Source organism: Ananas comosus, linkage group 3, assembly GCF_001540865.1.
Source record: "Ananas comosus cultivar F153 linkage group 3, ASM154086v1, whole genome shotgun sequence".
NCBI classification, from domain to species: Eukaryota; Viridiplantae; Streptophyta; class Magnoliopsida; order Poales; family Bromeliaceae; genus Ananas; species Ananas comosus.
In genome coordinates, this window is record NC_033623.1 from 7,922,889 (window position 1) to 8,067,067 (window position 144,179).

At 40.7% G+C, this 144,179-nt stretch overlaps 3 protein-coding genes across 12 annotated transcripts; 1 reads left to right on the forward strand and 2 right to left on the reverse strand.

Moving 5' to 3' along the window:
• Positions 4,018–60,036, forward strand: LOC109707071 (kinesin-like protein KIN-6). Of its 10 annotated transcripts, none has more exons than XR_002215400.1 (23): positions 4,022–4,689; positions 15,901–16,115; positions 16,865–16,988; positions 17,077–17,171; positions 17,549–17,684; positions 18,256–18,321; positions 18,455–18,517; positions 18,766–18,816; positions 46,246–46,328; positions 50,298–50,406; positions 51,454–51,508; positions 51,642–51,856; positions 52,932–53,114; positions 54,486–54,551; positions 54,637–54,745; positions 54,840–54,949; positions 55,124–55,184; positions 55,278–55,406; positions 55,574–55,641; positions 58,804–58,934; positions 59,028–59,100; positions 59,516–59,769; positions 59,857–60,036. XR_002215400.1 is itself a non-coding variant. In XM_020228140.1 (23 exons), the coding sequence occupies exons 1-22, from the start codon at positions 4,171–4,173 to the stop codon at positions 59,603–59,605; spliced, it is 2,748 nt and encodes a 915-aa protein (XP_020083729.1). In that variant the 5' UTR covers positions 4,022–4,170; the 3' UTR covers positions 59,606–59,620; positions 59,715–60,036. The 10 variants fall into 10 exon arrangements, 6 of the variants coding, with proteins under 6 accessions (XP_020083731.1, XP_020083729.1, XP_020083727.1 ...); XM_020228140.1 differs by having other exon boundaries at positions 59,519–59,620; positions 59,715–60,036; XM_020228142.1 differs by having other exon boundaries at positions 4,021–4,689; positions 54,649–54,745; positions 59,516–60,036.
• Positions 61,304–77,630, reverse strand: LOC109707894 (E3 ubiquitin-protein ligase UPL3). The gene is made up of 18 exons (XM_020229422.1): positions 76,417–77,630; positions 75,062–75,172; positions 74,835–74,951; positions 74,564–74,731; positions 74,324–74,485; positions 71,154–71,402; positions 70,934–71,055; positions 69,063–70,494; positions 67,619–67,714; positions 65,916–67,496; positions 65,400–65,630; positions 65,207–65,311; positions 63,163–63,243; positions 62,999–63,067; positions 62,762–62,890; positions 62,287–62,409; positions 62,029–62,173; positions 61,304–61,628 (listed from the first exon to the last, which is right to left on the reverse strand). Exons 1-17 carry the CDS (start codon positions 77,290–77,292, stop codon positions 62,108–62,110), a joined length of 5,718 nt encoding a protein of 1,905 aa, XP_020085011.1. The 5' UTR covers positions 77,293–77,630; the 3' UTR covers positions 61,304–61,628; positions 62,029–62,107.
• Positions 123,262–130,826, reverse strand: LOC109708122 (transcription factor bHLH121). Its single transcript, XM_020229728.1, has 5 exons — positions 130,579–130,826; positions 129,074–129,195; positions 125,545–125,672; positions 124,655–125,173; positions 123,262–124,180 (listed from the first exon to the last, which is right to left on the reverse strand). The coding sequence occupies exons 1-5, from the start codon at positions 130,713–130,715 to the stop codon at positions 124,016–124,018; spliced, it is 1,071 nt and encodes a 356-aa protein (XP_020085317.1). The 5' UTR covers positions 130,716–130,826; the 3' UTR covers positions 123,262–124,015.

The window sequence follows — 144,179 nt, forward strand, 5'->3', positions numbered from 1 at the left end:
AAATACAAAAGATGATGTATAAGGGTATGTAACTAAACCAAAATAAGAAACTATCTCGGGTGGTCTCTATCTAGGGCGCGATGCCCTTACCGCGATCATCCGCCGGTTCGCTCGGACCGGGCTCTGTGGAAAATGGGGTGTGAGAACTACAACAAAGTTCCCAGTGGGTTTGGCAACAGACCATGCCGACTTTCCCACTAGGTCTAAATCATGCATAATAGAAGAAAGAATAGATAGTAACCAACTAACAAATGCAGCTAATATGCCTGAACAATAAACAATGCTATGCTTGATCGAATGCTCATGATGAATGCAAGATTTACCATTTCAATGCCCAATCTCGTGGCTAGCCCGTAGGTTTCGCCCTCAACAAACTCACCAACTCAAATCCCTACAATCGGGGAGATACCCGCTACAACCCGACGGGACCGTCCTCTGGGGAGATACTCGCTACGACCCAGTGATGGCAACTCCGGAGCACATCGCCCAAGGGGGAGTTACCGCCCTCGAGCAAGGACTTACAAGTGAGTATGATCCAATTCTTAACTATAAGGATGTCAAGTTCAATCCATTCCTTAACTATAAGGAAACAATGCACATATGACCCTTAACTCTAAGGTTGTTATGTCATGATGCCACAATCCCTCTTTTTCTTGCATTCTTTGCTTTCACTAGTGTCATATACACTACCTTGTTCTTGTACTCATTCACTAATGCCACACTTATTTTCTAAGTGTTTAACTCTAACACTCTTGACTCATCAATGCCATTTTCTATATTCATGTCCACATATCACATTTGTTCTCTAAACCACTAAGTTATTGTCATTTATCATGCATATGTAGGGTTAATAAAATTCTCATATTCTTACAAGTATTTTTCATGCATTTGAACTCACAATATGCATTAAGAAGCTCACAATTACCCTACTATGCAATATGCTCAAATACATACATATGTTCAAATATGACACTTTAGACATAAAAGAAATTATGAGGTCTTCGGAATGCACCACCCACATTTGATGGTTGTAAGAAGGTTACGGTTTAATTCTTGAGATTTTAGGGTGCCTACTTTCTCGCCTGCGGCAAAACGAAGCCAAATTAGGCTTAATACTTAGAACTCTTACTTAGTCTTTTCGTAACGTCAAACGGAGTTGTCCCACGCGTCGGGAATACCCCTAATTAGGTTTCTAAGATGTCAACTTACCTCGAAAACAACCGGAGGCAAAAGCCCCAAAATTCATACTCTAACAATGTCATATAGGGTTTTCTCCTAGATTGATCTCATTCCTAAGCAAAAGCTAGCTTAGAATCAATTAGGAAGCATTCTAATACCATCACTAAGCCATCCCAAACATCCCTAGGGCATCTACTTTAAACCCTAGGTGTTCACCATGAGAGCACCTTGGGAAAATCATGGTTTCATGGTGAACAAGGTTTAACAAAGCTTCTAAACATGAGAGAAGTTCAAAACTCTAAGTTCTATAGTGAAAACCCAAACCCTAGATGAGCTTTTACCCTAAAACTCACCTTAGCCAAAAGCTATCCCCAAGTCCACCTTGTAGGAGAGACCCAAAGCTTCTAACCCTCCAAAACTCCTTTAAAAACCCTTCTTCTACTTCCTCTCCTTGCTCCTTGGAGAGATTTTTAGAGAGAGAAAGAGAAAAATGAGAGGGAGATGAGTGTTGGCTGTCGGAGAATGAGAGAAAAGTATTGAGGGTATTTATAAGGTGCTATAATTACCAAAAAGCCCTCCACTTATCCATATTTGCAGCAGACCAATTTGGTGCTGCTAGACCAAAGTGTACCGGTACACGGGATTTTGTACCGGTACATTTTCTGCGCAGAGGCAACCAGAGAGCAGCCTCCTCGGATTTTACCAAAGTGTACCGGTACACACCAGGGGTATACCAGTACATTTCTGCGAAAACTCAAACCCGAGAGCAAACTTTTCTCTGGCTGCAGGGCTGTATCAGTGACAACTCGATGGTTGTACTGGTATACTTTGCCCAGAATGCTAGTTTTGCGCCGTTTTCGATTTTATTTCGCGCCGGTCGATGCTAAAACCCTTTTAACTCTTTTAGAACTCCTTTTTAACCCTTCCAATATTGTTGGAATGTCAACCGGACTTTGTCCATCCATTTCTCTCGGCACTTTAACCAATTTGGCTAAAGTTTGATAATCGCTATCGAGGTTTCGATACGTTACAATATATGTATGTTATATGTATGTATGAAGTCCGGCTGGGATATTATTGATAGCACAAAGCGTTTGGTGCTACTGAGTTTTCCACCGTTAGATTCAACCATTTGACTATTTTCATCCTTTAGATTATACTATTCAACCAACAACTTACTCAACCCTAGGGGGTCCGCATCATCCTAACCGTACATTCTTTCATCCAAGGGCCAAAAACCTAATATGCACCAATAGCTTGGTGCTATTAGTGGTATTCCAACCTAGTTCTATATGTAATATTTTATATTTAAGCTATTTTGAGCCAAACATGAGTAAGATGATCCCAACTCGCGTTCGATTATTAAGATTTTTGAGTTGAAAATTTATTAAATGAGCGAACAATCTCAAGCTCATTTCAAGCCGAATGCGAGTCAGCTTAGGAAAGCTAGATTTCAAACTATACTTTAGGGGGGCGTCGTACCGGCGTGTTTAATTGCAAGCGGCAACACCGCGTGTAACTTGGGCCGTTACTGGCATGAAATAAAGGGCATGTCTAGTTGGCCGAAAGTAAAGCACTGAAAGTGGCATTTTTGAAAAATGACATTTTATCAGTCGTTTGATTTGTGAAAAAGTGAATATGAAAGTCATTTTACAAAAGTGGTCTGATAAAGTGAATTGCAACTAAATCTCATTTTTTTAAACTTTGACTCAAAAAATTCGAAAGTTACCAAAAGTGAAGTGCTTAGCTAAGAGGTTATATTTAATTTTAACTTTAATCTTTGAATTTATTTTTAAAGTTGAATTCACCTTAAATTTGAAATAAAATCATGATCACATTCTGAATTTGATTTCTAATTCAAATTCAACATAAATTTTTAAATTCAAATTTGTGAGTTTATATTTAAATTTAAATATTTTACTTTTATTTAAATTTAAATTCTAGAATTTAAATTCAATTTCTAGAATTTAAATTTAATTTAAATTCAAATTCTAGAATTTAAATTTAATTTAAATTCAAATTCTAAAATTTAAATTTTAATCAAATTGTTTTTAGCTAAGAACTTCAATTTGAACTTTGAATACAAATTGTTCCAACTATAAATTTAAATTATTGACTGAAATTTGATTTAAAAATTATATTTTTAAGTTGAAATTCAAATTTTTATTTATATTTAATTTTAATAATGAGTTTTAATTTGAACTTTAAATTTAAATTTAAAATTTTACTTTAAATTACGAGTATAAGTCGTTTGTTTATATTTTCACATCTTTAAATATAATTAAAGAATCAAAATTATAAAATTATAGTTTTCATGTTTTACTTTATAGCCAATAAAACAATCGAATTAAAAAGTTAGCTTTTATAAAAGTCACATTTACAAAAAAATAAATTTTTATTTTTTGAGAAAAAGGTAGCACGCTACTCGCTTCATTCATTCAGGATATGAACTTAGTTACATAGGTGAGGCAACAAGGCCTCTAAAGAGATGAAAAGTCGGACAAAGACAAAAATAAAAATAAAAATAAAAATAAAATAATAATAATAATAAAAATAAAAATAAAAAAAAATTATTGTCTCTCTATAGGGTGAAGTTTTCTCCACAAAGACGTCGGCCGTTTAACTTTATGCCCAAAGAGAAAAAAAAAGGAAAAAAAGGTTAAACAACTGACGTCTAAATATGCCCAAAAATATCGAAGTAAAAAAATCAAACGAGTCCTCCCGCAGGGAAAAATATCGAAGTTTCCCCCACAGGGAAAAATAATTTTTTTTTACTTCAACATTTCAGACAAGCAAATATGCCCAAAAAGAAAAAAACAAAGAAAGAGAAAATTGATGCCTCGTTTGATTTTGTATATCGAAGTCCTCCTCCCGCCCATATATGCAAGCTCTCTCAGAAACATCTTCTCAGTCGCAAGGGCACAACCCAACCGTCCCTTAGAGAGAGAGAGAGAGAGAGAGGGAGAGCGAGCGAGCGAGCCCCGAGGAGCGATGACTTCCCCGCGCTCCACCACCACTTGCACCGCTCGCCGAAACCCTCCGCGCCGCGCAAGGGAACCCCCTTCCTCTTCCTCCTCCTCCTCCTCCTCCACCGTCGCCGTCGCCGGCGCCGCCGCCGCCGCCCCCACACAAATCGCACCTTTCCCCCTCGACGACCTCCTCCTCCCCTCCTCCTCCTCCTCCTTCCCCCCTCCCCAACCCTATTCCAATACCTCCGACGCCTCCCTCAACCTCAGGGTATTCCTCCGCGTCCGCCCCCTCGACGCCGCTCCTCGTCCCCGCCGCAACCCTAGCGGCGCCGACTCCAAGCTCTTACGAGGACGGAGCGCGCCGCGCCCCAAAGTGGCCAAAGGGAAGAGCGGCGTTTGCTTAATCGTCAACTCTGCAAGCTCCGTCACGCTCTCGGCCCCGCCGCCGTTGTCGTCGACGTCCGCGCTGCTCGATTCTAAGCGGATCAAGAGCGAGGTTTACAATGGGTTCTCTTTTGTCTTCCCACCGGAGTCTCGCCAGGTAGGATCATCCTTTTCTTAAATTCGATGTAATTGATAGTGGATTTTAGGGTTTCTAAGTGTTACCTTGTATGAAGCAATCGTTATTCTCCAAAATTTAAATTATGAGAGTGATTGATACTCGCCAACCTGCTAGACTTGGGGTAGAGAACTCATGGATGAGCTCTGGTACCTCTGATCATAAGTAGGAAGCAGATGATGAAGAAGGAAAAGAGACGGAAGAAGAGGAATAAGAAAAAGAGAGGAAATGTTTTAATATTCCAAGACAATTCTCAATTACAAGCTTAATTCTATATATCTAGGGTGGATGGCAAAATTGTAATTATTTGGAAAGTAAATAGTGTGCGGACTTCCCTGATAGTTAAGGTAATTAAGGAAATGGACTGCTGAAATTCATTGACTTAAGTGATATCCGACGGCTCTTATTCATGCTAATCCAGCTATTACATTGAGAAAGAGAGGAAATAGAGGAGCGAATGGTCTGGAATGGTGCAGAGTTGAAGTCCTCGTCTTCAGTCAGCAGGGCGAGCTGATCTCAAATTAACGGGTGTATTAGTACCCTCTCCTCCAAACGATCCTTGTCCCCAAGGATCGAAGTGCGGGAAGCGCCTTTGAAGATCAGTGAAGTACTCCCCAGTGGCATACTATTTTGGTTGGTTGCACCAGTGAATTAGCAGTTGTGTTGCCGCCTTTCCACGTCGCTTCACTAGTCGTCGATCTAGCACAGCTACCGGCTCCACCAGTAAGTGTCCTTCTGAGTTGATGAAAGCTGGTATAGTTGGAGAGGAGGGTACAGTTTCGATCTTTCTTTTGAGTTGAGAAACATGGAAGGTAGGGTGTATCTTGGTGGTCTCTGGTAACTGGAGCTTATAGGCCACAAGACCCACTCTAGAGATTACCTCAAATGGGCCAAAATAGCGTGGCGATAGCTTTTGAAAGGCATGCTTGCGCCTGGATAGCTGCTTGTATGGCTGTAGCTTTATGTAGACCCAATCTCCAATCTGAAACACTCGTCTTGTCCTTCCCTTGTTTGCATTTGCCGTATCCGATTTTGAGCCTTAGCTAAATTTTCCTTAATCACTCGCAAAGCAGCTTCTCTTGCGACTAGTGTTCAATACACAACTTCCATTAAAGAGTCTCCTGCTAAGTAAAGGACATGTAGGAGTGGTGATTGACTGTATACAATCTCATATGAAGTTTTCTTTGTTGAGGAATAATATGAAGTATTATACCACCACTTCGCCAAAGGTAACCATTTAGCCCACTCCTTAGGCCTCTCCCCTGCCATGCATCTGAGATAATTCTCAAGACATCGGTTAACAACCTCCGTCTGTCCGTCGGATTGCGGGTGGTAAGCTGTCGAGATGTTAACCTTGACTTGAAGTCTCTTGACCAACTCCTGCTAGAATTGATTGACGAAGATCGTATTTTGTTCACTAACTATGCTTCTAGGCATTCCATGCAACTTATAGATGTTATCGAGGAACAACTGGGCCACCGATGAAGCCGTGTAGGGATAGGATAGAGCTAGGAAATAGGCATACTTCTCAGCTTATCGACTACTACCTTAATGGCTTCCTTACCTTGCGAATTTGGTAAACCTTCTATGAAATCCATAGATATCTCAGTCCATATACCCTCTGGTATTGGCAGGGGCTGCAAGAGACCTCAGAGCTGTTGTCTCATATTTGTTTTGTTGGCACACCGAGCACTCCCTAACAAACTGTTCGGCATCTTGTCGAAGCCCTTTCCAATAGAATTGACCTTTAAGCCTTCTCGTAGTAGCCTCCGCTCTTGAATGACCCCCAATACTGCTAGCATGGAAGTTATGAATCAACTGCAACTTCAATTCTGGATCAGTACCTACTACCTACTTCACTTTTCTTCTGAGCTGATCTTGTACCCATGCGTAGCGGGCCAGGAGTTAATATCTGACTATTTTTATTTTATGATCTTTTTGATTTTGTCATCCATAGTCCAGCTTCGCCTAATTTGATCTAGTAAATTTGTGTGGATGGTTGAGACTACAAGTAGGGTACGTGATCTCGATAAAGCATCAGCAACAACGTTTTCCTGACCTTTCTTATAAATTAATTCATAGTCATACCCCATTAACTTTGAATCCACTTTTGTTGGCTAGGTGTGGATACCCTTTGTCCCATCAAGTACTTTAAGCTTCGGTGATCCGTTTTTATCTTGAAATGCCTTCCGATCAAGCAGGGCCTTCATTTTTGAACTGCAATTACTATTGCCAACATCTCCTGCTCATAAATTGAAAGCTGCCTATTCCTTGGAGACAGCGGTTTGCTCATGAATGCTACAGGTATTCCCTTCTACAAGAGTACAGCCCCAACTACTCCCAACGTATCTGTTTCAATGGTGAAGTCAGTAGTGAAATCTGGCAAAGCAAGTACAAGGGCTGTACTAACTGCCTTCTTGAGCTGCTGGAATGCATAACACTTAAATCCCTCTTTTCCTAGCATCTCGTGTAATGGCTTGCTGATTTTTCTGAAGTCCTTAACAAACTTTCGGTAATATCCAGCCAACCGCAAGAACCCTCTTAATTCCTTTGCCGTAGTAGGGAGGGGCCATTGCTGAATCGCCTCTACTTGCTTCTTGTCCATGGAAACTCCTTCGTGACTGATTACATGAGCAAGATACTCTAGCTGAACAGTAGCAAAAATGCATTTCTTGCATCACACAAACAATGAGTGCTGCCGCAAGACTTTAAAGATAGCTCTTAGATGGTGTAGGTGTTCTTCCACTCTTTTGACCTACACTCTTTTGCTGTAAACCAAAATGCCGTCAAAAAATACTAAAATGAACCTCTTTAGATAAGGTTTAAAAGTGTGGTTCATCAATCCTTGAAAGGCTGAAGGTGCATTAGTGAGCCGGAAGGCCATCACTAAGAACAGGTTTTTTAGTGCAATAGTCTTCTCCTAAAATTTTATTCTAAAAATATACCTGTTAAATTTTTATTTGTAAATATGGTCCTATAAAAGCGGTGAATCATTCACCGCTTTCTTTCTTCTTTTTACTTTTTTCTATATTTCTACGATGGTAAAAGCGGTGAATGGTTCACCGTTTTTTATTCTTTTTCTACTCCTAAAAAAGAGTAATGAATGTGGTGAATCATTCACCGCATTTAGAGGTCTATTTTTATAATTATTTTTTTAAAAAACCTATTTTTACAATTATAAAAATTGATAGGATTATTTATAAAAAAAATTCACTAAGAACTCATAGTGACCCTCGTGTGTCCGGAAGGCAGTTTTGGAGATGTCATCCTCGTGAATTCTGATTTGATGGTAGCCCAATCGCAGATCCAATTTTGAGAACAGTTTAGCTCCACTCAATTCGTCCAACATTTCTCCTACAAGTGGTATTGAAAATTTATCTTTGATAGTACTATCATTCAGACTTATATAATCTATGCATAGTCTCCACGACCTATCTTTTTTTTCTTTACTAACACCACTTGAGAAGAATAGGGGCTGTTGCTGGGCCTAATCACACCTTGCGATAGCATTTCCTGCACTAATTTTTCAATTTTAATTTTCTGATAGGCAGGGTATCTATAAGGCCTTACATTGATCGAGTTGGTACCTCCCTTAAGCGGAATCTTGTGGCCATGCATCCTAACTGGTGGGAGTCGTTGTGGTTCTTCAAATAAATTAGAGTGCTCTTCCAAAAGTAGCTGCAATCGTTGAGAATATGCCTTGTCAAGCCTCGACCACATAGTTCCTGCATTTTTCGAAGTCGCTATTTGATCCCCTTCCTGTTGTATTGTATGAATGAAGCAGAGGTGAATTGCAGACAAAGCTGTGTCGTCCAACACCATCCTTTTGAGTTGCTTCCTTTCTATTACCTTCAAATTGGGCTCTAAAGACCCCCTCAAAACAATCTTTTGGCCCTTAACTTGGAATTCTATTCGTAATTGGCTGAAGTCCCACAAGATTGGTCCCAACTGTTTAAGCCATTGAATCCCTAGCACTGTGTCGCATCCCCTCAACGGAAGTAACAGTAGGTCAGCATTGAATTCTAAACCTTGCATTTTCCTTTTAAAAGCCCTGCAGATAGATGAGCTAATCAACTTATTCTCGTCAGCCACTGTGACTTTTAAAGCTTGTATATTCTCTGCACAACATCTCAATTTGGTAGCGCCCGCAGCATTGAGGAAGTTATGGGTGCTCTTTGAGTCTATGAGAATGTGTTTCCTTCGATTCTTCACTGTTCCAGATAGGCGTATGGTTCTATAGTCTGGCAATTGAGCCTGTCCTACTAGTGCATGCAACGATATTTGAGGTGAGGAGTTCGCAGGCTCAATTTCCACGTCTCCCGTTGCTTCACTTTCTTTATTCGTGTTGGTGCTATCTGTTGATTCTTCCTCTAATGGCTCAACATATATAGTTGTTTCTTTTTACACTGGTGGCCTGGGGTATACTTCTCCTCGCACCAAAAACAAAGCCCCTTTTGTCATGCCCGGGCTCTAACGAAAGTCTATCTGGTGCGTCCACAGACACGCCGTGTACACCAAGCATCCCCTGTGCACACTAGGCATCTACAACGACAAAAGAAGGAATTAGGAGCAAATCCTAAACGTGGTGATCAGAGCAAGCACAGAAGTTTACTACATAAAGAAGTCTAATACAACTACACAACCAAGATATATAATAAGTTGAACTGAAGGTACAACTTGAATGCTAAGAGATCTCAAAACAAAATACAATATCACATCTTTCTAACTAAGCCAAAAGAAAGATGATGATGGGTCTATCTATAGTAACACCGAGGCTCTAGCTTGTCGCTAATCCTTTGCCACGATCCCTAACCTTTTCTGCTCTGGAAGGCTCTGAAATAAAAACAAGCAACCAATGAAGGTGAGAACTATTAAACAATAGTTTTCAGTGGGTAAGCCGCCGAGAGTGGCGAAATACACCACTAGGTCAACAGAGGCAATAACAATATGTAACTGATATATAAAGCATATGGATAATATTTAAAATGAGATAGCTCAACAATAGTTTTGCCTCTACAACAAGGTCTACCAACATGAACGTGGTTTCCTACTGTCATATGTATAAGTATTTATATACACAAGTTTACATGCATGTCCATCTTTATGCTATACGCAATAGTTAAAGGAAAAAATCTTCCATTATCATCACATGGCCACACTACTATACTAATCAACATGTATATAGATTTACTACCACTAGGGTTGCCAATACAAACAATGACTAACATGAATGTTCGACTACCATGAATGCATCAAGCAGTATCACAAGGTAAGTAATGTCACCAGGTAACAACCCACTAGTATGTCCATCTACTATGCATGCATCAACTAGTTGTGATGTACTCTGTCAAGTTTACTAGACTTTTACCCAATCAACGAGAGACTTACACATGGAAGCGTCCTAGCTTGCGCCGTGCCTAATAGTCCCGTAGTAGTCAACATTCCTCCTTAGGAATGGGCCTTTCTCATGGCAATCCATTTCGGCGTCCAATCCCTCACGGGCGAGCATGTTGTTGCAAAGGTTAACTTCAGAGTGCCGGCTTGTAGGGAGCGACCCTCACAAGCTTGTGCGAATGAGCACAAAAGGCAAGCAAGCGTGGTTATATGCGTCATGTCCAAGGCAATCAATCTCAATCATCATGTCTAAAACATGGAATCTCAATCATCGACTCAAGGTCCGGTATTATAACATATATGTCATGTTTCATTTCTCAATCAACTCGGTGGTATGATTCTACCAATATGCAACATGTCTCAATCATGTATAAGTTTACATCTCATATATCCTAACAAGGACGGTTCTATATCTTATGCATGACCATAACGGTTTACAAACGCATATTATTTCCACTATAGTATGAAGAGAACAACTTACTAATGCCATATTCAATGAATACGAGGATGTCCACAAGATCATAGTTCATGTCATGCATATACTTTGCTACACAAGCCTCCACTACATGAAGTATGTAAGTCATCATGCAAGCAATTATCTCTCATTTAACTAAGCAATTATATACCTTTGCCATTTATATAATCAAATGCGTAGGAAACTCTTTCGTCATGTCTAAAACATGGAATTGTATCTAACGACCTAGAGGTCGAGTACAATGTCATAATGTCCACTTTAGTTGTTCATCTAAATTAAGTGCAACATGCTTAGTTTTACATCTTGTCATTAACGTGCAATGTGTCATGTTTTCCTTTATCTATAGCGAGCATAATTTATTGCCATGCTAGAACAAGTCCAATAGTCCCACTAGTCATATAGTGCTCCATATAATGTTACTACTCATCTCTAACATGCATATCTTTATTTGCCTAGAAGAAACTTATTTTCATAATACAATTGCATGTGTCATAATATGCATGTTATTCTCATAGTCCTCTACTACATAGAATATGCAAAATTTCATATATAACATGAATATGTCATGTGTCCAAAAATTCTACAATGTCATAAACAGTATAAATATGCATCTATTAAATCCTATAACAAGATAGGAGACATAGGGGGAGTTCATCCATTTCGGTGAGGTCAAACCCACTGGATAACCTTTGAGAACTTGATCGTTTTTTAAACGAAGTTGTCTTCTAGACTTCTAGCACCATAAGAAAAATTCCCAAGGGGTTACAAGCTTCTAAAAAGCTTACCACGAAATTCACCAAAAATCAAGTAGACATGAGGTGAAAATTACCTTAATTCAAGAAAAACTTGAGCAAAGCCCAAATCAACACAATGGAGCTTCAAATCCAACTACAAGAGTGCTCTACACTTATCAATTCAACTCCAAAAGCTCCAAATCAAGAAATTCCAAAATGAACCTTAGCTTCCTCAAAACTAGGTTTCCTACTAAAAGTTCTTGAAAAACTCACAATTGGAGAGAGCAAAAAGATCACTAACCTCAAACAAGCTCCAAACCAAGCTATAAGGTGCTAGGGTTGAAGTTGATCCTCAAACGAACTCTTCTTTTCAATCCCGAGCTCTCCTCCAAAGTCTGGATGCTTGCATCCAAAGAGGAGAGGAAGAAAAAGAGATCAAACCCAAAGATTAGAGGGTAAGGAGAAGAAATCCAAGAGAGAAGAGAAGGAAAGTCACCTCTTCTCTTTCTCTAGTTTCAGCCAACAAAAAAGGAAGTGAGGAGGTGAGGGGTATGTTATACAAGTTGTAACAATATCCCCAAAGCCCTTCCAAAGTTCAGAAATTGCATTCTGCACGAAGCTGCCTTTGCAACATTGAGTACCGGTACACGAATTGGGGTACCGGTACTCGACAGTTCTGGTACTAGGGACCCAGTTCCGCAAAACCTGAACGTTGGAAATTCTGATTTTCCACTGCGTTCTGGTACCCACTCAATGCAATATCGGTACTCGGCTCAGTATCGGTACACAGAGCCGAGTTCCGCAAAACCCGAGAGCTGTCCAAAACGACACCCTACGGAGTTCCGGTACCTCAAGTCTAGTACCAGTACTCAACACAAATACTGCAGTTCTGCAGAATTTGATCTCCGGAGTCCTTTTTCGCGCTTATTAAGCCTCGAAAATACTCCTAAGCTTTTCAAACTCAGCCAAAACATTCAGGATAGTATAAAGCACTATTCTCACACTAGAATTCCGCAATTGGCAGAAGTTCAGTGCGCTACACCTTTGCCTGCCTCTCATCAAATGCTGCATTAGAAATGTTTCTTGTAGGCTTGGTTGGCGTTGGAGCAGCTTCCAACAATCCTTGATGATTTAAATTCAGAGGTGTTCGAGGTACGGGTGACATGTTTGAATTATTAAAGCCCTTAGGAGTCAACAGTAAGGGGGAATTACTCATCATTGCTCTAGTTCCTCCTTTATAGCCTTTTCCATGTCCGTCCACAGCTAACTCCTGTAACTTGGTTAAACTTAAAACTCTTTGTAGAGTCCTTGGCTGAAACATCCTTATTGGTATTTGGATTTCCTCCTTCAAGCTACTAAGGAAGCAGCTTACGGCATACTCTTCTAAGAGTTCCACCCTATTTAATAAAGAGTCAAATTTGTCCTGATACTCCATGACCGTTTTTGTCTCCTTCACATTCTTTAGTTCTGCCATAGGGCCATCGAACAAATCAGCTCTGAAACGGGTATTGAGGGATACTATAGACTCTTCCTATGTGGGTTGATAGCGAGTCAATCGGGACTTCATATATATTTGATGCCACTTAAGGGCCTTTCCCTCAAGATGGATTCCCACTAACCGCACCTTCGCATCCTCGGAGGTTCCATCAACCTCGAAGAATTATTCACAGAGAGATAGCCACTCTTTCAAATCTTCTCTATCAAACCGTGGGAATTCAATCTTAGTAAATCTTGGAGCAAAGTGAAATCTACTTGAACTATTACCTTCGGACCGGCCAGCTGAAGGTGAAATTTGACCAGCTCCTGGTGAAATCGAGGTATGCAATTCAACGAACATTTGGCTGACTTCCTCCATACCTTTATTTGTCGATCCCTCATCTCTTGAATTGATTGTTCTTGGCGCGTTGCTGACTCTTTGATCATCTATTGTAGCATCTCCTTCATCTACTTTAGCTCTTGAGCCTTTGTCCCCATGAACAAAAATTCCCACAACCAAGGACCGCCGCTCTGATACAATGATACTCGCCAACCTGCTAGACTCGGGGTAGAGAACTCATGGATGAGCTCTGGTACCTTTGATCATAAGTAGGAAGCAGATGATGAAGAAGGGAAAAGAGAAGAAAGAAGAGGAAGAAGAAGAGAGGAAATTGTATTAATATTCCAAGCCAATTCTCAATTACAAGCTTAATTCTGTATATATCTAGGGAGGATGGCAAAATTATAATTATCTAGAAAGTAAATAGTGCGGGGACTTCCTTGACAGTTAAGGTAGTTAAGAAATGGACGGTTGGGATTCATTGACCTAAGTGATATCTGTTGGCTCTTATTTATGCTAATCCAGCTATTGCATTGGGCAGAAGAGGAAACAGAGGAGCGAATGGTCTGGAATGGTGCAGAGTTGTAGTTCTCGTCTTCAGTCAGCAGGGCGAGTTGATCCCAAATTAATGGGTTTATCAATGATTTTTCTAATATTTACAATCAATGCTTCCCTCCTGTCAGGTTTCAAAACTTCTTGATAAGTCTAAAGGTGCCTGACGGTATTCAAACCAAAGACGTCTTGCTCTCATACTATATTAAATTATGTGAAATAACCGTTATTCTCCAAAAGCTTAAGCTATTAGAAAATAGTATTTCTAGTATGTATATTCAACACTAATTGAGAAGAGTCTACTTAATATATTTGCTCATCTGCGTATTCACGTCTCCAAGTTATGCAATTGAACTTATAGAACCTTAAACAGCCTACTATTTGCAATATGCCTACTTAGAAATCATGAGTTCACTTATATTATCTCAAAATTGAACAGTACTAGGGCTATAATATGTGGTTTAAACTGTAAGAACGCTTTATTGGTCAAATAGTTTGTGATCTCTATCACAATGTAAGAATCGTGCATTCTTTGCTCGCTCCTTTATACTTAAATCTGTTGGTTGGGAACACCGACAAAAATTAGTTTCTTCAAAGTAGTAAAATGGCGAAGTGAATGCTATTGTACCAGTAGTTGGGTGGAAACATATAGATAGCGTTTGGTTGGGGAACAAGGGGGGGAATAAGCCCTTGTTCCCCCCTTTGTTCCCAAACGGTATGTTTGGTCTGGAACTAGCTGGTATAAGGCTGGAACTGCTGTTCCACCCGTTTCCTGGAACAAGTTTGTTCCTTGATGAGAACAAGATTAATTAAAATCTAAATTTAATTTTAATGGCAATAAATTATTAATTAATCTAATTAATATATTTAAATTATTATTTATTATTTTAATAATTAAATAATTAAATAATTTATTATTTATAATTAATTATTAATAATTAGATAATTATTATTATTAATTTATTATTTATAATTAATTATTAATAATTAATAATATTTATTAAATTTTTTATTAATAATTATTAATAATTATTATTCTTAATGATAATCGATATTATTATTAATATATTATTTATAATTAATAATTAATAATTAATATTATTATTTATTAATAATTAATTAATAATTATTATTCTTAATAATTAGATAATCGATGTTATTATTAATTTATTATTTATAATTAATTATTAATAATTATTATTATTATTTATTAATAAATATTAATATTAATTATTATTAATAATTAGATAATCAATATTATTAATAATTTATTATTTATAATTAATTAATAAGAATAATTAATAATTATTATTATTTATTAATAATTAATAATAATAATTATTATTATTAATTAGATAATCGTTATTAATAATTTATTATTTATAATTAATTATTATTATTAATTATTATTTATAATTAATTATTAATAATTAATTTTTTATTTATTTTTAAGTAATATTTTTATGTTAATTAATTACATAATATAATTTTAATTTCAAATTATAACGTTTATTCCTCTTGTTCCAATCTAATCATCCAAACACTATTTATCTTATTCCTAGGAACAACCCAATTTTCATCCAAACGCAAAATTAGTCTAGTTCCTGCTTATACTTGAACTTGTACCTATCCCTAGAACTAGCAGTTCTTACTTATACCCAAACCAAACGCAGCCATAGAGATTTGCTTCTCCGTTTTCTAATTGGATTGCAGAAATTATATCTTAACCAAATCACTATGGTGTGCATGACATGATATCAGTTATAGAAACAAATGGAATATTTCTCATTGTACTGCCTCACAACACGTAACACATTTTGCTCGTATTCCCAAATGGCGAGGGCTTTAAGCCTAATCTCTACAATATGACTAGTAAAAAATTACTTGTTCCCATATATTGTCTCAAGATTTTATAATAGATCTCTACAATATGACTAGTAAAAAATTACTTGTTCCCATATATTGTCTCAAGATTTTATAATAGTAGGGCATATGTTGGCACACTTTTTCAGGACTACTCCCTTTGGCCAAATTGGGTTACCATGGCAGCAACTTGTGAGTTTTTAGCGCAATGTGCAAACCATGCATTCTTTTGCTTGTTCCTTTATACTAATCCATGTTGGTTGAGATTTGAGCAGTTTATATGCATGTATGTCTCCCACTTGCATTGCCTTTCCAACACATTTTGTAAGTGTGACGACATATTTATTTTTTTGTTGTAGCCAGAAGTTTTTGATAGGGTAATGGATCCTTTATTGGTGGACTTTATGAGTGGAAAGAGTAGTCTCTTGGTTGCAATGGGACCAACCGGTTCTGGAAAGACACATACAATGTTCGGGTGCCCAAGGGACCCGGGTATGGTGCCGCTTGCGCTAAAAAAGATTTTTAGTTATGCAGTTGGAAATGCAGCTCGAACTACAGATGATAACTTTCCAAGGTACTTGGTATTTACGAAAATGTTGATGCTTGTTATATGATATATTTTTCATGCAAATTTTATGTTAATTTTTTTTTCCTTAATCCATTTCTATTGCTTGTAGAGATTTTCAATTATTTTTTCGTGACAAATGTCAGTGTAAGTGGGAAGCAAGCGGGCAACTGAAGTACTTTAAGAAAAAAATGGGTGTATGATTGCAAGGGTATGGTCTAAAAATTAGTAAGGAAAATGTTATGTGGTATCTACTAGGTTGATTAATGGGTGTAAAATTGCAAGTGCATTTTGTTTAATTAAGTGAGAATCAAAATGGCTGACTCTCTTTCCTTTGTTTTAGTTATACTATATTTCAAATTCAAATGATGCGCAACACGATTGGGGCGGTATACATGGTTGAAATAGTGGTAGCATTGTAATTTTATGATAAACATTAGCCTATTTTTTTTTCCTTGACTGTTGGTGCATGGCCATCAAAATGAGGAAGTTTTGAATATTTGATACTTGTCACGATAAATATCTCTCTCATAAAAACAAGTTTGAAAAAATTATTCTTGGCATTGATTTTGTGATAAAACAAATTCTGGGATTATATTATGTAGTATTTTGAAAGATAAAGCTTACTAGTGAAAGAGTCGACATACATTCAGAAATCTAGGAGAAGATAGGTTGATAGATTGACATATAATAAATCTCTGTAATCTTTCTTGCTGCCTAATTATGATCTTTGGTGTTTTGTTCTGGTAATCCTACAGAACGTATTACATATCAATGTTCGAGATATATTCTGAACGGGGGAAAGGAGAGCGGATTCTTGATTTATGTCCTGATGGAGTGGATCTTTCCATTCATCAGTTGACAATCAAAGGTCTTAGAGAGGTAGCTACCACTAGCTACCTGATATACTATGTGAGTTTTCCAACATAAACCAATGTCATAATGATGTTATCTAGCTTTGTTTTTACAGGTGATGATTTCAACTCTTGCCGAGGCAGAGAGTCTAGTTGCATGTGGCATGCTAAAACGTACTACTGCTGCAACAAATGCAAACAGCCAGTCAAGGCATGTCCTAATCAAAGAACTAAATATCTATCTAGCACAACACCATTGAACTTTGTAACTTTCTTCAAAACAAACAAAATTGGCCAGATTTGAAGTATTTTCAGTATGTTACTTTCGACAACCATCTGATTTTCGCTCTTTTTTTAATGTTGCTTTTATTTTGCACTGCTTCCTCTCATCTAGTTCTTCGCTATCTTTTCTCTTTCATCATCTTGTTACATTTTCTCTATTGCTTTGTTATATGGAAACTGCTTTCAGTGTTTGTGCTGTGGATGTTGTGGCATTTGTTTGATGTTTCTGTAGCTAACAGAAGACTGAAAATTGTAACCATTGTCATGTAGTTTATTCTAACAGTTTTGATTTACTTTCTTTGGCAGTCGATCCCAATGTATCATTAATATTCGTTGTGATCGGAAAAGCTTACTTGATGGAAATGATCTTTCTTTGGGTAGTGCCGTTCTTACAATAGCAGATCTTGCCGGAGCAGAGCGAGAAAAGAAAACAGGAAATCAAGTTTGTTTTCTTTCTCCATAAATTAACTCTTTCTGTTTGCAAATTATTTCTCAAAATTGGACTTGCCTAGTTCTGTTATTCCAAACTTTGTTACAAATTACTACATTATCTAATTGTTGCCTATCTATAGTACATATCGTGTCAATATTAAACTATTGCTGGTGGTATAGATGAATTGACTTTTTTCATGGTGAAATCATGCAATACACACTCATTCTGTCTTGTTCAATACGAACAATGTTGCGAAAGTACTAGTGTGCACATAAATATGTCAGGATGAATGCTACCCTTTATATCCTAAAGTAGCATATTATGCCACTGTATTGCTATGGTTAAAAGAAAAAAAAAAAGAAGGAGGATGGGTTGTGATTATATTGTTCCATATGTAATGGAACAGGATGATATAAGAAACATGCAAGCTTTGAGTGATAAACAAATGGAAGTACAAAAAATTTGAGCTGCTCTTCTAATAATGCTATACTAATAGAAGATGTTATTTGCTTTTAGTTAAGATATCCTGGTTTCCAACAACCAATGATATGTATATTTTCTTGTGTGCTTCCACTTCTAGGGCTCAAGATTGTTGGAGAGTAACTTCATAAACAATACATCAATGGTTTTTGGTCTGTGTCTACGAGTAAGTTGATCTTTATTCTCTTATTAGTAATCTTCATAGACATTTTAAAATGTAACTGTTTTATGTATGCCCGGTGTTTCCTTATGAGCGTAGTGTCTTTCTTTTTATACATTTCTTTCGTGTTCTTTTTCAGTCTTTATTAGAACACCAGAAAAACCCAAGGAAACCTTTGCAGAAGCACTTCAAGAATTCTCTGGTATGCCTCGCACTCCTGTTTTCATATATTAATGGCATTACTGAGATGTAGTGTGGAAAGCAACATGTCCTCTAGACACTTATTCTTAGAAGAATATGGTTCACTTATCAAACTCAATGTTATGGTTGCTTTTCTATTGCTAACTGCACACATGGTTTTTTTTGTGCTTTATGCCATCAAACATGTCTTTGTTGAAAGAAATGATTCTTTTTCTTCTACACTCTCATTGTCGTTTTTTGTTTGGGTAGTTGACTAGGTACTTGAGAGATTACTTGGAAGGTAGAAAGCGGATGACTTTGGTATGACACTTCTATATTCTTCCCTTTTCTACATTTTCATGGACTTCTTGTCAGCCCTTTTTTTGTTAGTCCCATATCTACATTCCAATCAATCGAATACTGTTAACTTCTATTTTATGCAGGCTCCTTCAATTTATTGTTCAAATGTGATAGAGAGCTGTATGAGTCTTGGACTTATACATGCCATAGTATGTCTTTCAAAGAGTCTACGGACTTGCACAATTAATACATTCTTGATGGAATACCATTAGGTGTAATATAGGTTGTGCCATGCCGGCATGACTTATATTTTCTTGGGCCAAAATGGGTTGGGGCTGACTTGTCATGCTTCGGCCCTACAATGCAAGCACCTTGAGGACGTGCCTAGACCCGCCACACGGACAAAGTGTTCTCCATCCGCACGAAGTGTCATAAAATCTATACATTTCATTCACGATAGAATACAAATATACATGATTTGCATATACATATGGTAGGCATCACAAGAGCATTAGAACAACTAGCTATTATTTCAAAAATGCCTACAAATTTGCTTTATACATCATTTCCAAAATGATTACATGTTATCTTCAAGTACATCATATGCTCTTTGATCTCTTCCTAATTACAACTTGCTTTCATTTACAAAATAAAAACTATAACCTCTCATATGGGTATACTACCCAAAACAGCTGGATGAGCTATCTATTGCATGACACCCTTTTCTCGATCCTGTGCACCAACAATGGATGAACCTACAAAATTGTGGGCAAGAACTATGAATAGTTCCCAGTGGGTACAACCGTTGATCGAGGCGTCCCGTCCCCGCCTGGTCGGAAGGAGGCATTCATAATAATAGTTGGAATCATAGGCGATGTGGAAACATAATAGTAATACAAACCGAAAGTATTTTAAGGGGTTTACTATGTTCAACTTTTGCATCAAATCATCACCGGTCAGCTAATTCAATTTACCAAATTGATGAGGACTGAACGAGTGGTTTGTCCAATACTCGTGCTCAACTCGGCCTCTTGAGTAGCGAAACCGCCGCGCAAACTCGGGGCATGTGGTGTCGAGCTGGTCGACTCCCAGTCAAGTCTACATGTGGTCGAAATTGCCGCTCTCCCTTGACCAAGCGGTGCTGAAATCGCCACGCTCCCGCTTAATTGGAATACACCTTCGGAGGATCTCGGCTTGTGGGTTACGACTCCTAACAAGCAAAGCTTAACGAGCTAATGGCCTCTACGAGCATTGATCACATGCGCATACTCAACAAGTCATGGTTCGCCAATAACACTATATCGAAAGATTGACTCAATCAATTATTGTTTAACGGACCGACCTATGTTTGGTGGCACTAGGTGTTCAATAATTAGGTTCATATGTCCAATTCTCTATCGTACCATTAGAGAATGACATAACTTATTTAAGAGAGTTCAAGACATAGGTTCCTAATCATGATTCATACTAAGTCATGGAAGCTAATTTAACAAGTAATCATGTATCAACAAATGCAAATATTCAACCATACTACACAAGAAGCTAACAACATGGAATTATCATACAAGATCAAAGTTCCGTAGTCATGAAAGGTGGTTCAACCACTTCGGCTGGCACAACCCACCTCGATTTGTCTTTAGTGGTCTAGGGAATCGAGTCCTATCCGCAATTCGTCCCACATGAAGTTTCGATTTTGCTAATCACCTCCAAAAGTACCTTAGTCGGTGATTGAGGGTTGCAACTTCGTCGTAAAGTCAATCTTCATTGTCGAGGCCACTACCTGACCATAGAACTACGTTGTATATCAATTTCGATAAAAACCTTTAGGGACATTTCACCCAAATTTCATGCAAAAGCACTATTCTTATAAGAATACTCTAAGAATTCTTCCAAAAAAGTTGCCATTCTCCAAAACTCTAGCAGAAGATTCATTGGGTTTCCCAAAAATTCGTTTACTTGTTTTCCATCACGTAAATCCTGAAATCTCACCATAGATTCCTTTGCTTGTTTGCACTTCTTGTCATAGAAGCTTGCTCCTTTTAATAGAGAGCTCCTTCCTACTAGATCTTCTCAAATCTCTCAAATGGAGAAGTTAATGCTACAAAAGAAGAGGGATTAGTGTTTGAGAGAGAGAGAGAGAGAGAGAGAGAGAGAGAGAGAGAGAGCTTTTCTCTTGGAGTGGAGTACATGAGGAGATTGGGGTAGATGGGTCAATGAAATGCTTCTATACTTTACACATAAGCCCTCCAAAGAAAAGAAATTGCAACACATTGCAATCTCAACCCATCACAGAGCGAGTTACGGAACCTAACCTAGCAGCTTTGAAACTTTCCCTTGGTCCAGTTCCACTGAACCTGAACGTTTCCCATACGATGATCGCATTGAAGTTCCAAAGGTCAACTTACATTGTAGCTCGACCCAGCTTCGGAGCCCGCGCTCTAGTTTTGCGGAATCCGAACATTCTGTCAACCAACTCCCTGCTAAGGCTCCGAAACTAGACTTCCCAGTTCCGGAGCCGGGCACTCTAGGGCCAGAAGAGTTTTTGCTCAGAAACTTCCATGTTCGCGCGAATTTCACCCCAAATCAACTCCAACTCATTATTAACTCTTCTATATCCTTTCAAATGGGTCCATGTACAATTTCCATCTGCAGTTTGCCGATTTTGACCAAAGTTCAGTACGCTATACTGAAATTTAGTATATTACACGACTAGCCTACCTAGGACCGCACGACCTTGAATTCACGCTATGGGCGTGTTTGGTTCCTCGTATAATCACACCGAAAATTTTTTTTCGGTTGAAAAGTGAAAATCCCGTGTTTGGTGGCTTGTAAAAAAATTTTCCCGAAAATTTTTTTTTATAGATTCTACGAAAAGGAGGGTTTTCGTTTTCCGCTTGAATCTAGCGGAAAACGCAAACGCGCGGCGTTGTGCACGCCGCGCGGGGGAAGAAAGGGCGTGGTCCACGAGGTCCGCTCTACCTCGTGGACTGTGTGAGGCGAGGTCCATAGTGGACCTCGCACGGCGTTGTGCACGTAGCGGGGAGGAAAAAAGGCGCGGTCCACGAGGTTCGCTCCACCTCATGGACCGCGTGAGGAGAGGTCCATGGACCTCTCTCTCTGCCCCTCTTATATATATATATATATATATATATATAAANATTATATTATATACTTATTGTACAATATATTTTAAATATATTTTATTTACAAATATAAATTATAATATTAATATATGTAATATGATAATTATTATATATTAATAATATATAATATATAAAATAAAAAAATATATAATAATTTTTTATTTATAACTATTTCGTTTTTTTTCCTTTCAACCAAACAACTGTAACAGAAAACTACTTTTTGTTCCTACAAACCAAACGCTAAGAGCGTAAAATTCATTTTCCTCCGAAAATTTTGTTTCCATCGAAAATTTTTTTTCCGCAGTTTTACGAGGAACCAAACAGCCCCTATGCCAGGCCAGATTTCTGGACCAATGGCCCAACATAGCCCTTTGGCTGAACCATGCTGTGTTCTGACAGACCTTTGGTTTTTATTTTTTATTTTTTAAAATTTTATAAAATTTAAAATAAATAGAATAACCAAATTATCCCAACAGTTAGAAAAATGTGGCTATTGGCAAAGAGGGGGAGGGGGAGGGGGAGGGATATTTTGATCAAAAAATTCAAATTATCTTTAGGGGCCCTAAACACCTTGAAATTTGGTGCTAGATTGAGTGAGGACTTCATCCAAAACCATGTCCCTAGATGGGCCTATAGTGGGACTCAGAAGGGAAGGGGAGGCCGTATTGGCCTTCGGCTCTTAGCTCGGTATTTACCTTTCTCTTTTTTTCTTTTTTACTTTCTTTTTTCTTTTCTTTTTTCTTTACGCTTTCTATATTAGTTTTCAAATTTATTTTTTAATGTCAAATATTTAAGATAAATTATCATTATTAATTTTCTAATACTATTTGTTCTTGATACAAATGCGGTAAAATTTGGTACCTTTCCTTTGTTCTTGATCTCTTATTAGAAGTCTGTAAGCAATTGATTTGTATTTGACTTTTAAGGAATTCCTTAATATGCAATTGACTCGTATTTGATTGTAAGCAATTGACTCAGTTACGTAGGAGGTTTCGCATATCTTTCCAATATTCTTTAAATTTATATTGCATTAAACAACAATTTGAGCTAAAATAGGAGAATTTCTTTATTCAACAAAATGATTACTTAGAGGTGAAATCTGATTAAGGGCATATTTGGTTGCTCGTAATTGTCTAAAGTAGAAAAAGTCACTTATAAAAAAATGACATTTGAGTTCAATTGTTTGGTTTGCTATCGAGTGAAAAACAAAAAATTATAGTTTTTGTTGTTTCAATTATTTGCTTATATAAAGATAAGTGAAAAAAATAAAAAACAACTACTTGTACTTGTGATGTAAATTAAAGGTGCAATTGCCTATATACCCCTCAATACAAACCTACTTTTTTATCTACCCCCTCAAAAACATCTGTCCTAAAATATACCTTTCTAAAAACGGAAATTACTTCAATTAAATCCTCAAAGTAGGAGTATATAAGAAAAGAATAGAAACTTTTCAAGGGAATATTTGCAACAAAGGTAAATGGGAAATTTTGGAATTCTACAAGAGTACAAAGGCCATTTTCTCTATATTTAAAATTTAAATCCAAATCTATATTTAGAATTTAAAACTAAGTTTAAACTTCAAATTCGAATTTTAATTTACAAGTAAAAGTCAAGATATACAATTTGAATTCACAATTAAAATTTTAACTCTTAAGTGAAATGAAATTCGAAAATTAAACTTAATTTGATTTCAAATGTCAAACTTAAAAATTAAAGCATGAATTCAAATTTGAACTCATAATTTGAATCAAAATTTACTATTTGATATTCATTTTGCATTCAAATATGAATTCATAAGTAGAATTAAACTTTAAATTTTAATGGGAATTTGAATTTAAGATCATAATTGAGATTCAAATATGAATTTAAGATCATAATTGAAATTGAACAATTGAATTCACAATTTGCAAAGTTCAAATTGAAACTCATTATTGCCATTAAGTCAAAAGGTAAACATAAATTCAGATTCAAATTTAAACTTAAACATTTAAATTTTAAATTCAAAATTTAATAATATTTGACCCTATATTTTTGATCCAAAGTAAAATTCACAATTTGAATTGAAATTTCAATACTCAATTTATATGTAGAACCTGAATTTAAAATAGATTTAAATTTTTAATTCAAATTCAAAACATTTAGTTGAATTCACAATTTGAATTCAAAGTTCAAGTTAACGTTCATAGATGAAATTATTTGATTCAAATTTAAATTTAAGGGTTAATTGTATACAACTCCCTATAAACATATCGAATAGCAGATATATCCCTACAAAGTTCAACTTTTTATTTTGGCTAAATTACAGAAAACCCCCTCTGTCAATACCCGCTTTTTCACTTTCCTTCCATGTCATTTAAAAACCTACACTTTGCCCTCTTAAAAAATGAAAATGTTTACTTTGGCCTTTGCCGTCAGTGTTTCGTTAGGGTTCCGTTTATATGTTATTTTTTATACCCAAAATACCCTTGAAACCCCTATCCATGCCCACACACATGTCGCTGCCTCGCCCTCGCCCACTTCTCTGTCTATGCCCAGACATACGCCCTCGCCCTCCTCCGCCGCTGGGATAAGCAAGATTAGGGAGGAGATGAAGAAGATGAGGGTAATTTGGTTATTTTGTCACATTGTACCTCTTTGTGAACATTTTTCATTTTTCAAGGGGACAAAGTGTAGGTTTTTGAATGACAGAGAGGGGAAGTGAAAAAGCGGGTATTGACAGAGGGGTTTTATGTAATTTAGCCTTTTATTTTTATCCCTGTAAAAGTCCTACTGTTTTCCAACATGTCCTTACTGTTAGAATCCGTTAGAAAAATATAGCTAACCAAGTGTAAAATATTTAACCCTGTTTAGTGAATGAATTAAATTGAGCTTTTTACCTCTCTTATATTATTGGGTAAAATATTTTTTGGGAGGACATTCCTGCATAATTCTAACAGTTGGGGATTTTGAAGGGATATATTTGTAAGGGCAAATATGTCATTTCACTTAGGGTGTGTTTGGATCCTCGTAAAATTGCTCTGAAAATAATTTTCCGTTGAAAAAAAATTTTCTGTTGTTTGGTTGTCTGTAAAATTTTTTTTCCAGAAAACTTCTTTTACATATTCTCGGAAAACGAAGGGTTTTCGTTTTCTTCTCGAGGCGAGCGGAAAACGAAAAGCTTGCGGTGAAAAATCGCGGTGCAGGGCTGTTCCAGCACACGGTCCACGAGGTGAGCTTCACCTCGTGGACCGCGGAGGGAGAGTCCACATGACCCGTGGACTTCTCCCTCATTCATTATGTGTGTTATATATATATATATTATTATATAATATAATGATTTATTTTATAATACTAAATATAATATACTATTATGTAATATATTTATTATAATTTTAGGTCATGTTTGGTTCACCAATTTTAGACTATGGAATCGGAATGGAATTCATTGATTCCGATAGTTACAGTTTGTTTTATAGGAATCGGATTCCGATTTCCATTCCACTCCGAAATGGGAATGGCCAAATCCATTTATGATCCAATCCGGCTTTGAATCCCTGATTGACTCATTCCAAAGTAAATTATTCAAAATCCTCTTTTATCAACACCTACTTCCTCTCCCTTCATCACTTTTCTCTCTTTTAATCAAAACCATCTCTCACAAATTTTAAATTTTCATTCCGATTTCCATTCCAACAATGAACCAAACATTTTTGGATGATTCGTTATTCCATTTTCCATTCCTATTCCAATCATGAACCAAACATGCCCTTAAATATATTTAATCTATATATAAAAATTATAATAATAATATATATAGTATATTAATTATTATATAATAATAATATATATAATAAAAAATATATTACATAGGTTTTCATCTACTTTTTTTTTTCAACCAAACAACCATCATCGAAAACTATTTTTCTTTTCCTACAAACCAAACACTACACTACGTAAATTTTTTTTTCCACCGAAAATTTTTTTGCACCGAAATTTTTTTTTTGCAGTTTTACGTCAAACCAAACAGCCCCTTAACTGCTGTTAAAAAATAAACAATGCTTTAACATTAACCAGAGGGGCAAATATGAATATCACCAGACTTTTGCAGGAAAAAAAAAAAGTTGAACTTTGTAGGGATAAATTTGCTATTTAATATGTTTATAGGGGGTTGTATGCAATTAGCCCTAAATTTAAATATTTGAATTTAAATTTGAATTAAAAAAGGGAAAACTTCAAATATCCTCCATGTGTTAGGCTCGCCCAGAACTGGTCACTAGTTGGGTTTGCCCAAAATCAAGTAAACCCAAAATAGAATTATATCTAGGCCTCCTAACGCACACAAATATTATAATAATAAAAAATAAATAACGATATAATAATATAATAAAAATAAAAATAAATAAATAAAAAGGAAAAATTGCTCCTATCTCTCAGCAGGATCCTGAAAAATCCAGGGTCACGATGTGTGTCCACTTCCACATCACAGCTCCCGAATTTTTGAAATCTCCTTCTGTTCACTTTATATCATGAAGATCTCGTGCAATCATCATCAAAATCTTGGAGATTCGAGGGATTTGGCTCTCAGAGGGCTATAGATGAGGCGATGAGGAAACAATGGGGAGGAGGCTGTCACGTTCACTAACTCAGGCAAGAAGAACAGGGAGAAAAGTGAAGGAAAAAAAAAGGAAGTAGAAGAAGGAATGGGAGGGGATAGAGAAGAACGAAAGTAGGGAGTAAAAAAAAATCGAAAGATAAGAGCCGTGATCATTCTTCCGTTTTCTTTCTTTACCCTTCGTTGCCACCGCCAAAGTCGAAGCCGAGGTCGAGGCCGAGGTTGAGGCTGAGGCCGAAGTCATTCAGCCAATTTGACTGCTTCAGGAGCACGAAAGAGCAAGAAAGGAAAAAAGGGAGTGGAGTGCTTCTTTAGTTTGCACACACTAAACTGTATCTTATAATATGCTTTTATTAACAGAATTATTGTCATGCCCCAATTCCTGCCAATTTGGTCGGGTTCGGGTCACGTCAACAGACGCCGAACGGACAACATCTCTCCTAGCCGCCCAAGGCTCCAACAACAAGTATAATTAAGCAATCAACAAAGATATGCAATTATACAAGGCTTGCACGCGGGCAAGCAACAACGGAAGTGAAAGCTCTAAGCTAATACATGCAACCATACATAATATTTAATTACATTTTAACCAAATACAAGTAAACTACAACTGTTACATTCTTTTTCCATTCAACATAATTCTTTACATTTTTGTCATTCTCCAAAATACATGATATGTTTTCAACTTTACAATTCTAAATCAACAAAATAAAAATTGATACATGTAGGCAAAAGGAATGACTAATGCATAAGTCCCAGTGGCCACTAGCTATGGTGCAATACCCTTGCCACGGTCCTCCGCCGCCGCGCTCGTGCTCGGACCTGTAGGGTTAGTGGTGTGAGAACTACAACAAAGTTCCCAGTGGGTTCGGCAACCGACCTCGCCGACTTACCCACTAGGTCTATTCAGGCATAAGTATTTCAAAGAAATGAAAACTGTAACCAATGCTAATGCTAATACTATGCCTGCAAGAAAGATGTCAGTGGATATATAATCGAATAATGAATGCTCATGCATGCATGCTTGTTTCATAACTTTACTTTGGCTTTTACCCAATCTTGGCGGTTAACCTTGTTAACCACAATAACTCACAACCCGAAATTCCTTAATAATGGAGGACTCGAACCACCCTAGGGACCGTCCTCTGGGGGGACTTTACCACGCCCAGTGGTGACCAACTCCGGAGCGCACCGCTCGAGAGAGAGCTACCTCCCTCAAGCCAAGACTTATCGTGAGTATCGATCCAACCCTCAACTTGAGGATACATAGCCACTAGTCGCAATGCCATTGTCATAAAAGGTTTCTACCTATTTATTCATACTACTTTCCAAGTCATACTTGTCACAATGCCTCTATGGTTAAACTATGTTTAACAATCGATTTCTCAATGCCAATCATGTCTCTATTGTCAGTGTCACCTTTGTTTACTATTGTCCAAGTCCAAGTAGACATTCATACAACTTTAGGGTTCTACCATACATGTCCTTTATGGTTCTTGTTCAATCACTATGTTCATCTACGTTAGAAGCATAATATTGAAATTCTAACCACTAACTATATGTCAAAACACGCTATCATGCATGAATAGTACTATACTCAATTATGCTCAACAAAAGTGAGATAGACATAAAGGGGAATCCAACGATTCTGGTGTGCACCCCTGACCTTAAATATTGTAGATGGATTGTAGTTCGACTCTCATGATTTTAGGACGCCTCTCCCGCGACCTAAACCCAAAATAAAGCCAAATTAGGCCCTATATACAAGATTTCATACTTAACCTTTTCGTAACGTTAAACCGAGCGCACGAACGTGTCGGGAACACCCCAAATTAGGTTTCGACACGATCAATTTTGATCAAAACCCCTCCAATGCAAAAGCCCCAATTTGGGTGCCCTAGCCATAGCATATAAACAAAACCTTTGTTTTGATCTCAACCATAAGCAAAAGAAAGCTTATTATCATCTAAAGGTTCCATTAAAACCATTTCTAGGTCCATTCTAACCTATCCTAGGGTTCTACCATAAGAGGGGGAAGAAGCTTACCTCAAAAGCTTCTTTTTTTATGCACCAAGGAAGAAAAAGAAGATGATGATCCTCTCCTTAGCCTCCTTCTCCACCAAATCCACTTTCTAGCTCCACCCTTGAGAGAGAGAGAAGGAATCCTAGAGAGAGAGAGAGGGCTTAGAGTGTTTGTGTGTGTGTGAGGAAATGAGAGAGAGCCCTTTTTCCCTCATACATAACCCCACCAAGCCATAATTGCTTTTAAGCCCCTCAACTTGTTGCCTCTCACACTGCCCAGACTGGGCAGTTTTCGGGCACGGGGATCGGTCTCTCTAACAGGGGACCGGTCTCCGAGAGCACCCTTTGCAGTTTACGCAGCTGGGGTCCGGTCTCACCCTGAGGGACCCGTCTCACGGGGACCGGTCTCTTCCCGTAGGGACCGGTCCCCGAGAGCAAAACTCTCAGGACTTAGCCGATTTCTTTTTCCTCTTCTCGCTGGCAGCGCGTACGGGAACTGATCTCTCTTTCAGGGACCGGTCCCCGAGAGCACAAAGTCTGCAATGGTGCAGATTTGCTCCAGGTTGCTCTCCGAGACCTCCTATAATGCACTTTTGCTCTTTTTGACGCCTTTCGCCTTTCCGAAGCGTACCAACCTCGCACTTTGGTCATTTTGACTAAAGTTTGATATTCGTTTATCGAAGTTTCGGTATATTACATTCTCTGCTCCATAAAATTAGTTTCGTCCGCGAAACTAACTTAATTGCAATTTAAAACTCATACCTCACTTCAGCTCTTCGAAGAGATGAGGATGACACTCTCTCATCACGTCCTCAAGCTCCCAAGTTTCTTTACGATCGTCGTGTTCGCTCCAATGAACTTTAACATACGGAATTTCACGATTCCGTAGCTTTCGTACCTCCCGATCAACAATGTATGCCGGGAACTCCTCGAAAGTTATATCCTCTTGAAGCTCTATCGGTATATACGAGAGAATATGCTCCGGATCATGGACATACTTGGGGAGATTGGATACATGAAACACGTCGTGCACCCCCGCAAGCTTCGGTGGTAATGCTACTTTGTAAGCCACCGCACCAACCCTTTCTAAGATCTCAAAGGGTCCGACAAATCGGGGACTTAGCTTCCCCCGGACACCGAATCTCTTGAGTCCTCGCATTGGTGAAACTATTAGAAATACGCGGTCTCCAACCGCGAACTCGATGCCTTTCCTTCGCTTGTCGGCATAACTTTTGTGCCTCGATTGCGCCGTCGCTAATCTTTGTCGGCCAAGGCGAACTTCTCTTCCGCCTTCCGAACAACCTCGGGGCCAAGAACAACCTTCTCGCCCACATCGCTCCAATGAATCGGCGAGCGACATTTCTTTCCATAAAGGGCCTCGAATGGCGCCATCGCGATGATTTCTTGATAGCTATTATTATACGCGAATTCCTCCATTAGTAAGTGGTCATGCCATCCGCCCTTATAGTCAAGTACACACGCTCGAAGTATATCTTCAAGTATTTGAATAGTCCTCTCCGATTGATCGTCACTTTGAGGATGGAATGCCGTACTAAAGTCGAGCCGTGTGCCCAATGCATCTTGCAAACTCTTCCAAAAATGTGATGTGAACCTCGGGTCTCGATCCGATACAATAGATATCGGAACCCCGTGAAGTCTCACAATCTCGTCGAGATAAACTTGAGCTAGCTTGTCTCCCGACCACGTAGTATGTATCGGCAAGAAGTGTGCCGATTTTGTCAGCCGGTCCACAACTAACCAAATCGCATCATGTCCAATTTGGGATCTAGGCAAACCCGTCACAAAGTCTATTGCGATATTTTTCCATTTCCAAACGGGTATAGGTAGACTTTGCAACTTTCCCGTCGGAAATCGACGTTCCGCCTTTACTTGTTGGCACGTGAGATATTGTGCCGCAAACTCCCCTATGTCCTTTTTCATGCCCGGCCACCAATAATGTAGCTTTAGGTCTTGATACATCTTAGTGCCGCCCGGGTGAATGCTGTAGGAAGATTGATGTGCTTCTTGCATAATCACCCTCCGAAGATCATCGTCCTTGGGCACACACCAACGATTCCGATATCGTAGTGCACCATCGGTCCCAATGCCAAAATCATCGGCACTACCGCTCTCAACTTTACCCCGCATCTTTTGGAGAAATTAATTGGAAACTCGCATATCTTTAATCCTCTCCAACAAGGTCGGTTGTACAATCAACGTGGCAAGTGTTGCCGGCACTCCCGGCGCCACAACCTCAAGTCCAAACCGTTGCATCTCTTTTTGCAAAGCCAGTTGGGGTGTAATTGCCGTCGCCAAATTTTCCGCTAACTTTCTACTTAGAGCATCGACCACGACATTTGCTTTTCTGGGGTGGTAGAGAATTGTGACATCATAATCTTTTAGCAACTCCAACCACCGCCGCTGTCGCAAATTCAATTCCTTCTGGGTAAACAAGTATTTGAGACTCTTATGATCGGTATAGATCTCACAATGCTCACCATACAAGTAGTGCCTCCACAATTTTAGCGCGAAGATAATCACTGCTAGCTCAAGATCGTGAGTCTAGTAGTTCTTCTCATAGCTCTTCAATTGGCGCGAAGCATATGCTATAACTCGGCCATTTTGCATCAAAACACACTTGAGACCGATATAAGAGGCATCACTGTATACAACATAGCTCTCCCCCGGCGTAGGCAAAGCAAGTGCCGGGGTCGATGTCAACCTTGTCCTCGGCTCCTCGAAGCTCCGCTCACACTCGGGGCTCCAAACATACTTTACCCCTTTGTGGATAAGGCGCGTTAGTGGAGTAGTTATCTTAGCAAACCCCTCGACGAACCGCCGGTAGTAGCCCGCAAGTCCCGAAAAGCTATGAATCTCCGATACACTTGTCGGGCGAGGCCAATTTTTAATAGCCTCCACTTTCTTTAGGTCCACCGAGATGCCATCACTGGATATAACGTGACCCAAGAAAGTAACCTCCGAAAGCCAAAACTCATATTTCTTTAGTTTAGCATAAAGCTTTTCCTTCCGGAGTGTGTTCAACATGATCCTCAAATGCTCCTCGTGTTCTTCCTCGGTCCGAGAATATACCAATACGTCGTCAATGAATACCACGACGCACCGGTCCAATAGCAGACGAAAGACTCGATTCATTAAGTCCATAAAAGCTGCCGGGGCATTTGTAAGCCCGAATGGCATGACTGTGAACTCATAGTGGCCATACTGCATACTGTACGCCTTTTTGTGCACATCCCTGAGCCGTATCTTCAATTGATGATACCCCGATTGAAGGTCAATTTTCGAATAGACCCTTGACCCTTGCAACTGATCGAACAAATCGTCAATTCTGGGCAACGGGTATTTGTTCTTGATCGTCACTTTGTTCAACTCGCGATAATCAACGCAAAGTCGAAGAGTGCCATCCTTTTTCTTTACAAATAGCACCGGAGCTCCCCACGGAGACACGCTCGGCCGTACAAAGCCTTTATCGAGCAAGTCTTGCAACTGGGCCTTTAGCTCCTTTAGCTCAACCGGTGTCATTCTATACGGAGCCTTCGAAATTGGCGCCGCCCCGGGAATTAAGTCAATGACGAACTCGACTTTCCGATCCGGTGGCAATCCCGGTAACTCTGCCGGAAACACATCCGGGTACTCGCATACTACTCGAATACCTTCAAGTTCCGGGTACTCCTTTTGGGCGTCTACGATGGTCGCCAAATAGGCCTTACAACCACCCTTAATCATTTTCCTCGCTCTCGCCGCCGATACAGTCGTTGCGAAGTGCATACTTTTACAAGCCTGATATACCAATTCTTCTTGATTAGGTTCACAGAATGTGATCACCTTACTCTCACAATCTATGACCGCGTAATACTTGGAGAGCCAGTTGGTCCCCAAGATCACATCGAAGCCCCACATTTGATTCAGTACCAAAAGGTCGATCGGCATGATCCAATCGCCTATCTGTACTGGACACGCCAAGCACTCGTCATGTACATGAAACGAATTCTCCAGTGTATTCACCGACCAATAATCTTTATTATGTGTGATCTCTATGTCATGAGTCTTAGCGAATGATGCATCAATAAATAAATGAGATGCACCCGTGTCAAATGTAGTTCTAGCTCTAGTGCCTCTGATAAGAATAATACCTGTCACGACGTCGTCGGGGACTGGAATCGGCTGCTCATCCACCTGAGTGGCAAAAGCCCGCCCACTAGGTGTTCGAGAAGCTTCCGGCTGATGAGGCGCCGATGATCGTCCGACTGATATAGCGGGTGGCAGTCCCGCCAACTGTGGCTGAGTATACTGAACTGAAGCTGATGACGGGGCAGGCGATGCGCCGCCCGGGCACTCTCGGCTCATGTGCCCCGGTTGGCTGCATCGGAAGCATCGCCCCTCCCGCTGTGGGCAAGTAGCGACTCTATGATCTCCGCCGCATATCACGCACGGGTAGGTAGTCTGGGTCCTACCTCCTCGCCACTGTGATCGCTGGGGTCGCGGGGGTCGCTTAGAACTCGACTGCCCCGCGGATCCACTAGATGCCCGCTTCTTGGACTTATCCCTTTCTTTGTCCTTCTGGAAAGCCTCGTGCTTCTCTCGCGCAATAGCATTACTGCGCTCCACCCAAAGCGCGCGGTCAAGTACCTCCTCGTAGGTCTTCAAACGGAATGCATGAATAATTTTGAAAATCTCGGGTTGCAACCCGCGCTCAAAAGCCTCCGCCCGGTCCCTATCGCCGTGAACCAAGCTCGGCACGCAGTTGACTAGGTGCGTGAACTCCCTTTCATACTCCCGCACCGTGCGACTTCCTTGCCTCAACTTTTGAAAATCCTCCTTGATTTTTCGCTTGTCACTCTCGGGAAAATATTCCATGAGTAGCATCTCCCGAAACGCCTCCCAAGTAACGGAAGCGTGCTCCAACGAGTGATTCTTTTTCGCTTGAGTCCACCACAATCGAGCCGACCCATCGAAACAGTGAGCCGCAAGGTGAACCTTATCCTTCTTGAGGGTGTAAATGTCCTCGAACAACGCTTCCATCGTGGCCAACCACGACTCCACCAACCATGGATCCTTCATATCGCCGTTGAAGGTCGGAGGGTTGAATCGCTTGAATGCCGTCAGCGCCGCCAACGATCGCTCCTGCTCGGCCTCAAGTGCATCGGGAATATGAGCCGATGAACCCGATGCCGTCGGAGGAATAGCCGTCATCGGTGCTGCCGCCACCGTAGGAGGTGGTGCTACAGGAGCAACAAGTGCGGACGGATCCCTCGGCACAAATGCCACCGCCGCCGCCTGTCGCGCCATCATCTCGTGGAGCTGTCCAATTTGCTCCCCCTGTAGTCGCATAGCCCTGGCCAAAGCCGCTACTTGGGCTCGCAGCTCGCGCACATCCTATCCTGCCTGTTCTGGCACTTCATCAGGCAGTGCCGAAGCGGCTCTACGCGTGTAGCGTCTCGGGGACATTGTTCCTGAAACGTATCACACGCATTAGTACTCGACACACGTGACCCTTACGTTCCAATCAACTACCCAATTAAGCGAAAGCAATCAAGTGTATTTATTTTCAACCCTTGGCATCATGTGGTCGGCCGCCCCACACAAACCCCTTAAGTAGAAAACAAATAAACACTCGAATCCATCTCTAATTCCTTTTAGAGAAGTACTATCATTAACCCAATCAACTAGCTTTCGCAAGTACCAAGTTCACGTTAAACGCTTCCTAAGTCCCTAAGGTCTCCAATCCTAGGGCTCCTAAGTCCATCCTAGACTTTTGCTTTCTTCCATCCGCTCTGATACCATTATATCTGTCACGCCCGAATCCCCGCCAATTTGGTCGGACTCGGGTCACGTCAACAGACGCCGAACGGACAGCATCTCCCCTGTCCGCCCAAGGCTCCAACAACAAGTATAATTAAACAATCAACAAAGAGATATGCAATTATACAAGGCTTGCATGAGGGCAAGCAACAACGGAAGCGAAAGCTCTAAGCTAATACATGCAACCATACATAAGATTTGATTACATTTTAACCAAATACAAGTAAACTACAACTGTTACATTCTTTTTCCATTCAACATAATTTTTTATATTTTTATCATTCTCCAAAATACATGATATGTTTTCAACTTTACAATTCTAAATCAACAAAATAAAAGTTGATACATGTAGGCAATAGGAATGACTAATGCATAAGTCCCGGTGGCCACTAGCTATGGTGCAATATCCTTGCCACGGTCCTCCGCCGCCCCGCTCGCGCTCGGACCTGTAGGGTTAGTGGCGTGAGAACTACAACGAAGTTCCCAGTGGGTTTGGCAACCGACCTCGCCGACTTACCCACTAGGTCTATTCAGGCATAAGTATTTCAAAGAAATAGAAACTGTAACCAATGCTAATGCTAATACTATGCCTGCAAGAAAGATGTCAGTGGATATATAATCGAATAATGAATGCTCATGTATGCATGCTTGTTTCATAACTTTACTTTGGCTTTTACGGGGTCTGGTCTCACCCTAAGGGACCGGTCTCACGGGGACCGGTCTCTCCCCGCAGGGACCGGTCCCCGAGAGCAAAACTCTCAGGACTTAGCCGATTTCTTTTTCCTCTTCTCGCTGGCTGCGCGTACGGGAACCGGTCTCTCCTTCAGGGACCCGAGAGCACAAAATCTGCAATGGTGCAGATTTGCTCCAGGTTGCTCTCCGAGACCTCCTATAATGCACTTTTGCTCTTTTTGACGCCTTCGGCCTTTCCGAAGCGTACCAACCTTGCACTTTGGTCATTTTGACTAAAGTTCGATATTCGTTTACCGAAGTTTCGGTATATTACAATTATCATATTTTGTATTGAAAAAAAGAGACTTATTTGCAGTTAAAAAAAATTTTCTACTTGTTCCGTTTCTTGCATAAAATCTTATTATGCTGGAAATTCGAAGTCATTTATGTAAGCGTCATTTGTCTCTTTCTTTAATAAAGGCACGAGTGATTGAGAGCTGGGGACTATTTCATGTATGCATACGTTTGTCTTTCTTTTAAGTTGTAAATGGCTAAGTCCTCATAATATTGTGCATTAGATTGAAAATGGCTCAACTAGAAAACTCTCCTTTTTAAGTATTATTATCATAGTATTGTAAATTTGTAGTTAATCTTGTTGCACTTATTATAGACTTCATATTTTGTTTTCCCAAACAAATATTCACGGCGAACACCTAGCTAGTTTATTATTATTATTATTATTGTTGTTGTTGTTATTTCAAAAAGTAATTGTCACACCCGGCGGGAATCTAGGCTCGCTAACAGATCCGCCGCACACACGAGATGCTACGTTTGCACGAAGCATCAACAACCTGTAAAAGCAGTCCTAGAGGCTACAACTAGCAGATATCAGAGCCAAAATAAAAACAACTAATATAAAAAAAAGTTATACTGTACATATATCATATCCCAAAATATAGCCTACATAAATAAAGTACAACCCAATTGCCTAGCCAGTTCGATATGTACATTACGCTGTCCTCCCAAAATCTAGCCTCTATCGAGACCTTCACTAGCACTGCCGACACGGAAAGGAGATGCCAACTAACTCGCGATCCCTTAACTTCGATCAGAAACGACAGTCGACACAGAGGGTTTTGAAAAGAAAAGACAACAACAGAGGGCGTGAGAACTACTGTAAAAGTAGTCTTCAGTGGGTGTCTTCACCAACGACAATGACCTACCTATTAGGTCTATTAGAGGCATAAAAGTAAATGGTGATCTACTATATAACAGGATATAAGTATAAATTGGAATGAAACTCTACAGATACTATGTCTCTATACTACAAATGCTTGAAACAAAACTGCTGCATGTACATGTATGCATCAACTAACTATGCGGTGCTCACAATCATAATCCAATCTTATTGACCGACTCGAGGGTCCGGTTAAACTTGCGCCTACCTATTGTCACGGCACCATTTTTGGAGGTCACATGTTAAAATACAGGTCGCCCACCAGGGTTGATGCAACATCAATGCTATAGCCAGACTCCAGAGCGGCACTCGAGGGGCGCAACCTCACAGAGTATACAACGAATATCTTTGTCGACCTCCAATACGGCTCATGCAGATTGTAGTCAATGCAAATGATCAACCAGATCATAATACCACTATCCACGTGCCCTCGGCATAATCTGGAGTGTCAACCCAACGATCCGGAACTGCCGTATTGCCCACTGCAATAGAGGAACTCCAAATAGTCTACTAATCAATACTGCCCTAAAACCCGTGCATACTACTATCTTACACTAACTTGACCCTGCTCCTAACCGGGTAATAGATGGGAGAGTAATGCGAAACAACCCGCTATAGAATCAACATAGTGTAGGTATATGTGACGCTCCGGTTCCACAGTGGAAGCCTGTAGGGACGTCAACAGATTGCCGAACGGATAGAGTTTTTCCTGTCAAATTAGAATAGTAGCAAAGTAATTCTAATCTCAAAATCAACCACGAAGCTATTTCTAGAGTCTACAACTAACATCTATCATGTATCAGAGTACTATAAATAACAGTAAAAGTACTATACATCACTGTACATAAAATCGCAACTCCAAAATATAAATATACAAATGAAAGGCCTCGGCATCGCCAGTCCTAATGTACAATACATAATCCAAAAGCTATCTAGCTGGGTGCTCCTCTATAGCTCAAAGACACGGTTAGAAGTCGCTATATACCGTGCGATTCCTTTACCTCGATCAACCACTGGATCAGAATACCTTGAAAAGTAAACCACAATAGGGTGTGAGAACTATTATCCTATTTGAGGGACGCAGTTTTATGGTATTTCTATCTTCCGCAGTGTCAATCCATCACTCGTGGCTTTTGCAAATGCAGATTGGACTAGTTGTCCATACACACGTTAGTCTACTTTTAGGTATTGCATATTTCTTGGGTCTAATCTTATCTCCTGGTCGGCTAAGAAGAAACCTACTATTTCTCGCTCCAGTTCTGAAGCGGAATATCGCGCTGTGGCCTACATGCTGAGACAATATGGATTCGTCGTCTGCTTCGTGATCTTGGTGTTTTCTTATAGCGTTCGATTAGCATCTATTGTGATAATCTTAGCACCACCTATCTTGCGGCCAATCTTGTTCTCTATGCTCGTACGAAGCACATTGAACTTGACCATTAGTTTTTGCAGGAAAAAGTATATTCTGGTGATTTGGAATTGGTTCATCTCACTTCTGATAAGCAACTCATTGACATTTTCACCAAATCTTTGTCCCCCTCTCGGTTTTCCACGTTGCGGCTCAATCTTTGCATCCGACAAATGGATGCTTAGCTTGTGGGAGGATGTTACAATATATGTAGTATACTTATGCTATATTTAGTATGATAGGATATTGTATAATACTGCCTTATATAGTATAGAATTATATGATATGTACTCCTGGTTGTATTATTACTATAGTAGGCTTATCTCCTATACTATATTTTCATCAATACAACCTAAGAGAGCATAGTCTTTTGCCCATCTTTCAAAAATAGATTGAAAGATTAAAGTTAAAGACCAGATGTCATGTCCTGTCGCGAAAGCCCAAACGGGCATGTAGCTAGATCCGCAGCAAACATGGGGGTTGCAACCCACATGCCTGCATGACGTCAGTATAAATCACATGTCAGTTTGAAGTGGACAAACCAAGGATGCAATTTCCAAAATAATGATTAATTGTTTTAAAAATGTATCATTGTTTCACTACTTTCCCAAAGTCTAGCAATGGTAAGTTTAGTCGCTATTGGCAAAATATAAACCTATTTATTATTGCTATTATTATTTCTTATTTTTCTTTTGTTGCAAAATTGTGCCTCTTTGTAGGGTTGTCTCTTGTGTAGACTTGTATCTCTTTTAGAGAGTTATGTTTAGTTTCGTAAGGTTGTGTCTTTAAATGTAGGGATATATCTTTGATTCTTTATGTGAAAACTTGTGTTTCTTTATCTCCAAATTCTCTACGGATTTTCAACTCAACGCATTCATCACCACATTCGCTTTGTCGGGGTGGTAAAGAATGGTAATATCGTTATTTGTCAACGATTTCAACAATCGGTGTTGCCTTAAGTTCAATTTCTTTTGAGTAAATAGGCATTCGAGGCTTTTGTGATCCATGTATACATAGCAATGTTCACTGTAGAGATAATGCCGTCATAATTTGAGAGCAAAAATCATTGCAGTTAGCTCCAAGTCGTGTAGGATAATTTCTTTCGTACTACAATTAGTCGGAGGTATAAGCAACGACTTTTCCATATTGCATCAAGTCCTCTTCATGAAGCATCGTTATAAAGCACAAATCCTTCTCCCGTGACGGGTAAAACAAGAATTAGAGCCGTCGTCAACTTATTTTTCAACTCTGCAAAGCTTTTCTTGCACCCGTTACTCTAATTGAACTTGATCCTTAAAGCGTGAGACGAGTGAGGGGTATAGAGATTTTTGCAAAACTTTCCACAAATCTTCGGTAATAGCTGACAAGACCAAGAAAACTCCGCACTTATGTGATGTTCGTTGGTCGCGACCAATCTCGGATTGCTTCTATCTTCTTTGGATCTACGAAGATTCGGGCTTTCAATACTATATGTCCCAAGAAAATAAACTCTCGAAGCCAAAACTCATATTTCTTCAACTTAGCAACTAATTTCTTCTCCTGAATAACATGTAGTACTTGTCTCAAATGCTCCTCATGCTCAGTGTCACTTTAGGAGTATATTAAGATATCCTCAATGAAGACCGCGGCGAACTGATTTAAGAATGGCTTAAAAACACGGTTCACTAAATCCATAAAGGCCGCCAGGGTAAAAGTGAGCTTGAACGAGATAATTGTAAACTCAATAGTGTTCAAACCGTTTCTTAAAAGCTATCTTATGCGCACATCTTTCGGCTTGATCTTGAGTTGGTGGTAATCGGATTCTATCTTTGAGTACACCCGTGATCCTTTTGAGTTGATCAAAGAGGTCATCAGTAGGTGGCAATCGACACTCATTCTTAATGGTAATCATGTTCAATTCTCTATAATCCACGTATAATCGAAGAGATCTATTATTCTTCTTAACAAACAACAGCAGAGCTCCCTCTGGAGACACCCTCAACTTAATAAAACCCTTCTCTAGGAGATCCTAAAGTTGCGCTTTCAACTCCCCCAACTCTGTCAAGGTCATCCTATATGGCACATTGGAAATCGACACGATCCTGGAAACCAAATCAATAACAAATTTGATCTTCCCATATGGTGGCTTGCCTGACAATTCCATAAGGAATACGTTGGGGCACTCTTAGACTGCCTGGTTATCTTTGAGCTTCAGGGTCTTCTTAGGCACCTTCACCACCATTGCCAAAAAGGCTACACAACCACTATTCATCAATTACTCGGCCCAAGATGTCGAGATTGTTAGCGAAAATAAAGAACTCCTACAGCCTTGATAGACAAACTTCTATTGACTCGGTTCATGAAAGACAGGATCCTACTTCCACAATCAATTGTCGTATTATATTGAGTGAGTTAATCCATGCCCAAAACCACATTAAAATGCTTCAACTGTTTCAAAGGTAATAAATTTGCGGGCATAATCCAATCGCCTAATTTAATAGGGCATGCGGGACAAAATTCATCAACGTGCAATATATGATCAAGAATTTGAACCTTTTCTACATGCGACAACGACTCACAAATGAATGAGATGTGTCGGTATCAAAGAAAGTTCTAGCTTTTATGCCATTACCTGTGATGACATTGTTCGCCATTGATGCAATTACCACTTGCGCCGCATATACTCTTCCACTTAGCGCTTGTTCGGGCTCCTCGGTTTGGCGTTGAACAGGAGGGTATCCTGTCGGAGTGTAAGTAGGTGGAACCCTTGCCATTTGCCACGGAGTCGAAGGTGTCGAAGCCGATGATTACGCTGGAGACACATCTCTTGGGTAACCAGTTTGCATATGGCTTGATCGTCCACATCGATAGCACCGGCCTTTATGTTGAGTATGTTTGTTGTGTTTGTAACATATCACATCCCCGTAGAACGTGCCGAGTTCCGTCGAAACGAACGGAACGCGGAGTGGAACAAGTTACAAAGGGTTCTAAGTGTTTTGGAACCTTGGTATAGTGTAAAGGGACTCGAGAGAGTAAGATTGGAAAATTTGGCTAAGTCCCAGATTTTGGACTCTCGGGGACCGGTCTCTGAAGGAGAGACCGGTACCCGTACGCGTAGCCAGCCCAAATAGGTGGAAAATTGGCTAAGTCCTAAGAGCTGTGCTCTCGGGGACCGATCCTTGGAGACCGGTCCCCGTAAGCGAAAGTTGCCCAGCAAAGTTGAGTCCTAAGAGTTCTGCTCTCGGGGACTGGTCCCTGTGGGGAGAGATCGGTCCCTGTGAGACCGGTCCCTGGTGGAGAGACCGGTCCCCGCATGCGAAAAATGCCCAGTGAGGGCTGATTGTAATTGGTGAAATGAGAGGGGCTTAAGTGCATAAATGGCATGGTGTAAGGGTTAAGTGTGAGAGGGCTTGGGTTAGGGCTCATTTCCTCCCAACCCAAACAAAATATCGCTCTCTCTCTCTCTAAAACTCCTTTCCTCTCTCCTTCTCTCTCTCTAGGACTTGAGCAAGAGAGCTTTTAGAGGGGTCTAGGTGGAGAAGAAGAACAAGTAGAAGGTGTTGCTTGCTATTGTGCAAGAGTTGGAGCAAAGGCTTGAACCAAAGGTCAGATTTCTTGGTTTATAAGCTAGGTTTTGGTTTAATTCCTTCTAGTATGCTTCTAGGAGATGAATTAGAGGATTTCCCCCATGGTATCCATGTTAGGGACTAGTATTGGGGAAGATGACATTGTATAAGGGCCTAAAGTTAGGGTTTTTGGATTTTGAGGTCAAAGCTTGGGTTTGATCTCTTTTCAACCTAATTGGTAGGTCAACGAACGCGTTGGTGCGCTCGGTTCGGCGATACGATGAGCATACGCGAAGAAATTGAAGAAACAGGGTAAATTGGTATAGATTGCCGTAGCAAGCGGCGTAGAAGTCTAAAAATCGTGAGAATTGGACTGCGGCATCCTAGCATACCCACAGGTGGGGGGTGCTATCCGAAAACACCGAATCACTTTCTATGTCTATGTTACCTTTATTTGAGCATATTGAAATGTAGCATTCTTGCATATAGGGTAGTGAGATATGTGTTCTTGATTGAAATGCATTTAGATGCTTAAAGAATATGCGAATTGATAAAGAACCATGTGAACCATATGTGAATGTAAAAACCCTATGTGTATGTGAATGCGAGAAAAGACTATGACAATAGTAAACAAATGTGACATCGACTATAGTGACTCGATTGGCATTGAGAACGAGATTGACTAAACAAGGTTTAACCTAGAGTGGCATCATGACCATTGTGGCTCGGATATAGTGGTATGCATGATATGGTAAGAACCTATCATTGGCATTGAGGCATTGTGAAAGTTGAGACAGGTTTGGCTATGCTTCCTCAAATTGAGGAATGGATCGTACTCACACATTGGTTCCGGCTTGAGGGAGGTAGCTACGGTGTACTCCGGAGTGTAGACACTACGGGGAGAGTGCCTCGGCGAAGATCCCTCGTGTGGTAGTGCCAAGTGCCTCCCCCGGTAGATGGGATGTGTGGATTGTGAGTTTGGGGTAAACCAAGAGCACCCCGAGATGATTGGGTAAAGCCATGGAAAATGAGAATGGACATACATGCATAATTGTTATGTACTTGATTATCTTTCTATTTGCTGACAGCTTTCTTGCAGGCATTGTATTAGTTGCATTAGTTGGTTTGTATCTTCCTTCATTGAAATACATATGCCTGAATAGACCTAGTGGGCGAGTCGGTGCGGTCGGCGACCGAACCCACTGGGAACTTCGTTGTAGTTCTCACACCACCACTAACCCTGCAGATCCATGCGCGAGCGGGGTGACGGAGGATCGAGGCAAGGGACTAGCGCCGTAGTTAGCGGCCCACGGAGTTATAGGCATACCCTATGCTTGAGTATTCAACTTTTGTATGTTGAACTAAGAAATGTAAAGAGATGTAAATCATATTTTGGTTGAAAGACAATGTGATGTAAATGTGAATGAATGCGAATGAATGTAAATGTAGTAGATTACTTGTGTTTGATTTAAATGTAATCAAATGACATGTATGTGGATAAATGTTTAGTTTAGTATCGATGCTTTCACGTGTGATGGTTATCGTTTGCCTTCGTGCAAATCTTGTATAATTGCATTCATTTGTATTGAATTGCTTGCATTATACATGTTGTTGGAGTCTTGGGCGGACAGGGGAGGTGCTGTCCGTTCGGCGTTTGTTCGCGTGCCCGAATCGACCAAATTGGCGGCTCCGGGGCGTGACAGTGTTGGTGCAGTTCGCTGCAAATCACACACTTTAGTTGTTGTCGGGGTTCAAACGATCCATGGGTGGCAAATGATCCATGACCTTGCATTTGGGAACACGGATGCTTCAGAGGCCTTCGTGAGCCCGACTAACCACTTGAGCCCTTTCATGTGCTTTTCTTTTCTTTACCCTTATCACGGGATTCCTTTTCCTCACGCACCACCGCTGTTTCTCTCTCCACCCACGACCCATGCTCTACTACTTTTTGGAAAGTTTGTAGGTGGTGCGATTGCACAAATTGATAATTTTCAGCTAGAGTTTGCGCTGAAAGCATGAAGCCTTATGCATGTCATCTCGAACGGTGAACAGAATGCAATTGAGGACTTAGGTAAACTCTTGCTTATACTTTTTCACTGTGCAGTCTCCCTATCACAGCTTTTTGAAATCATCCTTCGACTTCTCTTTGATGCCCTCTAGGAAATAAGAATTAAATAGCACTCCTAGGAACTCTTTCCATGTCGGAGTATGCGCCAATTGGTCGGCTATCCCTAGCTTTATTCGTAGGGATGCAAATGGATCCGGGTTGGTGGAGCTCCGCCCCGATCCGCCCCGAATGGGGTGGTAAGTGGGAACAAAAAATATAGAAAAATATAACCCGCCCCGAATCCGCCCCGATCCGCTAAGTAAATGGAGCAGGAGGCGGGAGACTCTTTTCTTCTTTCAATCTACCCCGATCCGTTAAAAATCCGCTCCCGCCCCGCTCCCGCCCCGAATGGAGCGGTAAGTGGGAGCCAAAAATAAAATGAAAAGTAACCCGCCCCGAATCCGCCCCGCCCAGATAAGAAATGGAGCGGGTGGTGGGGGAACTCTCCCGCCCCTGGATCCGCCCCGTTTGCATCCCTACTTATTCGACTAATCGTGGGCCTCGCCTTCCAAGCAGTGGGCAACTAAATGGACCTTCTCCTGGCCTAGAATGTACAAGTCCTCGAAAAGCGTCTCTATTAAATCAACCCATGCTTCCACTACTCATGGGTCCATTGCTTCCACTACCCACGCTTCCCTTACTTTTCCACTAACCAGCCGATCGAATAGGTTTAACTGTGAATTGGTTCAATGGCCAGTTCGATCTTCTTAGTATATCTATTCTGAGAAAAGAACCCGGAATAAACCGACTCCATCTCCTGAGCACATATTTTGGATGTTGGCAAGGGCATTTTGATCCATTTTGTATCAAAATAGCCCCATGTATAGCTCAGCTATCTATTGGATATAGCGGACTTGATAAAACCTTGAGAGGCCTTGGGACATGCCCTTGGGACAAGGCCCTAGCTCATGGCATGGATGTTATAGCACGAACCGCTTGGCCTATTTACATGCCTAAATACCATGGGTTTCAGTTAAATTAAAGCTATTTGAAAATTTATTGAAGTGTTTTGGAGTCACATTGGTCTAGTTTGAGGTTGAACTATTGTAGTTTGTCAATTGAGTAGGTTAGTTTTTTGCTCATGTTTTTAACCAATTAAATTTTATTTTTAGTTTTTATTATACTTAACCCTTATGTGAGTATACCTATGTACCCTGGTAGATTTGGAAAAAAACTAGGTTGCTATTACTAGAGATGGGCTCTTCTTCTTGTTATCATATTCATTTTGTGAAGAAAATAAAAAAAGGAATTTTTTTTTTCAATTGAAGTACAAATTTCTATTGAAAAGTAAGGTTGTAAAAAGCAGATAGGAGCACATGACATTTGGGGTCTTATAGTGGAAGAGGATAGTGGGTGCCATGGCGAGTACTACGAATGTATAGCCGGTTTCACAAAAAAAACTAAATAGTTTATATTCCTTAAGTTGAAGAAAATACAACTAATCATTATCTTTTGTAGTATTGCAAGCCTATCTATTATCTATTACTATATACTAAAGTCCGTGGAGTTACATTACTGTGTTGCCATGTGCCTTCGTACTACTTTCTGGTGCACCGTACACCGCAGAGTTAGGTTAATATAGTGCCACGTTTAGTGGGGTTACTTTCTGTGCACCTGGTGCACCATATACCGCACGTGTCCTGGGGCTGCTTTTGGTGCTCCTAGTGCATCATAGGCTGTTGATTGTGGATATATGTATGGTCCATGGGGGGATCTTCGGTGCATCTGTTCTTTGCATATTTTGACATTAAAGGAGGGTTTGTGTGTTCTCAAAGTAACACGTCCTCCAAAACCCTCTCATCCTCTCTCCCCTACCTATATATAGAGGGTTTTAAAATTGTACACTATTCATTATTCCCACATTTTCAACTTCAAAATTTCAAATTTCAAATTTCAAATTTCAAATTTCAAATTTCTAAACTATCTAAAATGAATTAATTATTTTTATTCATAATTAATTTTACATATAATATAATTAATTTATTTTATTCATAATACACATAATAAATCGAAATTATAGGATTTAAATTCCAACAAATGTGCTCTTCAATCTCTTATTTTAAGTATACACATTTAATGCCATTATTTGTATGACTAACTTTGAAATATTATGACTTACCAAACCAAGAAGATAAAAAATAGAAAAACTATAATCCAAGTATAGGGTATTGATCATTTTTATTTAACTTCAAAACCCACAATTTCTAAGCCTTGGGCACATAGTGACCTACTTCGACCCCGCTTTATAGCGCCTGCTTTAGTGACCTTAGTGCTACTAAAGCTGCTACTACGAACCCATTCCGCTAAATCCCGTTCTAAATGTTATGGCTTAGCGATAGCATAGTAAACCCGCTATAGTGGCTGCTGTGGTGGGCATAGCAACGGCTATTTAAAACTGTTGAAAAGAGAAATAGTTCTTTCTTCTTGAAGCACAATTTTGCAAAGAAATACCTCACTTGTTTCTTGAGAAGAAAGAAACAAGCTCAATTCTTCTTCCACTCGTGAAGCTTTGGTCGTGTTAGTCTCTTTCAGGGTATATTTGGCTTTCTCCTTTCTTTTTTCTTCTCCCTTCTCCCTTATGATCTTCTTTTTTTTCCTTTCCTTTCCTTTTCTTTCTTCCTAGTAGACTGTCTGTGCCGTCAACTAGTAATTCTACAAATTACAACAACTGAATTCTGTTTCAGGCCAAAACTAGGACTCCATTAGTTACAAGCTAATTTTATTTAAATATTTAGACAAAATATATAATCCTTTTTCTTTGTTCTTAGGGATTATAGGGAACGCAGAACTATTTTTTAATTTTTTATTTTATTTATTTATTTTGGTTTTAAGGTTGTACAGTTACTGCTTTTAAGATTGAAAAATGTATAACACTTGACTATTTCTTTTGACATTTATGCAGATTTTAACAGTAAAACCTGGGGAAGATGATTACCTTGATACATCATTTTTGCTCCGAAAGGCGTCGCCTTATATGAAAATAAAGTATCACTCCTGAATCTTTTCACTTCCCAGCCCTCACCCTTTATCCTATTTGTCTTCCTGAAAAATATAGTATTTTTGTGAATCTATGCTGTGTACATTTCATTATGCTTGAAATGACTGGTTTTTATAAATAAATATCTTCATGTTGATTAGGACATTTCGTCAAATGATTGTTGTCGTCTATCTTTATTGTATGCAAAAACTGTGTTGAGGTAAAAAACTTGGATGATTACAAGAACGTCCGAATTTATCATTCTTTATATAGGCTTTTAGATAATGGAGGCCAATTCCAGTAGTTTATTTCTCAATCTTTTAGGGGGCATTCATTTCATCAATTGGTAATATTTTATGAATGCCTAATTTTGTAGCTGAAATGGCGAGCTTGTTATAATACAGTTCGTTTTGGGAGGACACAATAAACTTGATGAAATTGTCCAAGATTCCTAACTAGCTGCAATTTTATGTTACCATGGTGTGGAGAGTTTTGTCATTCCCATACCCATTTGTAGTGAGATTCCTAGGGAACACAACTCACCAACATGACTCTAAGAGCTCCTTGCCCTCTTCCGGCTCAAATTGCATGGTGACAATCTTGTTATTAGTAATAGGAATTGTAAAGCGTTTCAGAAATGCTACAAACCAGTGAACAGACACCTCTTATGGTCATGCTTGGGTCTTAAACATTTGATAAAGAGTGCTTAAACAAATGCAAAGTTGAGGTAGTATGTAGAGGGAAAATAACTGAGAACACACTATTTCACGGAGTTGAAAATGGTCTGAGACTTCAAACCTGAATAGACCTTCAACCTCAGAACATGTAACACATACAGATAGTCATGTCATCCTTAATTGCTCAATATGGGCATGCTTTGGTCTCAAGGATGTAAAGCATGTGATAAAGGTTGTTTGAACCAATGCAAACTGAAAGTATTAAGTCTAGAGAAAATATTGAAGATCGCTGTTTGGATTTTCTAAGGTTGAAAATGATTTCAAGCTTTGATTCTTAAAGATCCTTGAACCTGGGAAGATGTAACACATAAGCTCTTGTCATTTTTCAATTGTACTGTCATCCTCAATTGTAAAAAAGCTTAACATTGATCATTGGTCTGGAATGTGTTGCATGGTTAAGTTGAATATCTAGGCACTCAACATGTCATTGTTAATACATTTCTATCTCTAGATAATTAGGTTGTAACTTGAGTAATCAAAACGAGTTGCTAGCGCATCTTTACCTTTAAGAAGCATTGGGTGATACCCTTATTGATCGTCTCATAGGTTTTTATATTTGCTGATTTTCCTATGTTCCTTTTTGAGCAGCATAGCAGCACCCAACTCTTCTTTGCATAGTTCTAGTGATTTTGGTAGTTTCCTTCAATGTATGGAGTTTTATTTTTTTTTTCAATAAAAAATTCTAGAATAATAGCAGAAAAATTTAAAGTGAGTATACCATGATCATTACAGTATATCACTTTAGTGTTTCCTTTCGTAATTAGTTCTTTGCGGTTTAGGTCTATCAGAGACAATTAAGTACATACATAGCCCTCATTCACTGAGTAAGGAGCATCTCAGGACCTAAATATTCCCAATAGTTTGTGGTGTTAATTGTTTATTGCGTAGTTATGTAACGGCGGCAGAATAAATGTGGAATTAGTGGTGGGCAGATTCACCGACATATCCAAGAGTAGGTTGCATCATAACAGTTTAGTACTTTATTAGTCACGCATAAATTGAACTTTATACATATCATACAGTAGATTCTATATAAGGGAAGGCAGTATTATGAGCCTAACTAAACCACATAGGCCATGTTTGGTTCAAGGGATAAAGGGTGAATAAAAGATTTATTCTCCTTATTCTCCCAAACGGCATTAGAAATTACTATTCTCCTCTTAATAGGTTATTCTGGAATAACCCGTTAAGAGAAGAGAATAGTAATTCTGCCTATTAGGTGGAACAAGCTATTTTCTATCTTATTCCTCTACTAATTAAGTTATAAATAATTATAAAATATTATTAATTAATGCAATTAATTTTTTAATAATTAGCTAATTAATCATTTGACTTGTTAAATTAATATTTTAAATAGTAATTAATTTATTATTTATAAATAATTAGCTAATTAAATAATTACCTATTTGATATGCTTATTCAATCATTAACTAATATTTATATTGTTTTAATTTATCTAATTAAAGATTAACTAAAAATTATAATTGATTAAATAATTAATTAATATTAACATACTGACTTTTTTTTTATAGCTATTCACTAATTAATGTCGTTCTTCAATCTTCATCATCTCATATAGTATTCCTACTTAATTATTTTATTAACTTGTTAAAATATTATTTTACTAATATTTAGATGCTTATTATTTAGATAATTATTTTTATAATTACTCTTATTCCTACTATTTCAACCCAATCACCCAAATGTAATTTTTCATATTCCTCATAATATCTTGATTCTCTTCCAAACATAAAATTGGTCTAATTTCTGCTTATTCCAGAAGACAGGAATAAGCAAGAATAGCTTGTTCTCGAACCAAATGGTACTGTAGAGAATGTTTTGTAACCCTAATAGGTAGAACAACTAAACCTACCAAAGCACCCAAGTTGAGACAAGGCCCACGCTAGTGCCAATGGACATACATGTTTGATTGTGCATTTTGGTGGGCCCGAAATCACTTTTGGGACTAAATGCAATGGCCTTCTCTGTTTGGACGGTTGTCGAGTTGCTTATGTATTACTTCTACATTTTAATAATAGCTTTTAGGCCATGAACATTTTCACAAAAAAAGCTGATTTTGCCAAAAGGCAACCATTTATATTGGTAATATCTTTTATGCCAAATAGGTTCGAGGCTAAAGGCTACATCAAATCCCAAACACACCCTATAGTATGCATCAAGCCTGATACTATGATGGTCATAATTGAGCGCATGATCAGATTGTGAGCTAGTTGGTGTTTCGCATAAAAAGCTCAAGCTATAAGTTGATTTTCCTTGGATTTTGAGAGTTGCTGTTAAAGGAAGGATCATGTACTTTCAGATCTGTGGTTTGAGGATAAACTAATATTAAGTCAAATAATTTATTAAACACTAAGGACTTGTTTGGTTCACCTATTTTAGACTATGGAATCGGAATGAGATTTATTAATTTCAATAGTTGTTGTTTGTTTTACAGGAATCAGATTCCAATTCCCATTCCACTATGGAATGGAAAGACCGAATGCATTTATGACTCAATCTGGTTTTGGATCCCTGATTGGCCCATTCCTAGTAAACCACTCAAAACTCTCTTACAAACACATCCCTCTTCTCTCCCTTCATTACTCTCGTCTCTCTTAACCAAAACCCTCTCCTAAAATTCTAAATGTTCATTCTGATTTCCATTCTAATAATGAACCAAACAATTTTAGAAAATTCAGCACTCCAATTCCCATTCCAATGCAATCCAATACCATTTACAATTTCGATTCCACTCATGAATCAAACATGCCCTAAGTCTGTTCAAACAACATATTGTTGTATTGAACAAGTTATACAAGTATATAATGATCTTATTGAAGGAGCATTTGATAGCTAGCCATGATGTAAGTAATCAATGTTATGTGTATTTAGCTTTTTATTTTGCTTAGTGAAATCCATGCCAATTGAATTCTTGCAGGAAAAAATGATGGAAATACCAAGGGCATAAGGGAAAGAAGTGCCAAAAATTGTGATGATCCACATAAATTAGCTAGTTGCGAACACAGATGCTAAGGAAACTAAATGAAAGTTCAATAACAAATTTAATTTGCTCTCATCAGTTTTTCTTATGTTTTAAGTAGTGACAACTTGGTTTTTTGTAGATGGATTTAAAATACATTGATTATGCAACATTTGAAATGCCTTAAATATAGTAAATACTGCTTTTATATTTATGAGCCTTTTTAAAGTTTCTTTATTTTCTTCACCTTCTTTATTCAGGTATTCTAATCTTGATGATTTCTCTGGTCTGTCTTCTCAAAAAAGAAGTAATTTGACACTTATTTGCCCCGAGAATTTTAAGAGAAGAAAGCTTAATGACCTTGAATTGGTACTACCTTTTTCAAGGCCCTCATTGTCAGTCTCTTTCATTTTTTTTTTGGATTAATCGCAGGTATTTTTGGTTGAATTATCCATGTGTATTCTGATATAGATCTCATTTTACCATGTTTAAAAATGATAAGTTTACGGTCATGTAGAGATTAATTACTGTGGAATCTTAAATTATCTCATGACTTGTCGGTTGTACTGCTGGTTTTGGCTATCATTCAATTTTATTATTAAGATTCAAATGTGTCGATTTATACCCACATTATTCCACTTCGTTCATCCACTCTTCATGTTATGTTGTTATGCAAAATCGTACATCCACATAAATATAATTATTTTAAGGCCAAGTTCTAAAGCCACTCTTCTAATTTCATCTGTCTCATGTACCCTATTACATGTCTTGCTTCAATTTCAACACTCTATTTTGCTCGTCTCAAACAGGCCCAAAAATTTGGGATAATTTAGAAATTTGGAGGCAAACTTCACAAGAATGGATTGGCATATAATGTCGTTTCTACATTTGATCATACATGTAAGCTGCAGTCTAGACAATAGATTTAAGGCCCCAAAAAAGGGCTCTTCCCTTGTACTGAAGCTACGTAGATAGTCTATTATTGGGCTATTTGTTCAATTAAGAATCAACTATGTATAACTAACACCGTTTGCCAACTATTTCTCAAAAGATCAGCATCTAAATTGAGAAATGGTCAAAATTCTTGGATCTATTTGAGACGAATAAATTGTAAGGTTTAAATTTGAATCAATTGAAAATGCATGGTGAAAATTGAGATAGGATTAAAAGTTTAGTTGTTGGTTTATCATAATTAAACTTTTCTTTATGTTTACCATCATAACAACCCAACGATTTCTGCTCCTTTTAAAGATGACGGTAGAAGAAACTCTTAGAAACATGCTTAACTGACTTAAGACCACTAACCATTGTGAAACACAAATGAGAAATCATTCTTGCCTCAACATGGTTTAATTTGAGCATCACACTGTAAAAGTTTGAGGCATATTGTTTCATTTCAGTTGCTTTCTTTTGCAGGCTGTTGAAAATTGTGACGCAAGTGCAAATGAGGATTCCCGAGAATCTAAGCGAGGTTTTGGACTTCTTCTCTTGAAGTTGCTGCATTATCTCCCAGTGATTACGTGAATTATTAGTTTTGTCCTTTGAGTTCCTTTATTTATGTATTTCTGTATTCTAATTATGGTTTTTGCTTGTCAACAAATGAGACATTGTAGTTGATGATTCAGAGAAGCTTCAAGAGATTGAACCATCACAAGTTTTAAACAGTTCTTCGGAGTCTCTTGCAACATTGGATAGTAAAGTAGGACATTATGATGACCTCTATGCACAATTGCAACGAGTCACCAGGAATGAAATGATCATGAGAAATTTCGCCAAGGCTTTATGGCAAGTTCTAAAGCAGTATAAACAAAAACTTCTGGTAATACTTGTGTCGTATGTTGCACTTTTCCTTCTGGCCAGTTCATTTGCATTAAAATTTATTTGGTTAAATTTTCTTTCTTAATTTTGACCTGACATTCAATTTCATCTTTGTATTTCAAGTTTTCAACTCTGAAAGTTTAGGTGTTAAAGTTTGATTCAAATTTCAGTGTCATTCGAAGAGTTCAATATCAACAATTTAATCACTGAAGTTTGACTTAAGTCTTAATTTCCTCGAGAATTTCTAACATGAAAAAGCAAGTTTAATAATAGTGCTGGCAGGGCACCTTTTTGAGACAATATTACTATACAAAGACTTAATTATCATGCAGAGTAACTTCTGGGACTATATTTGGCAATATCCAACTTTGTTTTGTACATTCAATCGTTATCATGTTATCTTTATCATGATTAGGTGCCTATTTTGCTTGGTTTTTGAACTGGCCTATCTTCTTCCAAAAGAAGTTGCTAGACGTCTGACAAACAAATATTATGAGACTTTTTTTTTTTTTTTTTAAAGAGTTTCTACACCCCAAAACTGAAGGTCCAAATTTGCATTTCTGCTTCTTCTTCAGCAAAAGTTGCTGAGGAACAGCAAATGACGTTCCACTAGATTGGGGCATGTTGGTGTACCATTGGCATGGCACACACCTCGGCCCACCCCTGATTTTATATGATGGCACGGGCGGCGCGGACTTATCTGCATGAGTGCAAGGCATGTTGACTTGCAGGGCAATCCTTGCTTAGGAGTTTTTAATGAGAAAGCTGTTAGTGAACTCTACCTAAATAGCACTTTTGCCGAAGCACTAGCTTGAACCCACACGCACTAAGTATCCGATATTTTACGAAGTTTTCCTAGGGTTATTAGCCTAATTACTTAGGTGGGTTGGGAAATTCGAACAGAATCTTTTTAACTTCTTGTTTTTATAGTATAGGTCTATTAGAATTTATTGTTTCCTTGAGCTGCTGATTTAACTCTTTTAAGACTTAAAATTGTTGATGCATCTAGTTGCTTCAATTGTAATTTTCTGTTTAAATGGCTGCTCTTATATTATGCTGATTAATTATGTCAACAGGAATCTGAGGGTGCCATTGAAATTCTAAAAGAAACCATTGGAAAGAAGGACAACGAAATCATGGAACTGCAAAAGAAGTTGGAGGAATTGAGTTCATATTCTTCATGCCAAATGCCTCTTTTTGTTGAAGAATTTTCTTGTCGAGTGGATGACCAGTCAACTTGTCATGCAACTAGGCCACAGGTATATTTTCTATGATGCATCTGTTGACGATTATCTTTTATGGTTCAAATTCAAGTGACGAAACATTAATTGCTCTTCGACTTAAGTGAAGGCGAAATTTATGTGTGTAACTTGTTTTGTATCACCTTTTGAATGAGAAACTACAGTTCATTTATGTTTCATAGCTAGGGAAATACAACTTGTCCATGAGTTTCAAGCGTAGTTTTAAGGGTCTTTTCCGGATTTATATTTAAAAGGTTAGAGCGAACTTGTTCAATGTTATATGCAAGCAGCCAAGGAATTAAGTGCCGCCCCGTGCCATGCCGTACGGCACGGGGCGTGCCGTGCTCCCAAGAAGGGGGCACGATACAGGGGGGCTATCGTACCCCCCCGAGTCTCGCGGCATCGTGTTGTCTTTTTGTCATCTTTTTTTTTTGCTTTTTGGCTGATGCCTTTTTTTTTTTTTTTGCCTTTTGGCTTTTTCTTTTTTCTTTTGTTAAATTAAAATACATCCATTTTTTCCTCGCAAATTATTTTGTCAAAATTTGTCGTACTGCGAAACTTTCGGTGAATCAGGGGAACAAAAATCGATCTCCTAAACAAATTTTGATAAAATATTTTTTAAAAGAATAAAAAAGAAAAAAAATATGGATGTAATTGCGGTACTATTTTGGTTGTTCTAGTCATTATATGCTTCCTAATCGAATCAATATATAAATCTTGAAATGTTTTTAGAAAAAATAAAATTTTCTACCATTTTATTTGTTATAATTTTTTTAGTTCTAAAAAAAATAAAAACAAAAGAATTTTAATTTCTATTCTACATCAGGTATAGTTGTACTTTATATACAAAATAGTTATATGCATGTTAATTGATGAGTATAGTAAACTATACATAGCAAATATTAATAATTATTTGTCTAAATCTTTCAAAATAACATTATAAAAATTTATTAGAACCAAAAAACTTTAAATAAGTCCGTGCCAAAGCATGCAAGTAAGAGGTTATGCGTATCCATTGGCACGCATGCGCACCACGTGTCGGCACGGAAGCGTGCTCGTGCCGTGCCGTGCCAGGGAAAGAGCGGCACGCCCCCGTGCCACGGCACTTTAAATCTTGCAAGCAGCTAAAACCCTCCAGCTTTTAAGGTCAATTTAATCCAATATGCTTCATAGGAACTACCACTGATGATCCAGAATCTCTGCTTAGATCCTCAATACCAGAGCATAGCATCCTTAAATAATGTCTCAACTGTACAATTTACATTGTTCTGTATTTTGAAAATTATTTAATAGCTGGCCTTCTGCAATGAATTTTACAATGTTAATGCTGACTATTCAGTTCTTATTCATACTTCTTCTTGAGAGATCATTTACTTATTTTGATTTCAGACAGCGAATTCAGATACTGCTGATTCAGTTGCTTCATCTGATTCAAGATGGCAAAACAATGTTGAGGTAAACAGACCTTTGCCTTGTTGAGAGTTTCAGCTTGTTTCAGTTTTTACATGCATCAGCATCAGATTTATTTGGTAATTTGCAGCCTATTGAGCAGGGAAGTAAGAATGTTCTCAGCAGAGATTATGGTGGCAAAAACATAGAATTTGGAGAATCAGGAGTCTGGGAGATTTCCTGTCCTGTTGATTTGACAGGTTTGCATTGGTTCTGTCCGTCTACCTTCCTTGGTTCTTATAGGTGAACTAATATCAGAGAGTTGAAGCAAAATATTCTATTGAATCTCGACAGAATCTGCTAATGATCCTTTGATTGGCTCTGAGGAAACCTGTGTTGAAGCGGAAGGTGTAGCAAGCAATGATACCGCATCAGATTTGCATCAGATTGGACATAAGGAAGAGGTAAAGAGTGACAGTTAATTTGCATACACATCTTTTAATGTAGTGCTCAAATGTATCCATGCATTTGTCTTAACTTCAACACTACCATTTTTTCCATTAAGCCTTATTTAATTTATTTTATACCATTTTAAAGTATTCATCATTGCTTCTGATTGGAGCCTATTCTTGACTCAGGTAAACAATTCTAATACTGATTGCTCATACTCTCTTGTTTTGGAGAGCCCAAAGCATCCGGGTATAGTATACTTAAATGATAGTTGTAACTATATCGACACGTTTTTTCTTTTAAGCTTCTGTATTAATTTCAGAACATCTCTATATTTGCTAGCTAAAGTTCAATGTTCAGAGAGGTTACTCTATGAGCCTCATGGCTACCAAGAGATAAATCAAGAACACAATGATTCTAAAGGGCTAAAGTCTGCACAATCTGAGTCAATGTGCAATGGAAGTTCAAAAGGTGATGCATCTTTCTATACCCTTTTTTTTCTGTTTGCTGAATCTTTTGCCTTTCTAATGAAGCACACAGATCTGTTTCAAATTCACCTGTCAGTATTTTATAATGACTTCTAATTCTTTAAGCATCTTCCATTTCATTCATTCTGAATTAGTTTGATCTATTTCCAGCAGATGATGATGAGGGCATTTTATCTTTGTCAGGGAATAAAGGACCAATTTTAGCAAATGATTCTAAGGTTAGCTCTTCAATCTTCAGTCATGCTCTACTTTTACAGTTGTAATACAATGGATGTCTTGTTTCAAGTTTGTTTTCGTTTATACTTTATAGGTATTCCTTGAAATAAATTAGGTTCAATTTATCGATCTGGCCAACTTTACTATAACTTAAGCAAGGAAGAAAGAAAAAAATTTCAGCAAGATGAAAAATTAAATTGAACTGAAGCAACACTAAAAGGTAAATTCGGTTTTATCGGACTTAAAACTTTTATATTTGGTTGTTTTGGTAAACATGGTTGGTAATAGTGGAAGGCTAGATTGAAAGGGATAATGGAATATTGGGAGATGAGAGAGAAGGTAAGATACAATAAGTGCATCGATCACACAATTGTGGATGATTCACAATCGACAAGGAGGACAGTACACCACCGGTAAAACTTAGACTATAAAAAAGGAGGCAAAGACCCGAAAGAAGAGGAGGGGTACAAGTAGCAGCCAACCACGAGAAAAAAAGTGAGGATGATCAAGTTGAGGAAGAAGACGATCTCAACGCGAGGAAGAAGCGTCGACGATTACAATGGAAAGAAGAACATGGCAAGGATAAAAAATAAAAGTAAAATTTTCTATTTATCAAATCTACCTCCCAAAACATCACGAATTAAGTATTTAGTGTTAAGAGTCTTTCCTATAATAAATTCTTGTCTTTTCATCTTCAATACAACACGTTCATCCAACGGTCATGCATAGAAAACAAGGCGATTTTAGGAAGTTGAAAGGTCTTTTAGGTTTGTTTTATTTTTTTGGAGAAAAAAGGTTTGGGTTAGCTGAATCAACTAAAATTAAACAATTTAAGCCCGAATTAAACACGAACTTATAAAATAAAAGAAAATTGCATATAAAAATAAAAAAGTTTTATTTGTTGCATCATTGGGATGCAAATGGACGGAATTTGGGGTAGGAGCTTTGCCCTGCCTTCCACTTGGCTAACATCATATCTGTCCTGCCTCTTGCTTTGCCTCCGTGATAGGGTAAAATATTTTGCTTATATTCTGCCCCATTTTTGAATCTGCCTCCCGTTGGCGCCTTGAATCCGTCCTGCTTATTTTTTATTCAAATTTAAATTAAATATAATTAAAATTTTGTTCTTTTAATTAAAATAAAATTTTAAAATAATAAATTTACCATTAAAGCAACTATCTCTTAAATTACATTCTTGTTAGAAATAAATAACATTCAGAACTCAAATAATATTCTAAAAAAATGAAAATCATTCTATTATTTAAATATTTATTTGGGGTGGATTTGTGGTGGGTTTAGGGCAGGGCAGATCACCACCTTCCGCTCCGAATTCGTCTCGGATCATAAAAATGGCACTTTATATTGCCCCGAAGTTGTTTATTATCTCCCATTTAGTGTCCTATTTCATGCGAATCAGGGTGGGAGCTCGGCCAACCCGAATCCATTTGCATCCCTAATTACAGGACCTTGTTTTGTAGATTGGAAAATGCTGGTGCATATTTGAATATTACAAGTTTCCAACAAAGTAATAGTCTTGCCGAGCTTGGCCTCTGGATCTAAGGACTCCTATTCAATTTTAAAATTTGACCATTTGACTTCACTGAATTAACTTGGCTAAATTTCTTTTGGACTTGTCAAACAAGTCGGATAGTGTAAAACTCAGTTATACTGTCTAGTTACCTAGAACTAGAATTCGAGTCTTAGTAACCCATCGGGTCAGCTGCTAATATTATTAACTTATAGGGCGTGTTTGGTTTGCTTTTTCTCACCCTAGAATCGGAATCGGCGAATCCGTTTGTGGGTGTTTTGTACGCGGGAGTCCCATTCCAATTCCAATTCCCGAGTGGAATGGGAATCTCCCAATCACCTCTTTTTCCAATTCGGCCTATGAGGCTGGATTGGAAGTTGAATCCGGACGGAATGAATATTTATTCGGATTAAATTTATTTTTTTAACTTTTTAAATTAAAATATGAGTTTAAATTTAGAAATTAAATTTATAATTTTAAATTTTAATTTGAACTTGAATTAAAAATTAAAATTTAATCAAGTATTTCGAATCTAACTTATGAATTTGAATTTAAATTAAATTTTAATTTATATAATTCAAATTTTATTTAAAACTTAAATTAAATTTATGGATTCAAATTAAAATTTAAATTGTAATTTTAAGTTTGAATTTGAATAAATCGAAATNTTGAATTAAAAATTAAAATTTAATCAAGTATTTCGAATTTAAATTATAATATATTATAAAGATAAAGTTAGTATATTAATTTGATTATGTTTTTTATATCTACTTGAATCAAACATGACAATGCGAATGATTTATTCCGATTCCGATTTAGATGACCAATTTAAACACTATTAGGCAATGAGTCATTCCGATTTCGATTCCAACTTATTTTGATTCCGATTCTGATTCCGATTCCGATTCCGACTTCCAATCAAACACGCCCATATATTTATGAGATAGATCCACTTGACTTTCCTAACAATCGTGCATTTTTAGATGGCCACCTCCATTTAGAAGTTAAAATATATTATTTAAACAAGTTTTCTAGTTTAATCAACCACCTGCCTCTTATTTCTGTTAAATTTTTTGTAATGGCAAGTAATCATATGAAAGCAATATGAGACAAGTGCCTTTAGATTTATCCATGCATCTTAAAGGGGAAGATTTGAAGTTCGAAGGATCACTTGACTATTACGTGCTAATGGAGGTTGCAGAAATTAATGGAATTAAGAAGAATGTGGCTAACTGAAGCAAGTTGATTGTTTGCGTACTTCATGTCAACTTTAGTTGAGGTGGCCTCTGTGATAGCGCAATAACTCATGGGGTTCTTATGCTTGGCTTAGTGCCCGTGCCCGCCAAACCCCCACCCCCACCTCCCCCCTCTATATATATATATTTTCTAGCTATTTGATCGTTGAAATTGGAAAATACTGCACAAAGAACTATGTCCAATGGCAAATTTCATCATATTCCTTTTTGTTTGCCTGTGTAAAAGTTCTACCTCATCAGAGACAAGCAGAACTGAAAATCATTGAAAGATAGCATTGTATAGAAAAGAAGAAAACGTCCTTTTTGTTCTCTAATTAAGTCTCTATCGACACATCTATTCTCAAAGTAGTGTTTCATTTTATTCATAAATTTTTGTGAAGCGGCCATTGGGTTCAGATGTTTTACTTAATGAGGATCCTGAGACTAAAAACGAATTCCAAGTGAAGGAACTTCCCGAAAGAGAGAAGCATGATTCTACTTCCAAACCTTGCAATGTGAAGAAATCAAAAAGGTTAGTAGTCAAGTGTGTTTTCTTCTGTGCCCACATACAAACAGTTCAATGTTCTATGATGCATGACTTCCTCAAATGTGCTTTCTCGAGCAGAAGATTGTTACCAGCTTCAACAATGCTGCTAAAAGAATTTACTGGTCCCGATATAGACACAGATAAACCAAAGGTATATTATTTTCTTGGCTGGAGATTGAGTAAACTATACGGATAGTTTCTGTATCATCCTGATATTTCAAATTTGGTCATAATGCTTTTCACTTGAAAACTTCACCCGTGACCATTAAAGAAAGTATCTAGCATTATACTAAATGATCTTTTAAGCTTCTTAGTAAGAAGAGTCCTTTTGGGAGAAAGAAGGTAAAATTGGTTATTATTTATAAAGAATATTAGACATTTTGGACGAACCTAAGTGCAATGTATGTGAAAGTCTAGGGGCTAATGTTTAAGTAGAATCTAGTAAACAACTTGCATCTTACGATGCGCTTAAATGGTCTCATTAACCATTTAATTTGCTGATGTAACTCGAGAATTGACTATCTTTAAGTATGCTTGCCGTGTCTATCATAAGTTAACATTTCTAGCAGGAACGACCAAAGGCTTCTGCGGAGGGAACTGGAAGGTCTAATGGTAGCATCTCACTTATTCGACTGTTGAATGCTCTTCCCAAATAGCAAAGTTAGGCATTGGTATTTGCCCAAATAAAATATTTTTGGCTGTGACTATTGTCGATAGTTTTTTGTTGTCTTTTTAACTCGGAAAGAGTTATGGTGCTAATTACAGGGAGAAACTTTCGCTTATGCTTGATACTTCTGTATATCATAAGCGCACTGCCTCTGTATGTCCTCTATTCCATCATATAGCCTTTCCTCTGTTAGAGAGCTTCGATAGACTTCACTTTGTTAAAAAGCTTTTTTATATGCAGTGGATTGCTGATAGAGGCTGAAGCATATGATGAACAGATGCATTTGTTTTTTATATTGCAAGGTGCATGTAAATTTATAGCTAGCTGAGTTTACATTAGCGATATCTCATCATCTACCATTATGACATATTGCACCATGTTGTGTATGTAAGTTTGCAATTTTAGTTTATTTTCTCCAAATTTTTGCCTCTGGGATATGCTGTACAATACTTTTCTTTTTTCACACCTATTCAAGATCATCTTTTTGCATAAAAAGATAAACTTTTTGCCTGCTGTGCTTTTAGACCCTTCTTTCATTTTGCAATTTAGGCGCACCATTAAGATCCCGTTGGTAAGAATGTCTCTTCTAAGACGAAAAATTTTTGGTTTGTAAAAATGTCTTCTAAGGTGAAAAATTTTTGGTTTGTAAAAATATCTACAATAGATTATTGATAAACTGTGCATATTTTAATAGACAAGTGTATTCATCGCAGACCGATCATCCTTAGCATAAGTGGCAAAAGACTTGGTGGTTGGTACATGAAGTTCCAAGTTCGAATCCTAGTTGATTTATATTTACAGCTAAGTTTATTTTTAAATGAAATAAATGAAGCAAGTAGTATGTTATCTATTTTTCAAAAAAAAGAAAAAGAAAAAAGTGTATTCAGTGCAGTTGGCTAAAGACTTGAAAACCAATGTAACAAATATAGCATAACTAGTATAGTAACTTGTAAATATAGCATAATTAGTGTGGTAACCTGTAAATATAGCATAGCTAATGTAGTAACCTATGTAATGCGACGGGTACATAATTATAACAAAAAAATGACAAAGAAAGAGACAATGGCAATAAAAAAAATGACGATGAGTAGAGTTCGTCTTATCGATGAAAAGTGGTAACAGTAGAAGGAAGAGAAAGAGGAAGAAGAATAGTCATGCCCACGGCAAGATGTGACTCGATTCTGTTTAAGCAAAGAAAAGAAACTTTTGGTTCAATTCCGAATGGAGTCCGCACTCGAAGGTGATTGATTTTGTTCAAACAATAAAAGAAAAAAAATCCGGCCCAAAGATGAAAACATGTGGAATAGTTGGGCCAATTTAGTTCAATTCAACAGGTTGACCATATTCGGTTTGGAATAAAGAAAGAGGAAAACCAGATTCTATTCAAGCAATGAAAGAAAGAAACGTGTGGAAGAAGACTAGAGCCGTTTTGGAAGAGCCCGCGCTTAATAATGATCGGTTCGGTTTAAACAAAAAAAAAAAAATCGNTATCATAATAAAAAAAAAAAAAAAAAAAAACATGTGAAGAACTTGAGAAGGTTCGAGGCGGAGGCCATACTCAACAAATAAAAGGAATGTTGCCATGGGGCAATTTAGAAGGAATAATGTATAGATATATAAATATAAATAATATAGCAACATAACAAATATTGCAACATAACAAATCCATGCGTTGGCCACAATCCGGTAGCACTTAAACGGCAATGATCGTTTTTTCTTGGTACTTCAAAACATTCTGCAAAGGCAGTTAACTTGGCCTTATTGAAACAAACATTACCTCGTTTACTAATAATATCAGCATCCTCCATTTCATTATTCAAAATCATGAATTTGCATTAGAAGATATTCATTCGAAATAATTCATTGGAACTTTTATCTAGCTTTGTTGAATAAATTTCATAGCCTATCGAACAACCAAACAAAGTTTTCTTATTTACAGACACTGGCGAAGAGATGGTCTCCTGAATCCCTCTCAAATGCTTCCGAGGCCAAGCCATTGGTAGCTCTTTAAGCTGAGCATAGGAAAGTAAAATTATAAGCACATCTGATAAACTTAACAGAAAGAAAAAATTATAATTCTTCAGGAAAATTTGCACTTGATCGCTAAGGAGGTTCCAGTTTAGCCAAAAAATTCCCAATAGTTGCAACTGGGTCGCTAATACCATTTTAATCTCACCAACCCTTCCACTAAATTCCCTCAGTAAATGAAAATGGCCCCAAAATAGTAAGATGAAGGTCATATGAATATTTTAGGACCTGGTGCTATTTATCTGACATATTCATTAAGCCAACACAAGGATCACAAGGATGTACAGAAAACAAAATCATGGAAAGAAAAGAAACTGCATATTCATTTTTGTATATATTTCTCATTAGAAGACCTTGGTATGACCTCCAGTGCTAGTAACTAACCTGAAGCTACCAGGCATACAGGCCAAGGAGAAGAACACTGATGCAGGACAAAATATCTATCTACGTTAGTCTTAAAGCTTTACGAGAGATCAAATGAGCCCTGGCCTTCATTAATAGCATAAAGTAGCTTCTTGTACATAATTTCCTGCAAAATGGTGGACATTGTCAGAGAAAAAAAAAGAGGGTCCAAATGAAAAAAAAAAAAGGGGTGCAAATGGGGGACACGACTAGTCAAGTGGGAGAAAGGGGATAAAAAACCTTGGTCGAGTAGGGGGGCAGTTTAAGGTAGTTGGCACAAGTCATAACACTTGGCAAATCATCATCAACCGATTCAGACAACCCCGTGCCGTTAGATGCCGTATTCGTGACATTGGAAGAATGCTGCCATTACGAAATATAATTGAGCAGATAAATCACACTAGGATATGCTAAATTACAAGCAGCTTGATAGACCATTCCTTAGGTTTTGCAATTAGAAGTAGAGATATCTACTGTATATATATATTCCTGTAAATATCTAAATTTAATGTGTGCCGTTCGAATCACTTCCACACACACACACACAAAAAAAAAGCCCTCTAATCCTTTCCAACCCAAACTAATGATATTTTTTGTGGTAAGAAACTGCATTAAGGCATACTGGGAGAAGTTAGATTTTACAGGGTTACATAAGTAGATAGATGATTTTGTGGGGTTACAAGCATCAAAGTTAAAGAAAAAGAAATTATAGTACCTTCCGCACTATGGTCAGCTTGGGATTAAGAGCAGCGAGACCACCAGGTGGAAGCCGAGGAGCACCGGTCACAAATTGACAAAATGCATGCTGCTGCTCTGGGGTAAACTCACCCATAATCTCAAGCAACTAAAAAATAAATAAATAAAAAGAAAGAAGAAAAAGAGAACCAATGTAAATACCACTGCATGACAAACTAATATTTGATATCTTAAGATGCCTAAGTTTTCTACATACATTGACAATGGCAGGGCTCTTGGCAGTGTATCCATGATCGAATTTTATGTGATCAACCAGTGTCTCCGCCTGAAGCATATAAAAGTTAATATTTCATTGAAGAATTGATGTCTCATAGAAGTTTTCACTTATTCATGAAGGAAAATAAATGAACAGAAAATTACCTCCCATAGCTCTCTTCTGCCACAGATTAGGTAGTCGAGCTCATGCGGAGAGAATATTTGCAAAGATGAGAGGTCGAAGACCTGATATAGGCAGCAGGGAAAAAGCAAAAGAAATAGAAATTGAGTATTATGAGGAGATAACCATACTACAGAAACGAATTGGGTTGTCTTTCTATATATGTCCGCTGAAAATTGCAATCCTGCAAATATGCCCACAAAATGTTTACATTACACATATTTCTATGAGTGTATATCTATCTATACCGCTAGTTAATTCGCCACCATTGGAAAGCTATCATAATAATGTAACTCAACAAAGGAGGTTATATTAATGAAATCTTTTAAAAGAAGTGCAAATATTAACACTCGAAGGATATACACCAGATAAAACAAAAAGGAACACATTTCAATATGTAGTCCCCGGCTGACTAATGTGGAGTTAATTTCTTTCTAATTAAAATCTAAAAGGAACTCGCATTGATATTAAGTCACATTCTACATGCATACCCCTCTATGAATAAAAAATATAAAGTACTAATCAGAGTACATTCCCGATGTTCTAAAAGAACAGGTGGAGTAAGCGTCAAAGGTATAGTATGTAAGTTAAAGGTACATAGGTTCATAAACCTGTGCCACTGGTCAGCTAATAGAGTCTAATTTATTGACACATAGGATACCGAAACTAAAGAAGCAACCATAAAAAGAATCGAGAAAAAGGTAATATACAAAACTTTCTAAGAACCCACTTAAGCTTTATATTGTAACTCGGGAAAAATATCATGTTCTCATGGAAGCATGTGACTGAACAATTATGGAATGACGAATGGTAAAACTACAAAACTGAAAAGTAAGATTCAATATCAAAGTATTAAGGTTGCTGGTCATTCACTTCCATGCCTAACTAGCTTTTATCTCCTTCATCATGCTTGGTAATAGAAACAATAGTTTTTCTATTTGCCATTAAGCCATCCCCATGAAAGGAATAAATGACCGAGGCAGTATGAACATGCTGCCAAAGAGGCTGCAAACACACATTAAGGTGTGTCCCATATCAAACATTCACTCAGTGCTTCCACCCTTCCAAATTTTAATGGAGCATTTTAGATGATAAGAAAACACATTCATATTAGATTAACAGTGTGGCCTAAAAACAGGAACCTTAGCATCCGAATCCCACCATGTGTACTCTTCAGCAATTAGGCCCTACTTAAAATGCATGAACATTTTATTCGGTATATCTCTTTTGATTTATTCAAGAAGCATGTAGTGTTTGGTTAATGAGTATGATCGAATGTTTAGAATGTATACCATATTCGACCTTCAAGTCATTTTTTCGTGAGTAAAATAAATCATTATAGGAGAAATATGCTATCCAACCAAATCATAGATACTAAGACTTCTCAAGGAGAAAAAATGAAACAACTTCCAATCAAGCAAGAAAATTTTATACGGAATAAGTTATCATTGAATATTTTATTATTCTGACATCCAAACAGGGCCTTAATATTAGGTTGTACAAGACAAACATGAAACACCTTAACAATATGAACTATGAATAAAAAAGGAAAAAAAAACTTCTTTCCATTGTAATTAGCTACAAGGTTGTAACAGTTAGGCGCCTTGCTGGATTCAGAGAGGTAAATTTGCAACCTTGTGTTGATCATAAAGGAGACATGGAGTGATGGACGGCTGGACGCAATCCATGCGTTGTGTTACTTCAATTGCTCATAACTTCTAAGTGGTATTTTATCTTCTAAAATTCAACAAGAAACAAAGAAAGATGTTGCTAATTTTGCATTCTAAGAAGCAGATGACCTTTTCTACAAATCAGCTGCCAAGCATTTGGAACAGTTAAATCAATGTAGATCTTCTATGCTTATCAGTGATGCCCTAAAATTCTTTGTAGGGCAGACAAAATCAACCCTACCAGATTGCTTAAACAATTATTACTCAAAATTTTCAGATGTTTACTCGTTTACTCAAAAGTAGACAAATAGAAATTGAAATACCAATTAAGGACCCAATGAATTTAAAATTGAGCTACCTGGTTAAAGCCTTGCCTAAATGCTTCCATCTGCTGCATGATTCCCGTTTTGACAGTAGCATCAACTACCAATGAGATATACTCTTCCAAATTGTTGATGTTAACCTACAACAAGTTCAATATGGTTGAAAGGGAACTCCAAAAAGCAGTAAAGCACCCAAAAAATGAGTAAGTCAAGATTATTATCTCTTACAATTGTGCTTTCTTTGTCTTCTTTAAGAATATACTCAGGATAACCAGGAAGTGTGAAATCTAGGCACAGATCTTCAATAGGAGCACCACGGAAGCATAAATCAGCAAGTGCCTGCTGATTATCACCGGCGCTGGACTCCAAAAACTGTTTACGGTGGACAAGAACTAGCAATTCTTGCAATGTCTTTCCCAGCTCAGCATCAAATGAAAATATATCATACAAATCAAGTTCCTAACAACCAAAAAATAATGTTATATAGGGATAGAAGATATAATTATAGACTAAACATTGGGCCTGTTCAGCTCAGCTGCAGGGTTTCGATGAATTGTTGTTCGAGTAGTGCTATTAGGAGAAGCGCAATTGGTTTCCATCAAAATAAACCCCACAAGGACTGCTCACTGCAGCCGAAGCAGAACCATAGTAGAAGCTTCGGCATTTACTATTTGCCAAACACTATTAAAGATGACTGCAATTAAAAGCAGAAGTAGAATCAAGGCCAAACAAATATATACTTACTTGACCCAAAATGAGCTTGTAAAAAGCTGTTGACAGGGGCAGGTCAAGAAGCCTTCCATCTTGAAGAGCTTTAGCCATAACTCGACCAATAAGGCGGAAATGTTCTACAGCTTTAGAAAAGAGGCTACCACTTGATGCATCTGAGTTTGGTGGCCAGGGACGAGGGAACAAGCCAAGAGGAGCTTGGATTAAGTCTCTTCTCCCAATAGGCGAATCAGATTCAGTTTTCTTTCCTTCGGAACGCCCATCATTATTCCCTTCATTTACTTCATTTCCATCAACTTCCATTGCAGAATTATCCATTATATCTGATCTCCACAACCCTAATCCAATCTTTTGCAAGTCATGGCTCAAAAGAGTATAAAACTCCAAAGTAGGGCCCAATCCTGTGCCGACTTCCCCAAAATACTCCACTTCCAGAACAGCTTTCTGACTTGAAAACATCTCCATAACTTTTGCAGCAGAATCCAATACACGGGTTCTCGAAACACGCACTTTTTGCCGTTGCAAGCGGCCCACCCGAACCTCTCTCTCGCTTGCTGAGTTATGATTATCAGCATTTTGTTGCTGGAGGCGGTGCAGCGCACGAGATAGCCCGAAAGCTGTGGAATAAAAGAACTGCCTCCTTGTCTCGAAAGGAAACAGGAAGGGGCAAGCTTTTGTCATCTGATAACACCACGAAGGGAGACTACCACTACATAAAGCAAGAACGTCCTGAATTTGCCTAGCCAGTTTGGGGGTTAACTTGCTATTGACAAACTCTTCAGAAGGTACCCTAGTTCCAGTTCTATAGAGTTCCTCAAGAGTAGAAATCTTTCCCTCAGCAAAATCATCAGATATTGCTTGTACTCTCAAACGAGGAGCTAGTTGATTCAAACTCTCCAATACGCGTAATAAAGCCAAAATGTTGTAGGTAGGATTTGATTTTTCTAGGTCGCAAGGGAGCTCTCCTTGCAAAATGCTGTCAAGAAGTGACATCTGCTGACAACGAGCTTCTTTGCAAGCAGAAGTAGATCTGGAAGACTTCGATGCTGAGGAAGTTGAACCTCCCTGAGAAGATGCCCTATCAACCTGACTATCGGCTTTCTGATAAGTTATCGTGAATATGTCATTCCAGAACCTATTGCCATCATTAGGCATGTCGGACCCATTGAATCTTTCATCGTCGTCTTCATCCAGCACCAGCTGGCGTTGGATCGCCTGATATATCGTCAGATGCTTGCTGAGCTGTTTCCCGCCAGCTGTGAATATCAACTTGTTATAGTGATCGCTTGAACTGCTTCCAAGTGGCTGACCGCGACGGTCTCGACTGGCTCGGATACCACGACCACTCACAGAGGCCAGCCCAGCCATGGCAGCAGCTGCAAAAGACATCGCCCCCCTCGAACCAAAAGCACTTCCACTACGGAGCTCCGCAGACTCAGCACCAGCTGGTGCATTTCTATTATTAGAACCTGATGTAGGTTGTGTTTGGCTATCGCTAGCAGAAGAAGATATATTGGCATCTTCAGCTGTGTCCCCTAATTTGACGTCGTGTACCTTCTCGGGTACACAGATAGGAAGTGAGCCATCTCTTAGAACCTGAAACAATAAGACTTATGGTACTGTTAATATGAATTCTGGAAGGAGCCTTGTCCCTTCTATATTTCAAAAATAGGAAGTAACGATATCCTATCCAAAAGGCAAAAAGAATGGTGCGTCACCTCCTCATGATCGTCATCTTCATCCTCTGAGATATCATCCTCATCAATCATCAGAGCATCATCAATCTCAACAGGAGATATATCAAGCTCCTCATCCTATAGAAGTGAAATCAACCTTTACTTAAACAATAGAAGTGGCTGCAACAATGAAACAGAAAAGCCAGAGAAGGGCAAGGATTGAACTAAGCAATAAAGGAATAGAAGGATACTTTTACTAAGTCCATACGAATAGCATTGAATTTCTCGACAGGAATGCCTTCCCCAAAAACACATAACCTTACAGTAGCCCCATAAAAGGTGATGTGATGTTCCATATGCCTAAATTATTTTCGCTACATATGGAAGTCCTAGCCTTTACAAAGGAATTCAATCAAAATTGGCAAATTTTTCATCATTATAAAATCTCTCTTAACATCAGAACTCAAGAAAGCATGTGTAAAGTATATATTTTGATCTGTCTTGCCATAAATGGAATTTTCCATATATATGACCCTACAGACAAAAGCTCAAAAACAAATATATATGAACTGTTTGATAGCTATCCAATTTAATTCTCCACAACATTATCCTTTCCACAACATTATCCTTTCCAGCTTGCAAGCTTGCAGTCTAAGTTGAAGTCATTCAATATCTTAACAGTAAATTGAAACCAACTGTTTCACACTAATAGAAATATTGTCCAATTAGAAATAAATCGATCAATGAGTCAGATATCATTAACGTGATTCTTGTGGAGGCACTTCATGCTTCTATCACAGTGGTTGGAGCGGATTGTCAAATTGACCTTCTCTCAACTAGCTCATTCATAAGGCACAAACAGAGTAATTTCTCCCCTGCATATCACGGGTACTCAATAAACTAAATGTTTCTATATTGAATGCTTTGTAGATACATATAATTTACATCTGACTATAACTGAAAACAAGCAGTGGAACACTTTACTGGAACTACTAAATATCTAGTTTGACTCAATAGGGTAGATTAAGATGTTAAGTATGAGAAATTCTAAAATTAGCCAAATATATTTCTTACATTTATTTTGTTGCAGTGATGAGCACATTTACTAATGCTTAATGGAAAATTTTAAAATTTGGCACAAAACTATAATAAATCAGATCAATTCGAAAAGGTATATTTTCCTCTTCTTTCTTTTTTTTTGGGGGGGGGGGACACATATGCATCTGCAACTGTTGCAAAGTTGGTGTTTGCGCACGTGCCCTGAACCATTTTTGTTTGCCCGCATGCCTGCCAGAGGTATACATAGATATCCCAGCTTTTTGCATACATTCTTGCAGAGGCATGCATGCAAATATGTCAGGTTTCAGCAAAAGCATATAAATATCAACTTTCTAGGGGTATTTGCAAACTTTGGCTTATATGCAGCAGATAATGGGAAAAAAAAATCCAATATGTTTAAATAACTGTTTGAAAAGTGTTGCCAAACCTCAGAGCTAGAGTCCCCATGAGCAGGCTTCATTTCTTCATCTTTATCTGAGGCAGCCCTTCTCCGAGTAGCATTTCTTGTTTGGGGTCCTTTAGCTTCTTCCGAAGCAGATTTCAGAACGGCTTTACCCTTCCCTTTAGAAGAACTCGCACTCCCCTCCTGGCCATCCTTCTTAGCTCCACCACCAGTCGCTGCTGATGACCTAGATCTTGTTGAGGGGCGCCGGCCTGACGGAACTGATGTGGATGCTGATGAAGCACCTGTGCCAGCGGCAGAAGCTCCAGACTCTGCATTTCCAGAAGCTGCTGATGGCTTCTGCCCAGGATCAGTTCTCTGAACTCTCGGCCAAAGGAACTCCTCAACAGCTGCTAAACTCGCCAAGGGATCGATGAGTACAATATTCGATGAATAATCCCGAAGAGATTTTTCACCTTGAGCTCTACATAGCCTTAATTTAAAAGGCTGGGATAAAGCGCCTAATCCTGATGACAAACGGGCCCCACCAAGGCTAGACGACCTCCCCGAATGGCTAAGCACAACTGGGAAACGCTCCAAAGAAGATAATGCATTTTGCAGTTTCTGAACCAATACTGCCATTGGAGTTTCACTGCCTTCTTTAATCTCATAAGGAAGAGTGATTGCACTGAATGACTTATATCTCCTAAGTGCTTGTTGGCGAAGCTTAGGCAAGTTTGCTTCTGTAATTTTCTCCTTCCCATATGTACCGCATGTTAAGTAATTCAGTAACGATGAAACAACACCGCTGCCAATAAACTCAAATGTGGAGACTCCATCCCCTTTGCGAAGCTCACCCAACATTTCAGTTATTACTTCATTTAATTGTTCCTCAGTTGAAGATGAAATGTCAAAGGAAGTAGCTCCAAAAGCTTTTGATTTACCCTTGCCCTTTGTTTTTATTGCACTCTCAACACAAGTATTTAGTTTTATACTAAGAGATTTTAAGCATAGGAGGTCATCAGTAACTCCAACTTCACTCAAATCAGGATCAGCTGGAAAGTATTTTTCTTTAAAAGATTTTGCACATGCACTGACTGCAGCACGAAGACTAGAGTTTGCTGTTGGGACTTCTACAGAAGCCGAAGGTGAAGCAGTGCTTCCCAATAAAGCACCTTTTGGCTCGTCCAACAAGCTGTTCTCTGCATTCAAACCAGCATTGCGGCGTCTGTAACGACGGGAGCGTGAAGAGGTTCCAGGTGTAGGATCATTATTGTCCTTTTCCACCGTTGTTGCTTGAGGAGCAGCAACAGAAGATGAATCTAAGGATATGAGTGTATCCACAGCATGAACAACTCCTTCCCTCACAAACATCTTAGAAAATGTTCCAGGAAGCTTTTCCATGAGAATCTCTGCTATTTGGAGAGCAGGGATCAGTACTTGCGGATCTTTCCAGGCCAAAATCCCTGCTAAGAAGCTACAGATAAAAATGATCGACTTTCATCAGCAAAAGGAATTTGAACCCTAGTTCTAAAAGAGGATTTTTTTTATTTTGCATTATAACTCCAGAAATATTTCAAATTAGTTGTTAAAACTGATTCTTTTCCAATGTATCCCTGGAAATATTAAAAATTGTGCAGACATATGCAAAGTTGGTATTTGAGCATGTACCCCTAAAAATCTAGCAAATTTGCAAGGGAGAAGCTGTCAAGCTATCTACATAAAAGTGGTTTCTATATATTTAACACCAGGAGGGGCATGAATGCAAATAAATGTGTTTTCTGGGGGCACTTGCAACAAATTCTAACTTTACAATGGTATTTACGTAATTTTGCATTTTTGCCAATGTATATGTGCAAAAAAACAATATTAAAAAATACCAGAGATATAAGTAGCGCAGAAACAGATAACGGTACCTGGATATGTTGGTTGCACCAAGTAAAGACTGAATCATATCAGCTGAGCTGAAGTACATTAATTTGCCAATAACGGAGAGACACTTGTGACGAACAGGACCATTTATACTGGACCCATAAACCTGATCAAGAATAAAAGAAATTTTTTTAAGCATGATTACCCAAAAGGTATTCCCAGTGTAATAGGATAGAAAACAAAAATGCATCAAAAGCTGCAAACCTGTATCAAGATCGGAAGTAGGTCCATTCCAAACTGCTGAAGAAGTTCTGGTTGATCATGCAATAACTTCTCACGAGCTGAAGTTTCATTCTCCATTGAACTGTTCTCATCTTGCTTGCCTGAATTAACAGCTGGTGATTTCTTCACAGATGAGCCTTTGACAAGAACATTATAGCAGATTGGAAGAGAGATGGTTCCTTGAGGCAACGAAGGAAGAAGCTCATCCGCAAGATTGACGATCTCATATATCTAGTTGATAGAACAATTGCACTTGTTATAACATATAGACGCATTTACTGAAGACCTCAATAATTGTAACTTTTTACCTTGACCTATTTTAACAAAATATTACACCAAGTTTTGTACAGTAATGACTAAAAAATTAACCCAAAAAAAGAAAACATCAAAGTACTACATAGGTCAGAGAAAAAAGAAGACAAACTATGGGGTCATCTACAATATGGTCAGTTAATTCCTGATAGCAAGTAAAACATGAGGCGGTACACAATCGTAACATAAAGAGTTCATCTCTGATATATGGACGCATGAGAATAGATTTCTCAATTTCAAGGTCAAGTAACGAAACAAATAAAAATAATGTTCAAACCAAAACTTACATATTAATCCAGTTTCTTTAATTTTGCTATCCAATGCATTGATGGTTGACAACATACATACATACANTCCCCACTGGGTTATAGTATTTAATCCAATGATTAGAAATAATGAAAAGAATTGATCCAAAGGCTAAAAAACTGGTAGCAACAATGAGATTTTGCTACTAATAGTAACCCAGTCCAACTCTATATATAGTAGGGCTACTATACTCTTATGAGTATTGGACCCTTCATACTCATAAGTTGTTTTCGATAATGGGGCTTCTGAATCGACGATCCACTCCGTTAAATATGATCTAGAGTATTTGAAACTTCTAAAAAATAAATTTCGTAATTTTTCAAAATCATAATAAAGTTCATCAAGCGGGTATAAAATGAACAGTCAAAATCGAACGACGTCCTAAAAATGGATGATCGAATCCTTCAATTTAAGATCGGAGTTATTGATCTTTATCTAGATAGTGAATAAAATTTTCTATCAAAAATTCAACCTATTTCGATTCTTTTACACCGTTAAACTAGCAAGTATCTCATACCGGCCGTTAAAAGTTGTCAATTTTGTGAGCTTTTGATCGTTAGGTAAATAATATTGAAAAATTATAAAATTTTGATTTCTAGAAGTTTTAAATGCTCTAAATAATGTTTAACGGTATGGATCGTTGATTCGGAAGCTCTATCTTCGAAAACAACTTATGAGTACGAAGGCGATCGTACTCATAAGAGTATAGTAGCTGGACTCTCTCTCTCTCTCTCTCTCTCTCTCTCTCTCTATTTTATATATATATATATATATATATATATATATATAGAACTAGGCTGGAATACTATTAATAGTACCAATGACTTGGTGCTATTAAGTTTTCTACCCTTGGATTAAAAGATGTGCAGTTAGGATAATATGGATCCCCTAGGGTTGAGTGGGTGGTTGGTTGAATAGTATAATCGAACAGATAAAAATGATAAAAGAGGTAAATCTAACAGCAGAAAACTTGATAGCACCAAATGCTTCATGCTATCGATAGTATCCCAGCCGAACTCTCTCTCTCTCTCTCTCTCTCTCTCTCTCTCTCTCTCTCTCTCTCTCTATATATATATATATATGCATGCATGCATGCATGCATATGTATGTATATGCAGTCATTAGAAAGTACTAACAAGTGCAACTACTATGGCATCTTCTTCATTCATGTATTCGTGTACCATTGTTTTAGGACATTTCACCTCTGGAATTTTGGAGTCCGAGTCACATTAGTTAATTATAAGCTTACCTGTCCTTCTTGCCCGAACTTCACCAAAAGATTCATTAGAAAGTGCAAATGGTCTTCTGTGATAGGAACCTGCTGTTTATCTTTTTTCTTTTTTTTATTGATTCTGAAAATGTCGATGACTCGTCAAAAAAAGATAGAATGTCAAAGAGTTCAAGAATTAGGTTAACCTGCTTATATCCGCCTAAAATATGTAGGAGGAGATCGCAATCTTATAAATCAAGGTTCCTCGAATTGCAAAACAAATAAAGAGAAGTAACTAAAATTTTACTGCCTAAATTAAATCATAATCTGCAGCAGAATAATGGATCACCATGAGCTATTATTCATATTACAATTTGCAATCCTTCTTTGAGGTGTCCATTGATGTTAGTTAGATAATCTTCTCTGGCAATCTCCTTAATAGTCTTCTAAGAACCTATAAATAACTAAACTGTCTCACTGTGCTGATTTTTTCTTGCTAGAAAAGCTCCTAAAATTCCTTTGATATACCTGTTCCTCAATGTGCCATTTCTTGTCCTACCAAATTGAACCATCTTGTTTGCCTTAAGGCCCTTTAACCCTAACTGTACTAGCAATAGAAAATTTCAAACTTTTGTAATCTTCCACTACCTACCGTAAAATTTATCAAAAAGAGCCCTAATCAAGTTAACTATTGTACGATTTACCAACTAAAGCTAAAATGCAACTTGGACTAGAACTTCTAGCCAGAAGTTCACTAGGCACTTCGCCAATTTTTTTGAGTCTGATATTACAAAGATGTCCAATCAACCACTCCATACATGCATTCTAGAACTTCTAATATGTGGCTAATGCACTTTCGTGCAGCCTTAAATGCCTTGAAGCCCCATGGTCATCCAATGTAGGGGGTAGGGATCAATCCATATGAGACCAAATGAGACGAATTTCAGTCTTCTACTATTGTATTCTTGATCAAAACTAATTATTCTAAAGAATTAGTCCTCCTACATGAAATATTATTTCCCGCTACCAACGCAAATGTCCATTTACATAATTATTTGTCAGGATTACTGGAAAATTAGTTCTCATAATTACCAAGTAATTATTATTTCTTTCTTATATTAGATATTTAGATGTAAGATGCATGCATACATACATATACGTAAAGTTGGCACGTTTTCATTAGAAAATGCATATTGGAACTCATCCAAATTCTACCACTGCCCACATACTTATCCAACTCATGCATTCATTTCTTTAGTAATAAAGGACCAATGCACCAACAAAAGAAATGTGTTTCATTTTTTAAAAAACATGTTTGAGTTACCTGCTCTGATGGCCTTGTTAGAGCAGGCGATACAGAAGCACCAGCTACAATACCGGAACCTGATAGTATATCTTTTAAAGTGCTGCTGATTCCAAGAAGAAGAAGAGTTTTAGCCACAAGAGGAGATCCACTTGCACATGTCGAAAGGAGCCGGATTAAACCCTGACAGAAAAAATAATTACAATTAACTAGAGCAGGAAAAAGAGCCCAAACGAGCCAAATAAAATGATTTTGCTTTACCGTGTATGTCGAAGTACTCAAAGAAGCCTGTCCTCCCGAATTACTAACAGATATTAGTGCTGCAGCTTGTGCAACCAACCCGTGATTGCATAACTCATCTAATTTTTCGGGAGATGAAGCTAAAGCTTCTGCAATACGTGTCAAGCAAACAGAAGCATGTTCCAGCACCTACAATTGTACGATAAATCAATATGAAGTTAACAAGTTTTAGGGCCAGCCAAGTAAAAGATGTAAATAAAAATAAACAGGGTTTTGCAATATATCATTTTACCTTTGAATCATGATAGTTTAGGAGGTTTGTTAACAATGGAACTGCTTCCATCACAAAGTCCGCCGCATCAGAAGGCAACTTCTTACACATATTTGCCGCAGTGGATAATGCTACTCTCTGAAGAGAATCAGAAATGTATCAAGTTAGGGGGGGAAGAAACACAAGAAATAATCAACTAAAAGAAGCAACTACATGAAGCAACTTAAAGACATTTACAAATCCATTACCTGAACACCTGTGGAAAAGAAATCGAGATAAGACAGCACTGCCATTAGAGCACCAGCACGCAAACAAGCAGTGGGGTTTTCTTGCGATATCTTCTTAAGAGCTTGCAGAGACTAAAAGGAAAATAAATTAAAAGCATAAGGTGGCTGTAAGTAAAATTGTAAACAAAAAGATATCAAAACAGGTTTGTGCGGCAATATGTGCATGCAAGGAATTTTATACTACTGATATCAGATAGCAGCTAGGTATGAAGCAAAATAAGGCCACATAAAAGACCAAATTAAGGTCCAGAAATAAAGGGAGAGGCAATTATTATCTGTCAGCTGCTAAGTTCCAAAGTTACACTTTTAACACTCAAAAGAAAAAAAAAAAAAGAAGAAAAACATAGAACTCAAAGTTCACATTCATCTGAAAGTTGTTCTCACAATTCTTAATAGGAATTACTAAGAGAAGCACAGGACATGGTTTCCACCTGTGCCAATTCAAGGGACCAAACTAAGCCAATCAAACACAGTTCAAATATATCCATCCAACGCCACTTTGCTTCATCACCATATAAGAGGCATAGGACACACGGTCTCCACCTATGTAACATGACACTCTTAAGTACTATAAAGAAGCATGAACCCAGGAGATAATCTGGCTCCTAGATGGGGCCGATATGATATGACAGGAATTACTAAGAGAAACACGAATTTAACATGACAAAAATCTATGTAACGCAAAAGTGATACTGCATGATATAATTAAGAGATAAGTTAATTTTGTGACCAGTTAGGGTGAAGTTATAGACATCTAACATGACTCCACAAATGTAGAAAACCAATATGACTCGCAAACCTGAATAGCCAATATGACTAGCTTCAACCCAATCAATATTCTAAAATTGAGGAAAAGTAATTAAAACAAGATTTAACAGAGGCAAAGACAATTAGGGTTTGTTTGGTTCACCTATTTTAGACTATGGAATCAGAATGAGATTCATTGATTTCGATAGTAGTTGCTTGTTTATCAGGAATCATATTCTAATTTTCATTCCACTCTCGAATGGGAATGGCCCAATCCGGTTTTGAATCTGGGATTGGCTTATTCCAAAGTAAACCACTCAAAACCCTCTCTCACAAACACCTGCCTCTCATCCTCCTTCACCACTCTCCTCTCTCTTAACCAAAACCCTCTCTCAAAATCCTAAATATCCATTCTGATTTTCATTCCAATAATGAACAAACATTTTTGTATGATTCATCGTTTCATATCCCACTCCAATAGAATCCAATTTCATTTTCCATTTCTATTCCAATTATGAACCAAACATGCCCTTAAGGTAAGCAAATCATGAGAAAAGACATAGCTGCACCTGTTCTGCAAGGTCCATGTACTCGATGGTAAGCAGCCGGGCACAGAAGCACGGCACAGCCCCATAGTGCACCACAGCAGAGCACGATGATGGGAGGACATCGCACAGATGGGTGAGGGCTCGCGCAGCAAGCAGCATGATATCAGGATTGCTCTCGTGATTAAGCAATCCAACGAGAACAGGAACAAACGAGTCAACTGAGAATGATCCTAGGGACTCCTCGGTTCCAATGGACAGCATCTCGCAGAGCTGAGTAAGCGCCTCCACTTGGCGTCCCTCCTCTCCGTCGGCCCTCAGCCCTGACAAGATCTTCTTCAGCCTCCCGCTCTGCTGTGACGAGGAAGAGGCCACCGATACAGACCCCGACGGCAGGAGATCGTCGAGACCCGCACCAAGCTTGCGGAGCAGGCCCTGTAAAGCCGTGCTAGCGGAGGTGAAATTCTGGTGAAGGATGCTGACGCCGCCATCACCGTCATTGTCGTCATCTCCCGCAGCGGCTGAGAAGCTGAGACCGACAAGCCGCTCGGCTTCTCGCTCCCGTTCGCGAGACCGGGACGCCTCCGGCGGCTCCTGCTCCTTGCCCTTGTCCGAGTGGTTCCGTCCCGAGCTGCGGCGGCGGCCCGCGGAGGAGTCGCCAGAGGAAGGGTCCATCGGGGCTGTTGCGGCGGAGGTGGCGGGAGGAGGGTTAGGAGTAGCTGGCAGAGGGTTGTTCTGAGAGCGGCGGGAGCGCGTCGTCGGAGGAGCGGCGGCAGCGGTGGGGGCAGAGGCGGCGGCGGCGGCAGGGGCGGCGGCGGTGGTGCGGGAGCGCTTGGAGGAGCGGGTGGTGGGGGCTTGAGAAGAGGAGGCCTCCGCCCGCTTGCGGCTCCGCGTTTCCATACAAAGGCGAGCACCTCCCTCGCCCAGAGGCGGCGGCGAAGGGCGGCGTCGGCGGGAACCTAGGGCACGGAATCTGGCATCAGGAGGTCGGGAAAAGCGATAAAAACTCAAACTTTACACGATCGCCGAGATCTATCGAAAAGCGGATCTCGCACACCGATCAATTCCTCCTTTTACAGCGAATCTCGAGCTAGGGTTTTCGAAATTGAATTGGGGGAAGAGGAGGTGAAAGGGACTAGGAATAGCAGGAGGAGATTGGGGGATCGATCGAGGGTTAAGGAGGTAGGGATTGGGGGATCGATCGACGGCTAAGGAAGCTTTTTCTTGGGGGGTGGCTGAGGGAAGGGATGGAGAGGTCGGGTGGGGTGGGGTTGGGTGGGGTGGATTGCTGTATGCTCGAATGCCGTAGATTGCTATATGCTTGAATGCTTCGGGTGGTGTGGTGAATGGTGATACACGAGAGTGCCCGGTGTCGTGATTTTAGCTTAGGAGGTGGAGTCGGTGTGAGTCGTGTTTTAGCACATTTGGGTTCGGTGATGTCACCATTTTGTCCTTCCGGTGGTTGGTAGAGGCGGCGATCTTGACCCGAACCCCAACGGATCACTCCTATGTGTTCCGACGTGGGTTGGTTTTGGATCATCCGATTAGAAAGACGGATCAGTTTCATATCAATCCCACAAAAAGCAAATTGGATGGATTTCGGGTTTGATTATTATTGACACCGAAAATGAGCACTGTCGGGATGAAGCGCCGAAAGGAATTTCAGCAAAGAGATTTGCAGAGCAGCATGTCACGGACTTAGCGCTTTCATTCGCAAAGCCCGTGCAGCGCCCACCTTTCTTCGTAGAGATGGACAAGCCTTTGTCTTTGTTGCAAGTCCGGACCTTTGCGTCCTATGACTAAATATGGAAAGGAAAAAAACAAGAGAAAGAGGCAAGAGATTCTCTCAAAAAGCTAAGTACTATACTATTTAGAAAAAGAGATTATAGCATACAAACACACTCTCTCTTGTGTGTTTTGGCCTTAGCCAACCCCACCATTTATAGACTCCTAAGTACATTGAATGTAGTCACTCAACACACCCACTAACTCATACATAATGAGCCCTCATAATAGCTAAAAGCTTAAGAATCACAACATAACTCATGACAGTTTTGCAACCATTGAGTTTCCCACAGCGGGTTGGGTTTGAGTCTCCTTGACAATCCGATTCAACCCGTTTTCGTTAGTAGAGTTGGGCCAGGGACCGGGCTGCCACAGAATTATTCTAAGTCCCGACACCCTCCTCCACCTAATGCGCAGGCATCCTCGTCGCGCGCTGCGTCTGAAACTCGTCGATGAGTGCTTGGTACTGCCAAAGTGTATCCGCTTTCTCCCAACTTACCTCGCCGTAAGGGGGATTCTTCCACTTCACCAAGTACTCAGGATTCGGCGTAACTCCACATTGCCGAATGAGTCGAGTATCCAGGATGGACTCCGCTTGTTTGTCGAATGAAGTCACCACATGGTCGCAGGTTCTCGCTGCGATACACCACGGCTCGGATCCTCCGTGTCTTCGTTGTACAGCTTCAACATGCTGACATGAAAGACAGGGTGGATCTTGAGGGTGGATCTTGAGGTTCGCGGGCAGCTACAGCTTGTAGGCCCCCTTGCCTACACGCTTGACGACGGTAAATGGGCCTTCGTACTTGCGTAGCAGTTCCTTGTGCACCTTCCGCAAGGCTTTGAACTGCTGCGGTTAAAACTTAACCATCACGTGGTCACCCTCGGCAAACTCACGAGGTTGCCGCTTTTGGTCAAACCACTTCTTCATCCGTCGTGCTGCTTTCTCCAAGTTCACCCTTACAATTTCACCTTTTTCCTGCAAGTTAGTGGTAAACTGAAGAGCAACTAGGCTGCAGAACTGCTCTCCCACAGCAGCCGTGTGAGGGGCAAGTGGTTGCAGCACGATCACCAACTCAAAGGGGCTACAGCCTGTAGTCTCGCTGCGCCGCAAGTTGTAGGAAAATTGGGCGACATCAAGGTGATACAACCAATCCTTTTGGTTGGCAATCACATAGTACCGCAAGTACTCCTCTAGCAGAGTGTTCACCCGCTCCATTTGCCCGTCCGTCTGTGGATGCCAATTGGTGGAGAAGAGCAACTCCGACTCCAAGATTTTGAACACCTCGGTCCAAAACTTGCCAGTGAACCTGGGGTCGCGGTCGCTCATGATGCTCGTGGGGATCCCCCAAAGCTTGACGATGTGGTTGACGAAAAGGCGAACCGCTAGCCGTAAAATTGGTCGGCGCAGCAATGAAGGTCCCGTACTTGAAAAAATAATCAACCACCACTAAAATAGACCCAAGCTCCCCCACCTTTGGCAAGGCGGAGATAAAGTCCATTGAGAGACTCTCCCACGGACGACTAGGCACAGGTAAAGGCTCGATGAGTCCGCTAGGTCGTTGGTGCTCAACTTTGTTTTGTTGACATACTAAGCAAGTTCGCACATAGGCCTCAACGTTTTCGTACATCCGCGATCAAAAGTAGGCGGCCTCGAGCAACGCCAGGGTCCTCTTCTGACCTGGGTGGCCCGCTCACTTGGAGTCATGACAATCCTTGATGAGCTCGCGGCGAAGGTTGCCCCACTTGGGCACTGTCACGTCCCGTGAACGCCAATTTGGTTGGTTTGGGCACGTCAACAGACGCCGAACGGACAGCACCTCCCCTGTCCGCCCAAGGTTTCAACAACACTTGTATAACATAGCAATTCAAACAAAGAGAATGCAAGTATACACGGCTTGCACGAGGGTAAGCAACAACAACCACAAGTAAAAGCAATCTAAATAATACATTCATACATTATAACTTGATCACTTTCAATCAAATACAAAACTTGTAAAATATCATTACATTCATTATATATAATCACCTCTCAAATGACAATTAATACATTTTCCATTCATCAAACATAATAGATGAAATACTACGGGTGGCTCTATACACAACGGTAGTCTGCTACCTAGAGCACGATAACCATGCCACAAGCCCCGATCGTCCTGCTCGCGCTAGAACCTAATACATTCATACATTGTAACTTGATCGCTTTCAATCAAATACAAAGCTTGTACAATCTCATTACATTCATTATACATAATCACCTCTCAAATGAGAATTAATACATTTTTCATTCATCAAACATAATAGATGAAATACTACGGGTGGCTCCATACACAACGATAGTCTGCTACCTAGAGCACGATAACCATGCCACAAGCCCCGATCGCCCTGCTCGCGCTAGAACCTGCATGGTTAGTGGAATGAGAACTACAACAAAGTTTCCAGTGGGTTCGGCCGCTGATCCCGCAAACTTGTCCACTAGGTTTACTGTCACGCCCCGGGACCCAGCGGAAGCCCGCCCGGCACGTGTCCAGACCCGCCATACGTCTAAATAATATAAGGCGTCTAGAAAAAGAACGGTAAATAAAGCAATAGTAGAAAGACATCTAGAAGTATCAGAACAAAGTACAACTAGATTCCCAAGTACAAGAGCTAACAATAATACAAAGGTGGTATCTACACATGGTACCAAAACTCTCCCTCACAATAAAAACACAAAAAGGAGAGTAACCACTTAGGAGCAAAAGCAAGCTCCACTATCTAGCTATACGACTCCCTTGCCGCGATCCTGTGCTTCCGCCGGTGCTGAAGGCTCTGAAAAAGAACATCAAACAGAGGGTGTGAGAACTATTAAATAATAGTTCACAATGGGCAATTACTGACATCAGTGAAATACGCCACTAGGCCCAAAGCAAAAAGGGGGCTAAGTACAAGTATGAAATAAACCATAAGTTACTAGCATGAAGGTCTACTATAACATGATATCTCTGCTTAGTATGAATTTGCATAAGTAAGAAAGCTATTCTAACATGAATAAGTATGAATGTATAACCAACATAATATCCACAACACAAATAGTAATGTCCACAACACAATAAGTAAGAAAGTTATTCTAACATGAATAAGCATGAATGTATAACCAACATAATGTCCATAACACAAATAGTAAGATGTCATTGTTTACTATTCTAGTCCAAGCCCACTTGGCATATTAACTACTCATAGTTTCAATCTTGTAAGACCCACCCGTAGGTTGTCTGGCCTGCACCATGCCTAATGGCCCCGTGGTAGTCAACACTAGGAATGAGCCTCCTCCACGGCAATCCACTTCGGAGCCCAATCCCTCACGGATGAGCATATGTCGCGATGGTTATCTCCGGAGTGCCGGCTTGTAGGGAGCGGCCCTCACAAGCATGTGCGAATGAGCACAATGGCAAGCAAGTGTAAAAGTCCGTAACAAGTCCCAAGTATCATGTCTAAAATATGGAATGTAGCAAGTGTCTCAATGGCCTATCACTATGTCATCATGTCTAAAACATGGAATATAGTTGATGTCACAATGGCCTATCATTATGTCTCTATGTTGCAGTTTCACAGTTTACTAAGTCGGTGCCCCTTTATGGCACTTTTGTCCACTAAGTCCAAGCATGAGTTTAGTAGTCAAGAATACATAATTCGAGTCATTTTCATCATATGAGACATGTTTCCAATCCACAAGAAGAATACTACTCACATACATGTTTAATCCACATAAGGCTCTACTATATAGAGATGATACATAACACATACATTTAAGTATTCTAAAATTCACATCTAGCATGAATATGCATGCGATGTGATGAAACGAAAACATTTAACTACTTAGGAGAAGTTTTCTCCTATTCCAATGAAGCCAAACCCACCGTGGCTTCACGAAACCCTTTGTTTGGGCCGACGAAGGTGTCCACTACTGTCCTAGTATCCTAAAGGTCACAAAAGGAGGGATACACGAACGTTACGAATAATCATTGGATCAAACATTAAACAACTCAAGGAAAGGTGAAGAAAACTCACCGGATGCGAAGAAACCTCTCACGATCTCCAAAAGGGAGTTAGAGGCCTTCAAATCCAACCTAAACAAAGGTTCTAATAAGATCAATTGGGCTCCGAAACCCTCAAATCCAAAATCTCCATTTCTAACCCTAATATGCTCAATCTAGGGTTACAACATCAAAAACCATCAAAACATGTATTAAAGGAGGAATACATGCTACTAACCTCTCAAGATGCTCCAAACCAAACTTAGAATTCTCTAGGTTTGAAGATTGATCCTCTCTCAAGCTCCAAACACGAAGCCAAAGCGTCTCCAAATGTGGAAACCCAACAAAAAGCAAGGAGGAGAAGAAAGGAGAGATCAAAACACAATAAAATCCATAAAAAATGGAGATCAAACAAGTGGAGGGAGACTCACCTTGTTTCTCCACTGGTTTGGCTCAAAAGAGCTTCTAAGGGGGCTGGGATGATTTATAGGGTTAGAAACAATTCCAAATACAACCCCTCACAACATCAGCCCGCAGAGTAAAGTGTACCGGTACACGAAAAAGTGTACCGGTACAAGTCCTGCGCGACAGCAAACCCGAGCCTCGGGTTCGCAGAAAATCCCTATGTGTACCGGTACACTTCCGATGTTGTACCGGTACATCATCTGTTTCGGTACAACATCAATGTTGTACCGGTACACAGCCCTGCAAAAAGCAACCCGAGAGCAGCCTAAGTCCATCATTTTGGTGACCTTAGCGCTACTTAAAATACTACAAATCTCGGGATACGAGCTATAGGTCGAAACACTGTCAACGATCCTCTAGAATATCTGGAAAAACTCGGAACACTGATCAAATACTCAACCTTGCAATTTGTAAAGGTACAGTGTGTTACATTCACCCATCCTAAACAGGAGTTTCGTCCGCGAAACTCAAAAGCAACGTACCTCAAGGCTCCATCTGAAAAAGATAGGGATAGCACTCCTGCAAAGTGCTCTCCAGCTCCCACGTGGCCTCCCGCTCCTCGTGGTTGCTCCAAAGAACCTTCACATACAGAATATCCCGATTCTGTAGCTTCCGCACTTCGAGAGCCAAGAACCTCACGGGTTGCTCATCAAAACTCAAATCATCCCTCAGCTCTATCGGTGTAGCATCCAAAACATGAGCCGGATCGAAGATGTACTTCCGAAGGACTAATACATAAAAGACATTGTGTACGCCCGATAGGTTCGGTGGTAGAGCAAGTCGATAAGCTACCGGGCCTACACTCTCCAAAATCTCATACGGTCTAATAAATCGGGGGCTCAACTTTCCCCGAATCCCAAATCTCCTGATTCCTCTGGTCGGCGAGACCTTCAAGAAGACATGGTCTCCAACTTGGAACTCCAAGTCTTGCCGTCGTCGATCGACGTAACTCCTCTGTCTACTCTGTGCTGTCAAAAGTCGCTCCCGAGCAATACAAACCTTGTCCTCAGCTTCCTGGAGCACATCAGGGCCTAAAGCGAATCTCTCGCCAACTTCACTCCAATGAAGTTACGATCTACACTTCCGTCCATAAAGTGCCTCGAAGGGTGCCATCTTGATGCTTGCTTGATAACTATTGTTATAAGCAAACTCTGCCATCGGTAGATGCTACGACCATCCTCCCTAGAAGTCTATCACACATGCTCGGAGCATATTCTCTAAAGTCTGTATGGCGCGCTCCGACTGCCCATCACTCTGAAGGTGGAAAGCGGTGCTGAAATCCAATCGAGTGCCTAAGGCATCCTGCAGACTCCTCCAAAAGTGTGATACGAATCGGGTGTCTCGATCAGAAACAATCGAAATAGGCACTCCGTGAAGTCGCACAATCTCATCAAGGTACACTTGTGCGAGCTTCTCTCCGGTCCAAATCGTATGAATAGGTATGAAGTGCGCCGACTTCGTCAACCTATCCATGATCACCCAAATAATATTATGCCCGGCCTGAGAGCGAGGCAATTCTATAACGAAATCCATAGTGATCTTTTTCCATTTCCACACGGAAATCTGCTAACTCTGAAGTTTTTCCGCGGGCAATCGGTGCTCCGCCTTTACTTGTTGGCAAGTTAGACAATGAGCTACAAACTCGCCAACATCCTTTTTCATCCCGGGCCACCAGTAAAGCAACATTAAGTCCTTGTACATCTTGGTGCCTCCCGGATGTATAGCATAAGGTGCCTGGTGTGCTTCTTGAAGAATGTCTTCTTTAATTTCCGAATCCGCCGGTATACAAAGCCGTCCACGAAAACGCATCAATCCTTGGTCATCCACAAGAAAATCACCGGTGCAACCATCAACTATTTTATCTCTAATCTTTTGCAATTCCACATCGAAAACTTGCTTTTCTTTAATTCTATCCAAAAGTGTAGGTTGCACTACCAAAGTCATCAACCTCAAGGGTGTGTCAGGTGTTACGACTTCCAACTCCAACCGCTTCATTTGCTGAATCAACTGCGGTTGAGCTACAACATACATCGCTAAGTTTTCCGTCGATTTCCGACTTAACGCATCTGCCATCACGTTAGCCTGGCCCGGGTGGTAGAGAATAGTCAAGTCATAATCCTTGAGTAGCTGCAACCATCTGCGCTGCCTCAAATTCAGCTCCTTCTGAGTGAATAGATATTTCAAGCTCTTGTAATCCGTGTATACTTCACACCGCTCGTCATAAAGATAGTGGCGTCATAGCTTCAATGCAAAGACTACTGCCGCCAACTCCAAATCGTGTGTAGGATAATTCCTTTAATATTCCTTCAATTGGTGAGAAGCATACGCAATCACCTTGCCATCCTGCATCAACACGCAACCCAATCCATTAAATGAAGCATAACTATAAACCACATACCCTGCTCCAGCAACCGGCAAGGTTAGGATCGGGGCGGTCGTCAATCTTTGCTTCAACTCCTGGAAGCTTCTTTCACATGCATTGTTCCAAATGAACTTAACGCCTTTATGGGTGAGCCTCGTGAGGGGAGTAGATAGCTTCGCAAACCCCTCGACAAATCTCCGGTAGTAGCCGGCCAATCCAAGGAAGCTCCGTATCTCCGTGACGCTCGTCGGTCTAGGCCAATCCTTGATTGCCTCAATCTTCATGGGATCCACGGCTATACCCGATCCCGAAATCAAATGTCCAAGGAATGCCATTTCTCGAAGCCAAAATTCATACTTTTTCAACTTAGCATAAAGCTCCCTTTCCCGAAGTATTTGAAGTACAAGCCTCAAATGTTCCTTGTGATCTGTATCACTTCGGGAATAAATCAAGATGTCATCGATAAACACCACGACGAATCTGTTTAAATAGGACTTAAAAACACGGTTCATTAGATCCATAAAAGCTACCGGGGCATTAGTAAGCCCGAACGACATAACTGTAAACTCATAATGTCCATACCGTATTCTAAAAGCCGTCTTCGATACATCCTCGGGCTTCATCTTTAACTGGTGGTATCCCGACTGCAAGTCGATCTTGGAATACACGCACGATTCCTGAAGCTGATCAAATAAGTCGTCGATTTTCGGCAACGGGTACTTATTCTTGATCGTGACTTTATTAAGTTCACGATAATCCACACATAGGTGAAGTGACCCGTCCTTCTTCTTGACAAATAAAACTGGCGCTCCCTAAGGCGAGACGCTCGATCAAATGAAGCCCTTGTCCAGAAGATCCTGCAGTTGTGCCCTCAGCTCTTTTAGCTCCGCCGGTGCCATCCTATAGGGCGCTTTTGAGATTGGAGTAGTTCCAGGGACGAAATCTACCACAAACTCAATCTCCCTATCAGGTGGCATACCCGGTAGCTCAGCTGGAAACACGTCGCAAAACTCCCGCACCACCGGGATATCCTCAATCCTAGGGATGTCATCCTCGCCCCTCAGCACAACACTAGCCAAATAAGCTATGCAACCTCTGCTGATGAGCTGTCTAGCTCGAGACGAGCTGATCGTCATCGCAAACAGCGAACTCCGGTATCCTCTAAATACAACCTCAGTCTGCCCCGGTTCTCTAAAAGTAACCGTGCGATTCTTACAATCAATCGTCGCATAATACCTGGTCAACCAGTCCATATCCAAGACCACATCGAACTCCCCTAGCTTGCGCAAAGCTAGCAAGTCCACAGGCATAATCCAGTCTCCTACCCGAACAGGGCAACTGGGGCAAAACTCTCGAATATCCAAAATGTGGTCAGGTATTACAACCTGTCCCGGATGAAACAAAAAAACCAAAGGGATGCCATGCAACTCGGCAAATAGTCGATCGATGAATGAATGTGATGCACCAGTATTAAACAATGTATTAAACTCTAATGCCATCAAGTAAAATGATACCTGCAACCACATCCTCGGCTGCTGCCACCTCCTCGGTCTGAGCGGCGTACATGCGCCCACTCGGGGCCTGTCGCGATCCCTCGCTTAGACGCTGGGCGGATGACCGCCCAGGCTGGTACTGTGCCGATGGAGTCCCCTGGCTGGCGGCTGGTAGAGCCGGTGCCGATGCAGTCGACAGTGCCGGTGACGAACCCTTCGGGCACTCGGTCCGGAAGTGGCCCTCCTGGCCACACAGGAAACACCTCCCTCTCCACTTCGGACACTGCGGTGGAATGTGAGGACCACCGCATATCACGCACTGGGGAGGTCGGCGAAGATCAGATCCTTCTCTCCGAGCTGTCGAGCTGCGTCCACGCTGCTGGCTCCTAGGGTGCTTCGGCGGCCTCCTAAAGTGCGTCTGACTCTCAGCCGCGGGCCTTTTGCCCATACCCTTGTCCAAGCCTTCTCTCCTTTCCTGCACCTTAGCCGCGCCGCTCTCCACGATGAGCGCGCGATTCACCACCTCCCGGTAGGTTTAAAGGTTAGAGGATTACATGAACCGGAAGATAGACGGTCGCAATCCACGCTCGAAGATGCAGGCCTTGTCCTCGTCGTCCCGCACGACGAAAGGCACACAATGTAGAAGCTGAGAAAACTCCCTCTCGAACTCGGCTACAGTCCGGTCTCCCTGGCGCAAGTTGCGCAAGTCCTGCTCCATTTTCCTCTTGACACTGTCCGGAAAGTAATGCGCCAGAAGAAGTTTCTTGAACTTCTTCCAAGTAATAGCTGCCAAATCTGTGCTGGGGTTCTCCTGAATATCCAACCACCAGCGGTAGACCTTGCCGTCCAAATGGTGTGTGGCGAGCCAAACTCGATCCCTCTCCTTCACGAAGGTGTCGCGGAAGAGCTTCTCCATGTGCATCAACTACTTCTCCACGATTCAGTGGTCGACCTTCTCTCCATCGAAGATCCGGGGACTGCACCTCCTGAGCTCTTTGAGCCGGTCCATCAGTACGTCCCTCTCCTCTCCAACAGCTGTCACGGGAAATGCCGCCCCCCCAGAGGTACCTGCACGGGTGGTGTCACCAAGTCCTCTCCCCGCGATGCAACCGCAGGTGTCGTCCGCGATGTGTCGAGGACGGGGGACGACCCCCTGGGTGCAACCACCTCCACAGGCACGGGTGGTGTAGGAAACTGAGCCTCCCGAGCCTCCGCCTGCTGCAGTAGGAGGTCCTCCAGGCGCTTCATCTGCGTCTCCTGTCGGCGCGCTGCCCCCGTCTGCTGTGCCACAATGTCAGTGAGGGCCGCAAGCTGGCCTTTCAACTCACATACCTCGCCGGATCCGGAGGTAGCGGAGGTCTCGACCTCCTCAAAGTGTGCCGCATTATCCGCTCCGGCAGATTGAGAGCGTGTCATCGGCATCTCACTACAACATCATAAAAGCAGAAAGTTAATAAACCCACGCTATCGAATTCCCACTCAAGAAGATAATACCCAAGTCATGCGAAAGTAAGGAAGTGTTCTTCACTACTAACTCCCGATGTTACGTTGTCGGCCGCCAACATAACCCTCCGTGAAGTTAGAAGCTATACACTTCGATTTAACTCCACTTTCTAGAGTTATCAAGATACCCAATCATAATACTTTCGCTTACAAGTCCAATAGACCTCGTCTCTCAAGAGCCTATTTCCTATAGTCCAACCGGCCTAAGGTTTGCTAGATCCACTAAGACTCAACCCTAGGCTCTGATACCAAAATAATTTGTCACGCCCCGAGACCCAGCGGAAGCCCGCCCGGCACGTGTCCAAACCCGCCATATGTCTAAAACATATAAGACGTCTAGAAAAGAACGGTAAATAAAGCAATAGTAGAAAGACATCTAGAATTATCAGAACAAAGTACAACTAGATTCCCAAGTACAAGAGCTAACAATAATACAAAGGTGGTCTCTAAACATGGTACCAAAACACTCCCTCACAACAAAAACACAAAAAGGAGAGTAACCACCTAGGAGTAAAAGCAAGCTCCACTATCTAGCTATGCGACTCCCTTGTCGCGATCCCGTGCCTCCGCCGATACTGAAGGCTCTGAAAAAGAACATCAAAAAGAGGGTGTGAGAACTATTAAATAATAGTTCCCAGTGGGCAATTACTGACATCAGTGAAATACGCCACTAGGCCTAAAAGCAAAAAGGGGGATAAGTACAAGTATGAAATAAACCATAAGTTACTAGCATGAAGGTCTACTATAACATGATATCTCTACTTAGCACGAATTTGCATAAGTAAGAAAGCTATTTTAACATGAATAAGCATGAATGTATAACCAACATAATGTCCACAACACAAATAGTAAGATGTTATTATTTACTATTCTAGTCCAAGCCTACTTGGCATATTAACTACTCATAATTTCAATCTTGTAAGACCCACCCGTAGGCTGTTTGGCCTGCACCGTGCCTAATGGCCCCGTGGTAGTCAACATCCCCATGCTAGGAATGAGCCTCCCTCACGGCAATCCACTTCGGCGCCCAATCACGCACAGGCGAGCATATATCGCGATGGCTATCTCCGGAGTGCCGGCTTGTAGGGAGCGACCCTCACAAGCATGTGCGAATGAGCACAATAGGAAGCAAGCGTAAAAATCCGTAACAAGTCCCAAGTCATCATGTCTAAAATATGGAATGTAGCAAGTATCTCAATGGCCTATCACTATGTCATCATGTCTAAAATATGGAATATAGTCGATGTCACAATGGCCTATCACTATGTCTCTATGTTACAGTTTCACACTTTACTAAGTCGGTGCCCCTTTATGGCACTTTTGTCCACTAAGTCCAAGCATGAGTTTAGTGTTCAAGAATACATAATTCGAGTCATTTTCATCATATGAGACATGTTTCCAATCCACAAGAAGAATACTACTCACATGCATGTTTAATCCACATAAGGCTCTACTATATAGAGATGATACATAACACATACATTTAAGTATTCTAAAATACACATAAGTTCTATCTAGCATGAATATGCATGCGATGTGATGAAACGAAAACATTTAACTACTTAGGAGAAGTTTTCTCCTATTCCAATGAAGCCAAACCCACCGTGGCTTCACGAAACCCTTCGTTTGGGCCGACGAAGGTGTCCACTACTCTCCTAGTACCCTAAAGGTCACAAAAGGAGGGATACACGAACATTACGAACAATCATTAGATGAAACATTAAACAACTCAAGCAAAGGTGAAGAAAACTCACCGGATGCGAAGAAACCTCTCACGATCTCCAAAAGGAAGTAAGTAGAGATGTCAACGGGTCGGATTCATGGTGGATTTTCAAAAATTCGAACCCGAACCCGACTCCAAACCCAAAACCCAAACCCGAATCTGAACCCGACGAATTTTAAAAATTCATATCCAAACCCGAACCCGACAAAAAATCCGAATCCGAACCCGAACTCGAAAATTTGAATCCGAAACAGTTATTTCTTTTTTCAATATTTCAAAATATATTATATTAAATCTAAATTTTTAAAATACAAATTCAAATATAACATCAAATATATATATATATATATATATATATATATATATATATATATATATATATATATATATATATATATATATATATATATATATATANGTTCGGATAAAAATTTCGGATATCCATACCCATTGACATCCCTAGGAGTTAGAGGCCTTCAAATCCAACCTAAACAAAGGTTCTAATAAGATCAATTGGGCTCCAAAACCCTCAAATCCAAAATCTCCATTTCTAACCCTAATATGCTCAATCTAGGGTTACAAAATCAAAAACCATCAAAACATGTATTAAAGGAGGAATACATGCTACAAAGCTCTCAAGATGCTCCAAACCAAGCTTAGAATCCTCTAGGTTTGAAGATTGATCCTCTCTCAAGCTCCAAACACGAAGCCAAAGCTTCTCCAACGGTGGAAACCCAACAAAAAGTAAGGAGGAGAAGAAAAGAGAGATCAAAACCAATAAAATCCATAAAAAATGGAGATCAAACAAGTGGAGGGAGACTCACCTTGTTTCTCCACTGGTTAGGGCTCAAAAGAGCTTCTAAAGGGGCTGGGGTGACATTTATAGGATTAGCAACAATTGCAAATAGACCCCCCCACAACATCAGCCCGCAGAGCAAAATGTATCGGTACACGGGAAAGTGTACCAGTACAAGTCCTGCGCGACAGCAAACCCGAGCCTCGGGTTCGCAGAAAATCTCCATATGTACCGGTACACTTCCGATGTTGTATTGGTACACCATCTGTTCCGGTACAACATCAATGTTGTACCGGTACACAGCCCTGCAAACAGCAACCCGAGAGCAGCCTAAGTCCATCATTTAGGTGACCTTAGCGCTACTTAAAATATTACAAATCTCGAGATACGAGCCATAGGTCGAACACAGTCAACGACCTTCCAGAATATCTGGAAAAACTCGAAACATTGATCAAACACTCAACCTTGCAATTTGCAAAGGTCCAGTGTGTTACATCTACTCAGGCATATGTAAGAAAAGGATAGATAGATTGCAAATCAACTAATGCAAAGCTATTACAATGCCTGAACACTAATAAATCCAACAAGTAAGATAATCATAATGACAATGCATGCATGCTTTTCCACATTCACTTTCCTTGGCTTTTACCAAATCAACCCGGTTAACACTTGTTAACCCCAAAACTTACAACCCAAAATCCCTATCGATCGGGGGGACTTTACCACACCCGACGGACTATCTTCTGGGGGGACTTTACCGCGCCCAATGGTGACCAACTCCAGAGCGCACCGCTCGAGGGGGAGCTACCTCCCTCAAGTCAAGACTCAATGTGAGTATCGATCCAATCCCCAATTTGAGGACGTATAGCCACACTTGCTATCTTTGCCACAAACCACGATGCCACAATGCAATAACAGGTTTTTACGTTGTTATATTTATCACTTGCTAGGCCAAACTTGCCACAATGTATAAAAGGATTTTACCTTGTCATGTATATCATTTACTAGGCCACACTTGCCACAATGCATATAAGGATTTTACTTCATCTAGCATATCATATCATAATGTCACTAACATCACATATCACAATGTCTAGGGTCACACTTGCCACAACGTCCACTAATGTTATAGTTCGACATTATAATCCAACATCCATAATGCTCTTAAGGTTTTACCTTATCTAGCATACCACATAATTCATATCCACTAATGTCAATGTCACCTTTGTTTACTATAGTCATAATCCACATTCATTTCATACATTCATAGGGTTCACATGCATGGTCCACTAATCAATTCATATGTTCACCAACATTGAAAGCATGTACATAATTCCCAACCATAGCCCAATACCCTACAATGCATGAATGTCATAACACACATATATGCTCAAGAAAAGGTGACCTAGATATAGAAGAAAATTCAATGATTCCGGATAGCACCCCCCACCTTGTAGGAATGCCGAGAAGCCACGATTCAAATCCCACGATTTTTGGACGCCGATTTCACTTGCTGCGGCAAAACGAAGCCAAAACAGACTTTTACCCTGATTTCTCCGCGTACACTCGTCGGATCGCCGAACCGAGTTCACCAACGCGTTTGCTTACCTAGCAATTAGGGTAACAAGAGATCAATCCCAAGTTTAGACCTCATTTGAACCAAACCCTAGCATAAGCCCCTATACTTAATCATCTTCTTCAATTAGGTCCCTAGACATGGAGAAGCATGCTCAAATCCACCATATAATCCTCTAGATGCTACAACTAGAAGCAAATACCAAAACCCTAAAGAGAAACATGGAAACCTACCTTTAGGTTCCAAGCTTTCCTCCAAGCCTTTGCACAATTGCAAACTCCACCCTCAACTTAATCTTCTTTTCCACCAAAGCTTCTCCAAAGCCCTCTCTTGCCAAAGATCTAGAGAGAAGGAGAGAGAGAAAAGGGTTTTTAGAGAGAGAGAGGGGGAAACCTCTTAGGTGTTGGGTGAGAGCAAATGAGCCCTAAACATAAGCCCTCACACATATAACCATTCACCATGCAACAATTGCACATTAGCCCCTCTCAATCTACCAATTCACAACAGCCCGAACTGGGCAATTTTCGCTTATGGGGTCCGGACCCTGCACAGGGTCTGGACCCCGAGAACAAAGTTTTTCAGCACTTTGCTGAAAACCTCTCAGCTAGCTCTCCTGGGTCCTCTAACCCCTATGCAGCTCATTCCAAAGCATTTAAAACACTTTGCGGACCGTTCTAACTTGTCCAAATCCACGCTTCATTCGTTTTTACGGAAGTTCGGTAACTTATTGGGGACACGGTATGTTACAGGCACGTACACCCATCACCCCTTGATGAGGAGTAGCCCGTCGCTCAGTCAAAACCTTCGAGTTTTGCCATCCTTGACAAGTTGCACCAGATTCTGAGCGACAGGGTCCTTGTCGGTTCCTGAATGAAGTTGATCGTGGAGCGTCCCGTGAAGCTGCCACACGGCTGCAAGTTCAGCCTTGCGTGTCACGCCCCGAGCCCGGTCCTATTTGGCCGGTTCGAGTACGTCGAATAGACGCCGAACGGACAGAGTCGCCCCTGTCTGCCGAAGGCTCAACAACAAGTACAAATAGAGTATAAAATTTGCACATGCGGAAGCAAACATAATGGCTTGCACGAGGGTAAGCAATAGCCAAATTGAAAGTACTATTGAATCAACATACAAGTACTATGATTAAATTTAAATCACATACATTTCTTTGCATTATTTCTTTTATACATCACATATTCCTCAAAATATAACCATTTGCATTTAACTATGAATTTCTTTTACATCATTCATTTAAACATCTTTGATACAACTAAAATCATTAAGTACAAAAGATGATATATAAGGGTATGCAACTATCAAAATAAATTGACTGGGGATGTCACTGTTACGGCATGATACCCTTACCGTGGTCGTCCACCGGCTCGCTCGGTCCCAGCTCTGTGAAAATAGTGGGGTGAGAACTACAACAAAGTTTCCAGTGGGTTCGGCAACCGACCTCACCGACTTTTCTACTAGGTCTAAACCAGGCATAATAGAAGAAAGAATAGATAGTGACCAACTAACAAATGCAACTAATATGCCTGAACAATAAATAGTGAATCATATGCTCAATGAAATGCTTATGATGAATGCAAGTTTGCTTTACACTGTTCAATCTCGTGGCTAACCCGTCGGGCCCTAAGTCTCTTCCCGCCGGGTTCCATAACTCACAAACACGAGTCCCTAATCGCGGGCCCTAAGCTTCCTCCCGCTAGGACCGTCCTCTGGGGATTCCACATCACAGTGATGACACCTACGGAGCTCATCGCCCGACGGGGAGCGACCTTCCTTAAGCCAAGACTATAGGCGAGTATGATCAATCCTTATCTTTAAGGATTCCAATACTCATGTGACCCTTAACTTTAAGGTTCTTACGTCACAATGTCACTTTCTCTTTTCACTTGCATTCTTTGACTTACACTTGTGTCATATACACTACTTTGTTCTTTATGCACATTTACTAATGCCACACTTGTTATCTAAGTATTCAACTTTAGCATTCTTGTCCCATTAATATCACTATAGTAACACTAGTATTCAAGACTCCTTTAATGCCACTCTCCACATTTACGTCCACATGTCACTTTTGTTCTCTACCTCAACTAGGTTCTTGTCATTGAACATGTATACATAGGGTTTATAATTTCTTACTCTTTTACCATCATTTCACATGCATTATACTCATAACATGCAACTGAAAGTTCTCAATCAATCCCTACTATGCACAAAGCTCAACATACACATATGCTAAAAAATGACGCTTTTGACATAAAAGAAAATTCAATGGTTTCAGAATGCACCACCCATCTTATATGGTTATAAGGGTGCTACGGTTTAATTCTTGAAATTTTTGGGTGCCTATTCCACGTGCTGCGGCTATCTGTACCAAAAATAACGTTTTTTTGTCAATATCTTTGCTTAGACCTTTTCGTTTCGTCAAACCGAGCGCTCCAACGCGTCGTAAATACCCCCAATTAGGTTTCCACAAGGTTAATGGCCTCGGAAATGATCGGAGGCAAAAGTCCCAAATTTGGTGCCCTAACAATGCCATTTGCTAAATCTTCGGGTTTGATCTCTAGAACAAGTAAAAAGAAAGCTTGCTGAACCTCTAGGAACTCTTTTAGAACCCTTTCTAAGCCTTTCAAACCTTTTCTATGGCATACAAACTAAACCCTAGGTTTCTACCATGGGAGCATATGGAGAAAACCTTGTTTCCATGTGTTCTATAGCCATTAGAGGATTCCCACACTAGTAAGAAGCTCAAATCCAAAGATTTAGGGCATCAAATCCAAGTTCTAATCCTAATCTTACAAGAAACCTTACCTTGGTCCTAAGCTCTCTAATGTCCACCTTGTAGGAGAGTCCCCAAGCCTTCAAAATCTTAGATCCTCCAAGATTTCTCCTCCAAATCCACCTCTTTTAGCTTTGAAAGAGAGATTCTAGAGAGAGAGAAAAAAATGAGAGGAGTGGGTGTAGTGGTTGTGGGAGAGAAAGAGAGAGTGTTGGGGTATTTACATTTTGTAACAATTGCAATAAAACCCTCCATTTTCTCTAAATTGCAGCAAATCTAATCTTGCTGCCAGACTCAAAGTGTACCGGTGGACGTCATTTTTTACCGGTACACAGTTGCGCAGAGGCCAAACCCGAGAGCAGCTTCTCTCGGATTTTACAGAAGTGTACCGGTACACACCAGGGGTGTCACCGGTAACACGACTTCGTAGAGGCAAACCCGAGAGCAATTTCTCTCGGTTTGCAGTGTTGTACCGGTACAACATCAACGCTGTACCGGTACACATTGCCCAGACTTCTGTTTTTGCATCGTTCGATTCTATTTCGCACCGATCGATGCTAAAACCCTTCTAACTCTTCTAGAACTCACTTTTAACTCTTCCAAGCTTGCTGGAGTGTTAAATGGAACTTGTCCAACTAATTCCTTCGGATACTTTAGTCAATTTGGCTAAAGTCCGGATTACTTTATCGAGTTTCGGTACGTTACATTCTCCACCCCTTAAATTAGTTTCGTCCGCGAAACTAACTTAATTAACATCTAGATTCATACCTTAATCCAGATCCTCGAAGAGGTGGGGGTAATGCTCTCTCATTGTGCTCTCGAGCTCCCAAGTAGCTTCCCGATCATCGTGGTTGCACCAACGGATTTTAACATGCGGAATCTCACGGTTCCATAGTTTTCTCACTTCGCAATCGATGATATACGCCGGGAACTCTTCATAAGTCATATTCTCTTAGATCTTGGATGGCTCAAAAGAGAGAATATGGTCGGGATCGTGAACATACTTGCGGAGATTCGATACGTGAAACACATCGTGCACTCCCGCAAGCCTCGGTGGTAATGCTAACTTGTAAGCCATCGCACCAACGCGTTCCAATATTTCGAACGGTCCAAGGTACCGGGGACTTAGTTTCCCACGGACTCCAAACCGTTTAACTCCTCGCATTGGCGATACCTTTAGGAATACGTGGTCGCCAACTGCAAATTCTATGTCTTTTCTCCGCTTGTCGGCATGGCTCTTTTGCCGAGATTGCACCGTCGCGAGTCGTTGGTGGGCAAGGTGAACTTTCTCCTCCACCTCCGGCACCACATCCGGGCCCAGAGTAGCCCTCTCGCCCACATCGCTCCAATGGACTGGAGAGCGACACTTCTTCCCATAAAGGGCCTCGAATTAATGGCGCTATCGTAATACTCTCTTGATAACTATTATTGTACGCGGACTCCACCATCGGTAAATGATCATGCCATCCGCCCTTATAGTCAAGTACACACGCTCGAAGCATATCCTCAAGTATTTGTATCGTCCTCTCCGATTGGCCACCACTTTGAGGATGAAATGCCATGCTAAAATCGAGCCGTGTGCCCAACGCATCCTGTAGGCTCCTCCAAAAGTGAGATGTGAACCTCGGGTCCCGATCCGATACAATTGACACCGGAACCCCATGAAGTCTCACAACCTTGTCTAGATATACTTGAGCCAACTTGTCTCCCGACCATGTAATATGAATCGGTAGAAAATGCGCTGACTTCGTCAACCGGTCTACTATTACCTAAATTGCATCGTGCCCACCTTGAAATCGAGGCAATCCGGTCATGAAATCCATTGCGATATTTTCCCATTTCCAAACGGGTATAGATAAGCTTTGCAACTTTCTCGCCGGAAACCGACGCTCCGCCTTTACTTATTGGCACGTGAGACATTGCGCCACAAATTTTCCAATATCTTTCTTCATGCCCGGCCACGAATAATGCGCTTTCAAATCTTAAACATTTTGGTGCCGCCCGGGTGAATACTATAAGGAGATTGGTGCGCTTCTTGCATAATTGCCTTGTGAATGTCCTCGTTTTTGGGTACACACCAACTATTTCGAAATCGAAGCGCGCCATCAGTCCCAATGCCAAAATATCGGCACTACCGTTTTCAACTTCACCCCGCACCTTTTGGAGATAAGGATCGGTAGCTTGTAGATCATTAATCTTCTCCAACAAGATCGGTTGAACAACCAACGCCGCAAGTGTTGCCGGCACTCCCGAAGCCACTACCTTAAGACAAAGTCGTTGCATTTCCTTTTGCAATAATGGTTGAGGTGTAATTGTCGAAGCTAAGTTTTTCCCCGATTTTCTACTAAGTGCATCGACCACGACATTTGCCTTCTCGGGGTGGTATAGAATAGTAACGTCGTAATCTTTTAATAACTCTAACCACCGCTGTTGTCGCATGTTCAACTCTTTTTGGGTGAACAAATATTTAAGGCTTTTGTGATCGGTATAGATCTCATAATGTTCACGATACAGGTAATACCTCTATAACTTTAGTGCGAAAATAACCGCCGCTAACTCTAGATCATGAATCGGGTAGTTCTTTTCATATGTCTTCAATTGGCACGAAGCATAAGCTATAACTCGCCCATTTTGCATCAAGACACACCCGAGACCGATATATGAAGCATTACTGTATACTACAAAAGTCTCTCCCGGTGTCGGTAGAGCAAGCACCAGGGTCGATGTCAACCTTTCTTTCAACTCTCGAAGCTCCGATCGCAATCGTCGCTTCAAACATACTTCGCTCCCTTGTGCGTGAGGCGCGTTAGTGGAGTGGTTATTTTGGCGAACCCCTCCACGAACCACCGGTAGTAGCCCGCTAGTCCAAGAAAACTGCGGACCTCCGCTACACTTGTCGGACGAGGCCAATCTTTAATTGCCTCTACTTTCTTCAGGTCTACTGAAATGCCATTACTCGAAATCACGTGACCAAGGAAATTAACCTCCGAGAGCCAAAAGTCACACTTCTTTAATTTTGCATATAACTTCTCTTTTCGGAGTATTTCCAACACGGTCCTCAAGTGCTCCTCGCGTTCTTCCGCACTCCGTGAATAGACCGACACGTCGCCAATAAACACCACGACGCACCGGTCTAACAACGGTCGGAAGACTCGATTCATCAAGTCCATAAATACTGCCGGGGCATTAGTAAGCCCAAACGGCATTACCGTGAACTCGTAATGGCCACGGGTACTTGTTATGACCTTGTTCAACTCGGGTACTTGTTCTTAACTATGACTTTGTTCAACTCGCGGTAATCCACGCAGAGTCGAAGTGTGCCATCCTTTTTCTTCACAAATAGTACCGGAGCTTCCCACGGTGACACGTTCAGCCTCACAAAGCCCTTATCGAGCAAGTCTTTAATTGTGCCTTTAGTTCTTTTAGCTCTGCCGGTGCCATTCTATACGGAGCCTTCGAGATTGGCGCCGCCCCGGGAATCAAATCAATAACGAATTCGACTTCCCGGTCCGGTGGCAATCCCGGTAACTCCGCCGAAAATACATCCGGAAACTCACACGCTACCTGAATACCACTAAGTTCCGGGTGCTCCTTTTGGGCTTCTATTATTGTCACCAAGTAGGCTACATATCCACCCTTAATCATTTTCCTCGCTCTCGCCGCTAATACGGTTGCCGCGAAGCGCTTGCTTTTACATGCCCGGTACACTAACTCTTCTTAATTAGGCTCACGAAACGTGATCACCCTGCTTTCACAATCTATCATAGCATAATACTTGGAGAGCCCATTGATCCCCAAGATGACATCAAAGTCCCATATCTGGTTTAACACCAATAGGTCTATCGGCATAATTCAATCACCTATCTGTACTGGACAAGCCAAGCACTCATCATGAACGCAGAACGAATGCTTTGGAGTATTCATCGACCAATAATCCTCATTATGTGTGACCTCTATGTCATGAGTTTTTGCAAATGATGCACCTATGAATGAATGTGATGCACCAGTGTCGAATAAAGCTCTAGCTCTAGTGCCTTTGATCAAGATAATACCTGCCACGATGTCGTCAGGAACTGCAGGCTACTCCTTCACCTGAGTGGCAAAAACCCGCCCACTCGGTGCTATAGATGCCTCTCGCTAACGCGATGCAGAAGAGCATCTAGCTGACATAGCCGGTGGTAACCTCGCAAGCTGTCTCGGGGTAGAAGGAACTGACGCCGCCGTCGGTGCAAACGACGCACCACTCGGGCACTCCCGAATAAGATATCCCAACTGGGCGCACTTGAAGCATCTTCCCTCGCGTTGCGGGCAAATCGATGGTCGATGTTCACCTATGCAGATGATGCATCGGGAGGGCCTCCAGTTCTTCGACTGCTGTCGGGGATACCGAGAGGGTTTCTTGGCATTCGGCCAGCCCTCGGCACCTCCCGCTGCCCGCTTATTGCTTTTGTCCCTTGCCTCAGCTGCGGACTCGCGCTCCTCGTGTACGTGGGCATCGCCATGCTCCTCCCACAAGGCTCGATCAAAGACCTTAGCGAAGGTCGTAAGCTTGAGGATTTGCACGGCCTATAAATTTCCGGCCGAAGTCCTCGCAAGAACCAATCGGCCCAGTCCCGGTCATCACAAATAACATCCGGGACGCAATCAATGATGTGGGAGAACTCCTGCTCGTAGTCTGCTACCGAGCGATCTCCTTGCCTTAGCTTGAAAAATTTTTCTTGTAGCTTCCTCTTCATAGCGTCGGGGAAGTAATTGGTGAACACCGCCCTCTTGAACTCCTCCCACAACATAGGCGGAAGATCGGGAGATCGATCCCGCCTAACTCGCTTCCACCACACCTTCGCCGCCTTCTCAAGGCAATGTGTTGCGAGATACACCTTGTTCTTCTCCAAAGTATACAAGTCCTCGAAGAGCGTCTCCATGGAGTCAATCCATGACTCCACCACTGTCGGTTCCACTACCCCCCTTCGAAGATAGGTGGGTTGAACTTATTAAACTGTACGAGAGCCGCTAACATACGCTCCCGCTCCGCCTCCACTGCCGCACTATCGGGGTTTGAAGTCCTCGATCCGGCTGGTATCATCGTAACTGGAATGGCCACCGTGGCCACCCCCGCCGGTACTCCCTCGGCCACCATCGGTACCACTGCAGGGAGCGCAGGATGCTCGGCCTACACGGGCGCCGCCGCTTACTGTCGCTCCAAGGCCTCTTGAAGCCTTTGGATCTGCTCCCCTTGGCGCTGAACAGACTCCGCTTGTTGCTGCATTACACCAATTAGCGCGGCCATTTGCTCCCGAAGCTCCCCGTTGCCACTTGCTCCGGGTTGCACAGGAGCCGCACTCGGTTCCTCAGGCATAGACCTCGTTCCCGGTCGACCACAAGGTATCTTAGGTCGTCCACGAGGTGGCATTGCTTCCTGAAATGAAGCAATTCACATTAGTTACTCAATATTATACTCGAACATACCCAATTCGGCGAAAGCAACAAGTGTATTTATTTTCATTCCAAAGCATCATGTCGTCGGCCGCCGATCACAACACAAGGAAAAGAAAACAAATATCAACTTAAATTTAGTCCCTAACCATATTAGAGATAAATTAATATTAACCCAATCATAAGCTTTCGCTATAATTTAATTCCACGTCACTCACGTTTCCTAGATCCTTAAGGTTTTTCATTCCTAAGGGTCTCTAGGTCCATCCTATACTTTCACTTTTATGCTCTGATACCATTATATCTGTCACGCCCCGAGCCCGGTCCTATTTGGCTGGTTCGAGCACGTCGAATAGACGCCGAACGGACAGAGCCTCCCCTGTCCGCCCAAGGCTCAACAACAAGTACAAATAGAGTATAAAATTTGCACATGCGGAAGCAAACATAATGGTTTGCAAGGGTAAGCAATAGCCAAAGTGAAAGTACTATCGAATCAACATACAAGTACTATGATTAAATTTAAATCACATACATTCCTTTGCATCATTTCTTTTATACATCACATATTCCTCAAAATATAACCATTTGCATTTAACTATGAAATTCTTTTATATCATTCATTTAAACGTCTTTGATACAACTAAAATTATCAAGTACAAAAGATAATATATAAGGGTATGCAACTATCAAAATAAACTGACTGGGGAAGTCGCTGTCTACGGCGCGATACCCTTACCGAGGTCGTCCGCCGGCTCGCTCGGTCCCGACTCTGTGAAAATAGTGGGGTGAGAACTATAACAAAGTTTCCAATGGGTTCGGCAACCGACCTCGCCGACTTTCCCACTAGGTCTAAATCAGGCATAATAGAAGAAAGAATAGATAGTGACCAACTAACAAATGCAGCTAATATACCTGAATAATAAATAGTCAATCATATGCTAAATGAAATGCTCATGATGAATGCAAGTTTTCTTTACACTGTTCAATCTCGTAGCTAACCCGTCGGGCCCTAAGCCTCCTCCCGCCGGGTTCTATAACTCACCAACACTAGTCCCTAATCGGAGGCCCTAAGCTTCCAAACGCTAAGACCGACCTCTAGGGATTCCACATCCCAGTGATGACAACTCCGGAGCTCATCGCCCGAGGGAGAGCGACCTCCCTCAAGCCAAGACTATAGACGAGCATGATCAATCTTTATCTTTAAGGATTCCAATGCTCATGTGACCCTTAACTTTAAGGTTCTTACGTCACAATGTCACTTTCTCTTTTCACTTGCATTCTTTGACTTACACTAGTGTCATATACACTACTTTGTTCTTTATGCTCATTTACTAATGCCACACTTGTTCTCTAAGTGTTCAACTCTAGCATTCTTGTCCCATTAATGTCACTATTGTAACACTAGTATTCAAGACTCCTTTAATGCCACTTTCTACATTTATGTCCACATGTCACTTTTGTTCTCTACCTCAACTAGGTTCTTGTCATTGAACATGCATACAGAGGGTTTACAATTTCTTACTCTTTTACCATTATTTCACATGCATTATACTCATAACATGCAACTAGAAGTTCTCAATCAATCCCTACTATGCACAAAGCTCAACATACACATATGCTCAAAAATGACGCTTTAGACATAAAAGAAAATTCAATAATTTCGGAATGCACCACCCACCTTATATGGTTACAAGTGTGCTACGGTTTAATTCTTGGAATTTTTGGGAGCCTATTCTGCGTGCTGCGGCTATCTGTACCAAAAATGACATTTTTTATCAATATCTTTACTTAGACCTTTTCGTTTCGTCAAACTGAGCGCTCCAACGCGTCGGAAATACCCCCAATTAGGTTTCCACAAGATCAATTGGCCTCGAAACCGATCGGAGGCAAAAGCCCCAAATTTGGTGCCCTAACAATGTCATTTGCTAAATCTTCGGGTTTGATCTCTAGAACAAACAAAAGAAAGCTTATTGAACCTCTAGGAACTCTTTTAGAACCTTTTCTAAGCCTTTCAAACCTTTTCTAGGGCATACAAACTAAACCCTAGGTTTCTACCATGGGAGCACATGGAGAAAACCTTGTTTCTATGTGTTCTATAGCAATTAGAGGGTTCCCACACTAGTAAGAAGCTCAAATCCAAAGATTTAGGGCATCAAATCCAAGTTCTAATCCTAATCTTACAAGAAACCTTACCTTGGTCCCAAGCTCTCCAATGTCTACCTTGTAGGAGAGTCTCCAAGCCTTCAAAACCCTAGATCCTCCAAGATTTCTCCTCCAAATCCACCTCCTTTAGCTTTGGAAGAGAGATTCTAGAGAGAGAGAGAGAAATGAGAGGAGGGGGTGTAGTGGCTGTGGGAGAGAAAGAGAGAGTGTGTTGGGGTATTTACATGTTGTAACAATTGCAATAAAACCCTCCCTTTTCTCTAAATTGCAGCAGATCTAATCTCGCTGTCAGACTCAAAGTGTACCGGTAGATAGGGGTGGAAACGAGCCGAGCTCGAGCGAGCTTTTGTCAGCTCAAATTCGGCTTGAAATTAATTTCGAGCCTAAATCTAGGCTCAAGCTCGGCTTGAAATTAATTCGAGCCGAGCTCGAGCGAGCCTAATTTCGAGTCGAGCCGAGCTCGAGCTCTAAACGAGCCGATTGAAATTCTCCACATTATATAATCAATAGTTTAATTTTTATAGAACATTACCTATAATTTGATGNTACCATGGGAGCATATGGAGAAAACCTTGTTTCCATGTGTTCTATAGCCATTAGAGGATTCCCACACTAGTAAGAAGCTCAAATCCAAAGATTTAGGGCATCAAATCCAAGTTCTAATCCTAATCTTACAAGAAACCTTACCTTGGTCCTAAGCTCTCTAATGTCCACCTTGTAGGAGAGTCCCCAAGCCTTCAAAATCTTAGATCCTCCAAGATTTCTCCTCCAAATCCACCTCTTTTAGCTTTGAAAGAGAGATTCTAGAGAGAGAGAAAAAAATGAGAGGAGTGGGTGTAGTGGCTGTGGGAGAGAAAGAGAGAGTGTTGGGGTATTTACATTTTGTAACAATTGCAATAAAACCCTCCATTTTCTCTAAATTGCAGCAGATCTAATCTTGCTGCCAGACTCAAAGTGTACCGGTGGACGTCATTTTGTACCGGTACACACTTGCGCAGAGGCCAAACCCGAGAGCAGCTTCTCTCGGATTTTACAGAAGTGTACAGGTACACACCAGGGGTGTCACCGGTAACACGACTTCGCATTGGCAAACCCGAGAGCAATTTCTCTCTGTTTGCAGTGTTGTACCGGTACAACGTCAACGCTGTACCAGTACACATTGCCCAGACTTCTGTTTTTGCATCGTTTCGATTCTACTTCGAGCCGGTCGATACTAAAACCCTTCTAACTCTTCTAGAACTCACTTTTAACTCTTCCAAGCTTGCTGGAGTGTTAAATGGAACTTGTCCAACTAATTCCTTCGGACACTTTAGTCAATTTGGCTAAAGTCCGGATTACTTTATCGAGTTTCGGTATGTTACATTGCGGCTGAGAGTATCAGCCACGCGGTTTTCCTTCCCGGGCTTGTATTGCATCTCCATGTCGAACTTCGCCAAGAAGTCCTGCCACCTTGCCTGCTTAAACGGTAGCTTTTTTTGCGATTGGAAGTAGCTCGTGGCAACGTTGTTGGTGCGCGCCACAAACTTGCTCCCAAGTAAATAGTGCCATCAGGTTCGCAAACAATGCACCACAGCGGTCATTTCCTTCTCCTGGACGGTGTAATGCCGCTCGGTGTCGTTGAGGTTGCGGCTCTCATATGCGATAGGGTGCCCATCCTGCACGAGGACACCGCCAATGGCAAAGTTAGAGGCATCAGTATGTACCTCAAAGGTGCAATTGCAATCGGGTAGTCGCAGCACTGGATCCTCCGTCACCGCTCGTTTTAGGTCCTCGAATGCCTCCGCGCATTGAGAGGTCCAAATTCATGAGTGGTTTTTCTTCAGCAGATCCGTCAACGGGGCTGCTCTCGCAGAGTAGCCCGTAATAAAGCGGCAGTAATAGTTGACGAGCCCAAGGAAAGACTGTAACTCGGACACTGTCGTTGGGGTCTCCCATTCGCAGATGGCTCGCACCTTCCGCTGGTCGATGCGAATTAGGCCCTGGCCTAGCCAGTAGCCAAGGAAGTGCACCTCTTCCTTCACGAATATGCACTTTTCCTTCTTGACGAATAGCTGGTTCTCCCGCAGCACTTGAAAAACGGTTCGCAAGTGTTCGATGTGCTCTTGCAAGGTGTTGCTGTATACCACAATGTCGTCGAGGTACACCACTACAAAGCGATCGAGATAGGGATGAAACGGCTTGTTCATAAGTGTGCAGAAGGTAGCTGGCGCGTTCGTCAAGCCGAACAGCATGACAGGGAACTCATAGGTCCCGTACCTCATCACGCACGTGGTCTTCTCTTTATCTCCTTCCGCAATTCGCACTTGATAGTACCAAGAGCGAAGGTCGAGTTTGGTGAAGTACTTCGCTCCGCCCAATTGGTCGAAGAGATCTGCAACCAAAGGAATAGGGTACTTATTTTTGACCGTTACCTTGTTGAGCGCTCTGTAAACGATACAAAGCCGCAGGCTTCCGTCACTCTTCCGCTGGAACAAAACTGGTGCTCTGTAAGGTGCTTTCGACGGTCGAATAAAGCCCGGATCGAGGAGCTCCTTCAACTGCTTTTGCAGCTCCTCGAGCTCTAGTGGGGCCATTCTATATGGTGCTTTCGCTGATGGTTTGTGTCACGCCTCGGGACTGATCCCTTTAGCCGGTCTGGGCACGTCGAACAGACACCGAACGGACATAGCCTCCCCTGTCCGCCCAAGGCTCAACACATGTACAATTCAAGTAAAAAGAATGCACAAGCGAAAACATATAATTACGGCTTACACGAGGGTAAGCAATAGCCAAGAGTGAAAGAATGGAAGCTAAACATCTACACAAGTACTATGATTCATTTTTTATCACATACATTGCATTCAACCTTTACATTCACGATTCTTTTATCATATACATGCTTTTCATCATTTCTTTTTACATTACATTTTTCTCAAAACAGAAGTTTACATTCTTTTCCTTTACATCTCAATTCATCAAATACAAAAGATGATATAAGGGTATGCTACTAGCAAAAGTATAAAACCCGACTCGGGTAGTCACTGTCTACGGCGCGATACCTTTACCACGGTCGCTCGCCGGCTCGCTCAGTCCCGGCTCTGAGGAAATAGTGGGGTGAGAACTACAACAAAGTTCCCAGTGGGTTCGGCCCCAATCTCACCCACTTTCCCACTAGGTCTTACTCAGGCATAATAGAAAGGAATAAGTAGATAAGTAACCAACTGTACGAATGCAACTAATAGGCCTGAACAAAGCTATCAATAAGGATGCTCAATATAAAATTCATGAAGAATGCAAGTTCTTTGATCTCTCGTTCAATCTCATGGCTAACCCGTGGGTTTCGCCGCATTAACTCACCAACTCAAAATCCCAAATCGTCGAGGAGACTTCTACGACTCGACGGGGACCATCCTCTGGGGAACAGGACCAACCCAGTGATGACAAATTTCGGAGCGCATCGCTCGAGGGGGAGCTACGGCCCTCGAGCAAGGACTTATAGCGCGTATGATCCAATCCTTAACTCTAAGGATGTCAAGTTCAATCCGTTCCTTAACTATAAGAAAATTATGCACAAATGACCCTTAGCTCTAAGGTTGTATGCCATTGTGTCTCAATCTCAAGTTCTTTGCATTCTATGTTTTCAATCATGTCATTACACTAACTCTAGTATTCTTTATGTCACACTTGATGCTAAATCTAGCTTTTGTTCTTTGATGCCACACTTTTGATGCTAACTCTAGCTTTCATCGTTCTTTATGCCACACTTGTTCTCTTTGATGCCACACACCAACTCTAGTGTTATCTTCGCATTTACTAATGCCACTCGATCTACATGTCATAGTGTCACCTTTGTTCTTTTACCTCAACTAGATTTTCATGTTACATCTCATGCATATATAGGGTTCTTAGGTTCTCAACCATCTCATAATGCAATTGTGGCTAGTGGTTATACATTTCCTAAGTGGGAATTGGATCGATACTCACGATAAGTCTTGGCTTGAGAGAGGTAGCTCCCCCTCAAGCGGTGCATTCCGAAATTATCACCATGGGAAGTGCGGTCCTCGAAGACGGTCCCTCGGGTCTTGTAGTGCTTAGAGCCTCTCCGAATGAAAGGGATTTTTGGATTGTGAGTTATTAGGGTTAACAAGGTTGACCGGTAAAATTGGGTAAAAGCCAAGGTAAAGTTATGGAAAAGAGCATGCATGCATAATCATTTATATTAGATTATATATATCCACTGACAGCTTTCTTGCAAGCATAGTATTAGCATTAGTATTGGCTACTTTTCTCTTTCTTTGAAATACTTATGCTGGAATAGATCTAGTGGGTAAGTCGGCGAGGTCGGTTGCCGAACCCACTGAAAACTTCGTTATAGTTCTCACACCATTAACCCAACAGATCTGAGCGCGAGCGGGGCGGCGAAGGATCGAGGCAAGGGTATCGTGCCATAGCTAGTGACCACGTGAGTACTTGCATTTTAGTCATTCCCTTTTTGGTTCATGTATCAACTTTTATTTTGTTGATTTATAGATGTAAAAGTTGAAAACAATTCATGTATTTTGGAGAATGATTATGATGTAAAAAGAAATTATGAATGAAAGCAAATGGATGTAATAGTTTTAGTTTACTAGTATTTGATTTAAATGTAATCAAATATTATGTATGGTTGTATGTTTTAGCTTGAGATTTTGCTTCCGTTGTTGCTTGCCCTCGCGCAAGCTTGTATAATTGCAAATCTCTTTGTTTGATTGCTTAATTATACTTATGGTTGGAGCCTTGGGCGGGCAGGGGAGGTCCTGTCCGTTCGGCGTCTGTTGACGTGGCCCAAACCCGACCAAATTGGGGGGGAAGCAGGGCGTGACAAATATAATGGTATCAGAGCGTGGTGAAAGCAAAAGTCTAGGATGGACTTAGGGACCTTAGGATTGGAAACCTTAGGGACTTAGGAAACGTTTAACGTGGACTTGGATTATTGCGGAAGCTAATTGATTGGGTTGACATTAGTACTTCTCTAAAAGGAATTAGAGATGGATTCAAGTGTTTATTTGTTTTTTACTTAAGGGATTGTGCGGGGCGGCTGACCACATGATGCCGAGAGACGAAAATAATCATGCTTAATTGCTTTCGCTTAATTGGGTAGTTATTTGGAATGTGTGTGTCACATGTGTCGAGTACTAATATGTGTGCTACGTTTCAAGACGTAATGGCACCAAGAGGACGCCCTAGTACGCGATCTGCACCGGCACCGCCTCCTGAGGTGCCCGGGCAGACGAGATCGGATGAAGTGCGCGAGCTGCGGGCCCAAGTAGCAGCTTTGGCCGGGGCTTTGCGGCAATAGGGGGAGCAGATTGGACGGCTACATGAGTTAGTGGCTCAACAGGCGGCGGCGGCTGTACCTGTACCTCAGGATCCGTCCGCATCTGTTGCACCTGTAGCACCACCTCCTGCGGTGGCGGCGGCACCGGTGACGGCTATTTCTCTGACGGCATTGGGTTCATCGGCTTCTATTCCTGATATACTTGAGGCCGAGCAGGAGCGGTCGTTGGTGGTATTGACGGCCTTCAAGCGATTCAACTCTCCGACCTTCAGCTGCGATGTGAAGGATCCATGGTTGGTGGAGTCGTGGTTGGCCACGATGGAAGCGTTGTTCGAGGACATCTACACCCTCGAGAAGGATAAAGTTCACCTAGCAGCTCACTGTTTCGAAGGGTCGGCTCGATTGTGGTGGACTCAAGCGAAAAAGAGTTGGATCTCGCTTCCGTTACATGGGAGGCGTTTCGGGAGATGCTATTGATGGAGTATTTTTTCGAGAGTGACAAGCAAAAAATCAATGAGGACTTTCGAAAGTTAAGGCAAGGGAGGCGGATGGTGCGGGAGTACGAAAGGGAGTTCACGCACCTAGTCAACTGCGTGCCAAGCTTGGTTCACGGCGATAGTGACCGTGCGGAGGCTTTTGAGCCCGGGTTGCGACCCGAAATATTCAAGGTTATTCATGCATTCCGCTTGAAGACCTACAAGGAGGTACTTAACTGCGCGCTTTGGATGGAGCGCGGCAATGCTATTGAGCGAGAGGAGCGCGAGGCATTTAAGAAGGACAAGGAAAGGGATAAGTCCAAGAAAAGGGGGGCTAGTGGATCCGCGGGGGAGTCGAGTTCTAAGCGACCCCCTCGACCTTAGCGATCACAGTGGCAGGGAGGCAAGAGTCAGACACAGAGCCAGACTACCTACCGGTGCGTGATTTGCGACGGGGACCACAGAGTTACTGCTTGCCCTCAGCGGGAGGGGCGGTGTTTTCAATGCGGCCAGGCGGGCCACATAGGCCGAGAGTGCCCGGGCGGCACGTCACCTGCTCTGTCATCAACTTCAGTTCAGTATACTCCGCGACAGCTTGCGGGACTACCACCCGCTGTGTTTGCTGGACGTTCATCAGCGCCTCGTGAGCCGGAGGCCTCTCGAGCACCTAGTGGGCGGGTATTTGCCACTCAGGTGGAGGAGCAGCCGGCGGTTCCAGATGATGTGGTGGCAGGTATTATTCTGATCAAAGGCACTAGAGCTAGAGCATTATTTGACACAGGTGCATCACATTCATGCATAGCGTCATCATTTGCACAAGCTCATGACATAGAGGTCACACATAATGAGGACTATTGGTCGGTGAATACACTAGGGCATTCGTTTCGTGTTTATGACGAGTGCTTGGCTTGTCCACTGCAGATAGGTGATTGGATCATGCCGATTGACTTATTGGTATTAAAGCAGATGTGGGGTTTCGATGTAATCTTGGGGATCAATTGGCTCTCCAAGTATTACACGGTCATCGATTGTGAAAGTAAGGTGATCACATTCCGTGAACCTAATCAAGAAGAATTAGTATATCGGGCATGTAAAAGTAGGCGCTTCGCAGCGACCGTATTGGCGGCGAGGGCGAGGAAAATGATAAAGGGTGGATGTGTAGCCTACTTGGCGACAATGGTAGAAGCTCAAAAGGAGCACCTGAATTTGGGGAGCATTCGAGTAGTGTGTGAATTTCTGGATGTGTTTCCGGTGGAGTTACCGGAATTGCCACCAGACCGGGAAGTCGAGTTCGTCATTGATTTGATTCCCGAGGCGGCGCCAATTTCGAAGGCTCCGTATAGAATAGCACCGGTGGAACTTAAAGAATTAAAGGCTCAATTACAAGACTTGCTCGATAAAGGCTTTGTGCGGCGGAGCGTGTCTCCGTGGGGAGCTCCGGTGCTATTTATAAAGAAAAAGGATGGCACGCTTCGACTTTGCGTTGATTATCGCGAGTTGAACAAGATGACGATCAAGAACAAGTACCCATTACCGAGGATTGACGATTTATTCGATCAGTTGCAAGGGTCAAGGGTATATTCAAAGATTGACCTTCAATCGGGGTATCATCAATTGAAGATATGGCCCAAGGATGTGCACAAAACGGCGTACCGTACGCGGTATGGCCATTACGAGTTCACGGTTATGCCGTTTGGGCTTACTAATGCCCCGGCAGTCTTTATGGACTTGATGAATCGAGTTTTCTGTCCGCTATTGGACCGGTGCGTCGTGGTATTCATTGACGACGTATTGGTATATTCTCGGGCCAAGGAAGAACACGAGGAGCATTTGAGGCTCGTGTTGGATATACTCCGAAAAAAGAAGCTGTATGCCAAGTTGAAGAAATGTGAGTTTTGGCTTTCGGAGGTTACTTTCTTGGGTCACGTAATATCCGGTGAGAGCATCTTGGTGGACCCAAAGAAAGTGGATGCAATTAAAGATTGGCCTCGCCCGACAAGTATAGCTGAGATTCGTAGCTTTTTTGGACTTGCGGGCTACTACCGGCGGTTCATGGAGGGGTTTGTTAAGGATTTTCTAGGTTGGCAGATTTCGTAAAGTCGAATGGAGTCTTGAAGAGTCAAACACGGAGTTTTGAAACTAAGATTCAATTTGAAGATCAAAAACTCATTCGGAAAGCTCGGCACCTCAGGTATGAAGAATAGATCTTTTATGGTGATTTTAATTGATTAAAGTAAGTTTAGAAGACTTAGATTGTATTAAAAAGCTAAATCTGAACATTTTAGTGTTCTGGGACCGGTCCCTGAGATGAGAGACCAGTCCCCGAGGGTCCTCTCTGCGTGAAATGTTGAGGCAACCGGTCCCTGGAAAGTGAGACCGGTTCCCGAACAATAGATCTTCTGTCACGCAGCGAGAGATCGGTCTCTGAAATGAGAGACCGATTCCCGAAGCCTGTGTTTTCAGGCACGCAACGAGGGACCGGTCCTCTCAAGGAGACCGGTCTTTGGAAGACCAGTCTCCTCGAGAGGACCGGTCCCTAAGGACGTCGGCTTCTAAGTCTTCTAAGTCTTCTAAACCTATAAATATGATATGAGAATACCCATATGAGATATGCTTCGAAAGATAATCGTTTAGAAACTCAAAAAACTTGATTTGGAGCTTTTGATCTATGTTTTAAATATCAAGTTCTTAGATCATCAATTTGATTCTTTGATTACAATTCAATGGTTCCTTGAGGATCGAATTGATGATGTTCTAAGAAGGGTTTTTTCCTCATATTATACGTGCTTTCCAAGTAATCAAATCACCACAAATCATCTTCTCTACGAGCTTCGGACAGAGGATTTGCGCGTGGATCGTGTGTGAGGCCGAGGATTCGGTGGACGCATCGAGGAGTCGAGGCGTTGACGCGGCAAGGACTTGCGGCGTGATCGGTTGGAGGATTCCAAGCGATCGAGGACCGGCGAAGACAATCTACGACAAGGATTCGGTAAATTGAGTCGTGTATTTTTGTTGAATCACTTGTACTCAAGTTTTCTTAGTGGATTTCATCGTGTGATCGGTCCCATGGGTTTTTCTCTCCGAATTGGAGTTTTTCCACGTTAAAACTCGGTGTGCTGCTTTTATTTTTCGGACTCTTTTCATTTGCATCGGGTTTATTTATTTTTGCCGTTTTACACCTATTCACCCCCCTCTAGGTGTTATTTACCTTTTAGATCCTCGGGTTTCATATCTTTTAGGGTTTGCTAAGATAACTACTCCACTAACGCGCCTTACGCACAAAGGGGTGAAGTATATTTGGAGCCCCGAATGTGAGCGTAGCTTCGAGGAGCTAAAGACAAGGTTGACATCGACCTCGGTGCTTGCCTTGCCGATGCCGTGGGAGAGCTATGTAATGTACAGTGATGCTTCTTACATCGGTCTCGAGTGTGTTTTGATGCAAAATGGCCGAGTAATAGCTTATGCTTCGCGCCAGTTGAAGAATTATGAAAAGAACTACCCGATTCCCGACCTCGAGCTAGCGGCGGTTATTTTCGCGCTAAAATTGTGGAGGCATTACTTGTACGTAAGCATTGTGAGATTTACACGGATCACAAGAGTGTCAAATACTTGTTCACCCAGAAAGAGTTAAATATGCGACAGCGGCGGTGGTTGGAGTTGCTAAAAAACTATGATGTCACTATTCTATACCACCCCGGGAAGGCGAATGTCGTGGCCGATGCTCTAAGTAGAAAGTTGGCGGAAAATTTGGCGACGGCAATTACACCTCAACCGGCATTGCAAAAGGAGATGCAACGGCTTGTTCTTGAGGTTGTGGCGCCGGGAGTGCTGGCAACACTTGCCACGTTGATTGTACAATCGACCTTGTTGGAGAGAATTAAAGAACTGTAAGTTTCCGATTCATTTCTCCAAAAGGTGCCGGGTAAAGTTGAGAACGGTAGTGCCGATGATTTTGGCATTGGGACCGACGGTACACTACGATATCGGAATCGTTGGTGTGTGCCGAAGGACGATGATCTTCGGAGGGCGATCATGCAAGAAGCACACCAATCTTCCTATAGCATTCACCCGGGCGGCACCAAAATGTATCAAGATTTGAAATTGCATTATTGGTGGCCGGGCATGAAAAAGGACATAGGGGAGTTCGTGGCACAATGTCTCACGTGCCAACAAGAAAAGGCGGAACGACGATTCCCGGCAGGAAAGTTGCAAAGTCTATCTATACCTATTTGGAAATGAAAAATATCGCTATGGACTTTGTGACGGATTTGCCTAGATCTTAAGGCGGACATGACGCGATTTGGGTAGTAGTGTACCGGTTGACAAAATCGTCACACTTTTTGCCGATCCACACTAGTTGGTCGGGAGACAAGCTAGCTCAAGTTTATCTCGACGAGATTGTGAGACTTCACGGGGTTCCGGTATCTATTGTATCGGATCAGGACTTGAGGTTCACATCACATTTTTTGAAGAGTTTGCAAGATGCATTGGGCACACGGCTCGACTTTAGTACGGCATTCCATCCTCAAAGTGACGGTCAATTAGAGAGGACTATTCAAATACATGAGGATATACTTCGAGCGTGTGTACTCGACTACAAGTCGGATGGCATGATCATTTACCGATGGCGGAATTCACATACAACAATAGCTATCAAGAAAATATTGCGATGGCGCTATTCGGGGCCCTTTATGGAAGGAAGTGTCGCTTGCCGATTCATTGGAGCGATGTGGTTGAGAGAGTTGCTCTTGGCCCCGATGTGGTGCGGTAAGCGGAGGAGAAAGTTCGCCTTGCCCACCAAAGACTTGCGACGGCGCAATCTCGGCACAAGAGCTATGCCGATAGCCGAAGAAAAGATATAGAGTTTGCGGTTGGAGACCGCGTATTTCTAAAGGTATCGCCGATGCGAGGTGTTAAGAGGTTCGGTGTCAGGGGGAAGCTAAATCCCCAATATGTCGGACCCTTTGAGATTTTGGAACGAGTCGGCGCGGTGGCTTACAAAGTAGCATTACCACCAAAGCTTGCGGGGGTGCACGGCGTATTTCATGTATCCAATCTCCGCAAGTATGTCCATGATCCGGAGCATATTCTCTCGTATATACCGATAGAGCTTCAAGAGGATATGACTTATGAGGAGTTCCCGACATTCATCGTCGATCGAGAAGTGAGAAAACTGCGGAACTGTGAAATTCCGTATGTTAAAATCCATTGGAGCAACCACGACGATCGGGAAGATACTTGGGAGCTTGAGAACATGATAAGACAGCGTCATCCTCATCTCTTCAAAGAGCTAGAATGAGGTATGAATTTAGATTGCAATTAAATTAGTTTTGCGGACGAAACTAATTTTAAGTGGTGGAGAATGTAACATATTGAAACCTCGAGAACGATTATCGAACTTTAGCCAAATTAACTAAAGTATACGAAAGAGATGGATGGACAAGTTGCATTTAGTTGGAAAGGTTAAAAATGAGTTTAAGAGAGGTTAGAAAGGTTTTAGCATCGACCGGCGCGAAGTAGAGTCGAATTGGAGCTAAAACTGCATTCTACAGCATGTGTTACCGGTTTAACATCAGGGGTGTACTGGTACAGCATTGCAGGCCGAGAGGGAGAAGCTCTCGGGTTTGAGAAATTTTGACTGTGTTCCCGGTAACACCCCTGGTGTGTACCAGTATACTTTGGTAAAACCCGAGAGGGCTGCTCTCGGGTTTGCCTCTGCGTAATTATGTTAACGATGACAGCAGCCCGTGCATCGGTACATTTTGATCTGGCAGCAACAATAAGGTCTGTTGCAAATAAGAGTTTTTGGGGGGGCTTAGTTGCAAATGTTACAACATGTTAATACCCCAACACTTCTCCCCTTCACAGCCAACACCCCACACACCCTCTCCTTCACATTTCTCTCTTTCTCTCTCTAGAAAACTCATCTAGGGCAAGGGAGGAGCTTGGGAGAAAGCTTGGAGAAGGAGATTTTGGAGGTTTAGAGGATCAAGGAGCTCTCCAACAATAAGGATCTTGGGAGGAGCTTGGGCTAAGGTAAGTTTTACTATAAAGCCCATCTAGGGTTTGGATTTCACCCTAGGTTTTGGGAGTTTTGAGTTTGTTTCTAGCTTTAGAAACCTTTTGAGGCTTGAGCACCATGAAAATCATGGAAACTCAATGTCCTCTCATGGTGGTTATCTAGGGATCATGTTAGATGCCCTAGGAATGATACGAATAGCTTAGAAATGGTATTAGAGAGTTTCCTAGATGATTCTAAGCTAGAATTTGCGTAGTTACAAGATCAATCTAGGAAAAATCCCTATATGACATTGTTAGGGCATGAATTTTGGGACTTTTGCCTCCGGGTGTTTTCAAGGTAAATTGACCCCTTGGAAACCTAATTAGGAGTATTTTCGACGCGTGGGACAACTCCGTTCGTCGACTAGATATGAGTTTGTAGTATAAAGCCTAATTTGGCTCTAAAATTATTGTAGATCGCCGTAGCACACGGGATCGGAGTTCGTAGAGTACGAGGATCGAACCACAACTTCCCTACTATCATTCGAGGTGGGGGGTGCACGCCGGAATCGTTGGATTCCCTTCTATATCGATTTCACCTTTCATTTGAGCATTATGTCAATAGTCATTCATGCATATTAGGGTAGTTTACATGTGAATAATGGTTTAATTTTATTTATATGCTTCTAATGTAGTTGAACATGGAAAATGATTTGAGCCATAGTGGACATGTATGTTGGGACCCTAAACTTGTATGAATGTGAGACTTTGTCCAAGATAATAGTAAATAAATGTGACATTGACATTAGAGATATGATTGGCATTGAGACATGAATCGTTAAACAAGGTTTAACTATTAGTGGCCTTATGACAAGAATGACTTAGAAAGTGACATGAACAAATAGGTAGAAACCTATTATGATAGTGGTATTATGGCTAGTGGCTATACATTTCCTAAGTGGGAATTGGATCGATACTTACGATAAGTCTTGGCTTGAGGGAGGTAGCTCCTCCTCAAGCGGTGCGTTCCGGAATTGTCACCACGGGGAGCACGGTTCCCGAAGACGGTCCCTCGGGTCTTGTAGTGCTTAGAGCTTCCCCGAATGAAAGGGATTTTGGGTTATGAGTTATTGGGGTTAACAAGGTTAACCGGTAAGATTGGGTAAAAGCCAAGGTAAAGTTATGGAAAAGAGCATGCATGCATAATCATTCATATTTGATTATATATATCCACTGACAGCTTTCTTGCAGGCATAGTATTAGCATTAGTATTGGCTACTTTTCTCTTTCTTTCAAATACTTATGCTGGAATAGACCTAGTGGGTAAGTCGGCGAGGTCGGTTGCCGAACCAACTGGGAACTTCGTTGTAGTTCTCACACCACTAACCCTACAGATCCGAGCGCGAGCGGGGCGGCGGAGGATCGAAGCAAGGGTATCGCGCCATAGCTAGTGGCCACCGGAGTACTTGCATTTTAGTCATTCCCTTTTTGGTTCATGTATCAACTTTTATTTTGTTGATTTATAGATGTAAAAGTTGAAAACAATTCATATATTTTGGAGAATCATTATGATGTAAAAAGAAATTATGAATAAAAGCAAATGGATATAATAGTTTTAGTTTACTAGTATTTGGTTTAAATGTAATCAAATATTATATATGGTTGTATGTTTTAGCTTAGAGCTTTCGCTTTCGTTGTTGCTTGCCCTCGCGCAAGCCTTATATAATTGGAAATCTCTTTGTTTGATTGCTTAATTATACTTGTGGTTGGAGCCTTGGGCGGGCAGGGGAGGCCCTATCCGTTCGGCGTCTGTTGACGTGGCCCGAACCCGACCAAATTGGCAGGGAGCGGGGTGTGACATGAGGTCAAGGGTTGTGCACGTAATGGCGAGGGTTGTTCATGTGATGTCGAGGGTTGTGCACGTGAGGTCGAGGGTTGTGCACGTGACGTTGAGGGTTGCGCACATTGAGACTGACTCTGTCTGCAGTATTATAATTGAGATTTATTAAAATATTTAATAATTAAAAAAAATATTCACCAAAATCTAGAGATATCACTTACTTTGTTATCTTGACGCCTGGTTCGTTACCAATTTCGCGGTCACCAATTAGGTTATTCGAAAAAACCACATCGATATCATTATGAAGTAGTCTTGTGCGCATCTTACGACTGATTTTGTATCTCTGACAGATATAAATCTTTCTCGATGTATACCGACACACGTCCATAATATTCAAACAATCCAATTAATCCCTCCAATGATTCATCATTTACTATATCGTGAGCTATATATTCATTCGCTCCCGTAGGGCATCGAATTGTGAATTTAAGACGATATTCTTCTCTACTACAATTAGCTAAATGATACATTCTCGTCTCAAAATTAGTATATGCCGTATCTGAACGAATCACGATCAATTTCTTTCGACCGCCGACATATTGGGGACCATTTTCATCCATAACTAACTGTCCATCCCAATGAACACTTAGAGACATCCGACGACTAGCTCTTTTAACTATAAAAAAAAAAACTTTCAAAGAGCTAAGGGATCACATGGATGCTTCTCTACCACACACAAAATTCCAACAAAGAGTTTTGACAAGGAAGAGCTCATATTTATTGAAAAGTTGTATCTAATCAAGAATACTACTACTATTTCCAACAGAAAAAATAGTTAATCATTCTAAACCTAGTTTTTACACCGATTGTAAAATTGGCAAACGGTTAACTATTCTAAACCTAGTTTTTACACCAATTATAAATTGGCAATAGGTTAACATTCACTCGATGGCTAATGGCTTAACCTACTTTAAACTTAGTTTTTACAAGTCTAACTTGCTACCACAATGCCAACAATGCCAACAATACTAACAATGCCATGGAGTTGATAGCCAACAATAGCTAATTGAGTAATAAAATTAAATAAAAACCTAACTTAATTAACTAAAAACTTTAAGTAAAGATTTTGAGAAAATCCAACAAGTAGCAATGGAGCTACCTGAAATGTGGGTTGCTGAGAGAGGTTGGCAGAGGCGGTAGATGCGGGGGGCGACTGTAGTACTGTCACGCCCCGGGACCGGCGGAGGCCCTCCCGGTAGCGTGCCCAGACCCGCCATATGTCTACACATATAAGGCGTCTACAATNGCAGTTCAAACTGCTCAGAATCTGCACTGCGTACCGGTACACGGGCCCGCGTACCGGTACACCTTCTACGAAAACGCCCAGCCCGAGCCTCGGGTTGGCTGAGAAGCGGCCAAAGTCGATGGCTGTACCGGTACAGCCATCACTCCCGTACCGGTACACAGCCCTCTGAAGGCAACCCGAGAGCTAACCAAAAATACGATTTTTCGGGTTTTCGTGCTCGGCCTTAAACCTCACTTCTCGGGACTCGAACCATGGGTCGGAACACTGTCTACGACCCTTCAGAAAGTCTGAGATGGCTCGTCACACGGATCAAACACTCGAATCTCGCAATTTCCAAAGGTCCAGTATGTCACAAGTACATTGAACTTTAGCAAATTACAAAGTTCGAGTGTTAGAATAGTAATTGGAACTATTCTAGATTTTGTGAGGGGTTGTCGAGAGATTTTCGGCATGTTACTTGACTGATCAAGTGGCCGGAAGAGCGAAAGTGCATTGAAGTTGCGAAATTCTGTATTTTGCACTAAGTACCGGTACCCCTATGCCCGAGTACCGGTACCCAATACAGCAGCTACGTGGATTGAGATTGTTTTGGTAATTTCACTTCAAAACTTATCCTTTTAAGCTTCTGGTCGACTCCTCCCAGCTGGTTCTTATCCTGATTGAGCTGAAGAACAGGGTAAGACTTGTTCTCTTTCTCTCTCTAAGGTTTTGAGGTCTTTTTGAGTAGAATTGAGGATTTAAGCTTGTTTTCTTCTCCTCTCTTGTTGTTTGCTTGTTGGGTGGGTTTGGAGCTGTTATAGAAGGGTGGAAAGAAGAGTTTTGGAGGTGTTTCTCTGTTCTAACTCAACAGGTAACTGAGTTGAAGTTTGGTGAGGTGAGGAATCCAACTTCTCTCTAGTTTGAGGTATTAGTAGTGGATTTGAGCTTGTGCTTTGCTTCTTTGCTGCCAGCTGGTTTGGGAAAGCTTGTAGCAGCTGTAGAGGAGGTGTTTTGGCTGTGATTCTTCAATCCTAACTCAGTTGAAACTGAGTTGGAGCTTTAGAAGGTAAACTAGCTACTATTTCACTAGTTTTGATGTTGTAATAGATGTTTTATTAGAGTTCGTGGGGTTAATTCACAGCAGGTTTATGAAACCCTTTTGGTTAAGGTTCGGTGACTTTCGTAGGTTGGTTTTGAAGTACTTCAACCTGAATTGAAGTGGAGTTGAGGTTTGGATGCTATACTAAGTATGAATCTACCTATATGAGATACTTATGTGAGGTTTTTAGTAAAGGTTGTAACTACGCTCCTGGCTGATTTTAGTATGGTTGTTAGGATGCTTGGAGGCTAGCGAACACCTTCGTTTGCGGGATCGACAAGAGTCAACAGCAATTCGGTGGGTTTGATCTTACCGAAATGGATGAATTCTCCCTATGTCTACTTTGATATTATGATATTGAAATTCTTACATATTCATGTTGAATATATCTTGAATGGGGTTATGCTTGCATAATATATGCATAGTAGAGGAAGGATTATGTATAGTATGTTTGCATATTACATGCATGGTATGTAAAGTAAAGTTAACCTCTATGTAGTAGAGGAAAGGTCTTGGAACTTTCTTAGTATGCATAGGTCACTTGCTCGTTTAGCATGTATTCATGATACTAGCAAACTTGTGTAGACAAGTATGACGTCATTCAATAGTGAACAGCTGTAAAGCTATGAATATGATACTTAGTTTGATTGCACAACTAAGTAAATAATGTATTATAGTGTTTTACCTTTGAGTTAAATCATGCAATTCCATATTGTAGACATGATGATAGAGCTTCTAGCATATCCTGTATAGTGGAGTTACCTACATATACATTTATATAGTAGAATAACTTGTGGAGGAATCACGTATAGCGTACCTTATATGATATTTTGCATACTTGTGTTGACAAGTTGGTTATCGCTTTCACATGGTAGAACTAGCATGAATTTCGTGTTCTTATATATGATCTAGTTAAGTAACCAGAACGAGATATTATGACATGATATGAACATATACTATTGAATATGACCTAGTTAAATAACTAGAATTGGATATGATGGTATATTTGTGTAGTCAAGTAGAAGCAATTGCATAATACTTGTTTACTCTATGTAGTGGAGGTTTATGTAGAGATATAAAATATGTGCCATGAATTGTATGAAACCAGAATGAGTCATTGAGTATGACCTTAGTAAACCACTTTCCTTATGTGTAAGGAGTAGCGAGAGGACTATATGTGTGTATGCGGGTCTAGCCCGTTAGAATCATTCATATGATGTAAACCATGTACTTGTTTAAGTCATACTATTTATTGGTAGAAATATGTCACCAAGTAGGGGATAGTGGAATTTGACTTATTGTTAATGGTCGACCTTGTGTCAAAGATGAAATTCTATGTTAGAGACATGATGAACTTGTGAACACTATACTATGGATTACGCTTGCTTGCCAATGTGCTCATTCGCACATGCTTGTGAGGGTCGCGCCCCACAAGCCGGCACTTCGGAGTTGGCCTACGCAACAGCAGATCGCTTCTACGAGACTGAGCGCCGAAGTGGATTGCCGTGGGTAGTGTTGACTTTCACGAGGCCATTAGGCACGGCACGAGCCGGGACTTTACCACGTGTAAGTCTCTTATTACTTCGGTTAATGTAAATGAGTTTAACCTTAGATGGACATAGTAGTCATTAGATATAACGACATTACTTGTATGATTACACTCCAGTTAGTGTAGGAAGATAGCTACATTTTGTCATTAGCTAGTTAAACTATAATGACGATGTTCTACAAGAATCTTGACATATAGCTGATTAAATTGATAATTAGCATGACTAGAATTTGTATATGATGAACTAGTACATAAGACATGTTAGAAAGCACATCTTGTTGAGTCATGTTTATAGTTAATTTTCTTTATCTATTTGTGGTATTTACATTTCTTACTTATTGTTGTTTACTCATGCCTCAGTTCACCTAGTGGTGTACTTCACCATTCTCGGCGGCTTACTCACTGGGAACTTTTGTTTAATAGTTCTCACGCCCTTTTGTTGGTTGTTTTTGTACAAAACCTTCCACAACGGGAAAGGCTAGGGTTCCGGGCAAGGGGTCAGCGACTAGCTAGAGCCTTCTCGATGTTAAATAGATGAACCCATACAAGCTTATTCTAGTTTAATTCAAAGATGTATATTGGAACTGTTAGAATGTACTTTACTTTTAAGTTGTAATTTGGCTTTGTATTGATATCAACTTATGCACTTTAAGTGTTGCTCTGATTACCTGGTTAAGATATTATGCTTTTGCTATATATGTTGATTGTAGACGCCTGGTGTACACTTGAGGTTGCCGTGTACATGGCGGGTCTGTGCACGTGACTGGTGAGCTTCCGCTGAAGTCCAGGGCATGACAGCGACAGTGACCGGCGGGGCTACGGCGGCAGGGGCGGCGGCGACCAGGGAGGGTTACTGGAGAGGAAGGGGCAGAGAGAGAGAGAGAGAGCGAAAGCACGAGAGAGAGGAAGAGGTGTCGGGTTCGGGTATACCTAATAAAGACGGTGAATCGTTCACCGTCTTCATAAATCGTTGAATCGTTCCCCGTCTTAGTGAAGACGGTGAACGATTCACCGTCTTCTCTAGGGCACAGCAATCATACTTCGAAAGGCGGGTTTGCACTAAAGTACTAAAGGCAGTGAATAGTTCACCTTCTTAGTGAAGGCGGTGAACCATTCACTGCTTTCACTTGGTATATTACAAAGATGGTGAATGGTTCACCGTTTTATCCATGTTCCAACACCAACCTCCAGGACTTGAAAAAATTTCAGGAAAAGAATGGGGATTTGCACTAAAGGCGGTGAACTATTCACCGCCTTCACTTAGTATATTATAAAGGCGGTGAATCGTTCACCGTCTTACTCTTACTGAAGACGATGAACGATTTACCATTTTCAAAAAAAATTTCTGACCTAGCTCCCACGTGGCCAAAAAAAGGTTGCTTTTTCAAATATAAATTTTATAGGGTCATTTCGCAAATTATAAATTTTTCGAGGATTATTTTATAAGAAAGTTCCAATATAATACGCGCAACATCAGTGTCTCGAAGTGATTACTGCTCGAATCTGGAAGTCCCGTCCTCGGCTATTTCCATTGCTCCTTATTTTATTTTAGGGGCAATTGTCTATATGCCTCTGAAAAGTTTCCGGTTTTCTTATTTACCCCTCTTGGAAGGCTAATATTGAAAATACCCTTCTTATGTTCCAAGTCTTTCTAATATACCCCTGGAGTTAAGTTCCGTTAGTGAGCTACCGTTATCTCTGAAAAATTACCATTTTGCCCATTCCAATATACCCTTGTACCGTAACTAACTTTTCTTATATACCCTTTATATAGTAAATATTTTTCTTATTTGCCCTTCAAATATCAATTAATTAATTAAGCACGTCGGGAGCGAGCAGATGAACGGATGAGATCGATTGCAGCTAAACCAACCTTAGTGCTGGAGGCATAGTTAGTTAATTTGGATTCAGCAAAAATTCGGTACGGATATAATTCGGATAAAATTCGTCTTTTAAGTTTTAAATTCGTTGAAAAATACGACTAAAAAACGGATTCGGCAGTTATTCGGATACGTGATTTATACAGGTATTATACGTTCCCCAATTAAAAATTCGGGATCAAATATAATTTTTATATATAATTTTTAAAAATTCGGTATTATACTATATATATTATTATTATAATATTTATATATAGATTAAATATATTTAAAATTATAATAAACATGTACTAATAATATATAAGAGTTATATATTTAAAAATATTAATAAATAATTATAAATTTATAAATAAAATATTATATAATTAATTTTCTTATAAAAAAAAATACTATATGCAATAAATATTTATAAAAATAATTATTTCCTATAGTATATATATATATAATGAGAGGGAGGTCCACCGTGGACCTCCCTCTCATCCGGTCCACAAGGCCAAACTGGCCTCGTGGACCGCACAGGGACGCGTCGAGCTCCAGCAACCGTGCGACCGAGCGAGCCCGGTCGTCGGTGAGCCCGTCCGGGATGGCCCGAAAGTGGACTTTCGGGCTCGGCCTCGGCCCCGGAAGTGAGTTCCCGCTGGAGCTGCAGAGGAGGCGGCGGACCAGCGGTCCTCTTGCTCCCTCGGGCGAGACGGGATCGTCGCTGCGGCCCTCTTGCTCCCGGCGCCGGCCAAGGCGGCGGTGGAGGAGGAAGACGACGAGAGCGGCGGATTAGGAGGACGACAAGAGCGACGGGAGGGGTGGTGTTGGAGGTGGAGGTGTGGGAGGTGGTGGTGGTCTGGGAGGAGATGAGGCGAGGTGGAGGCGGAGGAGCCAGCGAGGTGGAGGCGAAGAATTCGGCGATCAAGTTGGGAGAGAAAGAGATAACTTAAGGGATTAGCATAATAAGGTAGGAGTAAAATAGGTATTTTATATAGATTTTAACTCTAGTATATATTTAACCCATGTTTAACTCGAGTTAAGCTAACAGGGGATAACTGCGTGGTATTTTAAAATAATGGTGGAACATATGAGGGGCATTTTAGAAAGAAAAAAAAATAGGGATAGATCGAATATTTCCAGACGCATGAGGAATATATAGGCAATTATCCCTTTATTTTATTTTATTTTTTTAATACGTATATCGCCTGAAAAGAAGGATTTTCAAATCATGTCAAATATGTTATAGCAATGACAACATTTTCATGATAATTATATGATAAAATACTATAGCAAGAGAAGCGCAATTTACCGTACAATTTTCTCCATGTAGAAATTACAGACAAAGTACCTGACTAGCAGAGATCAACAACAAGAAATTTGCAGATACGGCTGATGCTTTAGTAGGTATTTACAAGTTCACAGTCCAATTTACTTGCACAAATTTCATAATTATACAAAGCAAGTTGTCACAGAGTTTTCTTTAGGCTGGTTATACATGTACGAACCGTATACAACAACTCAAATCAAAGTACTGCCAATGAAGCAACACTATTTTCATCTTGCCGTCCTCTATATGAAAATATTATAGCATTCTTTATGAGACACCTGCTATGATATCAGATTATTGGTTCCTAGCCGATGTGGAATTACTAACAGAGCGGATTTTCTCATTATGATGAGCTCACGTTTTTTAGCGTGTTTGACGGTTTCATGCTAGAAGAACCATGCTTGAATCATCGAACTTGGTATCGCTTCATGTTTTTTAGCATGTTTGACGGTTTCATGCTAGAAGAACCATGCTTGAATCATCGAACTCGGTCTCGTTTCAGCAAGAATGGTTGTTCACAGTTGTCAAAGCTGAGCTCTTTGATAATTGTTGATAGCCTTGAGCAAATCCGGCCTGACACATTTGACCAGCCCAAACTCGCACGGCTGGCCCAGGTCTGATATTTAGAGGATTGATAAAATCCAGCGGAGCACACATTGTTTCTTTCCTCAGTTGTTACCCCCTCGCCCAAGATTCTCTTCTATTTTATCCGACCCGACCTAGTCTCGTCTAGGCCTGAAACCAGGCTTGGCCGGAACGCATCCCTTCAAGCCATTTGCGCAGGTCTAGCTATTTATCTGCAACTGAGCCATCCTCAACACTGTTAGAAGAGCTCTGCTGCACACCACCACTGGAAGAAGAAGACCGGCTTGAACTGCTGCCCTCTGCAGCAAAACCGCTCTCTTTCTTCTCCGGCTGCCTCTGTTTCCCTTTCCTCATTTCAGAAGACAAATCCTACAAAAAATAGCAGTCACTACGTTAGGAACTTTTACTCTAGTGTGCTGTTTGTTCTGCAATGAAGCAAACTGCGCAGTAAAATCCAAACTACTACATCACATTCATGGCCGGACTACTGCATCACATTCAGGGCCCATTTGTCCTGCCTGGATCTTCCACAAAAATGTTATTTAAGTAAAGATCCATGAAAATGCAGTAATAGCTTTTTCCTTTTCATTAAGAATCTGTTTAATAGCTTCTCCTGCAATGAACTAAAGCTTTAGATTGGAGCTCCTGCTTTTGCAAACCAGAAGTTACTTACCAGCTTCCCACTTGGACTATTTGTTTGCTTTATACCACACTGCTGCTTTTCGGAGTAGGAAGCTTGTCCAAGAAACCAGGCAAGATAGGCACTTGCTATGTAGGCACATTTGCTCAAATATAATGGCATGAATTCATTACAAGTTATGTTCTAATCAGATAATCTTTTACCTTATCGTTTGCCATTTTTGAATGAGAAGGGCCCACAGATCCAGGAGTCTTTAGTTCCAACTCCGTTGCCACATCACTATGATTATCACTTCTCTCTCCACCGCAACTTGGTTGTTGGTGAGTAGAAGACTTGTTTCTTGAATCTTGTTGGCCAGCGGGACGAGATCTACTGCTACTTGGGTGTGGAAATTGAGACTGTTGACTTGATAGCTGATCAACTTGAGCATGGCAAAGCTGAGAATATGGCATAAAAGTAGAACAGGGATTGGGAATGGGTCCCGAACTAGGATTTCGGAAAAAGGGAAATGGTGGAAGTGATGAGTGTATAGCAAGTGGAGCTGAGGGAATTGGAACTGAGATTGGAAATGGATAAGCAGGAGATAAACTCATAATTGAAGGGTCCATTGCAGCCCAGGGATATAAAACCCTAATCCTTTGCTGATATTGAGTGTTTAAATTGTCGACCTCACTTTTTAGAGTGGCTTTCTCGTCTCTAAGCTCATTCTTCTCTTGTGTCAACTATACAAAGGAAAAGATAAAGTTTAGGTAAAAACTAACAGACCTTACCTATACTATAGTACATTTTGAATGGATTTCTTAACTTTCTCCGATTTTGATTTTATTACCTGACCTTTCATTCCTATTTTATTCCAAAAAAACAGTTACAGACAATTCCGTCAAGTACCAAAATATCGTATGACATTACAGAAAATCCATCAAAAGGTTACAAATACAATTAGGTTCTAACTTAAGAGATACTATTGTAAGGTTAAGTAATGAATCACAATTTTAAAGTTCAAGTACACATCTTCAAAACGTGCTGCAGATCAGTGAAGGACCATAATCTTCTCACCAAAAGTTCTAACTTTTCAAAATTGAGATGATGTTACCTCGCGTGATTCTTCGGTGAGAGAAGCACATTCTGCTTTTAATCTGTTCACTCGAGCAGTCAAGTCTTTAAGCATCTGGATGGTATCAGTGAGAATGGTAGCCTTATCATTCTTGGGTCGATCTGGATCTGTATTTCATTTCAACCACATAGGCTAACTATAAGTAGCTTGTAATACAAAATTATTTTTGTACTACAATAGAATCTAATATGGGAAATACATATTTCAAAGAGGGACCAAATGACACAGAACTACTTACAGGCTGGTAAGGAACCCAACCTTAGAGGTTCAAAAATTGCAATTCATACTAATAGAAGTTATATATAATATATAAAACGCTAATGCAGAAAGCCGCAAATTTTGGACCATATTTCAAATGACCATCAAACAAGAACTATCAAAATCAAAGGTCTAAAATTTTGGACCAGATCAGTAAAGGACCATCATTCAATGCAGGGGATACATGTTTTGAAAACCTAGTGATTTTTTTGTATACAAGTCTATAGATATTTTAGATCACGCAGAATGTCCAACAGTCTTGATTTTGATTTTCAGGCCTCTACAGTTTATGTTTATTTTCGTGTAAAAAGTGTGTAGCTTAAAGGTTTCTGAGCTCACACCAATCCAATTCCAAAAACATTACTGTTGCTTCTCCACTTTAATAAAGAAAAAAATCAACATTACTCAGAATTATCTGAAAGAAGAAACTCTGGGATGCCACTAATATTTGAATTCCTAACTTAATGACCTTTGATAAATCTCTTATTAGTTGTTATATTTTACTATCTAGATAAATCTAGATCCATCTAATTTCATGGTTGTTGTTGGCCACATGGTAAAAACAAAGTTTAAAAACGACGGTTAACTAATAAACAAGGTGGTTCAAAGCTTCAACTACTTAGTGTGAAAGTTTTGTTTGTCTCTAAAAGCTTGAGCTGCTAGAGAGCAGTGTTTTAATATTTTATACTCAATGCCCTACCTTATTTTCGCGCTCAAGATGATTTGATAGGTCCAGGAAGTAGACTAGATATGTAATGGAAGGAAATCAAATAAGAATAGACGATTGGACAGACTTGAACTCAAAACCTCCTGCTATAATATCTTGTGAAATAACCACTTGTCTCTGAAATCTTAAGTTGTCAGTATATGGTATTTTACTACTTTTATCTTCGGTGTTAGAGACCAACATGATTGAAAAACAGCCTAGTAACATAAAAAAAGATGATTGTGTCACAATAAAATATATTATGCCAATCACAGGGAAGGCACTAATTGACAATAAGCTACAAGATATCATTTAAAATGGTTCAACCGCGTCTATTAACAAGACAAGTGAATGAAATCAAAGGTTTTGGTGAGAGTTCAAATACAATTCAAATATACAATCTCTATCCAAATGTTTGACAGTATAAAAATAGGTACGTGACAAAATGGCTAAGATATGTGATTAGCTAGTTAAAATGGGGCAGTCGAGTTGATTAATGATGCAGTTCAAGGATGAGCCTTGTCCTATTTATTTGTTTCTTTTAGTTTAAATTTTTGCTTAATAATTTTTATTTTAATTTTGATTGTTTAGTTGTTTTTAGATGATTTTTGGTTTGCATTCCGATGATACATGATGTTTTGAAAAGATTTCTATCTTAGAAAAAATTACTTTGACGTATTCGCTAGTTTTTAGTGCGTTGTAGGATCAGTTCAAGTTCGGTGTAACCTTAATTAATTGCCCACTCAGTTTTTTCCTACATGGGATTAATTCTTACCCATTTAGGGCCTGTTTGGATGCACAGTAAAAAATCTTCACGGAATTTATAAACTATAGTTTTGGTCCAAATGAAACAGAGAATCCTGTAACTCTAAAAAAATTCCACGGATTAAATTTTTAAATTGTTTGGACGCGCATTGTGCAATTTCACGGGATTTCTCTAAATTTTAAAATTAAAAGTTAAAATTTCAAATTTCAACTTTCAATGAAATTTAAAATTTCAAATTTGATATGTGAAATGTGAAATTTTAAATTCTAAATTTTAAAATTTGAAAATTAAAAATTAAAAATATAAAAATCTAAATTTAATTTTAAAATTTTGAAATTTAAAATTTTGAAATAAAAATTTTAAATTTTAAATTTAGAATTTTAAATTTAAAATTAAAAAATAAATTTAAAATTTGAAGTTTAAAATTTGATATTTGAAATTTAAAATTTAAAATTTGAATTTTGAAAACTAAAATTTAAAATGAAATTTGAAATTCTAAATTTGAAATTTGAAATTTGAAATTTGAAATTTAAAAATTAAATTTGAAAGTAAAAAATTTAGAATTAAAAATTGAAATTATTAATTAAAAAATTTAAAATTTGAAATTTATTATTTGTAAACTAAAATTTAAAATTTGATATTCGAAAATTAAAATTTGAATTTATAAAATTAAAAAATTTAAAATTTAAAATTTGACATTTAAATTATGAAATTATAAAATTTAATTTTTGATATTTCAAATTTAAAATTCAAATTTTAATTTGAAATTAAAAATTTGAATATAAATTAAATTGTAAAGTTTAAAATTTAAAATTTGAAATCTATGTTGAAATTTAAAAGTTAGAACTTGATGCATCTTTGCCCAAGAATGGTGGAATTCTTTTCCTTTGGTTAGAGTGGATTATAATTTTACTCCCTTTTTTGGAGTATAGTTAATTACGATATTTTTTTTTTCTCCCAAACGCTTCATAGGATAAATTTCCTACCGGTGTAGCATAGTTTAACTATGCTACGTTTCTAAGGGTATCCAAACGGGGCCTTAGACTTTTCGTTCAGATTTCATCAATGGAGCTTTATGTTTGCGTTTTGGGTTCGATTTAAACTTTAAAATCTATTAAACCCCAGCTGGTCTAACTTATAGCCAGACTGCTGAGCCACTTTACCCATGTTATTCCTGGTCGGATCTAAGTCGATCTATCATATAAATTGAGAACTTCTGCTGACTTTTTGGGATTGACAATTGATATTGTCTTCCTATTGCTGGTTATTCTGCTCCTCCTCTTGTGTTGTCCGTGCCATGGACGAACTGTTACTCTCCCATTGCCTTCTTGCTGTTTCTGCATTGGGCACTTTCCCTTCTCTTTTCCTGTTGCCCTATATTGGGTTTTCTCCTCCTCTACACCTTCCTCTCGCTGCCGTTTATCGCTAGCGTCTTGTGCTGTTGTCCTTTCAAATTATAGGCTCATTGATGGTGGTTTTGGGTCAGAATTGAGACGGGCTGAACCATAATTTGTTGTGAATTAAAAATATTATTTCGAGATGACTTTCTGAAGATAAAAAAAGTCCTACGGGCTCTGAGCACCCCGATATGTTCTTTCATTCGTCGATTTATTTATTTTCATCTTGGCACTTATTAGTATTGCATCAGAACATTTACTTTCAGAATGATATAGCTTTTATTCGAGTTATTATATTTCTGGCTGCATTAATTACTATTTGTGTGTGCAGGTCAATTTTCCCACAGCATATGTAAATGTAAAAGTGTACTCGCATTGTACCTAGAGCTTTTCCCAATTCCTGGAATTGTTCATTTAGTCTGTCCCTCCTCAATTTTTCACGGTCAGCTTTCTGAACTTTGCGTGCAGAAATAGAACTTCTGGCTTCATATTCTACCCTTTGGCTGAAAAATGTTAAAGCAGCTAATTAGTACATCAATGTTCAGAAAGTGAATAGCAATAGAGAATAAGTCTTGTTGACATAAAATCATATGCATTCATAACAGATAACTCTTAAGAAATCCTTTAATTTTCATTATTTAGGAGTTGTCAAAAAAGAAAAAACAGCTGCATTAGCAATCCAGCCACTTTACTTTGGCAGCGCAGAAGATAATATTGAATTAAACCCAGAATTAAATGTTGCTAACTCGACAATCCAATTCTCAAAGTTCTAAACTGAAAAGCTATTTCATCATAATAAGTAAGATTATTTTCTAATATTTCTCAATTTTGAGATGCCTTGATTGCTAAATCTGCCTAGCCACCTCTAGCATCTAGGAACTTTGTCCTCCTCCGAGCGTTTGCATCCTATAGTCTAAGTTGCTCTTAGCTAAAGACAACCCTTCTTAAGCTTCCCTTGCATATAAAAACGTTTAAAGATGGCTACAGCAGGTTATCAAGAAACTACTGAACAATTGTATAGTAAGCAGGTATACATGCAGGTGCTTATGCATCTCAATTGAAAACTACTTATGTTAATAGCCATACACAAGGAGCAGGTAGGAACTTAAGTTATCAATAAACTTCAATAGAATTACAAAATATGAATACATATGTGTAAGCATTTTTTTTTTTCGGTTCATGCGTGCAAGTACATGTAGTAAAAGTACCTACAAATATTGACGTAAGCGCAAGTATCTATGGTATAAACATGTAAGAAGATTTTCAAGGAGATAATAATGCTGAGCGTCAAATAACTCTAATGTAGTCTATATGCCATTCTTGCATAGTTTGTTGGTTTGAAAATATAACAGGTAACAACTCAAATAAATTTTGCTCAAAAGTTATATCACCAACTTAATGAGCAAGCAAAGAAAGGAAAAAATGGTTGACGAGATTATCAATTACCATTTCCTCGTTAATGTTACCAACTACCAACCATGTTCAGGACTTTACCAGGATTAGGTGACTCGAATGCTATTCAAACTACAAGTAAAAAAAAAAAAAAAAATTAGACCAAGGGTTCATTTGGCCATGTTGCAGCTCCTGCAAAAGTGAGGACACTTTTCTAACATTTTACATAGTAGTAATAGCTACTCCAGGTGAGATAAGTAAGGCAGAGACCATGTGAGAAGAACATTTGCTTCTCTCACAGCATCTAAAGCTTTAAGTAGAAGCAATCCAATCTAAGTTCGAATCAATCCAGATGCCAAAATTACACCTTCCAATGACAAAAAACACATGATTTGTCCTCCAAATTAATAATTTTATCCAATTCAGCACAACTTTAACCAAATTTGTTCCTAAAGATTCAACAAGAAATAAAGATCGAGCGAATTGAACCAAACCTGGGATTCGGGCACGGGCTCTGCGACCGATCGGGGCCTGCGTCGCCGGAGCGGCGACGGGAGACCTCGCCGGCGATCTCCGCCGCCGACGAATGGTCGGCGGGGAAGAGGCTCTCCGTCGACTTCCACTGATCCATCCACGCCCACTCCTCTCCTCTCGCCGGGAATCTAGGGTTTTGTATCCCGGAGAGGAGTTGGAGAGAGAGAAAGGGAGGAACTCGTGCTCCACACGAGACATCCGTAGAATTATACGGATTGCGCCTATGAGGCAAAAAAAAAAAGGGCTTTTTTATAAAATGACCCTATAGAATTTTAATATTGGCAAAATGATCCTGTAAAAATTTTATTTGTAAAACTAACACTCCTTTCGCCACGTGGGCGCCACATCAGCATTTCTCGCAAAGACGGTGAACGATTCACCGTCTTTGCAAATTGCTCGTCAAGCCGGTGAATGGTTCACCGTCTTCTAAAGGCGGTGAACCATTCACCGCCTTTAGTGTATAACCCCTCCCTCCGCTCCCCCTTAGTGCCCTTGAGAAGGCGGTGAATGGTTTACCGCCTTCTCAAGGCGTGAACCATTCACCGCCTTCTCAGTGCCCTTGCCCGCGCTTGCTACCAAGCTTAATTTAGCGAAGTCCCAGAGTGCGGGCTAAAGCACAGATAAGACGGTGAATGGTTCACCGTCTTATCTAGGCTGCACTCGGTGAATACGGCCATGTCATAGAGAAGGCGGTGAATGGTTCACCGTCTTCATAAAGCGGTGAACGATTCACCTCCTTATGAAGACGGTGAACCATTCACCGTTTTCATTAGGTATACCTAGGAGGCCCAGACCGAGCCCGGCACCTCTCCCTCCCTCTTCGCTCTCTCTTTCTCTCTCTATCTCTCTGTCTCTCTCTCCCTCTCTGCCCATCCCTCTCTAGGAGCCACCCCCGGTCGCCGCCGCCCCTGCCGTCATCGTCGCCGCCGGTCGCCGTCGACCCACGCATCCGGCGGCCGTGCTGACCTCCCTCAGCAACCCACATAGGTCTTCATCTCTGCCTCCCTCTCTCTCTCTCTCTCTCTCTCTCTCTTGCATATCATGTGGAGTATAATAAAATGGGGTTTACTTTATTTTTCTATTTGTCTTTTAATGCTGGTTGTAAATGTATATGTATATGTATATAAATGTATATGTAGATATACTGGTTGTAAATGTATATAATGATGGTAAATGTATATGTATATGTATGTTGATATGGCATTTTGAACCTCCCTTAGCAAGGTTTAAACCCAGTATAAAATATGTTTAAACCTAGTTTAAACATTCATAAGAAAAAAAAAAAAAAATCAAACAAGTATCTATTGTTTCGTCGCGGTTTTGGCATGTAGTTGAATGGTTTTGGCATGTTGATATGGCAAGTGTCTATTGATTCACCGTCTTTGTTTCTTATTTGGCATCTAATCCAACACACATGGCCTTGCGAATGCCATTTATTGCTTCTTTTTTCTGTGTAGTTAAAATGGCTAGTCGTCGGATGTCTCTTAGTGTTCATTGGGATGGACAATTAGTTATGGATGGAAATGGTCTCCGATATTTCGGTGGTCGAAAGAAATTGATTGCGATTCGTTCAGATACGACCTATGCGAATTTTGAGAGGAGAATGTATTGTTTAGTAAATTGTAATAGAGAAGAATGTTGTCTTAAATACATAATTCGATGCCGTACGGGAGCGAATGAATATATTGCTCATGATATAGCAGATGATGAATCATTGGAGGGATTAATTGGATTGTTTGAACATTATGGATGTGTGTCGCTATACATCGAGAAAGATTTATATCCGCCGGAGACACAATATCAGTCGCAAGGCTATTACACAAGCCTGCTACATAATGATATCGATGTGGGTTTTTCGGAATATCCAATTGGTGACAGTGAAGTTGGTGATGAACCAGGCGTAAGAATGACAATATCAGTAATATCTCAAGATTGCGGTGAATATTTCCTTTAATTATGAAATATTTTGATAAATGCCAATTATAAATACTGCAGACAGAGTCAGTCTCCACGTGCGCAACCCTTGACCTCACGTGCTCAACCCTCGACTTCACGTGCTCAACCCTCGACGTCACGTGCTCAACACTTGACGTCACGTGCGCAACCCTCGACTTCACGTGCGCAACCCTTGACGTCACATGAGCAACCCTCCACGTCACGTACGCAACCCGAGACTTTACGTGACGAACCCATGATATTTCATATACCTAATGAAAATTACGATTGGGGGTTAAGAAAATTAAGATTCTTTTTTAATTAATAGTAAGTGAAATTTTACCGTCTTATAGTAAACATTCGGGACCTATTGCAGGCTATATACGTCCTATACAAATTGGAATGAAGTTCTTGATAATATTGTCGATGAAGGAGATGATAATGATGGTAATCAGTTGGATGCACCCATTGATGATGACGGTAATCAGGAGGATGCACCCATTCATAAGGACGACGATTGGAATGATCTAGCTGCTGACATTGAAGATGATCACGATAGTGGATTAAATTGCGTTGCGAATGCCATTTATAGTTTGAATGACGACCCACATGTAAACAACGAATATATAGAGAATCCTGACGAGGAACTTGATTTTATTGACCATCCGGAGCAATTTCCTATAGATAACAATTGGATACAACAGTATTTTGTGAATTCGAGTGAGTTCGATGTTAGACGTACACCAATACCGATCTACCTAGCATTAACGGGACTTGGCTTCGTCAAATCTTTTATGAGAAGTCATCTTTAGTGGACGCTCTAGATCAATGGCACATTACTCGGGCTAGATCAGGATGCTTGGAAGTGGGTCGATGAGCTCGAAGTATACAAAGAATATTGGGCATGGGCATTTGATGGAGGGCGACGCTTCGGGTTGATGACCACCAATATGTCCGAGAGTTTAAATGGGGTACTTAAGGGAATTCGTGCTCTGCCTATAACGGCATTTGTCGCGGGAACATTTTACAAACTTAATAGTTATTTCCTAAAGCGTCGTGAAAATGGTGACACTGTGACGTCCACGTTAGCACCTAAAATACAAAGTCAGATTTTGATGAATATGGTGACGGCGCGGGGACACATTGTATATCAATTTGGGCCTGTTGAGTTTGAAGTCCAAATGGGACATTCCAATTACAATGTTATCTTGAATGGACCAGATGCGGACTGTGATTGCGGCGAATTTAAGCTAACGGGCATACCTTTCTCGCATCTTTTAGCAGTTTGCAGTAATTCGGAAAGAAGAATAGATTATCATAATCTATGTTCCCATTGGTATACTATAGAATGTTATCGCCAGACATACACACCGTATTTCCATCCAGTTTCAGACAGGCGACAGTGGCCACGACCACAGGGCCCACCAATTGTACCGCCTCCCGTGAGAAGGAAGAAAGGTCGACCACGATCAACACGTATTCGTAATATACTGGACGAAACCAGTGGGCGACAAACAAAATGTAGCATTTGTAAGCAGGGAGGTCATTATCGAAACACTTGTCCACAGAATACAGAGAGAGCACAACAAGGACGTCGACGTAGGACTTGTTACCTAACTTACTAGTATTTATAATATTTTCAATATTCAATGCGCTCTTTGCTAATATATTACTAATTACTGAATCTTTAAAAGTGCAGATGGCAGATCTAGAGGAGGCGGGACCGGTTGATGAGTCTAACCTGACAGAGCAACATCTCCAAAGGTGTCACGCCCCGCTCCCCACCAATTAGGTCGGGTTTAGGCCACGTCAACAGACGCCGAACGGACAGCACCTCCCCTGTCCGCCCAAAGCTCCAACAACAAGTATAATTAAACAATTCAAACAACGAGATTGCAATTATATAAAGCTTGCACGAGGGCAAGCAACAACTACATAAGTGAAAGTAAACTATCTATTACATTCATTCATTGTAATTTGATCACTTTTAATCAAATACAAAGCTTGTACCTTTACTTTACATTCATTCATCCAATTTACATAACCATCTCTCAAATGGATTAATTACATTTCATATACACTTTACATTCATCGACATAATAGATGAAATATACAAAGGGTGGCTCTATACACATCGGTAGTCCGCTACCTAGAGCACGATAACCATGCCACGAACCATAATCGCCCCGTTCGCGCTAGAACCTGTATGGTTAGTGGGATGAGAACTACAACAAAGTTCCCAGTGGGTTCAGCAACCGACCTTGCCGACTTACCCACTAGGTCTATTTAGGCATATATATTTCAAGAAAGAAAGATAGCAAACCAACTAATGCTACTACTAATACAATGCCTGCAAGAAAACTGGTCAATAAATAGATAATCATATGTATGATAAATGCATGCATGCTCTTTTAATAAATATACTTTGGCTTTTACCCAATCTTACCGGTTAACCTTGTTAACCCCAATAACTCACAACCCAAAATTCCTTAATAGTGCGGGACTCGAACCACCCTAGGGATCGTCCTCTGGGGGGGACTTTACCATGCCCAGTGGTGACCAACTCCGGAGCGCACCGCCCGAGGGGGAGCTACCTCCCTCAAGCCAAGACTTATCGTGAGTATCGATTAAATCCTCAACTTGAGGATACATAGCCACTAGTCACAATGCCATTGTCATAATAGGTTTCTACCTATTTAATTGTTCATGCCACTTTCTAAATCATACTTGTCACCATGCCGTTATGCCACTATATCAATGATAGGTCTCTACCTTATCATTTATGCCACTGTCTAGGCTACACTTGCCATAATGCCATAATTGGTTAAACTATGTTTAACAATTCATCTCTCAATGCCAATCTTGTCTCTATTGTCAATGTCACCTTTGTTTACTATTGTCAAGTCCAATTCTCGCATTCATACAATCTTTAGGGTTCTACCATACATATCCATTATGGTTCTATCATTCTCTATGTTCAACTACGTTAGAAGCATATAAATGAAGTCAAACCAAGGTTCACTTGTAAACTACCCTATTATGCATGAATGGTTCTATACTTGTATATGCTCAACAAAAGTGAAATAGACATAAAGGGAAATCCGATGATTCCGGTGTGCACTCCCCACCTTGTAGGAATGCCAAGAAGTTACGGTTCAATTTTCGTAATTTTTGGGCGTCTATTCCGCGTGCTGCGGCTATCTGTATGAAAAACGACATTTTGTCAATAACTTTGCGTACATTCGTCGGATTGTCGAACCGAGCACACCAACGCGTTTGTTATACCCCTAATTAGGTTTGTATAGGCTCATATTAGATTAAAACCCTACTTGAGCAAAACCCCTCTTTGAATTGCCCAAATATGACATATAGTTCAAATCCTTAAATTGATCTTAGAGCTAAGCAAAAACTAGCTTAGAATCATCTAAGAACTCCTCTAAAATCATTTCTAGGTTATTCCATTCATTCCCAGGGCATAAAACATGAACCCAAGCAAACCACCACGTAAGCACTTGAGCAAAACATGGATTTCCACATGTTCTACAGTCTTTACTAGGTTTCTAACCATGTGAGAGGATAAAATCTCTGAGATTTAGGGTACAAGATCAAACCCTAGCATCATCTTTTCATAAGAACTCACCTTAGTCCATTAACTCTCCAATATCCACCTTGTAGGAGAGACCAACACCTTCAAAAGCTCCAAATCTCCTCCCAATCCTCCTTTAATCCACCTTGTAGAGAGCTTTTAGAGAGAGAGGGAGAAAATGACAGAGGAGTGTAATCTCAGCTTGCTGTGAAGAGAAGAGAAGGTTTGGATCTTATTTGGGCTGCTACAATTGCAGTTAGGCCCTCCAACTCTCCAATTCTGTAGCAGGCTGCGCCTGCGGTCCACCGTGCACTGTACCGGTACACGAAATCCTGTCACCGGTACAACGGCCTTTTTCTGTGGTCCATGGTGCACTGTACCGGTACACAAAATCCTGTCACCGGTACATAGCCTTTTTCTACTCAACCCGAGAGCTACTTCTCTCGGTTTTACACTATGTACCGGTACACTTTTGATGTTAAACCGGTAACACAACTCCAGATTTCAGATTTTCGCATCTTTTCGATTCTATTTCGCTTCGATAAATGCTAAAACATTTCTAACTCTTTTAAACTCATTTTAAACTCTTCCAACCTTGTTGGAACGCTAAATGGAACTTGTCCAACCAGTTCTCTCGGCACTTTAACCCAATTTGGGTAAAGTCCAATATTCTCTACCGAGTTTTGGTATGTTACATTCTCCACCCCTTAAAATTAGTTTCGTCCGCGAAACTAACACATACCTTAGCTCATCGACTCAAATAAGTGAAGATACATCTTTCGTATCGTCTCCTCAAGCTCCCAAGTGGCTTTACCCGCCGCATGGTTGCCCCACTGGACCTTAACATATGGAACTGTTCGATTCTGCTGTTTTCTTTCCTCCAAATCGAGAATGCAAATCGAATATTCCTCATTAATCATATCCTCGCGCAACTCTTCCGGTTCATACTCCGATATGTGAGTTGAACTACGAATATACTTGCTGTTAAGGATTTTATAGGTTGGCGGATTTCGTAATGTTGAATGGAGTCTTGAAGAGTTGATTGCGGAAGATTGAAGAAAGATCTAAATTGAAGAACAAAGACTCGTAAAGTTCGGCACCTAAGGTATGAAGAAAAGATCATTTGTGGTGAAGATACTTAATTAGAATAAGTTCAGAAGGCTTAGATTGCTTTAAAAATATTTTACTGAACTTTCTGTGTTCAGGGACCGGTCCCTGAGAGCAATCCGGTACGCTGCACCACCGCCAATACAGACACCTGCAGCAGTATAAGCATCTACAAGAGAGCAAGTCGATAGAGTACCAAGAAGAGTCCTATCCTTGATATCAGACAAATGCACGAAGTCAGTATATTATCAGTAAGAAGAACAAAGGAAATACAATCCAAATTCGAGAGAGAGAGAACGTATCACAAAGTGCACGTTCCACGGTCAACGTAAGTACATATTAGATCAGCAGATATTGCACAAAAATGTACGATAGGATACGAGATGGTGGTTTCTCTATGACCCGAGAAGGACCAGTCACCTCCCGGTCGTGGAGCCCGAGTAGCAATGTCGTGATCGACTAGTATCCTCATAGCAAAGCGTTCTAGCTAGAGCGACTCCCTTCGCCACGATCCCTACCGCCTCCCTCTGCCCGCACCCGATGGCTCTGTAATAAACAACCACGCAAAAGGCGTGAGAATATTAACGATCAGTTCCCAGTGGGGTAACCCGCCAGCCCTCCGCGACCATTACCACTAGGCCTCATCGCTTTACTGGAACGTAATAAAAGGAAAAAAAACAAAACAAGACAAAAAGAAACAATCAGTCGCAATATATAAATATGCAGTGCTAACCGGCTTAACCCAGGCATGTATTTCAACATTAAACAATCCATTTTGCAGTAACTGCATCAACGTGAATAGCATGAGAAAATTCACAAACCTACTGATAAACATGAGAATAAACATAAATCAACGAAGGTAAGGTTACTGTACACTATAATGATGCTCATGTCATTACTATAATTATCATTTTCACTTCATTTTCATTCACATCGGACCTACTCAAGTAGGCCAGTTCGGGCGGCGCCTGAATGGCCCCCGTTAGATTATACTCCACGGCAGATCCACTTCGGCACGACAGGTAGGCCGCACGGCGAGTGCAGACTGTCGCGGTAGGCCCACTCCAGAGTGGTCAGCTATGTAAGGGAGCTACCCTCACAACGTATGCGAATGAGCGAGAATGGAAGCAGAGCAAAGTCCATTGTCCAACATGTCAAGATTTTCCTTATTTTCATTGTAAGGTTTTACCTCCTCTCCTCTGATGGTGATATTGTTCAATAACACCCCAAATAAGTGAAAGATCTAGTAATCACTAGATTGTAAACTATGTGAAGGGTAAAGAGCTTAAATCACGAACGTGTCATATGAATTTTCATAGTATGGCAGCTATCGAACGATAGTCATTGGTGAGCGATGGGTCATAGTGTCGTCTGAACGCTTAGAGGTCAAGAGAAGTCAGGTTGTTCTCGCTACTGTTGAAAGTGCCGCCCACAGCTTGTGATAATCATTCAATCTGGTATTGAATTACGAATATAAATACTTCATTATATAGTCCTACTTTTATGAGATTTCATTCACTTAAGCATCGGAGAGTCTAGATATGCATTACTCAATGCACCTATGACGATTATTCTATCTAATAGATAACTATGAACTAGGGAGGGGGGGGGACCACTTGATCTGTTAGGTCCGACCCACCGTAAAGTACTATTAACAAAGTCACAAAGAAGTCCAAGATACAGCTCACTGGTCGCAATCCTGCTGCAAACAAACAGAAGCTAACATATCGTATTCAAAAATTACGATGCGAAATGTCAATTTTCGGCGCAATTACAACTTAGTACATTGTAATAGCTGAAATCCCTGTTTGGCTCAATAAATACCTCAAGTTAAGCTTTGCCAAAATCCTCACGTATCAGCGGAGGTAGATAGCCGAAGGTCCGTTCAAAGCCCGCTGCGAACTATTTCCAAAAACGCAACAAAGTCGTCAATGCTACAATAATAGTCGGAATCATGCGAATCAGTTTTCTAACTGAAATTCCAGCTTTAACCCTTAGTTGAGTACCGTTCAAACTAGCCTCCCTGTCCGCAATTAAACCTCCCCCAAGGAGTTCGAGAAACTGCTGCGAAAGAACAGTCCAAACTAACATCAATTCACTTATTAATTCGCGTATAGCTTCGAAGTCAACTAATTACTACAGCATGCTTCAAACAATTTTCTCCTGAGCTAATAGTAGGAATTCACAGTCAAAAATAACATCCCTTTACTGCAGGTAAAACAACCTCTACTTATATGAGGAGAGAGCGAGGCAGCGCGGGGGGAGGAGGCAAGCGTAAAAGGAGCGTCAAAATACGAACCGATAAAGCTACGAGAGGAGAGATCAGATGTGGATATACGATCAATACTAAAGGCTGGAATCAGCTGCCGCCGTAGTATAAGGGGGCTCACAAGAAACAGCAGAGACGAAAACTCCTTTCCCCCGCACTGCTGGAAGCCTTCCTTCAAGTCGCCAAATCAATCGCGTAGAGCGGGCAACGAAAGCGGAGGAGCGGTCAACCGAAAACGGCGCGAATCGGAGGGAGCGTTTCCTCTTAGAGAGAAAAAAATCTAGAGAGAGAGAGGAAAAAACATGAAGAAGAAGGGCTCGCCCTGAGCCTCAAGACCGTCCGATGAGCTCCAAGAATCGTCTGGCTTCATATGGATGAGATAAGATGATGAAAAGACTAAACATAAGCCTTGCTGCCACGAATCTGCAGCTTGTACCTGGTACAAGGTGATGTCTGTACCGGACAGCAAGCAGAAAGAGCTGATTTTCCGAGACTCAATGCAATTATCTCACTCTTATGCCGTAGTGAGCCAAGAGGCATCGACGCTATACTGATTGTGTCAAAGAGAAACTTTGTCCAGTCAATTTAGAGACATGTAGAAATAGTGTCCCACTTCAAATCCACACACGCTGGACACTGGCATTTGCGAAGTCCCAGTGTATTACATTCACCCCTTCTAAGAAAGCAGGTTTCGGGCCAGCGAAATTGTAAGCACTTACCATCAAATCTATCGAGAAATAAATAGGATAAGGCTCTTGCATGTACCTCCACAGTGTCCCAAGATGCTTCGCCGTTCATCATGATTGTTCCATAAGGATCTTTACGTAGGGGATTCGGCGGTTTCGAAGAACCGCTTTACCTCGAGCTAGTATCTCACTGGATGCTCCTCGAAGCTCAAACTTTCATGTAAATCACTGGTAGTACTCATCCAATATATGAGTTGATCAAAAAACATATTTCCGTATCGAGTAGAATACATGAAATACATCGTGGATCAGAGAGACTCGGCCGGCAAAGCAAGCCGATCACGCTACGGCCTATCCGCTCCAGACACCTCGTAGGGTCCAATGATCGGGCACTTAACTTCCGTCGAAACACAAATCTCTAAGCTCCCTTTGTTCGGTGCATTACTTTTAGAAATATCGTGATGCGCCAACGTAAATTCAGTTCTCGCCGACATTTATCCGCATAAGCTCTTTTGTTCGATTTTGGTGCTTCAATAGACGTGTCTCCGTGGCAAGCGAGACTTTGGCTTCACGCTCCTGTAGTACATCTGGTAAACTTAATCTTTCCCCACTTCGCTCCAATGAAGTGTGATCTGCACTTTCTACCGATAAGGGCTTCAAAAGTGCCATCGGAAATACTTGCGTGATAACTGATTGTTATAGCAAATTCCCGCATGTAGGTACTGAGGCCAAACTGGCCGTTGATAATCCCTCACGACACAGGCCCGCAACATGTCTTCAAGGTCTAGATGGTACGCGTCGGAATGCCACATGGTGCACCTGGGGGTGGAAAAGCCAGTACTAAAATACCAATCAGGGTACCCAAAAGCTTCCTGAAACCTCCAGACATGTGTGAAAACGAAAATCGGGCTGCTCTCGTCTTGAAATAATCACAGAAGCAGGTACTCTCCGTGAACGCACAATTTATCCCAAGATACACTTGTGCGATGTCTCCCCCCCTACCACGCGTATGAATTGGAATAAAGTGGGCAGATTTAGTCAATCGAATCGCACAATACCTCAAATGCATCGTGACGCCCGCTGTTGAGCGAGGTAAATCCAACGATGAAATCCATAGTTGATCCTCATCCCACTTCCACCTGGTTAAAGGTAAGCCTGAAGTTTCCCAGAATCGATGTTCAGCTTTAAACCTGCTGACCAAATAAGCACTTGCCAACGTAGTCTGCAACTTCCTTTTTCATGTCCAGGCCACCAGTAGTACCTTCAATGCCTTATATCATTTTGCGTACTTCGGGTGTACAGTACAACCGGAGCAGCCGATGTGCTTCTGCTAGAAATTCTTCTTTAATACCAGAATTTGCCGGTACATTCAGACCTATCAACCGAATTCAAATAAGCCTGATATCTACTCGAAAATCATATCATGACAACAGTGATCTTTATCTCGAATCTTCGCAAGAATTCATCTGAGTTTGCTTTTCCTTAATTCGATCAATCAGTGGTAGGTTGGCAAGTAACTAATGGATATAAGTCTGCCAAGGCGTATCAGGAGCTAACAACTTCCAAATTCAATTGCTCATTTCCTTTACCAAATGGTTGCATTGTTATCGAGATCGCCAAAGTTTCCGTCGATTTTCGACTAGAGCATAACTGCACTAAACAATTAGCTTTTCCAGGATGATAAGATGGTCAATCATAATCGCTTGAGTAACTCCAACCATCTACCGTGTCTCAAGTTTTAATTTCTTTCTGAGTTGAACAGATACTTAAGCTTTTATATGATGGTCACTTACGCGACCCGCCGTAGAGATAGTGGCGCCAAAGCTTTAGAGGGGAATACCAACAGCTGCTAACTCAAATCATGTGTAGGTAGTTCTTTTGCATAATTCTTTCATTGGCGAGAAGCATAAGCATTACTGCCATTTTGCATTTAATGAACAACCCTAATCCTTCAGTGATGCTCTGTTACATAATCCACTCCGTAACAGGCAAAACGCCAGAATCGGCGGTAGTCAAACCGTTCATCAACGCATCACACAATCAACGCCTCTTTCGCAGGCTCATCATCAAATTCTTCTATCTGTAAGTCGACGTGGGGTAGACATTTTCGCAACTACCACCGCAACTGCTTCGATAATCATCTGGCCAGAGCAGAAACTTCGAATTCAGTGACACTGGTCGGTCCTACGGCCAATCTTATCGCTTCAACTTCTTGGGACTCCACAGCTATCCCAGTTTCTGACATCACATGGCCAGAAATGCCACTTCTCGAAGCATTCTGCATTTCTTTAGCTTGGGCAAATAGTTCTTTTTCGAGTATGTACACCATCTCCAAATGGTTTCATGCTCCTTGTCACTTCGAGAATATAAAGATATCACAATCAACATACCACGAAATCTGCCAAACTAGGGCTTAAAGACAACGGTTCAATTATAACTCCATAAAGGCTGCTAGGGGCATTAGTCAATCCAAATACGGCTGCGTAAATCATAATGCCAACCGTGTTCTAAAAGCAGTCTTAAAACATCTTCAGGCTTAATCCATTGAGCTGATGATAGCCCTGATTGCAAATACGACTTTCTGGGAGTATACTTTCGATCCTTGCAGCTGATCGAATAAGTCATTTCAATTTCTAGGCACATGATATTTTATTCTTGACTTGTGACTTTGTGATTTCTCGCATAGTCCACGCACAATCTGAAGAGATCTCATCCTTTTTCTTGAACATAATTAACACCGGTGCTCCCAGGGCGAAACACTCGGTCGAACAACATCCTTTATCTAACAATCTTGTAAACTGTGCCTAATCAGCTACGTTCAATTGCAGCGGGGTGCAATCCTAGGGCGGGCTTTAGAACTATGGGTAGTCCCAGGGACAAGGTCAATACACAAGACTCAACTTCGCCTATCCAGGTGGCATGCCCGGCAATTCAGCTTGGGCAACACATCCCAAATTCCTCGCACAACGGGATATTCATCAATCTGGGACGCTTTCTTCCGTCACTCACTAGAAATGCAGCCAAAGAGGCTACGCATCCTCATCCGAATCACTGTCGTGCTCGCGAAGAGCAATGGTCATTGCGAACTAATGAACTCTGAACCTTATAAACAAACTCCGTTGACCGGTTCCCTAAAAGTCACAACGTTTCCTGTTCGTTGCCAATCTTGGTGGCATAATACTGTGTCACACCAACCATACCCAATTACTGACATTCAAACTCACCCTAGTTGTGTAGTGCCAATAATCCACTGGCAGTAATCCAGTGCGCCTAGACCTAACTGGGCAGCGAGGGCAAAAACTCACGAATCATCAAGGTAATGGTCAGGTACATCACCGTCCCAGATGCAAAAGTAGGTGCTAAAGGAAGACTATTGCAACTCGGCAAACTGGGCCGACAATAAGAATGCGAAGCACCCATTCAAATAATGCACAACACAATTCATACCAAGCATAATAATACCGTCTTGCTACGACTCTCTGTGCGGGGCGCGGCGCCCTCGTCTGGGCGCATACTCCGCCACCGTCAGAACCCCTGCTGGCTAAACTCCTCCGACTGCCGCTGTCTCCTGCGGTCCGCCTGAGACGTATAGCGCGCGGTCTGCGGTCCCCTGACTCGGAGCTGAGACTGGCAGGTGCAACGCTCGCGGACGAGGGTGCATGGCAAACGACTCACTCGGCACTCTGGAAGCGAAATGGCCCTCCTGGCCGCAAAGAAAAGGCACCTGCCCAGCTGTGGACATGTGGCGTACGTGAGGCCACCACAAGATAACACAAAAGCATGCGGTCGACGACGCCGGTGCTCCAGGGTACGAAGAACCTCGACCCTCGACTGTCCTGACTGTCCGCCTCGGATACTTTGGGGGTCTCCTAAAGGACTGCTGCGCACTGCTCTCGACTGCAGTCTCTTCCCTTTGCCTTAAATGCCACAAACATCCTCTTTCCTCTTCATTAATCTCTGCCCCTTTCTCGACGATCA

Bases quoted from the DNA above. Each gene is read 5' to 3' on its own strand.
- LOC109707894 (XM_020229422.1), bottom strand. From the start codon at position 77,292: ATGGAAACGCGGAGCCGCAAGCGGGCGGAGGCCTCCTCTTCTCAAGCC. The intron at 74,732-74,834 runs GTAAAATGATAT...GTACAATTGTAG, and splicing joins TAAACTATCATGATTCAAAG to GTGCTGGAACATGCTTCTGT. The intron at 62,174-62,286 runs GTTTTTTATCCC...ACCATTTTGCAG, and splicing joins TGCCCCCCTACTCGACCAAG to GAAATTATGTACAAGAAGCT.
- LOC109707071 (XM_020228138.1), top strand. From the start codon at position 4,171: ATGACTTCCCCGCGCTCCACCACCACTTGCACCGCTCGCCGAAACCCT. The intron at 18,518-18,765 runs GTATGCCTCGCA...TTGTTTGGGTAG, and splicing joins AGCACTTCAAGAATTCTCTG to TTGACTAGGTACTTGAGAGA. The intron at 18,817-46,245 runs GTATGACACTTC...ACATTTATGCAG, and splicing joins GTAGAAAGCGGATGACTTTG to ATTTTAACAGTAAAACCTGG.
- LOC109708122 (XM_020229728.1), bottom strand. From the start codon at position 130,715: ATGGATCAGTGGAAGTCGACGGAGAGCCTCTTCCCCGCCGACCATTCG. The intron at 125,673-129,073 runs GTACAATGCGAG...AATGAAATACAG, and splicing joins GGAATTGGGAAAAGCTCTAG to ATCCAGATCGACCCAAGAAT. The intron at 125,174-125,544 runs GTAACATCATCT...TCCTTTGTATAG, and splicing joins TCACCGAAGAATCACGCGAG to TTGACACAAGAGAAGAATGA.